This window comes from Sorex araneus, chromosome 1 (assembly GCF_027595985.1).
Source record: "Sorex araneus isolate mSorAra2 chromosome 1, mSorAra2.pri, whole genome shotgun sequence".
Taxonomy (NCBI): Eukaryota; Metazoa; Chordata; class Mammalia; order Eulipotyphla; family Soricidae; genus Sorex; species Sorex araneus.
The window spans coordinates 417,102,656-417,246,834 of NC_073302.1; positions in this window are offsets into that span (position 1 = coordinate 417,102,656).

The following is a 144,179-nucleotide window of genomic DNA, read 5'->3' on the forward strand; positions in this document are numbered from 1 at the left end:
TATTATATATTTTGGTGTGTAGAAAGTATCTTTATTACATACTAATACTGAGGCTGAGGCTGCAAGCAAGAAATAAATTCACAAAAGTAGCTGGTATTACACAGAAATAATGTACTAGCATACTAAAATTAATAAACAAAAACTGAAGACCAAATTATATTGATAAAAAATATGTATCAATTTATAAGTGATGTAGAGAAAATTAAAACAGAATATCAGATAAGAAATGGTGAAAAAATAATGAGAAAAGAAATGCTGAAAAAGTAATACAAAATGAAGTGAGAGGTTGAAAACAGACTCTCAGAGTGGTTTAGCAGTAAACTCTCATTTTATTCCGATTCCTGAGTCCCCTTAGAATGTTTTCAAAGGTAAATGCTATATGAGTGTTATTTCATGAATGTATCTTTGACTGCCTAAAGCTTAAAAGTATGGGATAGAACAGAAAAAGCAAATCAGGTGAAAAACAATTGATGCAATACAAAAAATAAAAGATATGTTGTAAACTTAGACCAGGTAGAAAGTTGTGGTAGTGGTGAGAAATTTCAGAATTGTTCTATTTTTTGTTCTGTTTTGTTTGGGGGAGAGGGCACATCCAGTGCTGCTCAGGGTTTGGTCCTGGATCTGAATTCAAGGATCATTCTTTGCAGGGTTCAGAGGACCAAACTGGGTGCTTGTAGATTGAATTTGGGTTGATCACATGCAAGACAACCACATGTTCTTTCTAGCCTTGTCATCAGAACTTTTCATATTATAAAAGTAGAGAATGATAGGAAGTAGAGTTGATTGAACTTGGAGAAACAGCTCACACAATGTATATGAATGAGAAACTTTGAGATAAGACAATGGACTTGAAAATAACAGAGGGACAAATTTTTAAAATGGATTTTGGGGGTAAAATAAAAGTCAGGAAATTGGTTATGGACAAAGTATTTTGACTGACTACTAGCTATTCAACTAGGACATTATTTTTACAGGTGATTTGGACACTTACATTTTATTCAGTAGTGGATGAAAGCACAAATCAGGAAGTTCTAATCAAATAAAACTATATAACAACCTGAGAGAATAAAATCACTGCAGGAATAACTGTGAATAGAGATGAATACCAAGAATAAACCATTGACACTTTGTGATCTGTGACCGGGAGTAGATGCAAAAAAAAGATACATTAATAAGTTTACAGAAAAAAACGTAAGACTGAGGTGTCAAGAAAATTAAGTGAATGCCAAAACCAGTAACTATAATGGGTCTCATCTCCTGACCCTAAAGAGCCTCCAGTGTGGCACCGTTGGAAAGGACGAGTAAAGAGAGGCTTCTAAAATCTTAGGGCTAGGATGAATGGAGACGTTACTGAGACTGCTCGAAAAAATTGATGATCAACGGGATGATGATGATGATGATGATGATGATGATGATGATGATGATGAATATTTGAAAGGACATTTCTTGTATTAAGTGTACTGAGAAACTAAACTCATTTTCACGATAGCTTTTATGCCTCTGCTAAGACTATTGCTAGAGAAATGAGTTTCAGAGAGAATGGGAGGAACAAGTGACTTAATGCCAATACAGGCAGATTATTGAGCCAGAGAAAATATAGTGGTCAAGGTAACCAAGGCTGACCTACGTTAGATTCCTGGCACCACGTATAGTTCTCCTAGTGCCATCAGGAGTGATCTGTGAGCACCATTAAGTATCACAGGAAGTCTCACTCTCCCGAAATGAAATCTGAGGTCTGTTCTAATGTGAATTTTGTAGAAACCAGAAGCTGTTTTATTACCTGTATTTAAGTTGCCTTATGAGCTCTGAAAAAAGAAGAAAGAAATCTAAATATCTCAAGTAGATTACCATTTTATTTTTGGTGTCACATTTATAGTCATTGGAGACATTTCACTTCATTTCCTTTATTTTGCTATTTTCATCAGGTTTGACATAAGAGTAATGTTCACTTCCTAAATTCAATTTCAACCTATCCAAATTTTTGCTTACTGAAGAATTATTTCTGTATCATAGCAACAGATGGAATTTTATCTGTGTAAGAAGGGAAACTTCATTTATCAGTGAAGTAAGAATTAGTGTTATCTTTTAAAAAGTGATAATATGTAAAAAATTGAGATGCAAATATAGATAACCATTGTGTCCCTAAAATATTGCTTTCAAGATGCATACCTAATTCCACTATTTGAAGACTGAATTTTCCCCCTATTTGGGATAAATGGTTATAGTTTAACTCATCCTGTATAGTTATTAAACAGGAGAACATTTAATCAACTTGAATAAAAGTTGCTTACTTGGGATTAGGATATTACACTCATTCCGGTTAAAGATACTATAGCACTTCAGTAAATGTTCAATATCATATTTTATTTTTATTAGACTAGCAAGCAAAAGAACTGGTCTAAAAGAACATAGATGATTATAAGTCTATCAGGAATGCAATAATGAATGATGTAAAACCCATTACTGAGATTCGATTGCCATGTTCAAACACATTCTGCAAATCTGATCTAACTATTGTTTTGCAAGATACTCTGTATAGCATGGGGCTAGAAAAGAATGCTCTGACTAATGAAACAGCATGTGTGTGCCAAAGAAAATATTCATAGAAAACTTTCATTTCCTGTAACATGTATGGTATACAAGTATATGCAGATTAGAAGTGAACTCTTACCTTTGCCTAAGCCTGGATAGTTTGTTTTTATCAAGATATTGAAAGTACAAGAGGTTTCTAAATAGAACAATTAGGAAAGTCTAAAAAGTAGGTAACTACAGATGGTTAATCAGAAAGAATACTTTAGTGGTGGACATGATATGACAACATATATTTTATTATTTTTTATTTTTTATTTTTATTTTTTATTAGTGAATCACCATGAGTTACAGTTACAAACTTGTGAACTTTCATGTTTGCATTTTTTTTATATCCCTCCACCAGTGCCCAGTCCCCTCAACCAATATTCCCAGTATCCCTCCCACACTCCCACCACATGCCCCCCACCCCACCCCACCTCTGTGGCAGGGCATTTCCTCTTGACAACATATATTTTAATAGGCATTAGACAATGCTCCTAAAATCACTTGTATCACTTGTTATCCTGTTGAACTTTGATTTGCTCGAGTGGGCACCAGTAACATCTCCATTTCTCCCTGTCACGTGCTACTGTAGTCCAATGATATCTGCTCGCTCCAGGAACAGGACGAGCCTCAAACCATTCATTCAGGGTTTTGACGAAGATGTCTGACCATCTCATAGGTAGGCAGCCACGCGGTCATTTGACATCCCGTGGAATCCAGTCGGTAACAGCTCTAGTCCAGTGGCCATCTCTGAATTGCATTACATGTCCGGTCCATCTGATTTTTGACGCCTTGGCAAACGAGAAAGCAACCCTGATTCTTGATAGTCAATGGAAGTCAGAACTCCGGATTCCTTCTCTCACTTGAGTGAAATGTGATATTGCAAGCATAGCTCTTTCGGTTCCTTTTTGGGATACCCGAAGAGTGTTCTCATCCTGTTTTCTTAGGGCCCGGGTCTCTGAGGCATATGTTAGTGCAGGAAGAACGGTGGGGTAGAAAAGATGTGCCCAGTGCCGGAGGCTCTTCATCCTTTTAACCACATCTCTGATGCTCTTGAAGGCATTCTACGCTGCTCTCTTCCTCCTGCACAGTAGTAATTCCTCATGTTGAGTTCTCAACCCAGGTACACATAGCTGCTGCATTTGGAGTTGTTCATTCTGTTGAGAGCAAATGGAATGTCAGGGACTAGTTCATTTCTCATGAACACTGTTTTGCTGAGATTCAGCTGCAGTCCGATCTTTCCACACTGGCAGTCAAAGTCAGCATTTGTGTCGCCTGGCTAATGTTTGGTGTTATTAGAATGATGTCATCAGTGAATTGGAGGTGGTGTAGTTGCTGACCGTCTATCTTCACTCCCATTCCTTCCTATTCCAGTTGTCGCATGACGTTCTCAACAGTGGCACTGAGGAGTTTAGGTGAAATAGTTTCACCCTGCCGAACCCCTCACTTTACGTCAATGATCACTTTCTTGTAGAATGGTGAGATCCTGGTGGTGAATCCATAATACAGCTTGCAAAAGATCTTGATGTAGCTCCTAAAATATATAACCAATATCACCCTGATTAAAAAATAGATCATAGTATGGAACTACAGAAAACTATTGGCTATTTGTTACTAGATTATATCCACAGGAAATAGGTTCGTGTTTTTTAGGAGATGAATAATGAAAAGGTATAGAGAGCACAGAGGATTTACTCACAATAGTAAGTGTGTGCCAGGGAAATATGATAATTCTTGTACTAATAGTTAAATCTTAAAAAGGGTTACCTTAAATAAACATACAATCAAAACTTGTTCTTTGGCTGGCTTAAGGAGCAATTGACCCTTTTAGTCCCACTCATACTAATTTTCTGATTTTTGAAGGAATTAATTTGGGGCAAGGACTAGTAGATCCTGGTTCCAAATGATGTAAAGGTTGAACTTTGGCCAAGGATTGCTCTCCTGAAATGTACAGTCTTCTCTCTGAGGATATATCTATAAAGTCAAAGCTACAAATTTTAACATCAGCTCATTCTAGTCAATCCATATTCAGAAATATGTCATCTCTTAATAGATATGAGGTAGGTAAAATAGCAACTGGTGTCACTACTGTTTGTATGCACATTTACCACATGAATGAAAATAATTTTTCTCTATTTTAATATTATAGTATTAAGTGTTAGAAGGAATCATGATAGTGAGCAATAGTGGAAATAAAATAAGACTGCCCTTTGGATCCGGCTGCGGAGCGAACATGATGGAAGAGCCCAAGGGAGCGCCCTTGGACTCCAGGCAGCCCACTGAACTAACTCCGGCATGGGACCAGAGACCCCACGGTGCGCTGAAACAGTGGGACCCGGGCATCCCCCAATTCTTTTAACCTGTCTCTCTCTCTCAACTCCTCCCTCCTGAGCACAGCGCAGGATCCGCGGCTTTCCTGAGCGCAAAATGGAGCCGGCGATCCAGCTGAAACAGGACGCTTTCGCGCGCTTGCGGGAGACCCCAGGGGGCGGGGGCGGCGACCCCCGCCCACAGCAGATAGATATTTAAACCCACCTCCCCCACGTGTGCTTCCCTTTGGATCCGGCTGCGGAGCGAACATGATGGAAGAGCCCAAGGGAGCGCCCTTGGACTCCAGGCAGCCCACTGAACTAATTCCGGCATGGGACCAGAGACCCCACGGTGAGCTGAAACAGTGGGACCCGGGCATCCCCCAATTCTTTTAACCTGTCTCTCTCTCTCAACTCCTCCCTCCTGAACACAGCGCAGGACTTCTCCATCTTATGAGCACCATAAAAGGGTAAAAGTTTGTAGTGATGTTATTTCTGGTTGTACTTTCCCTGGACCTAATGTCATCTTAGCATCAGCAATATGTAATGGTTCGCTTTTAATGGGTCGGACTTTTGTGGGAGATCCTAACAAGAATAGTAAGTCTGTTGCTGAAATATTGAAGGCAATCAAAACGGTAGCCATCTCTCTAGACTAAACTAAGCTATATCCCCACGCCAGCTGAGAAGAAACTTTCTTCTTTCTCGGGAAGAAACGCGGCGTGTCGTCAACTACAGTGTGATGTCCATTAAGCAAACAGACCTGGTGGCGTGGGAATGGGATATAAGGGGAAAAATTATGTACATGGAACAGTGGACGCTGGTGGAATCTCGAGCCGGAGCCGATACCAGCACAAGACCTTCGGTTCCAGAAACTGCTTCCAGACACTCTACTAGTCTATCAACTAAGCCAGAGCCCCACGTCTGCTGATGACGGGAAATAACCATCCTTTTCGTTTTTTTCGTTTTTTTTTTTTTCCCTTGTCAGGCAGCGTGGCGATTACTAAACAGGCGTGAACTCAGTGGCGCGGGGCAAGGGGGAAAAAGAAAAGTTATGTAACAAACAGCGGGACTTAATATCTCTATATTCTTAGCAGTGGAGAACTATCAAATGCCTCCTTGGCAATAGGACTGCTTTTCTTTTTTGGGGGAAACCCCAACAACGGTAGTGAGTTGTGTGTTGAAACATGGAATGTAATCGAGATAAGGCATAAATGAAGTGAAACTTATCAAGTACAAGGGTGGGGACTGGGGAGGTGGGAGGGGGCGGCAGGTATACTGGGGGGGTTGGTGATGGAGGATGGGCACTGGTGAAGGGAAGGGTGTTTGAGAATTGTATAACCGACATAATCCTGAGAACTATATAACCCTCCACATGGTGATTCAATAAAATTTAAAAAAAAAAAGAAAATAGGACCAAATAGAATGAAATAAAAAAATTTTAAATGGGGGCTGGAAAAAAAAAAAGAAATAAAATAAGACTTTCATTAACTCACTTATTCTTCTAAATTATCCTCAGTGATTACTGTAAGACAAAGATATTTAATACTTAATTAATTGTTCAAATTTTTATTAAGTTTTTGACAATTTGGCTTTGAAACAGAAAGAAGTTGCTTCAACTTTAAATTATAATTCTTATATTACAGGAAAATTAGGTATTTGGTGTTGTACTTCTCTATGTCACAGATGTTTTAATGCATATGTATGAATACAAGAAATATGCATATGTATATCTTACAAGAAAATCAGTTTAGCATAACCTCTAATTAAATATTTGGGTATGTTCTTTTTAGTAGCAGTTATAGGGGAATGGGCAATATAGATGCATCTTTATGGACAGGGAATAACTGTTGTCATGCTCAAATTATTTCATATTGTTTAATAGTGGTCAGTCAGTTTAAGAAGAAAGAGATTCTTATGGATCCAACCTATTTAAATTTCAGTATCTTTAATGTTTGTAAAATATATGATCTCAAAAAGAAATGAAATATTTTCATTTTTCCATCACCGTTGAAAATGTTTCCAAATATTTGGGTATTGCAATAGTATAACTCCTTTCTTTAAAACCTATTCTGAGTCAAATAGGAGCTCAATTTCTAGTTTTTTGAGGAATGTCCATATTGTTTTCCAAAAGGGCTGGATCAGTAGGCCTTCCCACCAGCAATGGATGGGGGCCCTTTCTCCCCACATCCTCACCAGCACTGTTTGTTCTTATTCATTTGCACGTGTGCCAGTCTCTGTGGTGTGAGATGACATCTTGTTGTTTTGATTAGCATTTCCCTGATGATCAGTGATGTAGAGCGTTTTTTTTTTATGTGCCTTTTTTGGCTATTCAAATTTCTGCTTTGAGGAAGTTTCTTTTCGTTTCTTCTCCCCATTTCTTTGATGGGGTTGGAGGTTTTCTTTCTTGTAAGGTTCTACCTGTACCTTGTTCCCAGCAATACCACTTCTGGGAATATATCGATCGGGCAGTCCAAAAGCACACAGCAGAAATATCATCAGCACTTCTATGATCATTGCAGCACTATTCACAATAGCCAGAATCTGAAAACAAACTGAGTGCCTGCAAACAGACATATGAATAAAGAAGCTATTGTACATCTACACAATGGAATGCTACCTAGCTATTAGGAAAAATAAGGTAATGAAATTTGTCTATAAATTGATGGACTTGAGAGTATCATGCTGAATGAAATTGGTCAGAAGGAGAGGAACAGATATAGAATGAGTGCATCTATGTGTAGGATATAGCATTGATTTTCATTGATTTGCTAGAGCGGGCACCAGTTAACGTCTCCATCGTGAGACTTGTTGTTATTGTTTTTGACATATCAAATAAGCCAAGGGTAGCTTGCCAGGCTCTGCCGAGAGGGTGAAATATTCTCGGTAGCCTGCCAGGCTCTCCGAGAGGGATGGAGGAATCAAATCCGGGTCTGCCGAGTGCAAGGCAAATGCCCTACCTGCTGTGCTATCGCTATGAAACTAATATCCATGGCCAGGGAACACGGCCAGGAGAACTGGAAATTACCACAAAGGTACCTCGGGTGGAGGATAGTTAAGTTACAGGAGTGTCCATTATGGCAACATTAGTTGGAGATAATCACCCTGGACAAGAAATGAGTGCTGAAAGTAGGTGAAGGGATATACATGATAATCTTTCAGCATCTGCCATAGAGGCAGAATGGGGAGTGGGTATATGGGGGGATGGGAGGGAAACTGGGGACATTGATAGTTGGAAATTACATCTGTGCATGGATTGGTGTTGGAACATTGTATGACTGAAATCCAATCATGAACACTTTTGTAATGTTCTATCTCAAGGTAGATTTAATAAAATAAAAAAATAATATTAAAAAAGCTTTTTATGACATCTTTATATTCTCTTACAATGAGCACAATCCAAGTCGTTAACTGTGCAGTGTTCTTGTAGCTATCTTAAATATTTTATATCATATTAGTATGTTATAAAATTAATTTGAGATTATTCTCACTGATATATAAGACTAAGGGAATTAAAATGCATGCCAAATATAATAGGCAAGACATATGCCTTATCCTTTCACAAATCAGAAAGTCATGATTGCTGCTCTCTAATTGTCTTTTCTTTTTTTAATACCAGAATCAGATAAAGTAACAGTCAGGTTTTCTTTTTATTATGTAGTGCTCATGATGTTTTATAAATCTGAACACTTTATGTTCTTTTGCTATATGAGTTAAGCATGAGATAAGAAAAATGAAGTAAAAGTATAGAATAAGTTCAATTTATTTTCCAGGAAACACTGAAGATTATAATTTTATCTTAAATTTCTCTAATTCTCTATTCTCCACTTGAGCGTTGTAGATGGAAGTAATGGCACAGTCACACAGTTAGGAGTGAGTCAAAGCAGTCCTACTTTATTTCTTAATATGATTTCTCTCAATCCTAACCTTTTAGTTAGGATGTAGACTCTATAATAGCAAGTTTTAAAATGTTTCTTTGTTTTTTATTTATTTTTGAGTTAACAATATTCCTATTGGGAAACCTAGATTATATTTTATTGAATGATAAATTTTTGTAAATTCAATTACCAATAATTAATATAATAGCTTTATTTTATACTCACAAATTCCCCTATATTGGCTATTGCACTTCTAAAATCTAGGTTTTGTAAATAAATGAAAATTATTATGTAAACCAAATACAAACATGAAAGTTCATGCAAATGTACTGTCACTGTCATCCCTTTGCTCATCGATTTGTTTGAGTGGGCACCAGTAACTTCTCTCATTGAGAGACTTATTGTTACTGTTTTTGGCATATCCAATACGCATGGGTAGCTTGCCAGGCTCTCCGAGAGGGATGGAGAAATCGAACTCGGGTCGGCTGCGTGAAAGGCGAATGCCCAACCACTGTGCTATCGCTCCAGCCCATGAAATTTCATAAGTTTGAAAAAAAAATTCATCTTAATGCCAGTGACTTTGCTTATTGTTTAGCAATGTGTAAAAAACTAAAGCACGCCGATGGGCGTGTGCACTCTCGGGCTCTCCAGCATCAGGGGTTTGGGGGCATACACATAGGTGTGGTCACAATCAATAGGGGTAAGGTTCCTTTCCCTCAGGGGACGCTTCTCCTAGGACTGATTCTATTTTAGCAGGAGGATCCACCCAAGGGCGGAGTCCCATGAGTGCATTTCTCCTCTCCTCATCAGCAAACATATAAGCATTCATAATATTAATCATTTTGTATGGACACAATAAGAGATGCATTAAAGCTTATAGAATTGCTCTCCTGGGGCCATCTTGATCTCAGACTACAGTGCTCAGGCCAGATTAGTCTTTCCTATCCCTAGCAGGGTCCTAGTCTCATCGTTACTTTTGGATCATGACAGCATTTGTCTATGATCAAGTTCTTAACTTATAGTTAAGAATTAGGCACTTTGGCCAGGCCCATCTCGATGCCAGGGTAGCACATAACTCACCGCTTTCCCTGGATCGGTCCTATCCCTCATCGGGACCCTGCTTTTGGGGTGCTAGGAACTGAGGGCAATTGAGGCTTAAGTGGAGAAAGCAGATGCCCATGAATGAATAATATTCGAAGCCAATTAAGTCCCAAGTTACAAAAGCATAATATTGTCTTCTTGTGTCTATACAAAAAGGACATTGCTTTAAAGTAAATTATTCAAAAGGCATAAGGAGAGGAGAAAAGCAATATTAATTTATGATATAAGTTCAATGTCCTAGGAAGGTCTGACCTTACAAATTAACAGAATCAGATTAGGGAAAAACTGATTAACTGTTTTGGGGAAGAATGCATAGAGAAGTAGTTACAGCTAAAGAAAGGGATGGGAGTGACTCAGGAACACCTTGATGGGTGTGACTGGGGTAAGCTTAAACTCTGGTATAAACTGGGATACGCTCCTTGTGGCAAGAGGGACAAGGACAAAGCAATGCCATCCTACAGCAATGGATCTAGAAAAATCAGTTTAAAAGCTAATCTAAATGTGAGATATTTGTAGTAATATAAGACTTATGTCTTATTTTAATTTTTTCTTTTTAAGCCAGTGTGACAAAAACCGTCATACATGGACTTAACAAGCAACTTTTGCTTCTACCCACTCTGATCTGACACCAAAGCAAAGCTCTAAGTGTGTAAATATTTCAGATTATCCCCCAGATCTTTGTAAAACTGATTCATAGGGAGACAGATATACTCTCTAAATTATGTAGTATTTTTCTATTAAGCTTTATTGTTAGTGAGAAACGTGATGACCAAGACATTATGATTCATGACTTTCAAATATCAGTAGCTAATTTTTTTTTCAAATACTATCCCAACTATTCAATTAAAAGTATTTTTAAACATTGTGAACTAATGGAAAACCAGATGATTTAATTAACAGCTTACCAAAAAAATAGTAACTTAATATTTCCCATTTTGGTCATGCTTCTTATTGCTAAGAAAATAACCTGAGTGGTAAGAGAGTGATGTGCTTAATGATCTCAATTATGTGGTGTTTTGATAAGATAAAATAAAATTGAAAAAATATCTTAAAGTGTACCAGTGTGCAATTTTGTTTAGAGACTATAGAATCTATTCCTCAGGATGATAAAAATAAAATCACAACTAGATGGAAAAACTAAATCATAAATTCCTGAAGGGATAAATGGTTATTTGAAATATATACATATATACACATATATACTTGTATATATATATATATATATATAGCTTATGATGTCAAAATATTGAATTAATTGAACATAAGGGAAGAGTATGGTCATATTCTTTTTATACTTACTGAGCTGTTGATCTTTAGATACTTGCAAGTTTTTAAAAATTGCCTAGTTTCTTAAATATTAAGCCAACTGGTGAAAAATTTGATTTAATTTAAAATTTGGAATATGAGATAAAATACTTTTGAAGAATATTATACAAATTTGGCTGGAGTGATAACACAGAGTGTAGGGTGTTTGCTTTGCACCGACCGGGGTTTGATTCCTCTGTCCCTCTCGGAGATTTTGGCAAGCTACCGAGAGTATCCCACCCACAGGTCAGAGACTGGCAAGCTACCCATGGCATACTTGATATGCCAAAAACAGTAACCACAAGTCTCACAATGGAGACATTACTGATGCCCGCTCGAGCACATTGATGAACAATGGGACAATGGTGCTATACAAATTAAGTTTAGATAAGCCAAAATAAGAAAGATTCTGAAATTATTGCAGGTTATTTTTTATTCAATTAAATCAAAATCATTTATGTGTGGCTGGATCACTAAGTGTTGTACTTTTCCATCGTCTGGCTTATGTAGATGTAATCTCAAGGTTTTGAGAAGTGATTATTTACAATAGAAAAGCCATTAAGGGAGCCAGAGAGATAGAACAGAGGTTAATCTTTACTTCCATGTATCTAAACGCATGTGGTTCCCTGAGCACCACCAGGAGTAGCGCCTGAACACCACAGGGTGTGGCCCAAACTCCCTCTCTCCCAGTCCTGCAAATGTTAAATATCCATTAAAGTAACAAATTAAATAGAACACTATTAAATCAATATTAATTGTGGCTGTATACTAGTGTTTGCCTGTAATTATCTATTTCTAATCAATCTAGTATTTCATTTGATATGAAATTTGTTTTGAAAAATAAAGAAAAGTTAGTGGCATACTAGAAAATAAAAATGGATGCACTGAGATTATTTTCAATTTGGAGGATACTTTGTAAAGTAAAAAATAAATGGGATAATTGTATTTGATTATAAACAAAGGAAACACTATCTCGGAACTCATTGTATGCAGGCTCATTCATTGTCTTGGCTGGTGTGAGCGTGGCATTTGGCTTGTGGACAGAATAACTCTAGCTTTATTTCTGATGAAGATTAGGTTTCTTATTTTTTTTTTTGTTTAAGTGTAATTAAACTTAAAATATCCTATTTGAGTTAGTTTTCAAACTCTACCAGGAACGACAGAGTTTTCAATTGGTCTAGCCCGTTTGATAAACATGGTTTCACTATTTAAAGAACTTCCATAGTAGGTATTTAAAAAAATTCTCCCAAAGAGATTCTTCTTCACCAGGAACTTGAAGAGCTCAAGTCAGATAGACAGCCAGGTGCTGAGCATATAAAAAGGAAATGACTGAGTTGGCATTGAAGGCCATTGATCTTGTGGATTTCATGCTAGTCTGCATGGTGCTGGCATCGAAAATTTTCCTGTAAATAAAAGCAAAAAAGTTTATGTAGTTATAATTTGTAGAGTCTGTTGACTTCTTTAAAGAAATGGAAATGGGGAAAATAATAATAGCCAATTAGACAAGGAAATTTCACTTCTAAGATTCTAATTTAATTTGTTTGGAGTATAGTCTGAATCTTGGGAAGTTCCAAGGCACCAGTGGTGATTCAAATCCTGTAGTGAAGGCTCAAATCTGGTTTTAAGGATCAAATTTACTTGAACAAATAACAGCTAAATATTCTCAAGGGCTGAAGAGGAAGTACAGCAGGCAAGGTGCTTCTCTTGCATGTTTTAAAACTGGTATTACATATGGTTCTCCAACCCAAGCAGAAATCATACTGAGTGCAAAGCCAGGAGGAAGCCCGGAGCATACCTGACAGTGGTTCTAAAATAAAACAAAACTTTGAAACATATTCTCAAGTATAATATTCAAGATAATGAATAGAAAAGGTCATCTGGTAAAGCTGCTACAATAATGGGACCTTGTTCCAGCTTCTGTGAAAAAGGCAAATTCTTTTGAGCCTTTCATCAAGTCAAGGGGCAACTTTAACAGTTCTTTGTTTTTGTATCTTTGTGTCTTAATTTTCAAAGAATATATTACATGAGAATAATCCTGCTCTTGCACATGTCTAGTGGATGAATGACTATTAGGTGCTATATAAAAATGCATACCTGGAATCTGTTTCAGAGTATTGGATCCATGAATAGTGCTGTTTTAGAAGGAAAGGGACTTGAGCTTCATCAATAAGATGCACAGCATCTCAAGGCTATTATAGTAAGTGTAATTAAAGAGTTCATTTAAACTGTTTCCAATAGGGGCCAAAGAGATTGGACTGCAGGTAGGACATTTGTCTTATACCAGGTTTAACAGAGTGCCAGAGCACCACCAGAAGTATTCTATGAATATTTCTGGGTGTGATCTAAAGATACGGGGAAAAAAAAGTTTAAACATTAAAAAAAAAAAAAAACTCTTCATTTCACTCCATTAAAGAACTTTGCCAGGGCCATTTTCCTAAGATGAGACTTTCAAAAATATTTATTTTGTATACTCGCACAAAGCTAATCAGTACCCGAATACAAGGAATACAAGAAGGCAGAGATAACACGGGGGAAGGAGCTGATTACACACGGGTGACGTGGATTCCAACCACACTACCCCATAATGATCCTGAGGTGAAGATTCCTGAGCTCAGAGCCAGGAGTAGGGCTCAGCTGGGTGTAGCTCCCCAGAACATGAATCAGGAGGACCCGAAGAATGAAGGTGTGGCTGTTTCTCTGCCATAATCTCCCCAAACCCAGGGCCTCAATCCAAGCTAGTTCAGCGGGGAGGGCTTTTGCCTTACATGTGGGCTGGCCAGGGTTCAGTCCCCACCATTCCATACGGTCCCCAAGTCAGGAGCAATTCCTAACTGCAGAGGCGGGAGTAACCTCTCTGCATTGCTGGGTGTGAACCAAAAAGCAAAAAACAATACTCAAGCCCAAGTCAGAGTAAAGAATGAGACAGTGGTGAGCCTTGACAGCTCTGAGTGAGGGACATTTGTTTTGTCTTTTTATTTATTCACATTCCTCCTGGCTTTCACCAAACGATCCAGAAAGTACACAGGAAGACCAAATGCCGGGCCACTGGCATAGACTTTCTCTTATGACTGACATCACAGAAACTTGTCACACCCTTCCAGAATTATTTCCTTCCTGGCCGCACTTTTCTATCACACCCAGTAATCTGGTACAAACAAAATAGATTTTACCGGAGGGGGAGGGGCCTGTTTTAACACTGTAAACTGTTTTTAGTGGATCGAGTCATCTAGTATGAATCTTATGTTGTTTCCTAAGGCTTATGATTTGGGATATAATTAAGGCTGTAAGAGTTCGCAGGGGGAAGATTGGAGGAAAGATCAGGGAGGAATCCGGGAGAAGAATAGGGGAGAATCCAGGAGGAAGAATGGGGAGGAGGAGGCTGGAAGAGTGGGCAAGGGGACAAGAATCCAGGAGAATCTTAGAAGGGGAATCCAAGGGGGAGAATAAGGGAGAATCAGAAAGAGAATCAAGGAGAATTGGGAAGAAAGAATCCAGGAGGAATCCAGGAGAATCGGGAGAAGGAGGATGAAGGAGAATAGAGAGAGAATCAGGGAGAATCAGGGGAAGGAGAATGAGATGAGATTGGATTAAACCTCAACTGATACCAACCAGCCCAGCTCTTGCTTCCTCCTTCATCAACCAATGGCCAGTGGCCATGAGAGAGAGAGAGGGAGAGAGAGAGAGAGAGAGAGAGAGAGAGAGAGAGAGAGAGAGAGAGAGAGAGAGAGAGATGCGGGATTTGTATTTATTTATTTATTTATTTTTTGCTTTTTGGGTCACACCCAGCGATGCTCAGGGGTTACTCCTGGCTTTGCACTCAGAAATTACTCCTGGCAGTGCTTGGGGGACCATATGGGATGCCGGGGATCGAACCCGGGTCGGCCGCGTGCAAGGCAAACGCCCTACCCGCTGTGCTATCGCTCCGGCCCCTGTATTTATTTTTTGAATACACACTAAGGGTCTCTACCCCCAACCCCCAAGCATCAGGCTCTGGATTTCCTTCCGGCCATGCCCAGCCCTGCACCTCAAAAATAACAAGCTGGTTCACTGACCCTTTCCATTGGCATAATAATATTGATTCCAAAATTGCAAATCTTAGAAAGATGTTTGAAAGGATGGAAGGGGGACCTTGAATCAAATGTCTGACAGTGTTGGGAATATGGTTCAGCTCCTCAAGCTCCCCACATCCCAGCAGGCCATTCCGTTAACCTGTGATTACTCACAAGGTTGGTCATGTTCCTGGAACCCAGCCGTCAGTTCAATAATATCAGACCAAAAAATAAGTATTGTATTTGGAATTAGCATAGTCCCATCAATCTAGTAGTGACCAGAATGAGAAAAAGGATTTAGATCTGTTTAAAGGCCAAAAAAGGCTACAAGGTGACCAGGTAGGTTTCTATATATGCACAGATGTACATAAATATAAAATATGTAAATTTGATATGTATGTAATTTATATGATATATTTATATATTATGTATCTTCACTCCTCTCAGAGAGCCTGGCAAGCTACCCGTGGCATATTTAATATGCCATAAACAGTAACAAGAAGTCTCACAATGGAGTTGTCACTGGTGCCCGCTTGAGCAAATCAATGAGCAATGGGCTCATAGTGACAGTGACATGTGAGGGTAAAACAGGAGAAAGGCTAGAAGTGTTCTCTTACCAGATACTGACATTTTGGTATCTTATCTCAGACTTCTACTCACCAAAATATGGAGAAATAAATCTATATTCATTATCAAATACTCATTTATAGTAATTAATTATATAATCCTCAAATAAAAAAGACAATTGATATGCTTTCCTCTCTCCCCCCACCATTTTTTCAGGGTAGATAGCAACTACATTCATTTCCTTTAACAAAGCAACAGTGTGTGTAAATAGACATAATTTGGGTAATTGGCTCTTACAAAACAGTGAAAAGAATGAGAATAAATTGTACTTAGAAACAACCATGCCAATTTCTTCTGCATATTAGCTCATTTAAATCCACATTCCACCAGAGTACCCATTGCAGTCCACCATTGTTTTGCATTCCTTCCTAAAATATACCCCTCCTTCATTACCGTTGCCATCCTTCTGCCCACATATCACTGCCTTGGTAAGTTCCACTTTATAGCCAAGTTATTAAATTATCTCAAAATCTTATGTTTAATGAATAAGAAAAAAATCCAAAATTTTAAATATAAAATTATACCTTCATTCCTCAGGCAAGACTTACTAATAAATAAATATATTTTATTAGAGGAAAATATGTTTTTCAAGAATAGAAAATATTAGTTTGGTTTTTTAAAAATTATTCACTGTTTGGGGCTGGAGCAATAGCATAGGGGGTAGGACATTTGCCTTGCACGAGGCCGACCCGTGTTCGATTCCCAGCATCCCATATGGTCCCCTGAGCACCGCCAGGGGTAATTCCTGAGTGCAGAGACAGGCGTGACCCCTGTGCATCACCGTGTGTGACCTGAAAAGCAAAAAAAAAAAAAAAATTCACTGTTCTGCTAGAGATATAACTTCACTGTTGACAGCTCCTAGCTAATTTTCCAGGCATGTGTTCGAGGAGAGCCTTTAACAATATACGAACCTTAAAGAAAATGGCATATGGATTACATGGGTACATTTCACTATCTTATCTAGAACTGACATCATGCTCTTGGTCTCTATCCTTAATGAGCAACGAAGTCAGGAATTGAGACTGTCATCACCTCCTGGATGACATTTATAATTTGCTATTGCTTGTTGTTACATTTTCAAGTGCATACATCTCACCTTTAATTAAACTTTAAAATCCCTGAGAATGTGAAATGTCTTGTTCACTTTTCATTTCCCATAAATACCTTATAACACCGAGTCTGTCAAGCTAATTATATATGTATAAGAAGGTGCCTTATAGTAGTTGGCATCTCGCCAAAAGGTCACAGAATTTTTGTACTAGAAAAAACTTAGGACACATTTGAGTTCAGATGCCTTCTTATAGCATGCTTTATTATATATATTTCTCTCTGTGTATGCATATATATGTATATATTATATATTATCTATGATATTGTAAGAAAGAGTCAAGTTTTATTGTAGACAAAATGAAATTTAGGAGATAAAGGGAATAATTTGAAGAATCATACTAATTTATTGTTCCTTTATTAGCAAATTGTGAAAAAAAATTCTGGGGATTTTGTAAAAATGAAAAATTGATTTTTCTTGTTTATTTCACCTTTTTTCTTTTGGAGATATTGATTGTTTTATATTCTTATGCTTTCCTGTTTTAATTCATTACATAGAAATAATATTTATGTCTAAGACATCATCCTCTGTTTAGTGTCATGATGTGAATGAAAAATATAAATTAGCATAAATAGAAGTGAACACTGCAATTTACCCAGAAACAAAAGCAATGCTTTGCCAACCTAAAAAAAGCAAAGCTGTCATTGCAAGCTGTAAGGGAAAAGAGTCTTAACTGTCACTGTGTTCACCTAATTCGTATTCAATGATAGACTCTTTTTGTTGTTGCTTTATATTCAGTGAAAGGAAGTGTCTGCATTGATAATTTAAAATATAGTCCCTGTTTTCCTTTCATTTGTTTGGCCCTTCAGCTGCAAGAGAATCAATAAACAATGAGGTGTGATATTAACATTTTAGATTGTGTATAAAATGATTGTCCACTGGCCTAGATTTGAGTCCAGGTGGTGATTTTGCAATAACTGTGTTGTGGCATTTCCATCCTGAGGTTATTCATCTTGTCGGTTTCAGTTAATAAGTGTTATTTTTTGATTGGATCCTTTGCTCAAGAAGTTCTTGAGCTATGTCATGTTACTGAACACTGATTCAGCTGGACAGTGCCATGTTGGATGAGTCCTAACTTGGCATGCTGCAGTTTTAAATATTGGATGGGACTGGGAATTCCTTGGTATTTTACTTTCAGGAAAATTTCCCGAAGTAGTTATCTTAATCATGTGTCAAAGTAATAATAATTTGATTGTTATTAGATTCTTGACGAATTGCCTTTTGACCACCCAGGTCTACTTTGTGTTTTCTTAAAGACTCAACAAGCCAGAGAGATAGTATAGTGGGTAAGGGCACTTGCTCTGCACATCAGGAGTAACTCTGGGTACCACTGGGTATGACTAAAAACCAAGCAGACAAAAATGCCCAAGTAAAACAAGAGACTCATCATGAATTCATAAACAATTTCCTTTATTCCAACTCTCTCTTTATATTTCTAATCTATTTTGGAAAGCTATCTTATTAGCAACTGGCACCTACGTTTGGCTGACATTTTGTTTAGTGTTCAATTCTCATAGATTTAGCTTTGTTATGATTGTCTCACACAGACACACATACACACATAATACATAGAAGTATTCTTTTAATATACTTGGACATGTATTCAGGATTTCACAGAAGAAAAAATAAAATACCACTGAGTCGCATGCATGGCTCTAAATTGTTAAAAATTTTGAATATCGTCACTCTGTATTGATTTAATTGAGTCATCCTGAGTAAAGAAATACTACCTATGTATAGTATCACGAATCACGAAATCCCTGCTAATCGTCGATTTCTCGAGTGGGCTCAGTAACCTCTCCATTCGTCCTTTCCCTGAGATCTTAGAAGTCTCTCTCGGCTAGTATATGTATAGTATATATCTTGGAATAAGAAGAAATACAACAAATTGTAGAAGACAGAGAATAATTTATAATCAAGGTTATGTTTTCTTGGTAGATAGGATTTATGGTATATCTTCAAATAAGAACAGGGAACATTTAATGATAAATAATAGATTTTATAAATTTAAAAAGTAGGGTCAATTTTATCCTTCTCAATTTTTAAAATAAGCAGGGAAGGTTTTTAATAGGAACCTGAGAATATTTCTGAATAATCATAATACCCCAAGTCCAGAAAGATCTTAAGTGTCCAAGAATAGATGACTGGATTAAAAAATTATGGTATAGATATCCAACAGATTACTACTCCACTCTGAGCAAAGATGAAATCATGCAATTTATGCTATGAATAAAGGAATCGTGTTGATGGAAGTCACTGAAAGGAGAGGGACAGATACAGAATGAATCTCTCATATGTGGGAGAAGTAAGGCCTAACAAAGGGCTCAAATTAGCAGAATCTGTGAACTGATCTACAGAATGTACTTCACCGTAATAAGGAAATAGGGTGAGAATGGTTTGAAGAGGAGTCTCTGGAAAACAGTGGAGAGGAATGGACACTGAGAGAGAAGACAGTGTTGGAATAGCGTACACATAAAGCTCGGTCATTGACAGTATTGTAAATCAAGTGACTAAAAACTTTGTTTCAAAGAAATGATTCTAAATCTTTTGGAATGGACCCTCACCACATCTGACCCATTGCTTTAGACTTCTAGGAAAAAAATGACATGATATAGAGTAAGGCATAAATGAAAGATACATAGTACTTGAATAATTGAGAGATCTGCCTTTATATTGGGGACAAAGATGAGTTTCACTACAGGATAATATGCAATAGTAGAAATAGCATACAAAGTGCTATCTTGCTGTGATTGGGTAAAGAAGGAGTAAACGGATTTTCTTGGGGAACTTAATAAAGACTTCAATACCATCTTGAAGCTTATAATAAGGACAAACTAGAATAGTCATCTTAAGTACTTCCATTGATATTCAGGATTAGATTTAAATATTGGAAAAGGTCTGCTAACCGGAGTATTCATTAATATATATTTAATACTATAATTTACCATATAATGTAGTTACTGTGCTAATACTTTGTGAAAATATTAATATTTTGTTTGGAACAAAGTTTGCAAATCTAAAATAATAAGATTTTGAGGCATATTTCAATTACTGCTCCTGATCTTGTTGGACATTTTTGCATGTTAACAAGAAGTGAGATATATATTGAAGTTATCAGATTTAGGACAAGAAAATCTCAATTTCTACTTTCATCTTTGCAATTTGGATTTTGAGAAATTATGCCTGTCATCTGTTAAACTCTGTTTTCTATTTTCATTATCTTTCACAAAGTTATTGTGTTTTTTTCAAATAAACAAAGTTAAATGAAAATTTTTGCCAACATAAGGTAGTTTATTATTAACATAATAGAATTAAAGATGGTATCATTTTAGTCTTGAGCTCATTTCTAGAATTATATATATATAAAGTCAATGAAAATTTTGCAAGATAAGTGAAAGATGGAATTATGCAGAAGATTTGGATATACAAGGATAAGATTATAAATATAATTTGCTTAAGACTTCTTCACAAAAATTTTCAGTGTAGTTTTGTTCTTCTACAAAATGAAGATAAACAGAGGCCAAAAAAAGGTATTATATATGGATAATAACATTTTGCATCCTCTAGTAAAAATACTTATTTTTATAACCAAACATTATATGGATTTAACTGTATTTTGATTACAAATTTTAAATGAACTTTTTTTTTCTTTTTGGTCACACTCGGCAATGCACAGGGGTTATTCCTGGCTGTACACTCAGGAATTACTCCTGGCACTGCTCAGGGAACCATATAGGATGCTGAGAATCAAATCCGGGTTGGCCCACGTACAAGGCAAACACCTTACCTGTTGTGCTATTGCTCCAGCCCCTTAAATAAACTTTTATTGAATCATTAAATTACAATATTAGTCATGATTGAATTGCAGGTGTACAATGTTCCAACAATCCTCTTCAACAGTGTCCACTTCTCTCCACCAATGTTATCGGTTTTGTTTTGTTTTATTTTTTTGGGTCACCTTCAGCAATAATCAGGAGTTACTCCTGGCTCTACACTCAGAAATCATTACTGGTGGGCTTGAGTATCAGCCATATGGGATGCAGAAGATTAAACCATTGTAGGCCACATGCAAGGCAAGGTGGAGTGTTTTCCAGTGGAGTGGAAGAGCAGAGCACAGGTAAATTTAGTTGGTCAGCTTAAATCTTTTTTTTTTAACTTTGAAAATTAGTGCTTATTTTTCTTTGTTGTTGTGTTTTTTTAATTGAAAAACCACGAGCAACAAAGCTTTCATGTTTGAGTTTCAATCATACAATGATCGAACACTCATCTCTCCACCAATGTCCACTCCCCTCCCCCCGTGCCCCATCACTCCATTGTCTCTATGGCAGACATGCAAGGCAAGGCATTTCCCTCTTACTTTCTCTCTACTTATGAGCATTAGGATTCGCAGTGCAGATACTGAGAGGCCATCATGTTTGGTCCCTTATCTACTTTCAGCACATTATCTCCCATCCTGAGTGATCCCTCCAAACGTCATTGACTTAGTGATCCCTTCTCTCTCCCAGCTGCCCTCTCCCCTAGCTCATAAGGCAGTCTTCCAACTGTGGAGCAATCTTCCTGGCCCTTGTTTCTACTGTCCTTGGGTATTAGTCTCATATTACATTTTATATTGCACAAGTGAGTGCAGTCATTCTATGTCTGTCCCTCTTTCTGACTCACTCCACTTAACATGATTCTCTCCATGACCATCCATTTATAAGCAAATTTCATGACTTTATCTTTCCTAACAGCTGCATAGTATTCCATTGTGTAGATGTACCAGTTTCTTTAACCAGTCATCTGTTCTTGGGCACTCGGGTTGTTTCCAGATTCTGGCTATTGTGAACAGTGGTCAGCTTAAATCTTGCTCATCAAAAAGACATACAATCAAATTAGATCATGGGATAGTTGGGTGTAGGAATTAACGGGTAAAATAAAGTCTCCCAGCTAGACTCTCTTCGAATACTCACTTTTGCAAAGATGGACTGCAAGATTAGGTAGGGTTTGCTCATAAGGACAGATGGCAGGATACAGGCAGATTTTGAATGCCCAGGTAAGCTGAAGTACCAAGTAGAACTCAAATGCCAAGCAGGCAAGCAGGACCAAGCAGGGGTAGAATACCCAGACAGTGACAAAGTACTCAGCACAGGAGTCTTACCCACACACAGGTCTGTGGCCCGACACTAAAGAAAGCCAGGACTACAGAAAATTCATTATCAGATTGAGTATCACTGTTTCACTGTATCACTGTCACCCCATTGCTCATTGATTTGCTCGAGCAGGCACCAGTAACGTCTCCATTGTGAGACTTCTTGTTACTGTTTTTGACATATTGAAATGGTTATGGGTAGCTTGCCAGGCTCTGCTGTGTGGGCAAGATACTCTCGGTAGCTTCTCAGGCTCTTCAAGAGGGATGGAGGAATCAAACCTGGGTCAGCCACACCCTATGTTCTGCGCTGTCGAGTAGATTTAGTAATTTCTAATACTAAGTCTAATATTGTGATTCAAAATCAGAAATCTTAACTAGTGATACATATATTGAAATTTAGCCTAAATATATTAGTCTTGAGACCGGGAATAAAATGGGGAATATTTTAAAACTAAAAATAATTTCACTATAACTCATAATCCCGAGTACTCCTCCTTCTAATCCCTGAGCAATCTCTATTGCTATTCAAATATTCAAAGAATATATGCTAAATTTTCTTTCATTTGTAACTTTTGACTTATTATTGATGTTTTTCCATGACATCTGAGAATATGAACAGACCCTGAATATCGAAATGAACAAACTTTAACTGAGTTTCTTCAATTTGACTTATTATAAAATCTTGGAGCTATTGTCTCCCTACATGACTGTAGCCTTAGAACTTTTTATGAATTGCAATATTTTAATGAAGATTTGAGCAGATAGATATGCTTAACTCCCTGCTTTCTTATAAGTTCTATTTTACTTTTTCGTACCTTTTGATTGAAGATATACAAAGCCATTTTGTATTTAATTTCCTCATTTCACTATCATTTATTTCTACAGTGAAAATAATATTTGTTCCAAGTAATTTACTTAGTTCAATTTCTAATTAGTTTTCATATACTTTGTGTCTTTTAGTATTAATTTAAAAATCTCAGTTTGTCTCATTGAAAACTCAGAAGTGAAATCTTTTTATCAATGTAATTTTAGAGCACTCAAAACTGCCTTCAAATTAGCAAAATAATTAAATAGATTTGTTGTTTTATATATTGAACAATTTATTTCAGGATTATTCTATTTTTGACAGAGATAATGTGTCTTCTACATTGGAATTTTCTTCAGTTTCTTTCATTATACTATTTTACCAAATGCAATGCATTCCAAGGGGAAAAAAAGCTTAATATTTTGCTTTGTTCATTGGTCTCCAAGAGTGATAAGAATCATTTAAAGTTAATGACAATAAAACAGATTATTCAAGATTGTTTTATGATATTACACAATATTGCAAATTTTACATTAAGAAATCATGATAGAGAACTTGGTTTAAAGTTAGAGCACTGTCTGTCTGTCTTCCCATTGTTCATCGATTTTCTCGAGCATGCACCAGTAATGTCTCCATTGTGAGACTTATTATTACTGTTTTTGGCATATTGAATATGCCACAGGTAGCTTGCCAGGTTCTGCTGTGCAGGTGGGATACTCTCGGTAGCTTGCTGGGCGCTCTGAGAGGGACAGAGGTGCTCTATCCGCTGTGCTATTGCTCTGCTTAATTCAGACTATCAGTTAAAATTGTAATGATGCAAATATGCAATCTAAGAAAGTCTGAACTATGTAGATTTCAAATGAAAATTAATACTGTGTAATTTCAAGAACCACAGTTCAGATAGATATAGGTTAAAAGAAAACTACCACTGGACAAAGTAAAATTAATTTTTTTTTTTTTTTTTTTTTTTTTGCTTTTTGGGTCACACCCAGTGATGCACAGGGCTTACTCCTGGCTCTTCACTCAGGAATTACTACTGGGGATGCTCAGAGGACCATATGGGATGCTGGGATTCAAACCAGGGTTGGCCTCGTGCAAGGCAAATGCCCTACCCGTTGTGCTACCGCTCCAGCCCCCAATATAAGATTAAATTTAAGAAATGAAAATGGCTCAGTAATCTGCTGAAAATCAGTGAACAATATATATATATATATGAATATATATGAACTATATATATATTGCTTTTTGAGTCATACCCAGCGATGCACTGGGATTACTCCTAGCTCTCCACTCAGGAACTTCTTCTGGCAGTGCTTGAGGGACCATATGGGATTCTGGGAATCTAGGTTGTTGGGAATCAAACCCAGGTCAACCATGTGCAAGGCATACGCCCTACCCACTGTGCTATCATTCCAACACCTCCAAATTTTTTTCTTAAAAAAACAAAAGCAACACAGATGAAATGAAACTTTTATTTCTTCTATGTTCAATATTTGTTCAACTAAACAGTACTTCCATCTTGGTGTGTTTCCACAAAAGACCATTTTCTAATGCTGTTGTCTCATGCACATTCACAAAAACACACTTGCACTCAATCAAAAAAAATTTGTGGAAAATGAAAAATTTTTGCTCCAGCTGAAGATCATCTTATATTAATAATTTAGTACAATTGTATTAGTTTAAAATTATAGGTTAGTGTAGAGTGATATTTAAATTTGGGAAGATTTTGGCTATGCTTGGTTGAGGGGGGTATAAGGTTAAGGTTAATGTTAGTATGAAATTAGGGCTAGTTATAGAATTGGAATTTAGTTTTGGTTATTTTTAAAGTTGAAAGCAAAAATTAGGTGTAGGGCTATTGTGTAATTTAGTTTAATGAGTATGTTTTACCATACTTGGGTTGGGGGGGAGGTAAGTGACCGGAATTAGGTCTAGATTTAAAGTTATAGCGAGGGTTAGATTTTATGTTCCATTAGTTTTGGCTATGCTTAAAGTTGATAGTGAAGGTAGGATAGATGGCAGTTATTAAATTTAGGCTGATTTTTAGGTTTAGTTTGAGATTTTAGGTTTGGTTCTGTTCAAAGTTAAAAACCAATATCAATAAGGGTTAGGATAGGTTTTGCTCTAGGTTTAGGGCTTAGATTTGACTATGCTCAAAGTAAAAACATTAATATTGTATGTAAGGCAGTGTTAAATTTAGGAGTTTTAGAAGGGTAAACCTGGAATAAGGACAGGTTAAGCTAAAGTTAATGTTAGTGTTAACATTGGTTTTAGGGTTAGAATTGCGGTGCATGTAGGTATTATGATTTATGTTTGGCTATTTTTCATTTAGCACAGTAGGTAGGGCTTTTGCCTTTCACGAAGCTGACCTGGGTTCAATTCCTCTGTCCCTCTCAGAAAGCCCAGCAAACTACTGAGAGTATCTTGCCCACACAGCAGAGCCTGGCAAGCTACCCGTGGCATATTCGATATGCCAAAAACAGTAACAAGAAGTCTCACAATGGAGACGTTACTGGTGCCTGCTCAAGCAAATCAATGAGCAACTGGATGACAGTGATGTCTGCCAGCATTTGTGCAGCTTGGCTAATGTTTGGTGTTATTAGAACAATATCATCAGTGAAGCGGAGGTGGTTGCGGACCGTCTATCTTCACTCCCATTGAGCACATCATATTCAATTGACAGTTTTGCCTGACCGATGTCACTGTTGTCCCAAAACTCCAAATGGGATCAGACCACCATCTCCTTCATGCAAAATTCTACTTCACAGAGTGGGGAGAAAGGGCTGCAAAGTTTAAGAAGAGAACTCCCAGAACGACCACCAACTGGGAGCTCTTTAACACTTTTGCAGCAATATGGGAAGATGCTGTCATTGACAACATGGATGAGAAATACAATCAACTGGTTTAGCACCTCCACTATTGTGCAAGGAATGCAGAGAGAAAGCCACAAAAAGTCTCCTGTCTTCGAATACTCTCGGGCTCATTTGCCAATGTGGTTTGGCATGAGCCTCAGGCAATCACAAGCTAACATTCGAGCTGCAAAGCTGTGCAGAGAAGTGATAAAGGAAGACCTCAAAGAGAGAAGAGCAGCAGTGTTGGCCTATGCGGCAGAAGCCGGGAAAAGTATTCACAACACGCACCTGTCCTTCGCCAACAATAAGACCCAAATGACTGCCCTCTGACATCCTGACTGATCTATCACTTCTTCCAGAAGGGCAATGGAAAAGGTTATCCATGATTTCTTACTCGCATCTCTTTGATAGCCACATCCATCTGCCCCCATACCAAATTCCTCAGCATGGATATGTCATTCTCTGCATTCTCCCTTCCGAAATCTGACACGCCATTTCATTGGTAAAGAAGTGTACAATACCCGGTCCAGACAAGGTCAGACGTGAACACCTGAAGAATCTGCTGCCTGTACTCATCAATGCACTGGCTCGGCTCTTCACATGCTATCTGTCTGAATGCAAGGTTTTGTCCCAATGGAAAACCAGCAGGACAGTTCTGTTGTACAAGAAGGAAGACATCCACGACATTGGCAACTATAGCCTGAGCTAAATGTGTTGTCTGTCATCTATAAGTTGATCACTCGAGTCATCCTGAATAAGATTGGCAGAACACTAAATGAAGGAAAACCATGTGAGCAAGAATAGGCATGCTCATCGAAAAATTCAAACACGATGGAGAGATATTTTATTCTCAGAGTACATAAAAAAGAGCTAGGGGGTATTTAGGAATAGCTATTTTCTAACTATTGAAAATTCTTATTTTCCTACATTTAAAAATATATATATTTTTTAATATATATTAAATATATATATGTATATATATATATATAGTGGAGCTATACTGGGATTCTTGGTGGTGGAATATGAGCACTGGTGAAGGGATGGGTATTTGAGCATTGTATAACTGAGATTTAAACCTGAAAACTTTGTGACTTTCCACATGGTGACTCAATAAAAAATTAAAATATATATATATATATTTTGAAATCACTTTATTTTGTCAAAAGAGCTTCTGTACTAAAGCTTTGTAAATCAGTGTCTCTTCAGCAGTGAAAAACTTAAAGTTGCCTTGGGCTTTTAAATTATCAACTAATTAAAAATTATGACCACTCTTTAAGAGGGGTGTGAATCTTTATGTTTTATTGCTATGGTTCTCTAATGTTGAAACATTTTATTCCAAAGAGACCCTCTCCCCAAATGTACACCGATTCAAGTTATTTCAGGCACCAAATGTCCACAGAACAAATAACAAAATGTCACTAGGGCCATTGCCAAAGCATTTTTTGGAATCCAACATGGAAGGGAAAAATGGGGGCATGGTCTTTGGGGGGTAAGGAAGTCCTCATTAGCCCCTTAGTCTCTTCAGATCATGCACTTTAAAGGAAAAAATGACCTTTTCTAAAGGAATGATCAGTGGTAGGTGTGGGTGAGAAAAAAAATAGGTTTTATGTATTTTCCACAATAAGAAAATAAAATGGAGACTTTACTATAGATCTCAGTGGGGCCAGAAACTCCAAATTTTTTTGCGGGGACTTACAAAACCATCAATATAGACCATATATTTTTATGTTTTTATAAATTCCTGAGCCAGAGAGTTATATTCTCAGAAAAGTGAGTTTTACACGTGCAAATAAACACTTTGTATAATATCATAAGAATTAGTTTTTATAGGTTTTGTGGTAATGTTAAAATCTCAGTGTTTCATGCAGTTAAATCCACACAACGTGAAATTTCTAGTTTATGTATACATAATTGTTTTTAACTGTCTAACAGAAATCACAAGGTCATAATAGAAACCACAGTGATTTTTAATTTTAAAAAAGTAATTTTTAAAAGTTACTTTGATTAGGGTGCGGTGTCGGCTGAGGCCAACTCTAATACAACTAGGTATGTGAAGGGGACCCGTAACAAATCTTTTCAACTTCTCCCAAATTGTTAACTTGCCCTGCCCCAGTGACCACTCAGACACGAGGAGCAGTGTGAATTGCAGCTTTGCTCACTTACATACTCAAAGGGCTCATGAGAAACTACAGTTTTAATTCAGTACCGGCCTAACCTCATAAATGATCTAATAATAAACTAAGCGGAACTAGATCTATACTTGCCTGACTCTGAAATACCCTTACAGGGTCATGGAAATAGTCAAAATAACAGTGGCATAAACAGTAGCCCCTTGATGTAAACTAGCAGATAAAATCAGTACTCAAATAATCAGGAGTAAAAGCTCTACTATTAGTATCCTCAAACATCTACGAATAATGGAGAAACAAAGGAATTCAGCTGCATTTAGCAGACAGGGATGGAAGTTCTGGCAAGTCTTTGATTTCATAAAAATTCTTAAGCCTCAATTGAGGAGAACCTCAAATCAACACGCCATGCAATGGCAATGGAAATTAAGCAACCACTCAAATAGAAATTCAATCAGCTCAAAGATAAATGATTCAGAGTGCAAAAGAATCCATACAAATAGAATTAGGAAGCTAAAGAATACATTATCAAGGCACAGTAACACAATCCTAGCAAGGCACAGTAACACAATCCTGAATAAAGAACTTGAAGACAAAATACAAACCAGCAGCAATAATGAAGTGACAAATGACAAAAAAAAGTAAAATCATATAAAAGAACGTAAGCTGCTTAGTGAATGAGTAATAATTTCCAAATTATAGGCATACCGGGAGGAGAGAAAAAAACAGAAAAATGAACGATGACTGATATAATAAATAGTAACTCAGAACTTCCCTAGTCACTGGACGAAGACTTCTGCACAGATTAGAGTAGGGCAAAGACTACCACGCAAAATAGACTCAAAACAACTTGAAGACACAAGGTAATAAAAATGGCAAAATCCAAAGAGAAACAGATTGCCTAAGGCATCAAGAGCGAAGATAAAGCTTAAATACAATGGAAATAATATAGAATAAGAACAGATGTCTCGTATGAATCTACGCATGCAAGAAAAGTATGGTATGATTTATTAAAAATACTGAATGAAAAAGGCTTTCAATCTAGCATTAACTATCCTGAAAAGTTGTCATTTAGATTTAAAGGAAGGACAGAAATGTTCTCAGACAAACAGGAGCTGGTGACATTTGCTATAATTAAAACAGCCCTGCAAAAATTACTGAAAAGTCATATAAAAAAAGCAAATGAACAGTTGCCAAAATAACTATACCACACAGAGAAAAATGACAGCACAGACTTTTTATTAATAATCTCTCTGAGTGTCAATGGTCTAAACTTTCTCATCAAATGACATAAAGTTGTGGGATGAATCAGGAAACAAAATCAATCTATTTTCTGCTTAGAAGAAAGACCTAAATTCAATGACTAAATTCTATCTGAGTGAAAGTATGGAAAACAACTGTACTGTAGCAGCAGTGTCCCATTGTTCATCGATTTGCTACAGTGGGCACCATTAATATCTTCATTGTGAGACTTGTTACTATTATTGGCATATTGAATGCACCACAGGTAGCTTGCGAGGCTCTGCCGTGCTCGAAGGATACTCTCAGTAGCTTGCTGGGCTCTATGAGAGGGATGGAGGAATCGAACCCGGGTTGGCTGCAAGTCAAATGCCCTACCCGCTGTGCTCCAGTCCATGGAAAACAATTATACAAGTTAATGGTAGACCAAAAAAAAAGATATAATAAAGCAATATCTATACCAGGACAAATAGGATTCAACCTAAGAAACATAACTAGAAATAGAAATAGACACTTCATTGGTGAAGGGAGCAATAGTTTTAACTTATCGGCATCTATGTACCCATTGAAGGAACGCTGAAGTTCTTAAAGCTTCTACTCACACACCTAAAGAAGTACACTGAGTGAAATGCAATAATATTGACATTTCAGCACGCTACTTTAACCAGTAGACGGATCACCTGGACAGAATATTAGTAAAGATCCAAGATTCCTAAGTGAAGATTTAAAAGAACTGGGATTGATTGACATGTATAGGGCAGTCTCTCCACCAAAAACTGAATCCACATTCTTCTCTAATACATATGAAACATTCTCTCTCTAGTATAGATCATATACTTAAGCATCACTCAAACATGCATGAATTTATGAATATAGAAATCAAATCAGGCATATTTATGAATATAGAAATCATACCTCTCAGCCCACAGTGCCATGAAAGTAGAAATTAACCATTAAAAGAATGTGTGTCAAAACTGTACTGGTAACAAAACAAAACGCAGATAAATAACAAATGGATAGAATAGCAAATCAAGGAAGAAATAAAAATATACTTGGTACTAGTTAGAATGAAGAAACAAACTATCAGTACCTATGGGACATAGCAAAATCTCTACTAAGAGGAAAATTTATAGGTCTATATGAATAGCTCAAATATTTATATAGCTATAAAACAGAAGAAATAGCTCAAATCAAAACCCTAAGCACATGTTATAAACACTTGAAGAAGGAACAACAAATGGATCAAGAAAGTAGTAGAAAATAAATAATATAAACTGAAACAGAAATTAATGATATAGAAATCAAGAAAGCAATGCAAGGAGTCTATGAAATCAGGATCTGATTCTGGAGTATGAACAAGTCACTCAGTTTATGAGGCCCTCTGGTTTAATCAAATCTATGAGAAATTTCATGCTTTTGTTCTTTCCAACCCTACATAATATTCCACTGGTATTCAGCACAGCAAGTAGGGCATTTTCCTTGCACGCGGTAGACCAGGGTTTGATTCTTCCGCCCCTCTCGGAGAGCCCGGCAAGCTACCGAGAGTATCTGGCCCGAATGGCAGAGTCTGGCAAGCAATCCATGGCGTATTCGATATGCCAAAAACAGTAATAACAAGTCTCACAATGGAGACGTTACTGGTGCCCGCTCAAGCAAATCGATGAGCAATGGAATGACAGTGACAGTGACAGTGATTCTATTCTTTAAAACTTCTTTCAATTAATTAATTTTAATTAATTTTTGACAGAAATGTTTTGGAAATTAACCTCTATATATAATAAAAACAAACTAATTCTCTACTTAATATATTTTCCTTACTAGAAATAATTCATAGTTCCTTTTATAACTGTTGCTATATTCTCAGAATTTAGTTAGCATTGCACATGCACTATATCTAAATCTATATATATCTATAGAGTACAGCATTTTTTTGTTAGTTCACAAAGTTAGATGGCAGTCAAATTTCAAAGAACTGGGGTATTGAATGGGATTATGAAAAGGCAGAAAACTGGCTTCCTCTTATTTGGCATTGCACTAATTGAGAATGTAGAGGGAAATGCAAGGAAAGTACATACAAATTAAGATTGGTATTACTAAGGAAAGAAAAAAACTGGTATAAAGGAAAATGAACTAGCTTTAGTAGAACAGTTAAGGGAGGGCTGTCTGAGACAAAAATAAGAGGAATTAAGCCTGTAACACAGAGATGAGCATAGTATTCAAGTTGGAAAATTAGTTTATTTCAGGGAGTTTGAAAAGTAAAAGAACATAACTTTTTAAAATTAATTGAAAGAATTGTGTGATGAAAATATAATGAGAAATGCAGAGTGGTATAGAACATAATTATAGTCCTAGAAAAGGGACCAATTATTCTGTGCCTTGGAGTCAATTGGAAGAAGTTTGGAGATATATATATATATATGTATATGTATATATACATATATATCCACATATATATGTGTGTGTATGTGTATATATAATATATTTATATAAAATATGTGTATGCATATATATGTATACAAATGCACATATATGCATATATTAATATATCATTTATTTTTAAAATTTAAATTTAATCTCTTGGGTACATTGGGAAGGAATTGAAGGTTCTTAGGCACATGGGAACTATACAATGCATTTAAGAAAAACATTTTTCGTAGTGTCTGAAAAATCATTTGGAGTTAAGCAAGGGAAATCTAGAAAAAAATTTAAAGGCCAAATATAGGAGTACTGAAGCATGATTCTGAAGTCAAAAGTGTACCACTACAACTTTTAAGCAACAGAACAGATTGAAAAGATTTTCATTTTAGGACACTAAATTTGATGAAGCTGAACACAGTAACAAAATTAATTGGGAGAGAAATTTGTTCAATTGTTTAAACTTCTATTGCGCCAGCATGGCAAGAGCCTGGCAAGCTACCTGTGGCGTACCGTACTCGTATGCCAAAAATAGTAACAATGATGGTCCTCATACCCCTGGCCCTAAAAGAGCCCCCAAATACACCATTGGGATACACTAGCACGCAACAGGGACGAATGGAGATGTTACTGGTGCCCACTCAAGCAAATCAGTGAACAATGAGATGACAGCATACAATGATTTAAGCTTTAATACTGGAAGAATGACAAAATAAATTCAGAAAGAAAACATTTCATGTGAAGAAATAAATCTAAACATATTCTGTGCTCATGAATTAGAATATTCTTTAAGTGTCTATAATCTCCAAAGCAACCTACATATTTTAATGTCCTCCCTATCAAAATCATAATGGAGTTTTTCATAAAATAAAAAGTCATCAAGTCAAAGCTTGTATGGAAACATTCAAAGATCTTATATAGCTAAAGCAATTTTGAAATAGATAGCTCCAACTGGCTTCAAACCTTACTACAAACCTAAACTAACTAAAACTGCATGTGTTTTTGGCATTAAAAATAAATGCATAAAAAAATGAAACAGAATAGAGAGTACAGAAATAAACTGGTTAATAGGAACCAGGAAAAAATTTAATGGGAAAGCCTAGTATCTTCAGTAAATTGTTTTGGGAGAAACTAAAAATTAAAATTTAGAAAAATCTTAGAAAAATTATTAAATAAGTATATTTATATGTCATAAACTTATGTAAGTTTAAACTTAAATATATCCTAGGTACAGAATAGTCTTGACACATGACTTCACATATACATACTTGTAGCAACATTATGTCATCTATAGTATAATTTACATATATGTTGTAGCATATATTGTGCACTCAATGCAACATATGCAAAAGAGAAAAACTGAATCTCTAATACTACTTATAAAATTCAATTTAAGATAGATAAAAGACTTGAAGTTAAGATTTAAAACCACTAAACTCCTATAAGAATTCATGAATAATCCTCTCCATTTCCTTTCTGGAGGATGTGATAGATCCATTGGGACGTCAAGGGCGGTCATCTTGGTTTTGTAGTTGGCAAAGGACAGGCGAGCTTTGAGAAGACTTTTCCTGGCTTCTGCTGCATGGGTCAATACTGCTGCTCTTCTCTCTTTGAGGTCTTTCTTTATCACATCTCTGCACAAATTTGTGAGTTCGGACGTTAGCTTGTGGTTGCCTGATGCTCACGCCAAAGCATGTTGACGAATGAGCTCGAGAGTTTCTGAAGACAGGCGTCTGTTTGTGGCTTTCTCACTCTCAGCATTCTTCCACAGACATGGAGGTGCGGAACCAGTCGATTGTATTCCTTGTTGATATTGTCAAGGACGGCATCTTCCCACATTGCTGCAATAGTGCCAACGAGCTCCCAGTTGGTGGTCATTCTGGGAGTTGCCTTCTTAGACTTAAATTTTGCAGACTTTTCTCCCCGCTCTGTGAAGTAGAATTTTGCATGAAGGAGATGATGGTCCTATCCTGTTTGGAATTTTGGGACAACAGCAACATTGGTCAGGCAAAATCTTCAATTGAATATGATGTGGTCAATTTCATTGTGGAACTGTCCACCGAGAGACTCCCATGTCCAGCTTTTAGATTCGGCCTTCTGGAACTGTGAGTTACCCTGTATGGTCTTGGCCGACATGATAAATTCAGACAGTCTCTCACCCTGATTGTTCCATTCTATTCCATGTGTCCCAATGTGGATTTCTTCGGGCGACCTTCTCTGACCTATCTTAGCATTAAAATCACCAACAATGATCTTGTAGAAGGTTTGGTCTTCTTTATAGAACTTCTCCAGTTCCATGTAGAACCTCTCAATTTCTTCTTCATCGTAGTTGGAAGTTGGTGTGTAGACGATGAAGATAGAAACTGCAGGCAGTGAGCCGCATCTATTCAAGTGTAATCGTCCAATTTGGGTTGTTAGGCCTTCAAATGAATCGATGGTCATGTCCAAGTTTGTGTTGACAAGGACACCAACACCACCAACGCCTCTGTTATAACATGTTCCAAGGAACAATTCTTCTCCAGTGTTGAAAATGGCGTGATGTGATTGATGTCTCCTCATTTTGGTCAGACAAATGATGTCGTACTTGATCTTCTGCGCTTGCACCATCAGGTCCTCGATGGATGCTTCTGACGCCAGTGACTGTGCATTGAAAGTACAGACAATCATTTAAGTCTTTCTTCATTTTGGCAGTCTAGTTCGTCCCCGAGATTTTTTCAGATATTTTCTTCTTCTCGGATCTTTTTGACAGCCATGTCCACCTGCCCACATACCAAATTCCGAAGGATGGATATGTCGTTCCCAATGTTCTCCCTTCTGAAATCCGACATGCCATTTCATTGGTAAAGACTCAAACAGAACCTGGTCCGGACAAGGTCAGACCTGAACACCTGAAGAATCTGCCGCCAGTACTCATCAATACACTGGCCCAACTCTTCACACACTACCTGTCTGAATGCAACGTTCCATCTCAGTGGAAAACCAGTAGGACCGTTCTGTTGTACAAGAAGGGAGACATCCACGACATCGGCAACTATTGCCCAATCTGCCTGCTGTCTGTCATCTACAAGTTGTTCACTTGTTTCATCTCAAAAGGAATAGGCAGAACACTAGATGAAGGACAACCATGTGAGCAAACCGAGTTCTGAAAGTGATTCAGCAGGAAAGACCATATCCATACAGTGACCAAACTCATTGAAGTTTCATGAGAGTTCAAGAAGCCGCTCTGTCTAACATTCATCAACTTAAAGAAGGCCTTTGATTCTGTTGAGACCGAGGCGGTCACTGAAGCCCTGGCCAAACAAGGCGTCCAAACTCAGTATATCAAAATCCTCCACGAGCTGTATTGAGGATTCACCACCAGAATCTCACCATTCTACAAGGAAGTGATCATTGACGTAAAGCGAGGGGTGCGGTAGGGTGATACCATTTCACCGAAACTCTTAAGTGCCGCCCTAGAGAACATCATGTGATGACTGGAATGGGAAGAAATGGGAGTGAAGAAAGATTGTCGGCAATTACACCACCTCCACTTCACTGATGACATCATTCTCATAACACCAAACATTAGCCAAGTGGCACAAATGCTGGCCGACTTCGACCACGAGTGTGGAAAGGTCAGATTGCAGCTGAATTTCAACATGATGATGTTCATGAAAAACGAACTGGTCCCTGAGGCTCCATTTGATCTCAATGGAATGAACATCTCTGAATGCAGCAACTATGTGTACCTGGGTCAAGAAATCAATGTGAGGAATGACTTTGTGCCAGAACTGCGCAGGAGGAAGAGAGCAGCATCGAATGCCTTCAAGAGCATCGAAGAAGTGATTAAGAGAACAAAAAACCTTCGACTCCAGGCACAGCTTTTCGATTCCACTGTCCTTCATGCACTAACATATGCCTAAGAGACCTGGGCCCTATGCAAGCTATGCTGGGAATATCATGTCCCACTCAAGTGAGAGAAGGAATCTGGAGTTCTGACCTCCATCATATGGTCAAAAATCAGGGACGCTGTCTCGTTTGCCAAGGCATCAAAAATCAGATGGGCCGGTCATGTAATGCAATTCAGAGATGACCGCTGGACTAGAGCAGTTACAGACTGGATTCCACGGGATGTCAGAAGACCTGGTGGCCGCCCACCAACTAGATGGTCAGATTTCTTTGTCAAATCCCTGAATGAATGTTTTCGGCACTTTCTGTTCCTGCAGCAAGCAGATATCATTGTACTGCACTAGCACACGACAGGGACAAATGGAGACATTACTGGTGCCTGCTCAAGCAAATTGAAAATCAACGGGACTACAAGTGATACAAGTGAATATAAGAAAACACTGAGAATAAGTTCTTTGATACTAATGTTGGCAATGATTTTATTTTTTTTTATTTGACACCCAAAACAAAAGTCAGCATAGATGATTAGGCTGACACCAAACTTCAAGTTTTTTGCACACCAGAGCAAACCATGAACAAAATAAAATGTAATATACAAAATAGGAGAAAAATACTTGTAAATCATATATCTGATAGATGTTACTATTCTCCAAATAGAAAGAACCTACACAACTCAAATTAGACAATAAAAGCTGAATAATAAGATTAAAATAAGACAATAAAATTAAATAGAAATTTTATTAAAGAACAGATATGAAAAGAAAATAGATATAGGAAGAGGTGTTCACCAGTATTAATTATCAGGAAAATACAAATCAAAACCACAATGAGTTATTCCTTCACAGGTTAGAACACCTCTCACCAAAAATTTTTTAAACGTGTTAGAAAATATATGGATACAAGGATACTTTTATGCACTGTTGGTGTCAATGTAAGTTTGTGTACATTATGGAATTTAGTTAGGTTAAATCATTAGAATTTGAACTATATGATTCAGCAGTTTCACTTGGATCAGCCCAATTAGACAAAATTCACATTTTAAAAATTCTCAGCACTTCTATATTCATTGTCACATTATTTATAGTAGCCAAGAGAAGGAAATAACCCATAGCCACCAACAGATGAATGGATAACAAAAATGACTAATAATGATTCAATCACAACATGAAGGAAATTTTGCCATTTTCAAACAATAAGGACTCTTGGGAATTTTTGTTAAGTAAAATACATAAAAGGAAGATAAATGCTGAAATTCTGCAATATCTAATTATATGTGAAAAAATATTATTATAGAAAAGAAACATATTGGTAGCTTCTCAGAACTAGAATTTGGAGGAGTGATGTGGGGAAATAAGCAATCATGTGCAAAGGTACAAACTTTGTTATAAGTAAGTAATAATAATATAACTTAAGTAGGTGATAGGTAGTTAACATACAGCATGCTGACTATACTTAACACCACCTCATTGTGTATCTAAAAGATCCCTCTGCTCGCTTGGGATGATGGATGCGTGCTGAAAGTAGACTATGGACCAAGCTGATGGCTGCTAATTACCTGTATTGAAACCCTAACACCCCAAAGGAGAGAGATGGTAAGAGGGAATGTGCTTGCCACAGAGGCAGAGGGTGGGAAGGAGTGGGGGTGGAGGGAGGGATACTGGGAACATTGATGATGGAGAATGGGCATGGGTGGATGGATGGGTACTTGAACATTGTTTGAAATGCAATCATGAAAGTTTATAAGTCTGTATCTGTATCTCATGGTGATTCATGAAAATAAAAATAAAATAAAATAAACAAAAATATATAAATGTTTAAAAAGTTACTAAAAGAGAATATATAAAAGAAATAAAAGATACATGAATATATAAATTAAATTAAATTAAAAACTGCTGTTTTTTTGTATAGTGCAAACATGATAAACACAATTATTTAAAAGTTAAAATTAAGGTGGCACCCACATTTAAATGGGATCTGCATATTATCAAGTGCCACGTGAGAGAAATACAACACCGAAAGACTAATGTTCATGAGTAGAATGAAGAGACTCAGTTCTGAAAGATATAGATGGCCGTGTATTGAGCTGCTCTATTTGGAGGGCAATTTTATTATGCTTCGAAAAAGTGTTTGCTGAAAATATGAAAATAAATAGTTCAGATCCTCAGAGAAATTTAATAATTTGTCCAATATGGTGGGTTGCTATGACAGAGTCAGCATTTTCACTGCAGATTCCTGTCTCCAAAGTCCATAAGAAAAATAAATTGGGGTCAGAAAGAAAAGCTTTATAATCAGAAGTCCAGGAACTAGGATATCAGTCTCTGGCTCCCAGAGTTTAGTTGTGGGAAGATCATTACCAGCTAATAAGAAATAAAATATTTTTTATTGTATGCTACTTTAGAAAATATAAAATGAATAACTAAAAATAATGTCAACAATAAAAAATGAATAGCATAAACCAAATTCTAAAATAGAAAAGACAGATATTTAGAATTGCAAAATTAAAAGCTATGAGTGCCTTCCCAAGTATATTTTTATTTGAAAAATATTTTTATTGAGAGCAGGAGTCAACCAACAGTACAACTAGTTCTTAAGTGCCTTTCTGAAATAATCATGTAATTTTTTTTTCTGGGAAAATTACTTTTGAGAAAACAGATCACTCAAAATTTTAGTTTTTCCTTGGCTTACACAAGATCACCTATCAGCCAGGGTTATATCTTTAAGTTAGGAAAATGCTCAGTACTTAAAAAATATTTGAATGTCATTTTTAATATTACGAACCTAATATACTTCTTTAAGGGTTCAATTAACTTTATTTTCAAAAATATGTTAGTAGTTTTACAGTTTATTTTTAGTTGCTAGAGTTATTATAATTCTAATTAATGTGATCACACTAATTGAACTAGTGAGAAATATCATTTTGTTTTAAATGCTGCTAGACTGTAGAAAAATAATATATAAATATATAATTCATGACGAGGCACTTCAATTAACCTTTTGCACATGCTCTGTGTTAGTATAAGCAGCTTATTTATACCATCTGCTTAACTTGCAGGATTTAATTCACTGATGATAATACTGTCAAAGAGAAGGGATCTTTAATAAGCTAGACAGTTCTTGATTTACTTATGATTTGATAATAAATGATTATATGTGTATGGCTGTACATATATAATGTTCATGGAGAGATACTGCATGAATTTTTATTTATGAATACATAACATTTTAATGTCACATGCTGAATTCTCTCTCAAATGTGCCTTCTTATAGTTTTAATTCCCTTAATACTGTGTTTCAACTATTTCTTAAAATATCCACCTAGTGGGGGGCTAAGAGCCTAAATTTATGGGACACAAGGGAACACAGATCCTCAACTTGTCTATTGTTAATTAGGATTTTGTATAGTTCCCATTTATTTTAAAAAGAATGTTAAAATTCTAATTTATACTAGGTTCTTTCTTCAATTTGATTATTACTCTGGTTTAACACAATCCCAGTCTCAATATGTTCATAAACACTTGCTTATAAAGGCTGCTTCAAAAGTATTACTAAAGTTAAATTAAAATACTAGACTAAAATAAATTATTGTTACTTGATAACAGTTATGTCTTTGACAGCTACTATATTATTAAAGTTATTTGTTAGCTAAGATGAATCAAAATTAAAATTTTCCAACACAGTGAAATGAGGCCGAGAGATATCACAGTAGGTAAGTCGGGGCTTGGCTGACCCAGGGTTTAATCACCGGAATTCTCTGATCCCCGTAAGGGGTGATCCCTGAACACAGAGGAGTAAGTTCCAAGCACTGCCTGATGTTACCCCAGAAAGTCCAACAATAAAATATGAAAAAGCAGTGAAGCTTTATCAGGTAAATGACATATGTAGGATAACATAGCTTCAGGTAGTTTAGGTTTATTGGGTTACTTCCGTTACAGTGCTCCCACTCCTCTGTGTTTATTTGTAACTTCTTTCTTAGTGTTCTGTTGACTTGTAAATACTGTTTTTCTCTTCTCCTTCAGTCCTTTGCATAGTTCAGAGCAATGTCATTTTTGTATGGACACAGGAAGACTTAGCAAATGCTATGCTTTTATAACCTGGGAGTCATTTGACTCTACATGATATTTTCCTCCTGAGCATCTGTTCTCTCAACCTAAGCCTCAGCTGCCCTTTCTTCCTAGAACCCCCCAAAAGCAGGGTCCTGACGAGAGACGAGACGGACCCAGGGCAAGTGGTGAGTTGTGTGCTACCCTGGCATCTAGATGGGCCTGGCCAAAGTGCCTAATGCTTAACTATAAGTTAAGAGCTTGATCATGGACAAATGTTGTCATGATCCAAACAGTGATAACTAGATTTGGACCCTGCTAGGGTGAGGAATGATTAATCTGGCCTGAGTGCTGTAGTGTGAGTCTGTGGCAAGATGTTGCCAGGAGAGCAGCCTTGCAAGCCTCAATGTATTTATTGCTATGTCCATACAAAAATAACTAGTATTAAGATGTTAATAAGTGTTTGGACTAAGGAAAGGAAATAAACCATAAGAGTCAGGAAGGGCTTTGGAATGCCCTGCCCTCAGGAAGGGCTTTCTTATGTTGATTTTGCTACCTAGCTGGGTGTAGCTTAGAGGGAAGGTGGAAGAGACAATTAGGAGGAGAGACTAGAGAACAGAGGCAGAGGCGGCAGTTAATCCAGAGAGAGGCAGGAGCTGGGAGTGAGGGAGATGAGAAAGATGGAAGATTGAATAAATGGTAACTAATCAGCAACCAGCTTGGTCCTTGTCCTTCCGTTGCCTGTCCTTGGCCAATGGCTGTCCCGATCCAGTCCATACACAGTAGTTCCAGAGCACCGAACGTGGGCGGTGAGACAGAGCCTCCCGGAGAGCCCGCAAGTGCACACGCCCCTTGGCGTGCTTTAGTTTTTTACAGACATAGACCCTAATAAATGTATCTATCATTTTAGAAAGTTGTCAGATCCTTGCAGTATCTGTTTATAACCAACCTCTGCCTTTTCAGTTGTTAGCCAAGTCCTTACCTGTTCCTTCACCAGGCTCACGGAATGGTAATCACTCAGATATTAGAGACCTGTTTTCAGAGTTAGGTCCACAGTGTTAAGAGATCATTTCATGCTTTGGAGCAGAAGATATTTATGAATCTGTAAATTTCTGGGAAATCCTAAGATCGACTGGTTCTCTCTCTCTCTCCCTCTCTCTCTCTCTCTCTCTCTCTCTCTCTCTCTCTCTCACACACACACACACACACACACACACACACACACACTATTGTTTGCTTTTTTTGATGACACCTATTGGACTATTGGAACACCCAGGACATATTCCTAGCTCTATGCTCAGGAATCACTCCTGGCAGTGCTCCAGAGATCATGTGGGGTTCCAGGGAACTGAACCCAGTCAGCCAAGCACAAACAAATTGCCATACCCACTGTACTATCTCATTGGCCCCAAGATTGCCTGTTTCTTTAATGAGCATTATCAGTTTGATTAATCAGCCTTCTGAATGTTTTTATCTGGTACTCTGTCTTGAGAATTCTTTCTATATATGTGCAATAGCACAGCAGGTAGGGCGTTTGCCTTGCATGCGGCCAACCCCGGTTTGATTCCTCTGCCCTTCTCAGAGAGCCCCGCAAGCTGCTGAGAGTATCCTGCCCACACAGCAGAGCCTGGCAAGCTACCCGTGGTGAATTCGATATGCCAAAAACAGTAACAAGTCTCAAAACGGACATTACTGGTGCTTACTCGATCAAATTGATGAGCAATGGGATGACAGTGATCAGTGATACAGTGATGCATGCGCAATATGATAATTTTAACTCAAAAGCCTTTGGATTAATAAGATTAATATCATGTTTGTATGAGAAAACATACATGGTTGGTCTGTAGCAGAAAAACAAAAACAAACTACATTGTCTTCATTCTTTTTTTTTTTTTCGGGTCACACCCGGTGATGTACAGGGGTTATTCCTGGCTCATGCACTCAGGAATAACTTCTGGTGGTGCTCGGGGGACCATATATTGTCTTTTGATTTATAAAATTGTGGATATATAAAGTCTTATTTGATTATCTATTATTAGAGATAGTAGTCTGAAACATCCTAAAAATGCTTTATTTGCTTTTTTTCACTGATCTGGTATGAATTTTCTTTTGCACTACATCATTATTGGTATTTTTCTTAGCAGTTGATGTATCTGTCAGCAAAAATGCATGAGGAGGATTGTCCTAGGTTTGTTACTGCTCAGCATACAGTTACATTTTCTCAACCTGTTATACTAACAACTCTGGAAAAAGGTTTTTTTTAATCTATTTTTTATTTAATTAATACTTTTGCATAAAGTAATACTTATTGCCCACAAATGGTGATACATCTATATGCAGTTAAATAGAAAATGCGAGATTTTCAAATATGACAATTATTTTTGAATCAAACTCTTAAATAATATAAACACTGTATCACTGTCACTGTAGCACTCTCATCTGGTTGTTTATCTATTTGCTTGAGCAGGTACCAGTAATGTCTCCATTGTGAGACTTGTTGTTACTGTTTTTGGCATATCAAATACGCCACAGGTAGCTTGCCAGACTCTGTAGTGCGGGGCATACTCTCAGTAGCTTGTCGGGCTCTCTGAGAGGGGCAGAGGAATCGAATCTGGGATGGCCGAGTGCAAGGCAAATGCCCTACGTGCTGTGCTAATATAAACAACTAAAAATAAAAGTTAACTTTTACTAAATCTTTAGGCAAACTAATGAGTGTTGTGTGTTCAAAAGTGGGTGTGTTCAGTGGCTGAGAATTGCCTCCCCTGGCCTGCTGGCGGTGAGGAAGGAAGGAACAAATTAAAGAATGAAGGAATGAGGCCACAAGCTGGTTAGTAATCAGTGACCATTTATTCAATTCTCACAGAGTTAATTGTATAGAAATCATGAATAGTGGGGATACACATAGGTGTGGTTTAACATTATTATAACAATAAGCAAATGTAAAGCCTTTCCATCAGAGAAAGTTCTAGGAGATAAACTCAAGGACAAAAATCTCATCTGGGGGTTCGGCACTCTTGATTATTAGGAGATTCGCTCAAGGCCAGGATTCCAACTAAGAGCATATTACTTTCTCCTTTCCTTAGCTAGTAATCCAATTATTTCTAGTCATTTTGTATGAACACAGTAAGAGATATATTAAGTTTAAAGGGGCCTCTTCCTATAAATCCCAGATTACAGTCCTCAGGCCAGGTTAGTCCTGCCTAACTCCAGCAGGGTCCTTATTCAGTTACTTCTTTTGGGTCATGACAGAGTTTGTTCCATGACCATGCTTTTAACTTATTATACTTCTTATGTTGCTTAGCTTGTCCCCTTTTGATACCAGGGTATTATGATTTGCCCTGGGTTCATCCAAGTCCCTAGCCACAACCCTCTCATCCAAGTCCCTAGCCACAACCCTCTTTTTGGGCTTAGTTTTAGTCTATTTTTTATTCTTAGTCTTTTTTTTCTAAGGGCAATTGAGAATTAAGTTAAGTAAATATGACTGATGCCCCAGAGTAAATATTATTTCAAGTCAACTCCCAAATTAGCATTAAATGTCTTCCTGTCTCTATACAAAAAGGATGCTGCTCTAAAGCAAACTATGCAAAGGACATAATGGAAAGAGAAAAGCAATATTTCACTTACATATGCAAAATCCAGAGCCCTCAGAAGATTTGAACTACAGGTTACAGGGTATGATTTGGAGATATTTATGATAAAAAAGATAAGGGAAGAAGAGCACAAATGAGAGGTTAGAGATAAACATGGGATTGGGAATACCTGATAGAATTGGGTGTGCCTTGGGAGCACTGTAGTGGAAGTAGGTCAATAAACCTACGTTCCTTGTGGGAGGAGCAAGGATAAACCAATGTTACCTAAAAAATATACTTCTGGAGTTGATATGTTTATGTTATCTATTCTAATAATTTAGCACCTAGAATGTAATTAGGCACAGATCTATTTAGGTCATTATTATGATTTAAATAAACAGTAAATGACTTAAAATCATCTTACCATCTGTAAAAGTCATAATGTTGGATGTGACTTTTGCATATTATAAAATAAATTCAACCTATCATTCACTGGATCTCATATTTACTCTCTAGCTTTACTATACCTTTTAGAATAGTTTAACTAAGTGACTAAATGATTTTTAGTTTCCATAAAGAGCATAGGATTTCTTGTTAATTTTAGAGAAGTATTTAATAATAAAATTGAACTGTGTGTTTCCGGGACTTTAGGGGATTTTACGAGTATAAAATAAATGAATAAACTTGCTTCATGAGTCTATTGTGACTCAGCTATTCCATTCCCTGTATGCTACAGCATACATTTTGCAAATGTTCCAAAACTTCTGGTGCCTGTGGCAGTAAATGTACTAGTCATCAGCTGGTAAATGACTTTGGAAATTAGTTGGAGGTTAATTCTCTGCCTCATTGGCCCCCCAAAGTGGACAAACTGTAATTGATTTTGATAGCTTTCAGGAAGCACTTTTTTTCCCAGTGAATAATGGAAGAATACTCTCAGAGACATCCTATGGATGTAAGAACAATTAAGTGGGTATCAATGAAATGTCATTAAGAGTTTCTGTCTCCTTGGTGAATAAGCTCTCCCACCTTTAACAGTTGTTTAAAAAAGAGACACAAACAAACCTACAAATGCTAAATTGTCAAAATGGCTTACTCTTTCTGCCAAGTATTCATTTAACTGTAATATGCTGAATATGCATTCTCTTCTTTAGTATATATTGTTATTGAAAAGAAATAGCTTTAGTTATGTACTTCAGTGGTACCCCAAGCCTCCAGGAGAAAAGTGCAGAGTGATCCCAAGGGGAGCAATAACTTGCAATACATATTGAGTGAAGAGGTAAAATTGATCAGGTCATGTTCAATGTCATGGATCTTGTTCAACTGTTAGATAGTAAAAAGCATTTTACTGTTAAATAAATGTCTCTCTCTCTTTTATAATTTTTTTGAGCCAAACCAGTATCTGCTAGGAGCTTATTCATGGTTCTGTGCTCAGATATCACTCCTGATCACTCCTGAAAGTCCTGGGTACCAGAACAGGTGCCAGGGATCAAACCTGGGTCCACCATGTGCAAATCAAATGTCTTACTCTCTGATCCAAGAGATCCCAAATTTTATATTTTTGTATTTTTATTTATTTTTTAAATATCTCTAAACTCAATCACAAATAAGGAAAATACAAAAAAAAAGCATTAGAATCAGGGAGATGTTATTTAATAAAAGAAAATAAAAGCAATGAGGTATTGAATAGAACAAATCAAATTAATATTATTTAATGATTAATATTTTTAATGAAGAGAAAAACAATGAAAAGGTATACTGTCTGCATTTTCAAATTAAGCACCCCTTGAATCTGCTAGTACTTCTTTTATACACACATATTTTAGTTTCAATTGTTCCACAGACCACTATAACTGTTGCATATTTTCAACAAAATGATTATTTATTCAGAATCTAAACTACTTTTGACTTTTATTCAAATATTTGTAAATGTTTAAGTCCATAAGCTTTGTTCTTAGAGGTATACTTTAAATTAATTTTGTCATATTTCAAATTTTACCAATTACAGTATTCTAATATATTGTATAAACTAAAATATGTTGGATATTTGATAGATATTAATGGTTTTAATTCTGTTATTTTCTGCCTCCTAATATATAAATAAATTATCACTGTCACTGTTATCCCGTTGCTCATCGATTTGTTTGAGCAGGCACCACTAACGTCTCTCATTGTGAGACTTATTTGTTACTGTCTTTGGCATGTCAAATACACCACAGGTATCTTGCCTGGCTCTACCGTGTGGGTGAGACACTCTCGGTAGCTTGCTGGGCTCTCCAAGAGGGGCGAAGGAATCGAACACGGGTCGGCTGCATGAAAGGCAAACGTCCTACAGCTGTGCTATCGCTCTAGCCCAAATAAATTATATATTATTTATTTATAAATGATAAATAAATGATGTTTATTATTTTGAATATCACACTTGAAAAATTACACATAAAATGAATTTCAGTTTAATATTATTTTTCATAATATCTGCTTAATTTATTATGCACTGTAAGTATATTGAGTAACATGTCCTCAAAAAAGCATCAAAATTACCAGAAAATTGTTAGTTGAGGGGTTATATTTTGGATCAAATTAGCTGAGATACTTTACAAAGAAGAAAATAAATATATAAATGTGTAATAAATATTATATTTAAAGATAGATTGATAAATTTATTTATGTTGATATGCATTTATATATCAAAATATGCATTATGAGTAAACACATATTTGTATAAGGAAAATAAATATAAAGTTTATTTATAAGAAAAAATATAACATGTACTTAAATATATAAATATATAAACATACAATATATAATATGATATGTAATATATAAAATATAAGTGTAAATATAAAGTTTACAAGGAAGAAAATATAGTTAGCTAAATATATTTAGAATTTTATAAGCACAAACTTATTTATAAAATAAATTCTTACTTTATTGTTTTTAACTTTTATTAGTGCTACTCCTAATAAAGAGAAAGATTTGCTGTAAGAGGACTTCCAAGTCTTCAAATAAGGTGATTTCCGGAGACAAAGGCACATTTTGACCTTTTTTTTTTTCTACTAAACACACCAAATGTAGTAACAGTTTCTCAGTACAAAAATGGTCATACCTAATCTGGGTGAATTTTAATGTTAGACGATTAAGAAAATTAATAAGAGTCGATGGTGATTATTTAAAAAATATGATAAATATATTCATTATATTGTGACTCAATTAAACTCAATATGCGTAAAAATAAACTTAATTTACCAGATTTATGATGCAATTTTGTCCATGGAGCCTAAGGTTACTCTTGTAATATTTATTTGCCAGTTATGTTAACAAAATTAATATGTTACAATTACTATGTATATTTTATTTTATTATTATTTCTTGCTTTTTTTGGGTCACACTCGGCAATGCACAGGGGTCACTCCTGGCTCTGCACTCAGGAATTACTCCTGGCAGTGCTCAGGGGACCATATGGGATGCTGGGAATTGAACCTGGGTCAGCCGCGTGCAAGGCAAACGTTCTAGCTGCTGTGCTATTGCTCCAGCATCTATATTTTAATAGACATGAAGAGTATCAACTTAAAGTTATAACTAATTTTTGAAAGTGAGGCGGGAAAAATCTGGAGGAGAAGCCCTTCCCATTGCTTATAATTTATAAATTACATCTAATTCAGTTAGAAGATGATTCAACGGGACCTCTTCTGAGGAGAATTTTTTACTACTGATACAAACTAGGTATCATTTCAGTATTTTAAGAAAATTTAATCATAATTAATTTAATCTTTGCCCTATAATATCAAAGTTCATAAGGTTAGACAAAATGCATGCTCCTAAAATATTTCTCATATTTTATACACCTCTGTACTGCTCCAATGTTCCTCGGGGACTTTTGCTTCAACAACTAACTGCAGTGGTGAATTGAAAAATTATAACTCTGGCCACACACATGTGTCTTTACCTTACTTCCAATGTTCCTTCTAAACAACTTGGTGTCTTTGGGATTTCAAGTCTCAGTCAGTATTGTCTCAAACTTAGACAAGCAGGCAGGCAAAATTTTTCTTCAATTTCTTTTATACTTTATTATCTTGGAGAAGAGAAGTCTATTTGTGATCTATAGAATATTTGATGAAAACGATCTCCACTTTGGCTGTAGTTTCCATAGTATACATTCTTTTCAAAGGGCATACGGTTTCACAGTTGAGGTCTATACTTAAACTTGCATAACCCCCTGTTTTGGGATACTCAAAACACAACTGCAAGTTCCTTGTTGTTTTTTTTTTAGCAGAAGTTATTTTCAAGGCAACGGCTTTGTTGTTAGTGCCCAGGGTTGTTATGTTCTCTGTTATGCTTTTCAGGATAACATGTCAGAGACTGAGCTGATCTAAGATAAATTGTCACTTACATAGAAATCTACATAGAAAGGAAAAATCTGTGCAAAAGAATTGTGAGGGAGCTTAAGAAAAGAATTCTTTCAAGTCCTTTTATGTTTTGTGATTGGAGGGTATAATGTTTCCCTGAAATTAAACTTTTAGTGAAAGTGAGGGAGCCTCTAGGTTTTATCTCTGCTTCCCTAATAGACTTACTTACTTATCTACTCTTTTATTCATTTAAGTATGAAGTATTTTATTTTTGTTCCCCCTGTATGCACTAAAGCTCGTAATCAAATTTTTCCTGCTTTCTTGAAAATTCTCTTTGTTTGGGAAATGTTATATAGAATAGTTTATATTTAAGAAACAGAAAAAAATATGCTTAATTGTCATCTTGTGGGGCTGGAGCAAAAGCACAGCAGTAGGGTGTTTGCCTTGCACATGGCCCAACCCGGGTTCGATTCCTCCGCCCCTATTGGAGAGCCCAGCAAGCTACCGAGAGTATCTTGCCCGCATGGCAGAGATTGGCAAGCTACACATGGTGCATTCAACATGCCAAAAACAGTAACAGACAAGTCTCAGAGTGGAGACATTACTGGTGCCCGATTGAGCAAATCGATGAGCAACAGGATGACAGTGACGTGACAGTGTCATCTTGTGGGAATGTTTTTCAAATAACTCAAGGTAAGTGCCTAAATCCAATGACAATATACTATATATTTTTAATATGGCTATAAATTCACTGTATCACTGTATCACTGTCATCTCGTTGTTCATCGATTTGCTCAAGAGGGTGCCAGCAATGTCTCCATTAGTCCCTATCGAGTGCTAGTGTAGCCAATGGCGTATTAGGGACTCTTTTAGGGTCAGGAGAATGAGGACCGTCATTGTTACTGTTTTTGGCATATCAAGTACCCCACGAGGAGCTTGCCAGGCTCTGCCGTGTGGGCGGGATACTCTCGGTAGCTTGCTGGACTCTCTGAGAGGGATGGAGGCTTTTTGGGCGGCCTTTAATCACCTTTACAGGTGTTTCCAGTCCAGTTTGTTGCCTACTGTATGAACCCCATCAAGTACAGTGTGGTAAGTTGGGGAAATGAGTAGGGAGTGTCCCATGATGTATCCAGGAATAAATATGTTCACTCATATGTGTGGCCTGAAGTATGGTGGTGGTTGGGTTGTGGAGGTAGGCTGCTGGGGCTGGGTCCCTTGGGGTGGGGAGGGCTCTCACCGGCCACTCTGTGGCACCCAGAGTAAAAACAGCCTGGCACAGAGTCCAGTGGCACGGTTATGGGGGCTTCATTTTATGCTTCCTTTTGGGAGAAGCAGCCGTGAGTTCTCCGATGAGGAGATTACCTGGAGCCAGATATAAATTATTCTAATTGAAATATTTGTGCAGTATAGTAAACTAAAGATTGCAGGTAAATCCACATATACATGTGATAGCTCATTTAGTATATTTATAGAATTATCCATAGGAAACACAATGGTAGCCAGTACTAGTTATTCTCAATTTGAGTAAATGAACATTTTTATTTGATGATCTGATTAAATGAACAGTTTCCTTGCCATCCAAGTAAAGTGCAGGTCAGAATTTCTAAAAAATAGAAGAATTCTTATAATATCATTTTATGTATTAAAATTCTAATATTATTCCAAGAAATTAAGTATTTTTAGCTGAAAGAAAAGATGTTGGGTTTTATCTTTATTTTTATGTAAGTCTTGTTTAATCTATTGCTTTACAGTTGTCACAGCAAAGAGACAAATTTTGTTTATCCTAGCAGTAGGAAATGCTAAAATTTAGGTTTATTAATGTCAACTTTTCTCTTTCTTAATACTCTTTTATTTTTTAATGTGTTCTGTTTAAATAGTAATATATTTTTCAAAGAAATATCAAAGCCATTTTCTCATGATATTTTCAAGTTACTTCTTATATAACTTAATTGCGATAGCCAAAATAAATTTGAATCTTAAAAATATTTATTCTTTATGATTTGTGTCTTTTTGTATATTGCCTTTTTCACTTTAATTAACTTGCTAAGTTACAAAAGTTAAATCTATCTATATAGATGAAAGGTAATAAAATGTAAGAAAATGAAGGTGAATATAATATAGAAAAATATTCTTTGAGAAAAAAAATGGCCAACAATAAAAATAAAGAAGGTGGCTTCAGATGCCAGAAAATAGTACAGGAGGTAAGTCACTTGTCTTGCAAGTATCAAATCTTATTTTAATCCCTAGTGCCACATATGGGTCCTCAATCACTGTCAGAGTCACATGAGCAGATACCCTGAAGTAGCCTTTGAGCACTGCAGGAACAGGGCCCCAAACACAACCTTTGAAAAAAAAAGGGAAAGGAAAGTGTCTTGAAGAAGTCTTTAAGGAAATAGAAAACATGTATATTAAAAGAAATTAATAAATACTTTGTGAAAAAAAAGGTGCACCACAGGATTCAGGATTGAAAATTATTGAAAGTAGGCATGTTAGTTTGAACCATTTGAGGTTATAAGAAAAAAGGTAAAAATACAGAAGCAAAGGAGAGAAACTTTTTTTCCCTTTCAGTATGGATTGTGTCACTTGTCATCCCCTTGCTTATCAATTTGCTTGAGCGGGTGCCAGTACCATCTCCATTCATCCCTATTGCATACTAGTGTAGCCCGATAGCATCTACTCACTCTAGGAACATGAAGAGCTGCAAACCATTCATTCAGGGTCTTGTCGAAGAAGTCTGACCATCTAATAAATGGGCAGCCACTCTATCTTTTGATGTCTCATGGAATCCAGTCTGTAACAACTCTAGTCCAGTGTTTGTCTCCAAATCGCATTACATGTCCTGCCCATCTGACTTTTGACGCCTTGGGAAATGAGACAGCATTCCTGATTCTCGATCATCAATGGAGGTCAGAACTCCGGATTTCTTCTCTCATTTGAGTGCAACATGATACTCCAAGCATAGCTCTTTCGATTCCTCTTTGGGTGACTCAAATAGCATTCTCAATCTGTTTTTCATAGGGTCTGGGTTTCTGAGGCATATGTTAGTGCAGGAAGAACAGTGGAGTCCAAAAGATGTGCCTGTTGCCAGAGGTTCTTCATTCTCTTAATAACTTCTTTGATGCTCTTGAAGGCAATCCACGATGCTCTCTTCCTCTCATGCAGCTCAGGTGCCAGGTCATTCATCATGTTGAGTTCTCGACGTAGGTACATATAACTGCTGCATTTGGAGAGGTTTCTTCCATTGAGAGCAAATGGAACATCAGGTACTACTTCCTTTCTTATGAAAATTGTCTTCGTGAGATTCAGCTGCAATCTGACTTTTCCACACTCAAGGCCGAACTTGGTCAGCATTTGTGCTGCTTGGCTAATGTTTGGTGTTATTAGGACAATATCATCAGCGAAGCGAAGGTGATATACTTGCTGACTGTCTATCTTCACTCCCATTCCTTCCCATGCCAGTCATCGCATGGTATTCTCGAGGGTGGCATTGAAGAGTTTAGGTGATATGGTATCATCCTGCTGGACCCCTCCCTTAACGTGATGGCCACTTCCTTGTAGAATGGTGAGATCCTGGTGGTGAATCTGTAATATAGGTTATGGGGGATCCTGATGTATTGAGTTCGAATGCCCTGTTCGGTTAGGGCTTTGATGACTGCTTCAGTCTGAACAGAATCAAAGTCCTTCTTTAAATCATTGAACGTTAGACAGAGTGTCATCTTGAAATCTCACAAAACCTCAATAAGCTTGGTTACCATGTGGATATGGTCGATCATGCTGAATCCTTTTCAGACCCCAGCTTGAGCATTGTTGTCCTTGTCTAGTGTTCTGCCAATCCTATTCATGATGACTCGAGTTAACAACTTATAGATGGTGGACAACAGGCAGATTTGGTGATAGTTGCCGATGTTGTGGATGTCTCCCTTCTTGTATAACAGGATGGTCCTGCTGGTTTTTCATTGAGATGGGACCTTGCATATGAACACGTAACGTGTGAAGAGTTGAGCCAGTATATTGACGAGTACTGGCAGCAGATTCTTCAGGTGTTTGGGTCTGACCTTGTCTGGACCACGTGCTTTACGAGTCTTTACCAACGAAATGGCGTGTCGGATTTCAGAAGGGAGCACATTGGGAATGACATATCCATCCTGCAGAATTTGGTATGTGGGCAGGTGGATGTGACTCTCGAAGAGATTAACTAGAAGTCATGAATAATCCTCTCCATTGCCCTTCTGGAAGATGTGGTAGATCCATCAGGACATCAGAGGACAGTCATCTTGGTCTTGTAGTTGGCGAAGGACAGGCAAGTGTTGTGTATACTTTTCCTGGCTTCTGCCACATCGGCCAACACTGCTGCTCTTCTCTCTTTGAGGTCTTTATTTATCACTTTTCTGCACAGCCTTGCAAGCTCTGATGTTAGCTTTTTATTGTCTGAGTCTCGCAACAAATCATATTGATGAAAGAGCTCGAGAGTTTCCAAAGACAGCCATCTTTTTGTGGCTTTCTTTCTCTCTGCATTTCTTTTTACAATCATGGAGGTGCTGAATCAATTGATCATATTCCTAATCGAAGTTATCAATGATGGCATGTTTCCATATTGCCACAATAGTGCTAAAGAGCTCCCAGTTGGTGGTCATTCTGGGAGTTCTCTTCTTAAACTTTGAAGCCCTTTCTCCCCGCTCTTTGAAGTAGAATTTTGCACAAAGGAGATGGTGGTCTGATCCCATCTGGAATCTGAGGACAACAGCAACATGGGTCAGACCAAATCATAGATTGAATATGATCTGGTCGATTTCATTGTGGAACTGTCCACTGGGAAACTCCCATGTCCACCGTTTAGATTTGGTCTTCTGGAACTGCGAATTACCATGGATTATCTTGGTCAACATGATGAACTCACACTCTTCATTCCATTCTAGACTATCATGGGTCCTGATGTGGAGTTCTATGAGCGACCTTCTTGGTTCTATCTTACCATTAAAATCACCAACAATGACTTTGTGGAAGGTGTGGTCTTCTTTATAGAACTTCTCCAGCTCCATGTAGAACTTTTCAATTTCTTCTTCATCATAGTTGGATATTGGTGCGTAGATGATGAAGATAGAAACGCCAGCAATGAGCCAAACCTATTCAAATGTAAACATCTGATTTGGACTGCTAGGCATTCGAACAAATCAATGCTCATGGCCAGGTTTGTGTTCATGAGGACACCAACACCACCTACACCTCTACTATTACATGTTCCGAGGAACAGTTCTTCTCCAGTGTCAAAAACAGCATGATGTGATTGGTGTCTTCTCCTCTTAGTCAATCCAATGACATCGTACTTGATTTTCTGTGCTTGCACCATCGGGTTCTTGATGGATGCTTTGAATGCCAGTATACGTGCGTTAAAAGTTCAGATAGTCATTTTAGTCCTTCTTCATTTTGGCAGCCTAGTTCAGCCCTGGTAGTTTAGCAGCCTCTTCTTATTCGACCTTCTCAATGCTGCCTTATTAGGGGCTCTTCCAGGGTCATGGGAATGAGGCCCATTTTTGTACTTTTTTGGTATATTGAATAAGCCATGGGCAGTTTGCCAGGCCATGCGGCTGGTATGTTGGTTTGCTCTTTGCTAGTTGGCACCGTTGCCACCCCTTCGCCACGATGAGTTGGTGAACCATCCCTTTCAGTGGGGCCGTATAAATCTGATGTTAAAGACAAAGGTTTGAATTTAGAACCAAAATATTTCTCTTTATCACTCTCTTACCCATCCATGCATCCATCTCACCCCAATGCACAAAATTGCATTGTCCCTGTCATTCTGTGTATAGTTTTGTCCCCTATATTTAATTCATTGCTGGCTTCTAGGCTGCAATGATAAATAAGGTTGATCCAGTTTTCAGCATGCTCCTATAATAATTGTGAATTAAATATATAAATGATTTTAATGAGATAAGATATGCATCATATTAAGCTATTAACAGTGTACCATCAAGGGAGGGACTCATATTTGTTAGGAAAATCAGGCAAAGTTTGACAGATGGTGATGTTTCAACAATGTCTAGAGTATATAATATGGGAAACTTCCCAAGGGAATATAAATGGAATAAAAATATGGAATGGAATAAAAGAATGGAATAAAAATATTCCAGTTGTCAAACTACAAGCATTTTGGTATGAACACAATGTTGTATACATATATACAATATTGCATACATATAGGAGGATAAAATAAGATAAGAGAATGTCAGGTTAGAAATTATTTTATATAGCATTCTAAGAAATGGATGAGATTTACCTTTTGTTTTATGATGTATCTTTGGAGAAATCTAACTAGTAAGGCTATAAAACAATATTTGAGTTTGAGAAATTATTCTCAGAACAGTATTAAATTGAATAATGTTATAAAACATATTATGAATATAAAGGAGGAGCAGTCTCTTGCAGGTTATTCAAATAAGCTATGTCATAAATGGGCTTTTCGGAAATTTTGCTATGGACCACTCTAGGTAAAAGAAAACTAGTATTTGTAATGTTTAATTTTAGTAAAGAGGTTTATAGTTGCTAGTCTTGGACCATATAGCTTTGGGTTTTATGGGATATTATGAGAAGCAAGTTTATATAATTAGACAAACAAGGGCTCTGCAAATATACATATGTACACACAGCATCTTTAGTTTTCATATTTTTAGTAATAAAAATAGTCTATTTAAAATGTTATGACTTCATGGTAACGTTTATTTATAATAATAATAGAAAATAAATGTAGTTCTGTATTGATGTCATGAATTAGGATTCTTGATGCATCTTAAATATGTTTTGATATCAGTTTATTTTGGCTTATTGATGAGGGTGGATAATTCTGTCACATATAGAGAAAGGGATGAGAAAGTAAATATATTCCAGTATATTTATTTTAAATTACCTACAGAATTTTCATAGAAACCAGTCTCTTCTAAGAGATGACCTCTTAGAAAATCCTATCTCTCTATACAAAACTGGAATCTATCATTCTATTTAATCTACAGAAGCAGATAATGATCAATAATAGAAAGAATAAGAGCAAAGAAATTGAGCCTAGAATTTCTTTGAATAGACTCATGAAGTGAAAGATATAAGTGCTTCTGAACATAAATAGGTAAGAGAAGTAGAAGAGCCACAGGGACAACCCAGTGTATAAGAATAATTAAAGAACATTGCCTCATTTTTTTCTGAATTTTATGATTACCCTAACATTTGGGAATCATTAGTGCAATTGTCAGTTAAATAGTATCTATGTATTAATATGGAAATATTTTTCTTTTAAATGTAAGAAGGTAAAGTATAGTTTATCCTCCTTAAAAGTTAAGTTTAAATAATAGTACGATATTTTATATCATCTGTTGCATGACATCTGTTGAAAGAATATGTGATCCAGTTTGATGACTGACAGTCAGATTAAATAAAACTAAATAATACATCAAGACTGAAAATATTCAACAAACGTATATAAATTTACCTCCATTTTTTCCAGAATTTCTTTATTTTTTATTTGTTTTTGAAACATGTCCAGCAGTGCTCAGAGCTTAGTCCTGGCTTTGTACTCAGGGAATCCATCCTGATAATCTCAGTGCACCAACCATATGTGGTACCAGGCATGTATGCGAGCAAGACGAGTGACTTAACCACTATAATATTTCTCTAGCCCTTTTCTTCTCTCTCTTTTTTAATGGAGGAGTTCTTGGTATGCATAGTGTCTCAGGAAAATATGAGGTTTCAATACTCTTAATATCTCATGGTTTTCAGGGGTTGCCTGTGGATAAGGATCTTGATTAATAATGTTAATACATAATCCATTTATTAAAAGTAGTTTCCAGAAAATTCATCCTCATTCTTAATAGCATCTAATTTTTAACAGGGAATTAGTGGGTAGTAATTAAACATTTATAAGACATATTTAATATTTTAATATGTAATTTTAAGATTATTCTAATTAATACAATTACAAGATATTCTGTTGTGAATATTGCATTTTTCTTTTACTTGTGGTAACAGTTCCAGAAATAAAATATTAATACTATTAAATTTATGACATCATAAGATAGCATTTATTATGATAAAATAAAACTCATTATATAATATCAGTATTATTAATGCATTGTTCTTTTTATGTTATAGCTTTTCACCTCAGAGTCATTTTAGTTTAAGAAACAACAAACAAAACTGGGAAAAATACATTTGAAGACATTAAATTTTAAATATTTTTGTACAAATTTCAGAATCTAAGAGCTAAGACTGGTTTCTGCTCTTGTCTTTTGTTACTAAACATTAGTGACTAAGCAAAACCATTTTATTTTCTTAGTGTCAATCTTAAAAACTCCCTAGATTCCAAATGACCAATTAGAGCTAAAGCAATGAAGACATTTTAGCTATCTTGTTTTAGACCTTGAGCTAAACTTCTACTTTGGCTGTTAACAGCCTGATAATTAGATTTCTTTCTGAACCTAAGCTAATTTATGTGAAAAATCCTGGAGTTTTTCAAGTGCATTGTTCAATTTACTATAGTCTCAGTGCAACTTTTTTTTTCAGTTTTCATATAGGTATCAGGATCTATAATTCTTTTTATAATAGAATTTCAAGCACGCAATGTTTTAGCACTACAGCCACCACTAGAGTGTCAGAATCCTTTCACCAGTGCCTCAAGTTCCCTCAAAGCTTCATCTTCTTGATAGGACTTTGTTCTGTAATTCAATTTTAGCTATTTTCTTTATGGGGTATCTTTTGTCATGTAAGTTAGTATTGCAAAGAAAAATCAACATTAAAATTACTGAAAATATGTCTTTAAGAATTGTCCAGGACCTGAGAGAAAATATGAAAGGCAAGATGCCTGCCTTAAGTGCTGTGCTGTGGGCCCCCGTCTATCCTGAACACTGCTTGTGGCTCCATGAGCATTGTTGGAAGTGATCCTGAACACAGAGTATCTCCTGTGCACCTCCGGGTATGAAACCAAAACAAACATAGGTAAAAGAATGATCTGGTTCTATCACAAGGTAACAAAAACTATACCCAGGTATACCAACTATTCCTAGCTGCTTGAGTATAGAATTTAGGTATATAAAGTTACTTAGGGATTATTTCACTTGATTGCAGCAAAGACCCGCTCAAATTTAGTACCACATACATACTTATCCAATCAGTCACTTTTTTTTTTCAATTGCTTCTTAAATCTGCTGAACTTTGGTTCTGCAGTTGCAGTTATTGCTAGCAAATGAAAATTCCCGAGTAGTTACAAAGAGCAGCTTATTGAACACCTGCTATTGTACATGCACTCACTATCCCCAGTCACTGCCCAGGTTGCCTGAACTTCCATTCCACATCAGTTTCCAGACACAGAAATTGTAAACCCTGGGTCATAGGCCAGGCCAGTTAGACTTTTGCACCATAGAAGCATCAGGACACTTGTGACTACCTATCCCCACTTGCCATCCTGAGTGACAGGAACTCACTCAAGGGCACCAGCCTGATTTTGTAAACATGAGCTGCTGATCATCCTTCAGATCACCATGCACTGAGATCACCACTCCTATCCTCATGCAGCATAAGGTGTAATGAAAAACAGATGTTCTCAGCAACTTAGATAGATGGGGACAAAAGTCCAGAGGTCTTCAAACACACCATAACTTTTGGAACAGCACAGGAAAGACTCAAAGCTTCAGTGCTATGTATCCTTAATAAAATAAGGAAATCAGCGGAAGAAACCATTAGCATGATTGTAGAAAAATTAAAAGAAAGAGAGGCAGAGAGCTAGTTTACAGGGGTAAATATGTACCTTGCATGCACACATGTACGAGGATACAAAAAAGGAAAGATATTTTAATAACTTTAAACTTTATTTTATTAATAGTTTTTGGTTTTAGACACCATAGTTTATAATGTATACAATGTACCAACACTCTACCGTCTACCATAGTTTCTGATTCTCTCTATCATGTCCTCAAGGTTTCAAGGTTACCCTGAAGTCACTCCTTGCCTCCATCTCCCTGCCATGGTAAGCCCAGTTCAGTTTTTTTTTTTTAATTTTTTATTGAGTCACCATGTGGAAAGTTACAAAGTTTTCAGGTTTAAATCTCAGTTATACAATGCTCGAATACCCATCCCTTCACCAGTGCTCATATTCCACCACCAAGAATCCCAGTATAGCTCCACCCCGCCCCCTCACACCCCAAGCCCCCCCACACCCCTAGCCCCCCCACACCCCTAGCCCCCCCACCCTAAGCCCCCCCGCCTGTGTAACTAATAAATTTCACCTTACTTTCATTTTAATTGCATACAATATTTCAACAAAATTCACTATTATCGTTTGGAGAGTCTCTCCCCTAAAGTCAGACCTGCTGAAAAGGAAGCATTAGATAATTTGTTTTCCATTGCTGAGGATGAAGAGGTATGAGGTCAAGTGACCACACTTAGCGGCCTCTCAGTTTTGGGTTTCTGTCATTTAGTATTTTAGTAACTAAGTCCAGAAGTTCTGCTAGAAGTTGCATCGTTGCCAACTTGTACTTCTCAGTTACATTATATTCCACATATGAGTGCAATCTTTCTATGTCTGTCTCTTTCTTTCTGACCAGTTCAGTTTTTAAGGTTCTTCCACCTCAGGTCATTTTTATTTCCTTACAGTGTCTTTAAATGCTGTGTATGGAGGAGACTGTTATAAATATCCTTCTCTTTCTGGTTGATACACTCCAGTCCATCCATGTAGCAGGAAATAGCATGATTATTTTTCTCAGAGTTGAGTAGTAGTATATTCTATATATATATAACATAATTTCTTTATGCAGTCATCTGTTCTTGTACACTTGGGCTGATTCTTGATTTTGATATTGTGAATAGTGCTAAAGGAACATTGGTACCTAAGTGTCCTCTGAATAGAGTACTTGAATACTTGGGTAAATGCCCCAAAAGCAGAACTGCTTGGTCAGATAAAGAGATACTATCTCTTTGTCAAATAAGTGGTGGATAAATATTCTCTTTCACTTTGTGGGGTAATTTTTATTCTTATCATTATTTCTTTTGCAGTGCAAAAGTCTCCCAAAATATATGAAATGAAAGGAAACTCAAAGGCAGAAGGATATATAAGTCATAAAATAGGCAAAAGATGAAGAGCAAACTCCCAGAAGAAAAAAATGACTTGCTTAAATTCAAAAGGTAAAAAAAAAATGCTTCAAACTTCAGTTATAAGTGACACTGGTAAATTTAAAGCAAAAATACTTGGGAGAAGTTAAGAAGAGTGAAATAGAAGCAAATGTTTATATGAAAGAAGACTTTGACTGTGCTTATTGAGATAACAAGGAAAAACAAAAGAAACCAAACTGAATAGCAAGAACATTTAAAATCTTCAGAGGCAAATGGCAAAAAATTCCTAACATTTCTCTGCTAATGGATTGAATTCCTTCACTGAAAAGTAAGTGGAGCAATCAAGAAAAAAGTCCAACCTTGTGCTACTTAAGAGGAGACGCACTTGACCTCTCATAATAAGCACACAGTAAAAGCATAGGGAAAATACAGGCTTTCTAAAGCAAACACTGCTTTTTAAAATGAGGCTGGCCATGCTTGGATCAGACTAAATAGCACTCCAACTAAAGAAAGTAGTAAGAGATAGGGATGGACATTATATACTGATTAAGGAATCAATAAGTCAAGGGGATTTAACTTTTTTTCAACATATTTGCACCAAATGAAGGGGTAGGAAAGCACTTAATGCAGCTATTAATAGACCTGGTGAGATACATCAACAACATAATATTGGTGGGAGACTTCAACATTCTACTCTCATTATTGGACAGATCAACCAGACAGAAAAATCAATAAGAAACAAGAGTTCTAAGTGAGGATTTGGAACAGTTAGGTTTGGTTGGCATACACAGGCTCTTCACCCCCATAAAAGCCAAATAAACTTTATTCTCTAGTGCACACAGAATATTATAATATTATACTAGACAATATAATGATACAAAGAACAGGAACAGTGTCTATAAAGTCAGAGAAATAGAAATCATATCATTTTTTTCTCAGACCATAATGTTGTGAAAGTAGAGATTAGTCATAATAGAAATCCAGAAAAAAAAATCACTTGTATCACTTGTCAACCTGTCAACCTTTTCCTCATCAATTTGCTTGAGTGGGCAAATCCATTCATCTCTGTCATGTGCTAGTGTAGTCCAATGCCGTCTGCTCACTCCAGGAACACGAAGAGCCTCAAACCATTCATTCAGGATCTTGATGGAGAAGTCTGACCATCACACAGGTGGACGCCAGGTGTTCTTTTGATATCCCTTGAAATCCATTTGGTAACAGCTATAGTCCAGAGCTCAGATCGCATTACCTGTCTGGACACTTGGGCCGAATCTCATGCACGAGTGAAGCCCCGCAAAAACAGGTAAGCAGAACTTTGCGACCTTGAACTCTAGGTTCATCGAGACCTGGAAACAAGATCCTTTGTCTGCCTCCTCCAATCTCCGGCATTTGAGGGAGGGGTCAAACCCAGATGCCCCACCCTACCTAAGCCAGATAAATACCTCACTGGCCGACCCCCATTACATCCACTACCCAGCCACCGCCATGCTCCAGGCCGCTTTCCGGATCACTTTGCGGCCGCACCACACACCATAAGACACTAATACCCATTATTCCTGCACCGTATTTGGTAGGGTTTAAATTTGGTATAAACCATAGTAACACCCCTAAGGGTGATTGGACGCTGCCCTAAAAGCCTCTGTCCCTCTCGAGGAGCCTGACAAGCTACCGAGCGTATCCCATCCGCATGGCAGAGCCTAGCAAGCTACCTGTGGCGTATTCGATATGCCAACAACAGTAACAACAATTGGCCTCATTCATCTGCCACTGAAAGAGCCCCCAATATGGCAGCATTAAGAAAGATGAGCAAGGAGAGGCTGAAAAAATCTCGGAGATGAACTAGCCTGCCAAAACAAAGAAAGACGAAAATGATTGTCTGTACTTTCAACGCACGGACACTGGCATCAGAAGCATCCATCAAGGACCTGATGATGCAAGCTCATAAGATCAAGTACAACATCATTTGTCTGACCGAAATGAGGAGACATCAATCACATCACGCCATTTTCAACACTAGAGAAGAATTGTTCCTCAAAACATGTGACAACAGAGGCGTTGGTGTCTTTGTCAACACAAACTTGGACATGAGCATTGATTGATTCAAATGCCTAACAACCCGAATTGGACGATTACACTTGAATAGATGTGGCTCACTGCCTGCAGTTTCTATCTTCATTGTCTATGCACCAACTTCCAACTACGATGAAGAAGAAATTGAGAGGTTCTACATAAAACTGGAGAATTTCTATAAAGAAGACCACACCTTCTACAAGATCGTTGTTGGTGATTTTAATGCTAAGATGGGTCAGAGAAGGTCGCCCAAAGAAATCCACATTGGGACACATGGCCTAGAATGGAACGATCAGGGTGAGAGACTGTCTGAATTCATCATGTCGACCAAGACCATCCATGGTAACTCACAGTTCCAGAAGGCTGAATCTAAACGCTGGACATGGGAATCTCCCGATGGACAGTTCCACAATGAAACTGACCACATCCATATTCAATCGAATGTTTTGCTTGATCGATGTCACTGTTGTCCCAAAATTCCAAACAGGATCGGACCACCGTCTCCTTTGTGCAAAATTAAGGAAAAGATAAAACATTTAAAATAACACTAAACAACACACTATTGAGTAAACATTAGGTCAGAAAGGAACTAAGTAAGAAATGAACTGAATAAGAATCACAAGTTATCAGGACCTATAGAATATAGCAAAAGCAGAGCTGAGAGTAAAGAGGGAAATTTAGAGCTCTTCAGGCTTGTGTCAGGATACAAAAAACAGGTCAAACAAAAAGTTCACATCTCAAGATACTAAAAAAAAGAACAAGAAAAATAAAAGTTATACCAACAATCAGTGATATAGAAATAAAGAGAACAATTAGAAAGGTCCATAAAACTAGATTTTTTTCAAAAGATCTACAAATACTTAGCTAAACTTAGAAAAAAACCTTAAAATTTCAACAGCCCTTATATTCTCTGTCAGTATCCCCTTAAAAATAGCAGTCAGAGCTTGAAATTATGCTGGCAGGAGAGTTGAAGGGTAACTTGAAAAAATATGTGGGTCATAATCAGATGTAGGTTTCAGACTTCAGTGTGCCTATAATTTCTTCAAGAGACATAGGAAAAAGTCAGAATATTTTAGTTTTAAATTGCCCAGTAACAAATTATCACCAATTTTGCAGATTAAAACATTTCTATCTCATCTCTATATAAGTTGGCTTGTGGTCGACTTCATCTAGGTTCTCTTACAGGATGTTGTAAAATTGCTAGCATAGTCTCAGCCTGACTAGCTTATTGCCCAGATGCCCTAGGTAGAGTGGGACAGGGAAATCTGCTTTCAGCATCATTCAGCTTATTGTGTGAATTCAGTACATTATCATTGAATGTTTGATATTTATTTTCCTCATTTGGTATTACTTACAGGTGTTATAAGCAAATAGGTACTTGATATAAATATGGAAAATATAAAAGGTACTGAGAAATATATGAGCACTTCCATATTCACAGAAATATCATTCACAAATATCGAACCATGAAATCAACAATAACCAATTAGGTTGATTAACACATGAGTGGATATATATGTGTATATACATATATATACACGCACAAATATATATGTACATATATATGTACATATATGGCCTGGAGCAATAGCACAGTGCGTAGGGCATTTGCCGTTCATGTGGCCGACCCTGGTTCAATTCCTCTGCCCCTCTTGGAGAGCCCAGCAAGGTACAGAGAGTATCTCACATCTTGTCTGCACAGCAGAGCCTGGCAAGGTACCCGTGGCATATTCAATATGCCAAAAACAGTAATGACAAGCCTCACAATGGAATTGTTACTGGTGCTTGCTCGAGCAAAAATCAATGATGACAGTGATACAATAATACATATGTATGCACATACAATAAAAGACTATGCTGCAAGTAAAAATAAACTTATTTCCTGTTTAGTTAGAAATTGAAGTGATTGTACTATATGAAATATGTACAGAATGAGATACATTTACAAATACAATTATTGTTTTCAAGTTCATGTCTTGATACTTGAAGGGAAATATTCAGAAGGCAAGTGTTGATTTAAAAAAAAAAAGGCTTATTCAGGAGGTAATAATCCAAGAAAATAGTGCACTCATGTATCTTATATCTTTGGAACTCCCAGCTCCACCCCTCCACCCAAAAAAAATACCACAAACCAGAATAAAATGTCTTTTCTGTTTGGTCACAAAAAGCCATTATACAGGAAAAGATTAAGAGGTACGTGTTAAGGAAGGGTCAGTTATATACAAAATGACCAACAGAGAGACTGAGGTATCAGTCTGTGAGAAAGGTGGATTCTTTCAGAAAAGGAGATGTTTCAAGAGAAATTGCAAGTCTAAAGGTTATGATAAGAATATGAAATCATCAAGAATCCCAGGATCTTTCCCATGACAACATCTTAGCAACAAACTCTACCAGCAAGAGACAGTTTGAGACAACCCTTATTAGCCCTTGGCCTATGCTTTCAGCCAGAGAAGGCTTGAGTGGACCATAATGAACCAGACAAATGAGGAGGTTCTGTAGGCAATTAAGTCATGCCATTTATTTGCTGTGCAAGTAGCCCTTTCCTCTCCTCTGTGCAATGCAGTACACCATGAGTTACAGCTTAACAAAACAATAGTTGCTGATTGCAAACATCCCCTAAGTAGCACAGGGTACTTCTTTGCCAGCAAAGGTGCAAGGTGCAGGGATCATAGTGAACAAGGGATCATAGTGCCATATAAGAGAACTTATAAGTGTACTTAATATGTTCTTTTCTTCCCTGATCTTTCCTCCCATCCCTCCAGTTAAAAAGTTAGAAAAAGAAAAAGGATTTCTGACTTTCTCTGGCATCCTATTTAGGGGACTTCTTTATAGTATGTGAATTTTCCTAACCTTTCTCCTTCTTTCTGCCCTTTTAAGTAAACTATCTACTGAATCTGTCCATTTCGTTTCCTGCCATTTGTTCCAGTTTTGGCTGCTTGAAGTGAAAAACCTGAGTTACCTATGACATAGACACCAGAGGGACACATACAAATTTGAGAAGCTACTGTACTCACAGTTACAGTTCATTACAGTGAATGGAAAATTAATACTAATGAGAAAGATAAGGTGTGTGATTGAATTAGGTAAAAGCTTTCAGAGATCTGGTCTGAGTGAGATTACCAAGCACTATTTATGTGTGTGTGTGTGTGTGTGTGTGTGTGTGTGTGTGTGTGTGTGTGTGTGTGTGTGTGCTGCAAATGACTTCATGAGACAGTATTTGCAAGTATTTTTAACCAGGAGAGTTCATCTGAACCTTTGTGTACAGGAATTTTTATTGAATGTCAGTCATGAGCACCCACATGACTGATCTCAGCTACTTATTCTATCCCCTAGAGAAAAACCAGCCATGTGCCATAGATCAAATTGTTACCATAAGCAATCTTTCAAACTATTGCCATGTGGCCCAAGATATCAGACGTCCCAAAACACTATTACCAAGTATAATATTCTAAAAGCTTAGAGTTCATCTCCTAGGGACCAACCAAGGATCAGCCTTGAATAATGGACTTCCTTGGAAATGTGAAGCTTTAAGGAACGTTAAGTACTATTTAGCTAAAATTTCTACATAACTTTTTTCTTCTTTTAATTTTTTTAAAAAAATTTTACTTTGGAGAAGTAACAACTTCTGAATATCTCTGTGATCATATGTATAATAAAGCCATAGCCTCCTAATTCAGAGAATTATATAATTATATATTATGCAATTATATAATTATAAATTATATCATTTATAACAAAGATATAAAATTGGGAATGTTGGCTTTTAAAGCATTTTAGACTTTTCATGCCTTGAGAATTAGATTTATAATTATTTTCCTGGTTACTTTTTCTAAAACAATGGTCCAAATTATGATAGTGTGAAATAGGTCATTACTTTCCAAGAAGGCAATAAAGCTCTTTCTCTAGGTACTCATGTTGCAGACAAGATGAAACTCTACAGTTTAAAAACAAATATAGATCAGAAAGTCTAGAGACAGAGATCTAAACCCTGGAGCAATTTAAAATCTATAGAATAGTAGAATGGGATTAGAAGGAATTGTCTAGATTGAATAAAAAGAAGAAAAAAAATGTTTTCCTTGTTACAGGACTCTAGATTATATAGTTAGTAATGCACAAAAATAGTATCATTGGCTCTCATTATATTATCTGATAGATAAAATCTGGGACAATGTACAGGAAACAATAGGAAACATATTTTTATTTTCTGTAAAATAACAAGAAATGCCACCTTACTCCAAACATATCCTATGCATGTGTAGGATAAAATTAATAGACAGATGTTAAAAAAAAACTAAAACTCAGGTGATAGGTTATTTCAGTGAAGCCTGTTACTAAGATGGAGACAAACCACAAAGCAACAGTAAAATCCTCCATCTGTTATAGTGAAGGAGAAGGTGTTGAAATACAAGGAATATTGTTGGGAACTTAGATCTAGATAACCCTCAGAGTGCCAAAAATATATTTCCTAAGAAACCTACAGACCAAACTATCAAGAAGTCAAAACTTGAATAGCACTTTACAAACTGCTTTTAGTAAGTGACTGCAAAGTGGATGTGGGTAGGCTATGTAAAAGAAAATTATAAACTTATTTTTTCTTTTTGGGTCACACCCAGTGATGCTCAGGGGTTACTCCTGGCTCTAGCACTCAGGAATTACCCCTGGTGGTGCTCAGTGGACCATATGGGATGCTAGGAATCGAACCCGGGTCAGCCGCGTGCAAGGCAAATGCCCTACCTGCTGTGCTATAGCTCCAGCCCCGAAAATTATAAACTTTTTATTGGACAAAGTTACTATTGATGTCGGTGGACCCCATTGGTGGGCGGGAGAAAGATAGTCACTTTCTCTGATCCACTTCTGCCACCTGGGACCCAGGGCTACTGGGTTCTTGTCTCTCCTTGCAGAAATAAATTTCAGGAGTAGATGAGCAGTGGAATCACAGTTTTTATTTGGAGGTATTGAAGGGAAGGGGACTGAGAAAGTGGGAGACAGTGGAGAGTAACATGCTCCAGAGAGAACCTGGGCTCCTCCAAGGGGGAAAGGGAATCCCTACACATATCCTAGCATTAGACAGGAAAGCATGAAAGTACACATCTCAAGAGGGGAGATGCTGGCAACACATGTGCTCAGGCACCGCATGTGATTGGCCATATGGGCGAAAGCAGCACTTGGACTCAGACAGCATATGCACGTGGTCGAGGTGGCCTTTATAAGGTTTCTACAACTTGCCCCCTTGTGGGGTTTCTACCTAGGTCAGAGTGTTGCTAAGGCGGTGACCAAGGGGATTGGGAATAATAATTAATGATCTTCTTTGAAATTTCTTTCCTGGCCTTTTGTTTCTGCAGGAGCTTCTCTGGGTTTGTTGCTGTAGATGGGTGAGGGTCTTATCAGGCCTTTAGTTCCTGCTTTTTCCTATTTTCTTCTGAGGGTCTTATTAGCCTCTCCCAGCAACTTCTGGGCTAGTTCTTCCCAGGAAATTTTGCCTTTGTCTTGGGAGAGAGCCTTCCCTATCCTGCCTACATCACTATCTCCTAAAGGTCTTTGTTGCACAAAGGAAAATAGGGGCCCTAGTAATATATGTTGAAAAAATAACCAAAAAACATTGTCTGTAACCTAAAGCAGCCTGAAGGCATGAAGGTCTTTGAGACAAAATGACCCATCATAGAGCCAGGGAAATGGTTGAGCTAAAGAATTCAGTCCAGATGCATGAATGACCTCTTAGGAGGGGAGTTGCCACCGCAGGAACAAAGGCCATCTGGCTCCATGAAGAATAGCAAAGACCAAGAAAGAACTGCTTCAAGCTCACCCCTTGAAACCAGGGGCTAACTAACTTGCTAGAGGATAGGGAGCCTTTTTCTTTTTGCCCTGAAACTGCTGAACCATATAATTTCTTTCCTTGGGGGTGAGATTCCTTTCTAGAGTCCCTGTTCCAGGGTTCCCAGAGAAATACAGTTCAGGGATCGTATCCCATGCTGTGCAGAACAAGTCAAACCCATTTGCTGCTTGACAACCACTAATAGGCCTGAGGGCATGGAAGTTCCTTTTGTGCAGGTACTCACAGCACAGGACCCCCAGGCCTAGACTTCCCCCAGGCACTTCCCCAGGGATCCATTTTCAGGAGAGAGGTTCTGGAGTCTGGTAAGACTTAAGAGATTTTATGAAGGTAATTTTTTTTCTTTCAATGATTGCATTTGCTTACATCCTGCCTCAGGTCCTCAGAATGTAAATGCTGAGTTTGGTGGGCCTGGGTGTTAGAATTACCAGGAGAATGCAGAAGATGTTAATGCTTTGACTCTTCTTAACTTCAGAGGTAAATTTTTCATCTATTGGAGGTAAGCTGTTTTGTCAAGACTATAAAAATCAGAAACCTGTGCTAAAATGGTGAAGCTGTTTCACTCCAATTTCTTCCTCAGGGTCTTCTTGAAACTACTGACAATTAAAGTTCTGTTCATCCCCAAATGCAAAAATGACTTATTTAGTTGACAATAAAAAAGCAAGAATAAACACTGTATGTGATGCTTTAAAATAAATAGAAAATGGAAAATACTTTTCCAAAATAAAAAGATAGGTTTAAAATATTCAAAATAACGTGATAGAGATAAGAGAAAATAAGCAAAATCTGGAATATGTGCCATAGATAGGAAAAAATGGTTTTCTAGAAGTGAGGAAGGGAAAATGTGAAAAATTAAAAAGAAAACATGAAGGGTCCTGAGTTTGTGGCATTTTCTGTAAGAAAACACGAAAGGTTGGTGGAAAATTTTGCTTCCTTTCAAATTGTATAGTAAGAATCTGGCTACTTATCCAATTGGGATAAACCCTAGGGGCATTTTCAAAGTTATTTAAATCTTGCAAGTAAGGAGTTTTATGTGAGCTGCAAATAAGTACATGGATTGAATTTATTTTGGGCACTATCTGAAGAAAACAGAATAATGCTAATGATATAGCCTGTGGTACTTTGCCTCAGACAGGTTAGAGTAACATCAAAAGGAGTTGTCACATTCTAAAATTATACTAAATAAACTAATACCCATTTGAATTCATTGAATTTTATTTCATTCATTTGAATTGAGTAATAGAAACGATATTTGCAGTAAATCAAGGAAAGCAAATGGTAGAAGAGAGACTTCACATGTGAACTCAGGCCTAGGCCTCTTCATTAAATGATTAATCAATTCACTTTTTGGCCACCCCAGTGGTGCTGATATTGCTCCTGGCACAGAATTTGAGAGTCCTCTCAGCAGTGCTCAAAGACTATGAGGTGCCAGAGGGGGGGGAAAAAAAAGGAGGGCTTCCCCAAGAAAAGCATCTGCTCCTGGGGCTAGAGCAATAGCACAGCAGGTAGGGCGTTTGCCTTGCATGCTGCCAAGGTGGGTTCGATTCCCAGCATCCCATATAGTCCCCTGAGCACCACCAGGGGTAATTCCTGAGTGCAGAGCCAGGAGTAATCCCTGTGCATCACCAGGTGTGACCCAAAAAGAAAAAATAAAGGTTCTCTTTCACTGAACTATCTCGGTCTCTTGGCTTCTTTTTTTTTTTTCTTCTAGCTTTGGGAACTTGAATCCCTAGGACTAGAATATTCAGTTTCATGGCTTTCTGAAGAAAGGCTACTGAACTCTAAACTTGTCCTCTCTTTAATCTCAGCAAAATCTGAGTTTTTCTTTGAATACACATAACTATGATAGCTCTATCAAAGATTAACAAAAATAGCAAATTAGTGAGAATTAAAGGACTATGAAACTCCCCAAAGTACTATTCATCTTTATTTGTAGATAACACTAGGATAAAAATGGAATATAAATGCATTAAATTATCTTGTAAGATATATATTCATAAACAAATGGCTCTTAAACTCAATGATACAAAGGAAACTAGTTTAGTTGTAAAACTTTTAAATAATTTGGGAAAACGTTTTTCTTTTTTTTAATTTCATTTTTGTTCTTTCTTTCTCTTTCTCCCTTTCTTCCTCCTTTCTTTCTTTCTTCCTCCTTTCTTTCTTTCTTTCTTTCTTTCTTTCTTTCTTTCTTTCTTTCTTTCTTTCTTTCTTTCTTTCTTTCTTTCTTTCTTTCTTTCTTTCTTTCTTTCTTTCTTTCACCATGAGAACAATTACAGGGCTTTCATGATCAAGCCTCAGTTATACAATGATCAAACACCCATCCCTTCACCAGTGCACATGTTCCACAACCAAGAACCTCAGCATACGCCCCCTCCCACTCCCCCTCTGCCTGATGGCAGATGATTTTCACTTTACTCTCTCCTTACTTTAATTAAATTCAATTTTTGACAGAAAGCTCACTATCATTATTCGGAGTTTCACCCCCAACAGTCAGACCTGTCAGAATGGCATCATTAGATCATATGTTTTCTATTGTTGGTAACAAAGAGCATATGATGTTTCACGGTCACAAAAGCGGCTGCCCAGTTTTGGGATTCTGGTCTTTAGTCCAGAGGTATTTCTACTAGCAGCTGCTGCATTCCAAGATTGGTTTGTGTGCCTCTGGGATCATAGCTGTTCAGGAGCGAAGGAGCTGTTTGTGGGCGGCCTCTTGGGGTCTCCTTTGGCAAAAAGAAGGGCCAGTTCTGCCCCCCTCCCTATCTTGAGATTCTCCATGTGTCCCATCACTGCAAGTTCCTACCTCTCTGTCCAATTGACTCTTAATACCATGCTGCTGCAAAGGTGAAAAGACTGAGGGACAAAAACCCTTCCCCTCCCGGGGTTGCACTGAGCCGTAGTTTAGTTCACAGTATAGGAGTATATCTGCTAGCAGCCACAGGGTACCGAGATTGGTTTCTGTGCCTCTGGATTAATGGCCATTCAGGGGTGGCGGAGCTGTTCCTGAGCATTTTTTTTTTTTTTTTGTATGTCAGGATCATTGCTCGGCCACTTACTTGGCTGTGTGGTTTGGAGAGATATCCCAGTCCCACATACTGGAGCCATGTTAGTAGAAGCTCAGTGTTGCTGGGAGTCCATCAAGAGAAGGCGGGTTGGCTGCACCTTCTCCTCCTGGTACCCTGGTGTTGTTGGCCCAGTCTGGGGTCTGGAGCTTTCTCCGGCTTGCGGTGCCCGCCAGCCCGGATTCTTTACTGCTAGGTGAGACAAGATGGCCTGGAAAGATGTTTATCCAGTGAAAATTTTCACATGATCAATATGCATACAAAAGGATATATGCATCATTAGAGAAACACAAATCAAAAGTATAATGACCTGTCATTAATAATTAGATTACTAAGATATTCACAAGTAAGTGTTGGTGAGAAAATTAAGAAACCTAAACCTCATACAACGAATGATGATAGTATAAAATAGCACATTTGTTTTTGGAAATTATTTGACAGTGTTTTAAATTATTAGAGTTAGCATATTACTCAGCAATATGACTCAGTAAATACAAAGCCATGAAAACACATCCATTCAAAAGTGCATATACAAATGTTTATAAAAACATAATAGTTTTTTTATTAATGAATCACCATGAGTTACAGTTACAAACTTATGAACTTTCATGTTTGTATTTTGTTTATATCCCTCCAACAGTGCCCAGTCCCTCCCTCAATGTTCCCAGTATCCCTCCTACGCTCCCACCTCATAACCCCACCCTCAACCCCCCACGCCACCCCACTTCTATAGCAAGGCATTCCCTTTTGTTCTCTCTCTCCTTTTGGGTATTGTGGTTTGCAGCAGAGGCACTGCGTGGCCATCCTGTTTCGTCTATATTCTGTTTTCAGCACACATCTCCCATCTTGTGCAGGTCCTCAAACCACACTTTACCTGGTCTTCCCTTTATGCAAGCTTATGAACTTTCCTCCAGCATGTGGGGCAAGCATATGAGACTTGGAGCCAACCTCCTGGTACTTATCTCTACTATTCTTGGGTGTTAGTCTCCTATTCTGTTATTTTATTTTATATTCCACAGATGAAAGCAATCTCTCTGTCTGTCTCTCTCTTTCTGACTCATTACACTTAGCATGATACTTCCCATGTTGATCCACTTATATGCAAAGGTCATGACTTCATCTTTTCTAACAGCAGCACAGTATTCCATTGTGTAGATGTACCAAAGTTTCTTTAACCAGTAGTCTGTTCTCTGGCACTAAGGGTTTTTTCCAGATTCTAGCTATTGTAAACAGTGCTGCAATGAACATTCGAGTGCAGATGTCATTCCGACTGTACTTTTTTGCCTCTCCGGGATATATTCCCAGGAGTGATATTGCTGGGTAAAATGGGAGCTCAATTTCTAACTTTTTGAGAAGCGACCATACTGTTTTCCAAAATGGCTGAAACAGTCGGCATTCTCACCAGCAGTGTAGGAGGGTCCCTTTCTCCCCACATCTACACCAACAGTGGTTGCTTTTGTTCTTTTGGATGTGGGCCAGTCTCTGTGGTGTGAGGTGGTATCTCATGGTTGTTTTGATCTGCATCTCTCTGACGATTAGTGATGAAGAGCAGTTTTTCATGTGCCTTTTTGCCATTTGTATTTCTTCCTTGAGAAAATTTATGTTCATTTCCATTCCCCATTTTTTGATGGGGTTGGGAGTTTTCTTCTTGTAGATTGCAACCAGTGCCTTGTATATCCTTGATATCAGCCCCTTATCTGATGGGTATGGGGTGAATATTCTTTCCCATTCTGTAGATTGTCTTTGTATTTTGGTCACCGTATCTTTTGCAGTGCAGAAGCTTCTTTGTTTAATATAGTCCCATTTGTTTATCTCTGTTTCCACTTGGTTGGTCAGTTGCATGTCATCTTTGAATATACCAATAGCTTCAATGTCATGGAGAGTTTTGCCAAAATTGTCTTCAATGTACCTTATGGATTCTGGTCTGATGTTGAGGTCTTTAATCCATTTTAGTCTGAATTTTTTTGCATGGTGATAGATCGAGATCTAAATCCATTTTTTTACAAGTGGTTGTCCAGTTATGCCAGCACCATTTGTTGAAGAGGCTTTCCTTGCTCCACTTCACATTTCTTGCTACCTTTTTAAAGATCAGATGTTCATACAATTGGGGTTGTGTGTAGGGATATTCCACCCTGTTCCATTGGTCTGCGGATCTGCCTTTAGACCAGTACCATGCTGTTTTTATTATTACCACTTTATAGTAGAGTTTGAGGTCGGGGAGGGCGATGCCTCCCATCGTCCTTTTCCCAAGAATTGCTTTAGATATTCGTGGCCATTTATTGTTCCATATGAATTTCAGAAGTGTTTGCTCCATTTCTTTGAAGTTTTTAATGGGTATCCTTATACAGATTGCAATGAATCGAATCTGTACAGTACTTTGGGAGGATTACCATTTTGACAATGTTCATTCTTCCTATACATGAGCAGAGAATATGTTTCCATTTCCTCGTGTCCTGTTTTATTTCATTGATTAGCATTTTTGTAGTTTTCTTTGTAGAGATCTTTGACCGCTTTAGTTAGGCTGATTCCAAGGTTTTTTATTTTCTGGAGCACGATTATGAAGGGGGTTGTTTTTTTTTTTTTCTGTCACATTCCTCTGTTTCATTATTTGCATATAGGAAGGCCATGGATTTATGGGTACTGATTTTATAACCTGCGACTTTACTGTGCAGGTCTATTGTTTCTAAGAGTTTCTTGGTAGAGGTTTTGGGTTTCTCTACGTATAGTATCATATCATCTGCCAATAGTGAGAGCTTGATTTCTTCCTTACTTATCTGCATGCCCTTAATGTCATTTTCTTGCCTAATTGCTACTGAGAGAACTTCCAGTGCTATGTTAAACAGAAGTGGTGAGAGTATGCCTCCCACCCCCACCCCCCACCCCCGCCTGGGTAACTGATAAATTTCACTCTTCTCTTTACCTTGATTACATTCCATATTTCAACACAAAACTCACTATTGCTGTTGGAGTTTCAACACAGACTCACTATTTTGGTTGGAATTTATCCCCCAAGAATACAGCCCTATTGACAAGGAAATATTTGATATTGAGTTTTCCACTGATGAGAATGAAGAGATAAAAAGTCACGCAACACGGTAGCAGCCGCGTGGTTTACAATTTCTGTATTTTAGTAATTAAATCCAGGGAGATTAAAGTTGGAAATTGAATCATTTCCCTTCCTGGAGCAGCATGGAGCAAAAGCTTAGTTCAGTCTGGATACATGGTTGCAAGCACTCTCTGGAACCCCAAGTCTTATAGCTGCCTCTGGTTCCTGCTCGTTCGGCATTCACGCGGCTGTGCAGAGGCATGGCCACCCGGGTCGAATCTCGGCCAGGGCCCGAGCTCCGGCCCCGGCCCGAGCCTGCCCAGGTGTCCCGGTTTCAAGTTCAAAGCACACATTTTTATTTTTTCTGCGCCACAAAGCACACATTTTTTTTCCTGCTCAAAGGACCCATAAAATGTCAGACACCACGCCTTCTCCCCCAGGAGGGAGGAGAGATCAAGGGAGAAGGATATTTCCTCCATTAGCTGGCGTGGGGCAAAAGCTTAGTTCACAGTCCGCATACATGGTTGCAAGCACTCGCCGGAACCCAAGTCTTATAGCTGCCTCTGGTTCCTGCTCGTTCGGCATTCACACGACTGTGCAGAGGCATGGCCACCTGGGTCGAATCTCGGCCGGAGCTCGAGCCAACCATGATTTTTTTAACTGTGGTTTTTTCATTGGGGTTGGCTCCCTGTCCTTCCGGTACTCTGATGATCCTAATGTTGTTCCTCTTGGAATCATCTCCTAGGTCTGTGATTAGCCTTAGAGCCATTTTGAGGTCTTTTCCCATTGTTTGTTGTTGCCTGTATGATTTCTGCTGTTTGTCTTCAAGTTCACTGATTCTGTCTTCAGCCTTTAACATTCTGCTGTTGAGGGCACCTATTGAGTTTTTAAGTTCATCTATCAAATCCTTCATTTGTGACATTTCTTTTTGTAGTTTTCTTATTTCTGCTCTCATTTCTTCCTGTATTTTCTCATATATCTTTTCCCTCATTTCTTTCACTTCTTCCTTTAATTTTCTGTGTTACTGTTCCACTGATTCTTTGAGTTCTTTGAACATTCTCAGCATTTCATCTTGGATTTCTTTGTCAGAGAGATCATATTTGTGGGTACCTTCTGTTGAGGATTCGGGAATCTTTTCTTCGTCCTCTACTCATAGTGGAGATTTGTGCTGTTTCTTCATGTTGTTGTGGATCTAACGAGATAAAGCCTTTAAGTTCACTGGAACTGTACCCTCTGATTGCCAGAAAAAATTCTGAATAAGATCCATGGTGATCTCATTTAGAGTACTTCTTTCCTCGTGAATATTATTCTGCGACTTATGATAGGCATCTAGGGCAGCACTGGAAGAGATGTTGTTACCTATTGGGCTATATGCAGATCCTCAATTACACTGTTTTTTTGGTGGAACTGGAGTCGGCCAGAAGATTGTTGCCGTATTTTGTTTGAGGTAGCCAAAATGCTTTCCACAAAAATAGATAATGAAGGTTGGGATGGGAGTCCAAGGTGCTGGGAGTGGAGGGTATAACTGCAGCTGCTGGTTTCACAGAAGGCCACGCCCACTTTTGATGAGGTCACGCCCCCTTCAGTGGAGGCCACACCCCCAGTCAGTCCCAATGTTAATGTCCGGCTTTACTAGGATCCACAAATACCTGTTGGAGGGGACTGGCAATGATGACGCAGGCGCAGAGGGCTCAGTTGATGGCAGTGCCTGCTGCCGGAAAGCCCCAGGCAGTGGGCTGTGGGGAGGCTGGGCTGGACACAAGGGGAGCGCGCAGGGATCCAAAGTACCTGTTGGAGGGGACCTGTGATGATGAAAAACATAATAGTTTAAAAAATTTGGATGACACTCAAATACCTATTGAACAATTACAGATAAACCGAATATGATATATCAATATTAGAATGACAAATAAGAAGCTGTATGTAATGAGAATTATGAAACTGTAATGAAAATTAAGAAAATGTAATGGGAACTGGGAAGCTGAAATTGACCCCTTAAGTTAAACAAGAAAAGGGAGGGAGAAACATTCTTTTTATGACCCCAATTAACTGAATTTAGGACCCACCAGCCCACCAGATTGATGGGAGCACATTGAGCTGGACAGATTTATGGGGGTGCATTGGAGATGGTACCTGACAGCTGCACCAAAAATGGGCAAGAGGTACTGACACTATTTTTCTTTGAGTACTTGAAGACCATACTATGTGGGAAGGATACATTGATTGTTTTTCTTTTACTTATTACCTTTGTGTCCCCCGTTTCACTGATAAGAATGAACATAGACTGTATCCCACTTTTAGAGGATAAAAGAAAGACCTTCTCAGCAAACAGGGCTCCAAGGCTTTCTTCTGACTTGAGATCCTCAGAGCTGAACCTCTAATATACTCACTGTCCTATCCTGAGCTGTCTCTCTCTTTCACTCACAGTTCACACCAGCACAACAATATCACGAGTTATTCTGCTATAAAAAAGGAATAAAGTACCAATACATGCTGTGATATGGATTAAAATGGAAAAATATTTATTAGATGAAGATGTTAGAGAAAATACATAGTTGATATTCGATAAATTCCTGTACATATGGCATTTTATTTCCTAGCTAAATATTGGGACTTTCAGTTATAAACGGAATTACTGTTCTTGTTTCTTGGCTCCAAAGAATCTGAAATAAGTACCTTTCTTGTTTTCCCCAAACCTTTCCAATTTATCTTTTCTTCATTATTTCTATTTCTGTCTCAGTATCTGTCTCTCTCTCTTTATTTCCCACACACATTCACACAAAGAGAAATATAGTTTGTCATTTGATGATATTGAAGTCACTTAAAAAAAGTGAGGATTTATTAGCATGAGTAGATAAATTGCAGTACATGGTGTTCTCTATTTTAAGCAGATTTTGTTTGACATTTTCCCCACCCATTTTTCATTCATGCTATTGATGTATTCAACAGATAGTGTTCCTTCTCTGTGTTTATTGAAATCACAGAATTTTATTTAAATCCTCACTGTGATAAATTTGATTACTATAATCACACACATTCTTCTAAGTGCATTAAAATATTTTTATTACTCAAATTAACCAAGTATAAGGGAGAGGATAATAGTCTAGTTTATTAACAATACTTAACTTCATAATTATAAAAATAAGTATTTATTCTTCCACTTCAACATATATTGGTGTTGAGGTGCATGAATCTTTTTACTAGAATGTCATATTATAAATTTACTATATAACTAACTGAACCAGTAAAAAATAAACATTTACACAAAGCACTCAATTTTTTTACTAGATTTACCTAAGTATAGTATTAACAGACTAGAGGACTTTCTTGTGAGCTATATTAAAAATACATTTTTAGTTCTATGATTTGTATCCTGTAAGAGGACTGAATATATATTCAGATAGAAAGATCAAATATATTCTATATACTGACAGTGTTGAGGCAAGATAAAGATAGTGATATGTCATTGCTACCTTGGCATTGCTGATAAACTGATTTATGATTATACAGGAAAACTTGGAAGGCTGTGAAATCTTATGCAGATTGTAAGTAAAAGGAAGTTGACCAAATTTATTACAATTTGATAGTAATACTACAAATTCATGCAGTTTTGCAAAAATTGAGACATTGAAGGGGAAATTTTCTAAATAATTTTTTAAAGTTCATTTCTTTTGCTTAGCAAAAAATGAAATTATCTCTTATTATTCTATACAAAATAATATAATTGTCATATGAGAATCTCCTGCAGAATCTCTTGCCTCCCACACCAGGCTTTCTTCACCAGGGCCCCCTCGGAGAGGGGAGGGTTGAATTTCCCTCCCCACCCCAAATAGATCCCTGGCAGCCCAAAAACCCCAGAACCCAGTCACAGCCATGCTCAAAGCCTCTCTCCACACACTCGGACAAGCCTCACCCATGAAGGAACAAACAGAGGAACCCAGGTATGCGGGACCTGTGTCTGAGAACTCCAAGCCTGCTCAGATCGGGACTGGGCCTCCTCCACCCAGATCCCATTTTTCCAGTAGCTTGGCAGTCACCCCCACAATTTGCCCCCCAGAGTCATGTAATCTCATCAATGACCAAGATCCAGAGACTATAAAACAAAGCTCCCAGAAGAGAGCGAAGCAGAATTTCACATGGTAGAACCTGGCAAGCTACCCGTGAAGTATTCGATATGCCAAAAAACAGTAACAATAATGGGCCTCATTCCCCCGACCCTGAACACCACAGGGATGAATGAAGACGTTACTGGTGCCTTCTCAAGCAATCAATGAACAACGGGATTACAGTGATACAGTGATTGTCATATGAGATTACCAATGATTGAATTGCTAAAATATAAGTATGATGTGAAAGGCAAAGACTTGTAAGAAAGGTCTTTTAAGATATTTCTCTTTCTCAGTCTCATTGTCTTTGGAGCTCTAAATGAATACTTTGGTATTACAAACACAGGTGTCAAAGGAAAAGTTACAAAGTAAGTTAAGATTATGTGAAATATTTTAATGACCATTCAAATTCAGCAAAAGATGGGAAAAAGATGCAAAATACATATAGTCCCTAGGGTTCCACCAGGTGTGACCCCTCAAAACCAAAAATAAATAAATAAATGAATGAATGAATGAATAAATAAATAAATAAATAAATAAATATCAATGGATATTAGAGATTTGCAGAGAGTTGGCAGTATGTGTAGAATTCTAACTAAATCTACCTCAAATATTCAGGGAAAGGTAGAGATACTTCACTTTCTTTTTAGACTTAGTGATTGAACTTCATGTTTCTTACCCTAAAACTTGAAATCACAACAGAAGAATTCAACTCTCAATTGGTAAAATTAAAGGATAAAAATCTAAGGCCTCATGAAATGGAAATTACAAACGTGCAAAACTCTAGCCTACTTGCTATACAAACTGAGTTTCTGTTATTATAAACTGAACTTTCCATCTACGTGATTCTGCTTCCTTTTCTACCTTGTGAAGTATTTTTAAAGTGCACCCCAATAGATTTTTTATGTTGAATTTCCAGCTAAGACCCATTTTTTTTTTGGGACCCAGCTGCAAACACCTGTTCTACCCAGAGTGCTAATCACTGCATACTCATTATATACCAGCCAAGCAAGATCTGTTTGTTCCTCCCCATTTACCTCTTACAACTTGTGCTTCTACATGCCTAGAGGTAAGGGGAATTATTAACTTAAAATGAACTTGGATGTGATGGGTGGGACAGATAATACAGGAGTTAATGAGCTTACTGTGCATGTAGCTAACCCTAGTTTAATTTCTGGAACTGCATATAGTCTCCTGAGCTCTGATATAGTAACCCCTGGGCACAAAGTCAGGAGTAGCCCCTGAGTTCCAGGTTTGTACCCAAAACAGACAAATGAAAAAAATACAAAGTCAATTCTGCTAAAAATAGTAAATAACTAAATGAATTTGAATGGTTGGAACATTAATCTGGAATAAATAAGTGCTATAAACTTGATACTCTTAGATATTTTAGCACCTAAAAATGATCGCAGAAGCCAAGTTTCTGTTTTAGTTTTCATGACAGGGGCAGAAATGAATAGACTCTAAGTGCAAGAAAAATGATCAGAGTGTTTACTGTAGTACTAACATGCAGTTTGTTTCATGTGGTGATGCGCATAGCTCCACTGGAAATAGTTCAAACTAAAGTAAGGATAGAGAAGGCAATTGATTTTAGTTTCCTTCCTAAGACATTGATTCTTGTGAACTTTACTTCTCCCAGGCCAATTATTGATTATGGTAAGTCGAAAAGCTTTTTCAAAGTTCTTGACTAGTGAAAGAAAACCTGAAGCTTCTATAGATAGATATAAAGATTGATATAGAGAAATAGATGAAGAAAACTGATAAATAGTTAAGTGTCAAATTGTGGAGGTAAACAACAAATGTTAGAGAGTAGAGCCTTTGAAAATGAAATCAACTCATTGATTATAGCGACTTACATTGTTGAGCTCCTTTCAAAAAGCTATTTGTCTGTATAATATTATTTAGGTTAGGAGAACTTTGATTGCTTTAATACTTTATGTGGTTTATTTCTAAGACTTGCAAAATCATTTATTGGGAGTACACAAGATAGGGAATTTTTGAATTGCTATTTTTAAGAATCACAAAAACACAAGTTTCATAAGGACTTGCAGGAAGTAATGAGAGGAATATAGCTTGACTTCAGATTTCTGATAGTTAGATTATAGTTTTCAAAGGGACCTGGAATTAACATAATGACTAACATTTATAGAGCATTATAAAACTCCTATATCACCTAATGCATTTTAATTTACTTTTTGAGTTTACAATAGAATTAATTCTCATTTGTCAATTCAAACATAATTAGATTATTGGTATGGCTTCTTTATATGGGAACTTTAAATGCATATTTTTCTGTATATTTTACCTCTATTCTATCCTCTTTTACAGCCTGCTAAAATATTGTGTGTAAAAAATTACAGCCTGCGGACACAATATTTTAGGAAAGAAACAGTAATTATCTAAGTATTAATGTGATCCCTATTTGGATAGTTAACTATTTAACTACTTGGATAGATAAATAGAAAATTTAATAATAAAATTTTTAGTCAAAGAGTTGAGGGAACAGACATCTTGTTTTTTCTTTTTTTTCAAAATTTAACTGAGAATGGGCTCAAATATTTTCTAAATGTCACTCAGAATGTTTTTCTATTGTAATTATTGCTGCTGTTTTGCAACTAATTCTGAGTTTTAAAGGAAAGAAAATATTTCTTTCCTTCCATTTTCCACTAACTGCTCTACACTAACTCTATGTATTGCATTACTGAGCGAATTTGATTTATTCTTGGGCATTTTAATAGATAATATATCAGAATAGTAAAATTCTTCTGTGAAGTTGCTTTACCTATTGTTCAAAATAGTAAAATATGTACTATTTTAAAATAGTAAACTTAAAATATCTAAAATCCCTGAATCATATTTTCTAATATTAATGCTTAATATTATATTTATAAATTACTCATTTCAAAGGTTTTGCAAGTTTATCTACATATGTGTATCATGTATTAAATATAATTGTGTGATATCACTTTATAATGGAGTTCTCATCTGATATCTCCTCAACGATCGACTGGACTAGTGAAATCATTTTATATTTTCTGGTGTGTTCTCTTCCTGTGATGTGGGTAGATTAGGCTAAATTCTATTAGTTCCTTAAGGACTCAAATATTTGAGAAAAATTTCTTTATAGTTAGTTATTAGTTTAATTGATCATAAAAAGTAAGCTCAATAATTTATAATATTTATGCTATTTTGAATAATCTTATTTATGCAATCTTTTACTTTTTGAAATGAATACAAGGTATCATATAAATAATATTTCAGCCTTTCACTACAGTTTTGGTAGTGTCAAGGTGTATTTTCAACTCCCAGTTGTTTTTCTTACTCTTTTCTTATCTCAGATGTAGAGAAAATGGAAATAAAGAAAAGTGTAAAAGCCATTCTACACTTGGGATTCATTTCAATTAGAAAAACAAAGTAATAAACATGTTTGCCCACTGGAAGGAAAACTTTACCAGACAATAAAAATAAAACTGTCACACAGATTTAGGTTTTCTTTTCACAGCACCGGCATGTTGAAGACTTGAACATTGCTAGCAATATTAAAAAAGACTTTTCATAACTCATCATCAAATTAAAAATTGATTGTGGTTTAAAAAAAAGTAATATAATCCTGCATAGAAATCAGAGTGACAGTTTATCATCTAAAATATATCACCCTATATTTAAGTCTAATTTAGTTTTCTCCATACCAGCAGGATGTCCTAGAACTGATGATTTTTAGAGTATGTCATGTATATCTAATCTCATATTTTTCTTTTTTTATATTGATTTTCTCAACCTAGCAGGAGAACTCATAATTTCTTACAAGTTCTATAACCCATAACGTGTTTCATGCATTACTCTAAAATTGCTTGTATGGTCAGTCAACTCTGTATGTATGTGAGCATACAACTTTTTAGACTTTTCACATATTAGTGCTGACAAATTAAAATGGTCTCATAATAAGTATGAATCTAAATGATAGTTAACTTATTCTAAAATCCCATAATTATTTTCTCCGTCTTTACTACAATCTATTTCTCATAACATTAATGATAATATAGCTGGTCCAAAGAAATTAGGAGTTGAATTCAATAATAGAAATCATAAAACCTACCTGATTAGGAATGGTTTAAATATTGAGAATGCCTCCCTTACCTTTTCATAAAGGCAAAGATATTGGAAACGTTAATCAGAAAGAGTGACTTTTGAAAATCACTGTGACACCCACAACTCTAAAAATATGCTTCCCTATATCTGTCTCTATAAAAATGCCTTCTTGTGACTGAAGAGAGTAGAATTTGGAGATCAACAGGTTCTACGTCTCCCAACTTACAACCTGTTGATATGCTGCCAGTAACCCAAACATGAAAGCTTGTAACTATCTCACAGTGATTCAATAAAAATTTAAAAAAAAAAACTCACTCTGGACCATGCTGTTTCACATTCGATTGGTCCTCCAGTGAAGTGGAACCGCATCTCCTAGTTTCAAGAATATTTCTATTTCAACATTTTGGAAAAGATATATGGATAGTATTACGGGCAATATATTTACATGGTTAAGATTATTCTTGTATTTTTCATATGTATGACCACCAAGCATGTGATAGCTTGCTATGGCACACTCAACCACAAATTCTTCCTAGTGAAAATCTCTCACCAATAAGATTGTTGAGATGGACACTAGGTATCTTACCATCATGGAAGATTTATTTATGTTACATTTGTGGGCTTTTTAACTAATATTAACATTCATTCTCATTTCCAATATAAATCATAAAGGTTCTTAAAAGTTCTGTTTTATGGAAATCCATGCAGCATGCAATTAAATAATCACATAAAAATACTAAGGAAATAAATTCACAACAGAGGCATGGAGAACATTAAAGTTTATACACCATAAGTCTTAATTACATTCATTTATGCGCCTTTCTCTAAAATAGGACTTGGGAAAGAGAATGTCCTGCCCAAGGGCCACATGGAACTTGCAAAACCACATTGGCTCTGGTACATGACAGGACAGCCAAGCATGCTTTACATAGACTTACGGATTCTATCTACCTATATTGAACATCCAGAAATGATACACACCCAAATGACCTCTGGTAGAAAAAAAATACAAACCCTGCTTAAAACACAAGCAATGGTAATTTGATACATAGTAGATTTATAAAAGTTACTTATTAAATTGGAACTTGATCCAGTTGTATCATCAAAGCAGTTTCCTGCATTATTTTCCTAGGGCTATGATACAAAATACCAAAGACAGGATAACTGAAACAAATGGAATATATTTTCTCATAGTTCTGCATGAAAGTCCTATAAAAGCATCGAGTTGTTTGGTTTATCCTGAGAGTCCTGTCTTTGGCTTGCAGAGAATCATACTCTTGCAGTTTTCTTACAGGGCATTTTAAATTTATATCCATGCATCTGGTGTCTCTTTTTCTTTCAGCAGAAACATCAGTCATGGGGCTGATATGATAGTAGAGTGAGTAGGTAGTTTGCCATACACAGTACACACGGTTGACCTAGGTTCCATCCCAACATTCTACATGGTCCCCTGAGCATCGCCAGTAGTAATTATTGAGTGAAGAGCCAGGAGTAACCCCTGAGCATGCAGATGTGGTTCAAGAGAAAACAAAACAAAACAAAAAACCCAATAATACCAGTCATACTGAATTAGAATTTCATCTTTGTGAAGTCATTTGACGTTAAATATGCCCTTTGAAGGCCCTAAGCACCAAATCTAGTTATGTGGTGATTAGGGCTTTGATATAAGAATTTGGAAGGAAAAACATTCTTAACACTAATAAAGTCCTCTTTAAAGCATCAGGAGATTGAAAATTCTTTTAGGAGGGTTTGACCTGATATGTTGTAACATAAGTACTGTCAACTTTGGGTAACCCCAAGTGGGTTTGTTTAGTCATCCTTCGTGCGGAAGAATAGAGCATATACAATTTTGTAGTTATTGAAATTTCTGTCAGCTTTCCTTTTAACTCTACGATATCTTGAGAAGAGATTATGGTTTTTCTGTGCATTGCCATTGCAGAACTTAGAAACTTTCACTATATTGTATTTCATACATAAATGCATGTTCACTAATGTGTGTTTTAGATAAAGCATATTTTAAGAGCATAATTACCATTTCACTGATATTTTTGTCGCTCTTGTAAAAAATGACTGGGTGTTAAAGGGTAATTCTACCATGATTATGTGACATCTTTTCTAACATTTATAAGTACCCATAAAATATGTAAGATTTTTTTATTCTTAAATTGAGAATCCACTGCTTTCAGAAGAAGGTAACGATTTCTAGTTTCATACAGGTGAATGTGAATTCATTTTCATCTCTAAAAGAATAATTGTGAGAATGTAACACGTAGGATATAAGTTGCCTAACTCAGTCACTGCTTGGATGTTTAGGTTAACCATAATCTTTGTTTCCTCTAAAATTATATTCACTGATACAGAAAGCAGAGAAGTCAGGCTAATGTTATACATATAAATCTAAAAATATATTGCTTACCAGAATTTTAATAATAATAATATAGACTACAGTGGTGAGGATTTGTTTAAATTAGAACCACCAGACACTTCAGATGAGAAAGTATGATTGTGTAGGAATTGGGGAAAACAGTCTAATAGATCTTTAAAAAAATTGAAAATATTGTACACTGATGACTTCTCAGTATCTGTATTACATAACATAATGCCCAAAAGGGGAGAGAGAGAGAAAGAGAGACAGACAGACAGACAGACACAGAGAGAGATTGTGAGAGATAGAGACAAAGAGAGAGAGAGACAGAGAGAGAAAGAGAGAGAGAGAGAAGGAAAGTGCTGACATAGTGCAGGAAGGATACTGGGGATATTGGTAGTGGGAATGTACACTGGTAGAGGAATGGGTGCTGGAACATTGTATGACTGAAACCCAATCACAAAAGCTTTATAACTGTATCTCACAGTGATTCAATGAAGAACATAAAATAAATTGGTAATAAGGAGAAAGGCAATATATATGTACATACACATTGCACATATATTTCATATGCTTTTCTTCTAAGAATATGCCCAAGAGAAATAAAACATTCAAAGTTTGCAAAGGATAATTTGTAGCATCTCTATCCACATTAGATAAAACACGGGTAAAGTTAATATAACTATGAATAAATAAAGAAAATTTGGGGGATTGAAGAAATTGCATAATGCTCTTGCCTTGCAGTGTCTTCCAGGGTGAATCCTTAGCACCCCATATTGTCTCAGGACGCCCCACCAGGAGTGACCCTTGAGCACAGAGTCTGGAGTAAGCCCTGAGAACATATACATGTGAGCCTCCCTCTGAAAAAAAATTGGTATTCATTTTACAATTCCAATTATTCTCAAAACATCTTATATGTGAAAGAGGACAAAAATGTGTTTATTTCTTACACCTTTGTAGTATATATCATATCTTAGTTATTAAAATTTTATAAAATTGAAATATGTTTATAGTTGTACAACTCCACAGACTAAAAAAAAAACTTTTAAAAGCAGTGAACTACTGTACTATTTTGTATCTCTTATAATATTTTATTAATGTTTTCCACATATCACTTTTACTTTTCTTATTTTAATAGTATTCTCAATATTACAATAGTCACTCTTAAATACTTCTACTAAAAATTATCATCATGGTATTATATCATCTACGGTGAAATATAAGAACGTTGTAATAATAAAATTAATTCTATTATAAGCTTACTTTTATTCTACTTGCCATTTTATTATTTATGCATATATTTTAGGTCTTAAAATATAATATTTGTATTTATAGCTATAGCCATTTTTTAAATGGATTTTTAAAAGAAAAATAGGAAATCTTTTATTTTACCATTATATTTGATGTCATAATATTTGGTGGGGATTTCACACCAAGCAATTCTCATGGCTTACTCTTATAGGACTGGAGTGATAGCAAAGCCAGTAAGGTGTTTGCATTGCAGGCGGACCCGGGTTCTATTCCTCCGCCCCTCTTGGAGAGCCCGGCAAGCTACGGAGAGTACCCCGCCTGCATGGCAGACCCTGGCAAGCTACTCATGGCATATTCATTATGCCAAAAACAGTAACAAGTCTCACAATGGAGACGTTACCTGTGCCTGCTCGAATAAATCGATGAACAATGGTATGACAGTGCTACAGTGCTTCTCTTATAATTCTGCCTGCAGTAACTGCTCCTGGCTATGTTCATCTCCCATACGGAATGTCAGGGATTGAATCTGGGCCAGTGGCTTGCATGGCAAGTGCGCAACCCACTGTACTATCTCTATAGCACCCAAACATCTTACTTTTGATCAACGTTTCTATTTAGTATACTTGCCTTCAGAATGGAAAATAATTTAATTCGTTTTTTGCGTCTGTGGAGGTTTTATTTCAGCTTTTGATTGAACGCATCTTTATTTCGCCCTCATTTGACAGATAAACCCCTTCTATGACATTAGTTTTTCTTATACTATTTAGATTTGAGTTTCAACTTTTCCACGTGTGACCCCTTTTGCACTGAGAAATGCAACATGGGTATTGGGTTCCTGGCCAGTCAACCCCGGCACACTGGAGTATGGTCCCCAAAAGTCGCCGGACTTACCATAGGAGAGTGAGTGGGTAGGGGAGAAGTCTCTGCCTTGCCCTTCGGCACACTTCGGACTCCTGCCGCCACCGAGAAAGAACCACTCAGGGTTGGGGGTGGGTTAGGGGAGGGGGGAAGGTTGGAGGCAAGCAGCTCTCCATTTATTAGCTCTCACACAGGGGATTTTGTGCATACATTTCAGGGGGCATTCCCCACGTATATCATGTCTGTCTCGTCAGGCTCGTACAGATGTCAGGTAATGATTTACATTTCCCTCTCTCAGGGCTGGGTGTGTCAGCACAAGCAGATGGTAACTCTCAGGCTCCTCATCTTGTTATCTCCTCAACCAGAGTGCCCACGTGGATGGAGATCTTGAGCAAGGCTCCTGGCCCCTGGGGTCAGGGCCAACTCCTCTTCCCAGGGGCAGGGGATTTGGTCAAAGTCTCAGGCTGGCTGATGAGATCCCAACACATGGGTGGGTGAGTACTGACAGAAACAATTTGGGTTCATGACACATTTTGATTTTGAATTGATTTTTTGGCATTTGCACTTCTGAAACATTTTACTATGGCCCTTTTTTTTTCACCCATATTCATTTACACGATCCCACATAGATTTGTGATCCACAGCTTAAGAAGGCTTAGAGAATATCTTATGGCCTTCGTTATTAGTAAGTGCTCATTCTTCTGTTGTTGTTTCACCTTAGTGTATAGCATGACTTGTTTCTCTAGGAGCTTTTAATAAGTTTTTCTCATCTGTAGCTTTTACTATGTTGACTATGTCTACATGGATCTGATTTATTTTTATTCATAATTCTTGAAGGTTGGGAAACTTCGTAGTTGAGGAATTTTATTTATTTATTTATTTTGTGTTTTCTGTTTTTTTAATGTTTTTATTTTTTTAAAAATAATTTATTTATTCTTTTATTGAATCACCATGTGGAAAGTTAAAAAGCTTTCAGGTTTAAGTCTCAGTTATACAATGATTGAACACCCATCCCTTCACCAGTGCCCATATTCCACCACCAAGAATCACAGTATACCTCCCACCACCCCCCACTCCCCAGCCCCCCACCCCGCCTTATCAGTGTAACTGATAAATTTCACTTTACTTTCACTTTACTTTGATTACATTCAATATTTCAACAAAAAACTCACTATTATTGTTTGGAGTTTCTCCCCCTAAAGTTGAACGTACTGAAAAGGAAGCATTTGATAATTTGTTTTTCATTGCTGAAAATGAAGAGATATGAGGTCGAGCAGCCACACTAGCGGCCTCAAGGTTTTGGATTTCTGTATTTTAGTACTTTAGTAACTAAGTCCAGAGAAATATCTGCCAGAAATTGCAACATTGCAAGCTTGTACCTCTCAGCTACTTTATATTCTACACATGAGTGCGATCTTTCTATGTCTGTCTCTTTCTTTCTGACTCATTTCACTCAACATGATACTTTCCATGTTGATCCACTTATATGCAAATTTCATGACTTCATGTTTTCTGACAGCTGCATAGTATTCCATTGTGTAGATGTACCAGAGTTTCTTTAACCAGTCATCTGTTTTGGGGCACTCTGTTTTTTTTCCATATTGTGGCTATTGTAAACAGTGCTGCAATGAACATTCGAGTGCAGATGTCATTTCTACTATACCTTTTTGCCTCTCCGGGATATATTCCCAGGAGTGGTATTGCTGGGTCAAATGGAAGCTCAATTTCTAATTTTTTGAGAAGCGCCCATACTGTTTTCCAAAAGGGCTGAACCAGTCGGCATTGCCACCAGCAGTGAAGGAGAGTCCCTTTCCCCCCACACCCATACCAAACCGGTTGCTTTTGGTTTTTGGGATGTGGGTCAGTCTCTGTGGTGTGATGATATCTCATTGTTTTGATCTGCATCTCCTTGATGATTAGTGATGTTGAACATTTTCTCATGTGCCTCTCAGCCATTCGGATTTCTTCTTTGGGAAAGTTTCTGTTCATTTCATCACTCCATTTTTTGATCGGGTCGGCAGTTTTTTTCTTGTGGAGTTCAACCAGTGCATTGTGTATCCTTGATATCAACCCTTTATCGGATGGGTACTGCGTAAATATCCTTTCCATTCTGTAGATTGTCTTTGTATTTTGGTCACTGTTTCTTTTGTGGTACAGAAGCTTCTTAGTTTGAGATAGTCCCACTTATTTATCTCTGTTTTCACTTGCTTGGCCAGTGGCGTGTCATCTTTGAAGATTTCATCTTTGAGGAATTTTAATTATATTTCTCTCCAGATTGGAAATTTTGGGGAGTTTCATCAATCATTTCTTTTGCTTCAGAATTTACTTTCTTCTATATCTCTAGGAAAGGGTGTGATTTGATGTGTTAGACTGATATTATTCCATATGTTATTCTATAATCTTTATTAATATGTAGTTAGTTTAGAGAATATAATCTATTGAGAAGCCCACATAGTGACTTTTAACTTTTCTGTTTGTTTGTTTGTTTGGTGTTTGGAAGTTAGAGTTCTTTATTGCCAACCTTGTCAGTGGTTCAACTGGTTGCCCAAGAGTTCAGTGCTGCTCAGACCCTACAAGTTCAATAATTACTTGGTTTATCTGGTAATGCTCAGAGTCTGACAGAGCTACAGCCATTGGTACTCAGGGAACCATGTGGTACCAGGGATCAAACCAAGATACTGGGGATTGAAACACATTACTAGGCAAGCGTCGTAACTCATAAAATCTTTCTGTCCCAACTGCATTGTGAATTTATAATTTTAGATATTATATTTTAGGGGAGAATAAATGTGCATATAATATTACATTAGGTGTATTCTACTACATTCAATATCTTTTATAAATAAGCAAATTATTTTCTTTAAATATCTAAACAAATCTATAAAAGATAACTCTTGATTTGTGGTATGAGAATTAATTGAATTATAACAAAGTCTGCTGGTTGGAGAATTTCTTGTGACAAACCCCCACACATGTGATGTTAGAAGCATTGCAACTGTGCCAGTGTTTTTTTTTCTGACTTTGGTCCAAATTATGAAATATATATACAGCATTTGTTTTAAAGTTATTGACTTATGTCAGCTATATTTGACTTGAAGTATTATCAGCCTATTCTACTGATAGCTTATTTTCTGTTTTATCAATCACATTTTCATGATTCTTCAGAGTCTTAGTATCTAGATTTGTATGATGCTCATTGTGAAAATTATATTCCAGCAAGTCTGGATTAAATTATTTTTCTTTAACAAATGCTGTTTTGTTCTTTGGGGCAATTAAATTAGAGAAGTATCCTAATAATCTTATCAGGCTTGATTTTACACTTTGTTATACACTATGCTACACTTTGTCTCTGTTTTTTTTTTTTAATTAAATCTGAAAGCATTATTTTAACTTTATGGAGATTTGGGACCTCATTCTTTAATCACAGAATTTATAAATGTTGAAGATATTAGTTAGTTCCATGTCAGTTAAGAGTAACATTTGCCAATATTATTCAGCTTCTGTTATTTTCCTTTAGTTTTTATCCCCTCTCCTGAACTTCCCACTGTTTTACTCTCTGTATATGAAATTGACTTCAGTTAAAAATTCTGAAGGAAACTTATTATGTGAGAAGGGTTTTATTTTAGCTCCTTTCCATTCTGGCAATTTATATAACAAATTCCAAGATATCTGAGAAGCTTCAGCTTAACTTTTCTACCTTTTCAGCTAAATCAGACAGTTTCTACTCTTGAACTCTAGTCAGCGAAAGGTAGAATAAAGCTGTTGCTAATAACAATTCTATGTCATTGTTTTCTTCTTTCTAAGATCAAAGTCCTATAAGGCCTAATTTCCAACATCTGAAAATAGTGTATCCAGTGTGTTTAGTCTTACACATTAAGTTATCACTTCAAATCATCAACAAGTTCTTTAAACCTATATAAACTTTTTAAGCAAAGTGACATAGGGAATACAGTCTCTCAGCTGACATTCTGTTCAGTGTTAGCCCAGATTCATTTTTGGTACTTTCCCAAGTAGTACTCAGGAGGCTAACCCAGGCTGGCTCCCTGGCACCTCGTTTGATTGCAGAAGCCCTGCCAGGGATATATCTTAGGTAAAATAGAACCAGAAGATAACTGGACACAGCTGAGAGTGGCTCCCTTGTAAAAAGAAAAAAGTGTGATTATTTGAACAAGACATTGACATAACAGCTACATTAAACTGAGATGGATGCTAATGATCATCATTAACAATATTATGCAGAAAATATTTTTAATTAGTGAAACAGTTGATAGCATGGATTTAGCTAGTGGGTGTAGGTTGCAAATAAAACCCTGATTTAAATGAGTATTTTTGTTTTCTGATATCACATTTTCAACAAATATACATAATTTTCTATTTGAAATGGCTATAATTAGCCAATTCCTCTCCTTTTCTATGTGTCAAAATTAAATGACCATATAATAATCTTGTCAAATTAATCTTGATACAAGACATCTGAACCTTTATACTATCTAATTGCTAAACATTAATGATATTTTTGATTTAAGAAAACCTCAATGGTCTATGCAAAATATATCTGAAATTATGAGTTAATAAGAGGTTACACACCATATGAGTGTTAATTTGCATGATTTGAGTATTTGAACATCTAATTCTGAGTCCACAATCCTATGTGGATAATTAGTAATCATTACTGAACCATTTCAGTTATTATTTTTAAATCTAATATGCCTCTTTAGATACAGTGGAACTAAATATTATAGAACATTATTTATTATAATAAGACTAAAGATGTATTACCTACACATTGAGAAATGTTCTCTCTTTTTATGTATTTTACATTTTAATTTTACATTTATATTTTACAGAGAGTCTCTTGCCCCCGTGCCTGTCTTCTCCAGGGCCCCTTGGAGGGGGTGGATTTCAGTTTCCCAACCCACCCTGAGCAGAGCTCCTGCAGCCAAAGAACTCCGGAGCCTAGCAACAGCCATGCTCAAGGCCCCTCTCCACATGTTCAGATGAGCCTCACCCATGAAGGAACTGGCAGAGGAACTCAGGTGTGTGGAACCCGGGGCCTTAGATCTCCAGGCCTGCTCGGATCTGGACTGGGCCTCTTCTGGCCAGATTCCCCATTTTCCAGTAGCTAGGTGGTCATACCCAGGGACTGCCCCTGGTGCCGTGTAATCCCACCAACGGCCAACATCCAGAGACTATAAAACTAAGCTCCCGGAACATCTTATAGCCTAGTTCTCCCTCTTGGAGAACCTGGCAAGCTATCGAGAGTTTGCTGCCCACAGAGGAGAGCCTTGAAAACTCCCCATGATGTATTTATATGCCAAAACCAGTAACAATGATGGGTCTCATTCCCCTGACCCTGAAAGAGCCTCCAATGTGGCACCATTGGAAAGGGCAAGTAAAGAGAGGCTTCTAAAATCTCAGGAGACGAATGGAGATGTTACTGAGATTGCTCGAGAAATTCTACAATCAACAGGATGATGATAAAACATTTTTATGTTTTACATTAATTGTTTTTTCTTTCTATGGTAACTTCCAACATACAGTATTTTGACTGACTACAGAAAATACTGTAGAGTGCATAATAAATGTTGCTTTACACTTCGTATTTTATTAGTTCTAAGCTTCTTTTTAAAGCTAAGTTCAATAGTATTCAGCCATAGTCAACTGTTGGTATTAATCTTGAGCAAAAATGAGAACTCCAAACAAGAAACAGGCTTTAAATACACTGAGTGTGTGATGTGTGTGTGTGATGTGTGTGTGTTGGTACTAGTTGCAATAGCAGTCATTTCAAAGCTTAAAAAATAGTTTAAGACCTGAACAAACATAGTTTGAAAGTGTACTAGTCAAAGTAGTCATCTAGAGTGGCTACAAATAGAATAAAATTACATAAACTATTACTTAGATTAGTAGATAAAACTTTATTGAAAATAACATCTCTTGGCTTTAAGTAATATATATCATGCTAGTACTATGTATTGCAGTAAGATATTTGTGTGTCTTTATAAGGGGGCATGCTCTTTATCATCACTTCTAGTGAATCTTAATGTCCTACCTATAGTCCATTATGTCAAAAAAAACATTTCATTGCCTCTAAAAATAAATTAATTAAAAATAAATTTCCTCTATGCATTGAATGGTAATCAAAATATACACACATATATTTAGAGTAAATGGTTCCATCTCTATACCTAAGATTAAGATATAATATCTATATCTATATAAACAAATACAGTTTTGTTACTTTTTAAAAGCAAACCATGGTCGTGTTCCAATTACTTTAATTATGTAAAGATTTTGTACTGTGCTTACAAAGTGCAAAATTAGAATATCACTAAAATCTTAGATATTTTTCAAATTGAAACCTAGTTTTCAGGAAGCATTGATAAAACAAACAAACAAACTCCAAAATCTAGGTAGCTAGGACAGCAAGTAGGGCACTTGCCTTGCACGCAACATCCCAAATGTCGAATATGACCTCCCAAACAGCACCAGGAGTGAACCCTGAGTCCAGAATCAGGGCAGAGCATGGCTTCAAGACAAAACAAAACCAAAAAAACCAACAAAAAATAAAATTTGAACATCGCATATAAAAATCATGTTGGTCAGCAATTAAAACTATTTTTGCTGTTTTGGGGTGACACTCAGCTATCCCAGGCCTTACTCTTGTCTCTGTGCTCAATAGTTACTCCTGGCAGGTGCAAGGACTCATGTGGGTTTTAAGGATCAAAGTCAGGTTAGATACATGCAAGAGAAACACATTACCCATTGCACTGTCTCTCTGGGCCCCCAGTTTTTGAATTATAATGAGTACTCTGTACAAAGTAAATATACATACAAATTACTCGTGTATCTAGTTATCAAAATTAGTTAAATTGTTTTCAAATACAAGAGAAAAGAATCTTGCCAACAATGCTTTCAAGGTTAAATATACTACTAGTATTGATTAAAATTTTAGAAAGGCTAAAAATCTCATGACTTAAAAGAAATCTACAGGTTCAAATGTGAGAGGATCGATTAATCTTGATTTCTCTTAGTTATTATGTAATCTTTCCAAAAATGACTCCTGCATTGATGATGACCTGATGATGTAATACATATCCCCAGGGACAGACTCTTAAAACACTCATATACATTGATTCTATCACTGGATTCTTAAGATTTCTGAGGGAAACAATGAACTCCAGAAATAGCCACTTATATATCATGTTGCAAATAAGATTTTAGCTGTTAGGTAAAAGTTTAAAAAAATAATAATATCCTATGGTGAAGAAAATTTAAAAAATAACACTAGTTAGATAATTTTCTAAGAGTACTTGAAAATAGAACTATTCATACAAACTTAGAAGCATAATATTTTTTAGCTAATCACTTTCATGTTAATTAAATAACAATTGTAGACAAAATATAACTTTCTACTCAAAATAAGACAAATTAATTCTATGGTTAGAAATTTAATTTGTCTTGTATTATATTCTTGTGAAACAATTCTAATTGTACAGCAAAAGTGCATCTCATCTTGTAGCCCAACTGCGTACAACTAACAATGTCCTTAACAGAAATTCTTTCTCTATAATTAAAGTCAAATAAAAAAACACATACACACCATCTATTCCTTGGGTTTTAAACTTGTGCAAAGAAATGCAGTCATCTCTGGGGTGTATGGAGAAAGTGTAAGTAATGCACTTTCAGTGAACTAATTATTGACCGTACAACTGGACACTTCCAGTGCCGATGGCCAATTTCAGGACTCTGTCAGGTAAAATCCTATTTTAAGACTTATAATGCAATTAAGTTTTGCCAAAAGTAAAATAAATAAGTTAGAGTTAGACACAGCTGGAAGAGAATTGGAGGCCACCAAGGAGAATCTCCACTTTTACCAATGCTAAAATCAATATCCAGAAAGGTCAATGAAGTTTTCCCAAGTGCATACAATTAATTACTTAAAAAAAATAAAGCTTAAATGTCAAACTACTGACTTACCTTAGAAAGTGCTTTCTGATAATAAGTATTCCTGAAAAGTTATTTTTATTTAAACGCTAAATAGAAATAGAAAATTCAGATAAGCAGAATTGGTTTTTCTGACGGAATTATTCAGTAAGGATATTTACTATTTTCAGTCAGTCACAAACATCATCAGTTTGATACAAAGTAGTAGGTCCAAACAGTTTAATTAACTAAAATACATGACCCCGATTACATAAAATGTTTAAAACATTGAAATTCATAGATATAAAAAAATTTGAATAGTGCTTGGCAAGGTCTTGGAGAAGAAAGAAATGTGTATTGCTATTCAATGTTTATAAAGTTATGTTTATGCAAAAAAACTCACCCAATTATAGAGATTCTATATAATATGTGTCTTAATTAATATTCTGTACACTTAAAATGTGTTTAGGGTAAATAAGCATTGTTAATCATAATAAAAATGAAAAATTATTTAGAAATGCAAAAAAGCATGCATAATATGTATACTATTCTTTTCTCCTCTACATTCCACAAATAAGTGATATTGTTCACAAATTTTCTGTGTCCTGTCGCAGAACAAATATTGTCTTGATATCTTTGCAATTAAAGGTAATTCTGTAAAAAATAGGTATGATACATCTCCACAAATTACTGATTTTTATTCTTTGGATTTATACTCAGAAAAAAGGAATGATTAAATATCACAGAGTAGTTCTGTTTTTTTATATTTTAATCAAGAATTCAAAAACATATTGACCCACAGAACAAATCAGGAACAACTTTGAATATTTCAATAAATATGTACCCTTTCCCCTATAATATTTTGGTATCTACAGATTGCAATTGTGCTCTGAATTTGAGTTCTCAAAATTTTGTCTTAATGTTGAATCTGAATGTTTTTTTAGAATTAATAATCTTTCAAGCTTGAGAGATAGAAATTATATAGAAATCATTGTAAGTACCCATCCTACAAAGTAAACGTTTTTATCTCTCCAAATTTCTAGTCTATTGTTTTGATAAACAAAGTTGATAAATTTAAAGTTAACTTCAATTCTAATTGAAGAGAAGACATATACATTGTTGACTATAACAAAATAAGCATTATAGTTCTAATAGAGAAATCAAAGCACTATATAGTACCCCCAAAGTAAGAAAAAATAATTTTAAAATGTTGGATTAGAGAAAATGTTATCATGAGGAAAATCACACTGCAGATTAATTTTTTTATATGCACATACCTGTTTATTGCAACACTTATTAAAATAGTCAGGATACAGACACAAAATTAATTGCTTTATCTCATACTATTTTTTCCCACTAATGAGGTCAATAATTTATCTGGAATATATTTGTGTGCATAGGGATGTTGGGGTTAATTTTCTTTGTTTCTAATCATATATCTAAGAAGTCAATATCATTTATTTTAAAGTTTCTCTTTTTTAAAAAACTTTTTATTAAATCACCATGTGGAAAGTTACAAAGTTCTCAGGTTTATGTCTCAGTTATACAATATTCAAACACCCATCCCTTCACCAGTGCCCATATTCCACCACCAAAAACCCCAGTACACCCCCCGTCCCACCCCCGACCCCCTACTTTATAACTAATGAATTTCACTTCATTTTCTCTTTACCTTGATTACATTCCATATTTCAACATGCAACTCACTATAGTTGTTGGAGTTTCCACCCAAGAGAGACAGACCTACTACCAAAGAAGCATTTGATAATTAGTTTTCCATTGTTGGGAATGAAAAGATATGGAGCCCCACTGCTACAAGTACATAACTCTTCTTTTTTTTTTTTGTTTTTTCCTTTTTCCTTTTCCCTTTTTTTTTTCACCCTCCTCCCCCATCCCGCGCCTCATAGTATGGTGTATGCCACGCTGCAACGGCCGGCGTGGGGCTTTTGCATAGTTCACAGTCCAGAGAGGTGGCTGCTACATTAATAACCTTCAATATTTCAACAAAAACTTGCTGTTATTATTTGGAGTTTCCCCCCCAAGTCAGACCTGTTCAAAAGGAACCATTTCACATAGCTGACAATTATAGATGTTAAGTCACGTGGACGCAGCCGCGTCCACGCAGTTTTGGATTTCTGTAAAAAGTCCAAGGAAAATTCTACCAGAAACTGCATAGCCCAGTTTGCAGTCCCAGTGTATTGTTATTAGAAGCTGCGCTGGATGCCCAAAAGTGTTAGGTCTCTGGAATCAAAGTCTTTAGGCGCAGAGGGTCCGCTTCCCGCTCAGCAGCTCCGAATTTATCTGGGCCGAGGGCGTGCCGGTTACACCCCCTTCCCATGAGTCCCTGGGAGCCCCAAGTGTAGAAATCAAGTACCTCTGGGTTAGGATTCTTAAAGATGGCGCCTGCCATGCGGTTGCCGCCGCCGCTGTTTTCCGTGCAGGAAGACAGGGTGGGGAGGAAAAAAAAAATCCACCCCTGGGCAGCACAGAGTTGAAGCCCAGTTTGAAGTCCCAGTGCATTGTTATTAGAAGCTGCGCTGGATGTCCAAAAGTGTTCGGTCTCTGAAATCAAAGTCTTTAGGTGCAGAGGGTCTGCAGATTAATTTAAAGAGAATGTGGGAGGCAATAAATTTAGGAAAATTGAAGTAAAACGTTTTGAGGCAAAAGATTTCCATGTTTAGAATTCTGTTTTACACTTAATTACTTTAATGATTTGCACACTATGTTTTGCTAATGTCTAATTCAGAAATTCTGTTCCACATTATGGCTATTATACATAGGAGTTCAGACATCTATTTTGTAAACATTGACTTATGCAACAAAAGTTGCATATGCATGTAAATTGAGAAAAATATCTCTATTCTCATTATTCTCCATTTCTGGAAAAATTCTAAATTCAATTCATGGCCGTGCTGGTTCTTAAACCAGAAGTAGGTGTCAGATTCTCTAACAAAATAAGACATGAAGAGAAGTATTTGGTTCCAAAGAGACAGTGCAGGAAGTAAGGCACTTGCTTTTCACATGGCTGACCCTAGTTTGGTCTCCAACACCATTTATATTTGCCATAAGCACCACCACGAGCTAAACACAGAGCTAAAAGGAAGAACTGAACACTATTGGGTTTGTGTCAAATGTCCCCCTCAAAGGAAAAAAAAAAGAGTATCCAAGAATGCATTGGCATAGAGTCATGTGAGGAGAAATAGTAATATATATATATATATATATGAAATATATTCATAATGTATACATATATAATATATTCAGTACAAATTCTATACATGCAATTTAAATAAATATGTATGCACTTGTATGTGTGTGCATAGTGGAACAGTATTTAACAGTGTAATTGATATTTTGTTAACTATAAAAGCTAAAACAATATAAATAGCATATTACTAGACATTGACCCAGGTTGTGGAATCACTCTTTGTTAAACCAGCAAATGATTTCTACTAGATTTGGTAAAAAAAGTTAGTCAGAAAAAGGCATTGCTGAGGTTTCTTTTATGCATAAAATAATTTGTCTTTTACATGCTTTTCTCAGTCTTATATGTGTCTCTTTGCTATTGTTATTTTCTTCCACAGTTCCATCAGTTTCTTACAAATTTTTTTCTGATACTATCTTTTTGGAAGATCCTGAACCAATCTAGGTTTCTAGCTTCGGAGATTTCTTCTATTCATTAATTACAAATTATATAAAAATATGAATATGTTACGTATCTTTATGGGGTTGGAACAATAGCACAGTGGGTAGTGCATTTGCCTTGTACACAGCTGACTTGGGTTCGATTCTGCTGTCCCACCAGAGAGTCCGGCAAGCTACCGAGAGTATCCCACCCACATGGCAGAGCCTGGCAAGCTGCTGGTGGCATATTCAATATGCCAAAAACAGTAACAACAAGTCTCACAATGGAGCTGTTACTGGTGCCCGTTCGAGCAAATCGATGAAAAATGGGACCACAGTGCTACAGTGCTACAGTGCTACTATAGAAACCAAGAGGAGGCTGAAGAAGCAGTCAAATTTTATAAATGTCTGAGAAAGCTTTAAGGATACGTGTTCTAATAACATAACAAGTAAATTTAAATAAGATAAGAATGTTTTACTTGAATAGATTACTAGTATTCAGGTAAGGTTTGTTGATATTCAAGTAAGTATTTATTAGTATTCAAGTAAGGTTTTATGGTAGCTTATATAAAGGTTATAATATTTAGGTGGCAAAAGTGGATGATTCAAGAATTAAGGAGATAAATCAGCAGGTATGGTAATCAGTGTGTCATAACTGAAATAAATGGATCTGAGGATGACCCAAATTTCCGGTTTGTACAAAGAACTAGATGAAAGGCTAGGCTAATTATTAAATTAGAAAACAAGAATCTGGTGGACACAATATAAAAGAAATGGGGGCTCTAATCACAGCAAAAGCAGCTCTCTCGACATCAGAACACTGTGTGTTCTAATCATTTTTTAAATATGTTCTCACAGTTACTTCTGTGTTGATCTATGTGATATTTATATATGAGGATATATTACTGGATGTAATATACACATATGTATATTTTACTGGAAGTCGCATGAAGACTACTTTAAATTACTTTCACTAGTAGTACACAAAGAGTAGGGCATTTGCCTTGCATGTGGCCGACCCAGGTTCGGTTCCTCTGTCCCTCTCAGAGACACCTGAAAGCTACTGAAAGTATCCCGCATGCATGGTAGAGCCTGGTAAGCTAACCTTGGCATATTCGATATGCCAAAAACAGTAACAATAAGTCTCACAATGGAGACGTTACTGATGCTCACTCGAGCAAATTGATGAGCAATGGAACAACAGTTCTACAGTGCTACCGTACTGATTAGATAGTATAGCAGGTAAGGCTCTTGCCTTGCACTTAGCCAAGTTAGGTTCTATGCCTAAAACCCCATATAGTACCTTGAGCACCTGATCTCTGAGCTGGAGTAAGCCTTGAGCACACCTGACTAAAAAATCAAAAACAAAACAAACGGACATGAGGAAATTGAAACATATCCCCATTCTCATGGATAGGGAGAATCAACATTGTCAAAATGGCAATACTCCCCAAAGCATTATATAGATTCAATGTGATCCCTATAAGGATACCCATGAAATTCTTCAAAGAAATGGATCAAGCAATCCTAAAATTCATATGGAACAACAAATGCCCTCGAAGAGCTAAAACAATTCTTGGGAAAAAGATGATGGGAGGCATCACCCTCCTCAACCTCAAACCTACTACAAAGTGGTAACAATTAAAACAGCATGGTACTGTAACAAAGGCAGAGCCACAGACCAATGGAACAGGATGGAATATGCCTACACACAACCTCAAATATATGACCATCTAATCTTTGATAAGGGAGAAAGAATTGTGAAGTGGAGCAAGGAAAGCTTCTTTAACACATGGTGCTGGCATAACTGGACAACCACATGCAAAAGAATGGGCTTAGACCTCGACCTAACTATATGCACAAAAGTCAGATCAAAATGGATTAAAGACCTCAACATCAGACCACAAACCATAAGGTACATTGAAGACAAGGTTGGCAAAACCCTCCACGATATTGAAGATAAAGGTATCTTCAAAGATGACATGCAACTGACCAACCAAGTGGAAACAGAGATAAACAAATAGGACCATATTAAACTAAGAAGCTTCTTCACCTCAAAAGATAGTGACCAGAATACAAAGACAATCTACAGAATGGAGAGGATATTCACCCAATGCCCATCTGATAAGAGGTTGATATTAAGGGTATATAAGGCACTGGTTGAACTCTAACAAGAAGAAAACATCCAACCACATCAGAAAATGGGGCAAAGAAATGAACAGAAACTTTCCCAATGAAGAAATACGAATGGCCAAAAGGCACATGAAAAAAAATGCTCTTCATCACCAATCATCAGGGAGATGCAGATCAAAACAACCATGAGATACCACCTCACACCACAGTGACTGGCACACATCCATAAGAACAAATAGCAACCGGTGTTGGCATGGATGTGGGGAGAAAGGGACCTTCCTACACTGCTGGTGGGAATGTTGACAGGTTCAGCCTTTCTGGAAAACAATGTGGACGCTTCTTAAAATATTAGAAATTGAGCTCCCACTTGACCCAGCAATACCACTTCTGGGAATATATCCCGGAGAGGCCATAAAGTATAGTCAACATGACATCTGCACTTGTATGCTCATTGCAGCACTCTTTACAATAGCCAGAATCTGGAAAAAACCCAAGTGCCCGAGAACAGATGACTGGTTAAAGGAACTTTGGTACATCTACACAATAGAATACTATGTAGATGTTAGAAAAGATGAAGTCATGAACTTTGCATGTAAGTGGAGCAACATGGAAAATTTTATGCTAAGTGAAATAAGTCAGAAAGAGAGACAGAAAAATTGCACTCATCTGTGGAATATAAAACAACAGAATGTGAGACTAACACCAAAGAATAGTAGAAATAAATACCAGGATGTTGGCTCCACGGCTTGGAAGCCGGCCTCACATGCTGGGGGAAAAGGCAGCTCAGAGTGCGAAGGGAACACCAAGTAAAGTGTGGTTGAAAGACCCTCTCGGGATGGGAGACGCGTGCTGAAAGTAAACTATAGATTGATCACGATGGCCACTCAATACCTCTATTGCAAACCACAACACCCGAAAGGAGAGAGAAAACAAAAGGGAATGCCCTGCCACAGAGGTGGGGAGGGTGGGGGGGTATGGGGTCGGGGGTTGGAAGGGATACTCTGATCATCAGTGGTGGAGAATGGGCACTGGTGGAGGGATGGGTACTCGAGCATTGTATGATTGAAAAACAAGCACAAAAAAATGTAAATCTGTGACTGGACGCTCACGGTGATTCACTAATAAAAAAAAATAATAAATAAAAAATTGACATATATCATAAAAAAGAAAGAAACAAACAAAACACATATAACCACCAAAATTACTTTTTTCTATTTTTTCCTTAATTACTTTGTTAATGTAGTTAATATGCAAAGAAAAAATAAGCTATATGAGATATTTCATTTTTTAAAAAATAAGCATGACATATTATGATCTATAAATATATGTATATTCATAAAGAAAGTCTATAATTTTACTATTTGTTATTTCCCTACATCTAATGTATAATTTTTTGTGGGCAAGTCTAAGTGAGAATATGTAAAGGAACTACAAAAATGCATTCCATTGACAAAAGTGTGGTATGTTAGTAATCATAAGGAAACAACATAGACAATGTAGAAACAAAATAAAATTATATACCATGCAGATGTATGTACTAGTGTATCAACAAAAGGCTATATAATTATTTCCACTATAAATATTATGTCAAACCCTGTAGCAAATATCTGTGGTAAAACTGAACATCTTATAAAATACTCAGATGAGGTTTATTTCTTTTGTTGAAAAGCAAATTTTCTGAAGACACTTCCTATTTGCTATTCATTATTTGCCACAAGAAATGTCAATGCTACAAATTAAAAAGATGTTAATTTTTTAAAGCCAGTGACAAAAAAATCAAAACTAATCAGTGTTTCCCATTTTATATGTATTATCTTGGTAACAATTAAAAACATTGAACCTATAAAGAATGGATTTAAAAAATCCTTTAGGTCTTTTATTACTCTGAAAAAGTTAAAAAAATGTATAAATATTTAAATGTCTCCATTTAAACATTATTTTTAGATGTTATTAAATATAAATAAACATATGTATGCTTCACATTAAATTTCATTTCAGCTTTTTGTTTTAGTATTTCCAAGTCTATTTTTCAGACATATGAAATCAACATAACATCAAATAACAGAAATATGAATGAAAGTAATTTTAACTTCAAGCAATTATTGTTGCTTAGAAAACATTTTTAACCCAACTGTAATGAGCATTTATAAGGTGATTTAGATCATCATTTCCAATCTTTTTGCAATCATGGCCTAATTCTTTTTCATTTCTCTACCTCCATTGCACATTCTACCACTAAGCCCCATTGCAATAATCTCAAAATAATACATTTTCTGTCATGCTATTTTCCTGTATGTTTTACTTTCTTATGACTACATGAATAATTAAAGAAAAACTCATACAACCAAATCAAGTAGTCATAAATTCTGAATAGTGGATAAGTTGGACTTGGAAGTCCCATTTTAAAACCTCACACTTGAGAGAGTGTACAGCATTGGGCTAAATAAAATCTGATCCTGGTACCCAATATGTTATCCTCAGGGACTCATTCCATCAGGAGTGATTCTTCAAGAGAGTCAGGAAGTAAATTCTGAGGAGTTAGCTGTGGCTCCAAATACAAAATGAATAAAATAAAATCTCAAACAAAAACAAAGTATCATCCTACACATGATAAATGTTTAGTTATTTATAAGTGCATATGTAAGCACAATCAAACTATAAATCCTATCAATGTGATAGACTATTTTCTACAAGCTTAAGTAAAACTTAGTGACTAGGACTAAAATTTTTTGTTTATTTTGGGATCACAGCAGTGTTCAAAATTTACTGCTGGCTCTGGGATCAGGGATCACTTCTGGTGGAGGTTAGGGTACCATATGGGATGCCCAGGATCAAACCTGGCTTGACCAAATGAATACATGATAAGATCTTGGTATGTCTACTGTACTATCACTCTGGCCCGCCCCAGCTTGGGTTAAATATTTACAAGTTTCTATATTTAGAGTAATGATTTTGGAAAAAAAAATACCCTGTACCATATGAAATTAATGATAACTGGCTTATAAAAAGGCCACATAAAAGTAAAATCTGTGAGTGGGAATTGAAGTTTGGATGTTAGAAAAATTTAGTAAATTTCAAAAGACATTTCCGAGTGTACCTTGATGTTTTGAGAGAAATCAACCCTTATTTTAGCAACAAACCCATTACTATCGGAAATGGGTTTGAGATGAGCTGAAACTTCAAAACATTTAAAAGCATCTGTTCAGCAACTCATAATGCATACCATCCATATTACCATTTACACACAATGATAAAAAACTTCTCTTTAGATACCCTTGAGAATATGAATATTCTTTTCTATCAAAATAAATATATTGACTTCATAAATTCAGCATGCTGTAATGCTCTTAAACTATTTGTATGACAGAAATTGTTCTAGTACATTGTAGAAGTGATTTTATTTATAGTACTGACTTCCTAGATGTTTTATTTGTCTCCCTGGCTTTTATACTTACAATGTATTTGCAGAATTTTGATTATCAACTCAGAAATTTTCATACATTTGATAAATTTTAAATACTATCTATGTAAATTAATATCTGTCATATATAACATATACATAAAACATATATGTTATATAACACACACACATATATACATGTGTGTATATATATATATATATATAGAGAGAGAGAGAGAGAGAGAGAGAGAGAGAGAGTCTCTTGTTTTCACACATGGCTGTCTTCACCGGAGCCTCTTGAAGGTGGTGGGTTGAGTTCCCCTCCCAGTCCCGAGCAGAGTCTTGGCAGCTGAAGACCTCCAGAACCCAGCCACAGCCATGCTCAAGGTCCCTCTCCACAAGTTCGGATGAGCCTCATGCATAACGGAACTGGCAGAGGAATCTAGGTGTGCAGGACCTGAGGCTAAGATCTCCAAGGCTACTCAGATTAGGACCGTGTGTCTCCCACCTAGATCCCCCATTTTCCAGTACCCAGAAACTCTCCCTGGCGCCATGTAATCCCATCAATGGCCAACATCCAGAGACTATAAAACCAAGCTCCCGGCACATCTTATAGCCTCGTTCTCCCTCTTGGAGAACCTGGCAAGCTACTGAGAGTTTCCTGCTTCCATGGGAGATCCTGGCAAGCTCCCCATGGCGTATTCATATGACAAAGCCCATAACAATGATGGGTCTCATTCCCCTGATACTCAAAGAGCCTCCAATGTGGCACCATTGGGAAGGATGAGTAAAGAGAGGCTTCAAAAATCTCAGGGCTAGGATGAATGGAGAAGTTACTGAGATTGCTTGAGAAAATCAACGATCAACAGGATGATGATGATGATAATGATGATATATGTATATCATGAATCACGAAAATCCTGTTAATCACCGATTTCTCGGGCGGGCTCAGTAACCTCTCATTTCGTCCTTTCCCCAAGATCTTAGAAGTCTCTCTCGACTCGGCCCTCCTAACGATGTCGGTGTCGCACTGGGGGCTCTTTCAGGGTCAGGGGAATGAGATTCAGCTTGTTACTGGATTTAGCATATGAATACATCATGGGAATCTTGCAAGCTGATATATGTATATATAACAAATATATGTATTTGTTTTACATACACATGGATTTACAAATATATATATTTGTTTTACATATATGTATATATATGTGTGTATATATGTATATATATGTATATACACTCAGTGGTTGCTGTCACATCATCCCACATTTGTATTTATTCATTTACCTGTGTAAAATTACAGTGCAAGAATAAATTGAAAAGGTTGACTTCATAAAAGCTTCTCAAAGATGACCATTTCCTAAAAACAAACAAATAAAAAATCTTTCTTTCCTAAACACTACCCTTTATATAGAATTTGAACCAAGAAAGAAGGACAGTTAGTGGGAAAGTAAAACTACTTAAAATTAAACCATCATCACTGTGGGCCAGAGCAATACTACAGTTAATAGGGCATTTGCCTTGCATGTGACCAACCACATTCAATCCCTGGCACCTCAGATGGTTACCCAAACCCTGAAGGCAGAGGCAAGAGTAAGACCTGAGCACCATGTGTAGATCAAAACCAAATAAATAACAACAAAAATAAAACTGTAATCAGATGGTGGGATTATTTTTTGAGCAATCATCTGGATATGGCTTAACATCTTGTAGTAGTTGATTCAAACTCCTAATATTGATCATGAGCTATTGGCTATCTGCAGCAGTGTTAACATTCAAAAATAATGCATTTTATATACTCTGCTAGGGATTTGTCTTCTTGTTTTTCATTTGCTGCACCGGTACATTTTTTGGTTACAGTAAAAACCTGGATGTTATTCAGTGTTTATTTTCAGCGCTCAACATTCCTTTTGATCAATACAACTCCCAGAAAAAAATTACACCATGAAAAGCAAAGTGTTTAATAAAACATTTATGTCATTACTAAAACTCTCAGTATAAGTACTTGAAACTGGAGGTCACTGGTCTCTACCAGACTTTATGATCCTTAGTGTGCTTCTGAGTGAATATTAAATACAACTACATAAGCATACCCCATTCATCCTTGAAGAAACACATTGGATTGAAGCTACTGATACCATCTAACTTCTATACAGTTGTTTCCAATTGCAATGTAACATGTACAAAATAATGGTGTAAAGTTTACAACTTGACTTAGTTCTTTCAGAAAATATCTCTGCTTCTAACAAAACAAGCAAGTTTAAATAAAAAAAGAGAAAAAATATTCTACACGTCTGAACTTTTATAAGAAATTATTGAGTAACTTTATCAAATTAAGTTAGGTAAGTAAAATATTAGGATACTTTTAATATTTATGCTAACATAATAATTTGATAATATTTGTACTAAGATAATCCTCCACTACACAGCCACCGCCATGCTCCAGGCTGCTTTCAGGACACTCAGATCGAACCTCATGAATGAGTGAAGCCCAACAGAACCAGGTAAAGCAGATCTTTTCGACCTTGAACTCCTGGCTCAATGAGACCCAAAAACAAGATGCTCTGTCTGGTTCTTCCAATCTCCAGTGCTCCAGGGATCAAACCCTGACACCCCACCCTAAAGAAACCAGATAAACATCTCACTGGTCGACCTCCACTACTTCCATTATCCAACCACCACCACTCTCCCGGCCGCTTCGCAGCTACAGGACACATTATAAGACACTTAATACTCATTTTCCATAATTATGTGATGGGGTTCAAATATAGTGAGAACCATGGTAACACCTGTAAGGAGGATTGGAGGCCATCCTAAAAGCCTTAATCCCTCTCAGAGGAGCCCAACAAGCTACCGAGAGTACCCCACCAGCATGGAAGAGCCTGGCAAGCTACCCGTGGTGGATTTGATATGCCAAAAACTGTAACAAAAATGGGCCTCATTAGCCTGACACAGAAAGAACCCCCAATAAGGCAATGTTAAGAAGGATGAGCAAGAAGAGGCTGAATAAATGTCAGGGAAGAACTACACTGCCAAAACGAAGAAAGACTAAAATGACTGTCTTTACTTTCAACACACGTACGCTGGCATCAGCAGCATCCATGGAGGATCTGATAATGCAAGCACAGAAGATCAAGTACAACATCATTGGTCTGACCAAAAGGAGAAGACATTGATCACATCACACAATTTCGACACTGGAGAAGAACTATTCCTCGGAACATGCAACACAGAGGCAGTGGTGGCATTGTTGTCCTTATCAACATGAATTTGGCCATGAGCATTAATTCATTCGAATGTCTAACAACCCAAATTGGACGATTATGCTTGAATAGATGTGGCTTACTGCTGGCAGTTTCTATTTTCATTGTTTACGCACCAACAATTAACTACAGTGAAGAAGAAATTGAGAAGTTCTACATGGAGCTGGATAAGATCTGTAAAGAAGACCACACTTTTTACAAGATCATTGTCGGTGATTTTAATGCCAAAATAGGACCAAAAGGTCTCCTGAAGAACTCAACATCGGGAATCATGGCCTAGAATGGAACGAACAGGGTAAGTGACTGTGTGAGTTCATCATGTCGATCAAGACCATCCATGGTAACTCACAGTTCTAGAAGGCCGAATCTAAACATTGGACATGGGAGTCTCCCAGTAGATAGTTCCACAAAGAAATTGACCACATTGTATACAATTGAAGACTTTTCCTGACCAATGTCACAGTAGTCCCAAAATTCCAAATGGGATCAGACCACAGAGTGGGGAGAAAGGTCTGCAAAATTTAAGTTTAAGAAGGGATCTCCTAGAATGGCCACCAACTGGGAGCTCTTTGGCACAATTGTGGCAACATTGGAAGATGTCATCGTTGACAACATTGATGAGGAATGTTGTCAACTGGTTCAGCATCTCCATGACTGAGTGAAGAATGCCGAGAGTGGAAAAGTCACAAACAGACGTCTGTCTTCGGAAACTCTCTAGCTAATTTGCCAGCGTGGTTGGGCACGAGTCTCAAGCAATCACAAGCTAACATCCAGGCTTGAAAAGCTGTGCAGAGAAGTGATAAAGGAAGACCTCAAAGAGAGAAGAGCAATAGTATTGGCCGATGTGGCAGAAGCCAGGACACTCCCTGTCCTTTGACAACTAAAAGACCAAGATGACTGCCCTCCGACATCCTGATGGATCTATCACATCTTCCAGAAGGGCAATGGAGAGGATTATTCATGACTTCTACTCGGATCTCTCGACAGCCACATCCATCTACCCACATACCCAAGTCCATAGGATGGATATGTCATTACCAATGTCCTCCATTCTGAAATCTGATGTGCCATTCCACCGGTAAAGACGTGTACAGCACCCGGTCCAAACAAGGTCATACCCGAACATCTAAAGAATCTGCCACCAGTACTCGTCAATATACAGGCTCAGCTCTTCACACGCCAACTGTCCGAATGCAAGGTTCTGTCCCAGTGGAAAACCAGGAAGACTGTTCTGTTGTACAAGAAGGGAGACATCCACGACAACGGCAACTATTGCCAATCTGCTTGTTGTCCATTGTCTACAAGTTGTTCACTCGAGTCATCATGAATAGAATAGGCAGAACAATAGACAAAATACAACCATGCGAGCAAGTCGGGTTCCGAAAAGGATTCAGCACAATCGACCATATCCACACAGTGACCAAGCTCATTGAAGTTTCACGGGAGTTCAAGAAGCTACTCTGTCTAATGTTCATCAATTTAAAAAAGGCCTTTGATTCTGTTGAGACTGAAGCAGTCATCAAAGCCCTCGCCAAACAGGGTGTTCAAACTCAGTACATCAAGATCCTCTGCGAGAAGTATTACGGATTCACCACCAGAATCTCACCATTCTACGAAGAAGTGATCATTGATGTAAAAAGAGGGATTCTGCAGGGGATACCATTTCATCAGAACCCTTCCGTGCCACCCTTCAGTGCCCCCCTCAAGGATGTCCTGCAACAACTGGAATGGGAAGGAATGGGAGTGAAGATAGACGATTGGCAACTAAACCACCTCTGCTTTGCTGATGACATTGTTCTCGTAACAGCAAACATTAGCCAAGTGGAACAAATACTGGCTGACTTCATGAGTGTGGAAAGGTCGTATTGCAGCTGAATCTCAGCAAAGCAATGTACATGAAAAAGGACCTAGTCCCTGACATTCCATTTGCTCTCAACGGAACAAACATCTCTAAATGCAGCAGCTATGTGTACCTGTTTGAGAACTCAACATGAGGAATGACTTGGCACCAGAACTATGCAAGAGGAAGAGAGCAGTATGGAACGACTTCAAGAGCTTTGAAGAAGTGGGTAAGAGGACGAAGAATCTCCGGCTCCAGGCACATCTTTTCGAATACACCATTCTTCCTGCACTACATACACCTCAGAGAACTGGGCCCCATGAAAACAGGATGAGAATGCTATTCGGGTATCCCAAAGAGGAATCAAAAGAGCTATGCTTGGAGTATCACGTTTCACTCAAGTGAGAGAAGGAATCCGGAGTTCTGACCTCCGTCTGCAATCAAGAATCAGAGACGCTGTCTTGTTTGCCAAGGCGTCAAAAATCAGATGGGTCAGACGCTAATATGATTTAGAGATGACTGCTAAACTAGAGCTGTTACCAACTGGATTTCATAGTACATCAAAAGACCGCGTGTCCACCCACCCACAAGATGTCAGATTTCTTTGTCAAAATCCTGAACGAATGGTTTGAGGCTCTTCGTGTTCCTGGAGCGACAAGATACCACTGGGCTACACTAGCATGTGCAGGGACGAATGGAGACATTACTGGTGGCCGCTCAACCAAATCAAAGATCAACTGGATGACAAGTGATACAAGTGATACTAAGCAGGACATTCATAGTAGTCAGACCTACCTTAAGAAAAAGCTTAGATCAACAACCTAAAGATTATTTTCTTAAAGACATGAATAAAGATCAGCAAATGAATCCCAAAAGTAGTATCGAAAGAAAATGACAAAACAAAAACAAAAAAATGCAGCAGATATCAATGATACAGAATTGAATAAAGGAATATAGTCAATTAAAATAGGAGTTAGTTCTAAAATAATCTTAGACAATAAAAGAAAATCTTCAACATATAGACAAATTTTTGGCTAGACTCATGAGAAAAATATTGCCCAAAGATTGAAGGAAAATTTGAAGTACTATCCAGTAGATGGGTAGCATTGTGAACCTGACTGAATTAAAATCTTTATTTACTAAAAGATATTTTAGTCAAGGGATTCTTAAAGAATTTCTACTGTTGCTTTTAATGTTATTAAAACTTATTAAGATTTATAATCTAATAATTATTTTTGCCATCCTTTTATGTGTTTTTGGTTAAAATAATATAAATTTGTTATATGCCTTTCAAAGGGACAAAAACTAAAAGAAGTCTCATTTGATAGGAAAGGTATGATGCTTACCACAATAGGTTCAATTAAAAATTAAAATTTAATGCACTGTTTTTTAATTATTTTTATTAGTGAATCACCATGAGGGTACAGTTACAGACTTACATATTTTCATGGTTGTTATTCAGTCATACAATGCTTGAGTAACCATCTCTCCACCAGTACTCATTTTATAGCACCATTGATCCCAGTATCCCTCTCACTCTCCCACCTCATCCCCCCCACCTCACCCTTGTGGCAGGGCATTCCCTTTTGTTTTCTCTCTCCTTTCGGGTGCTGTGGTTTGTAATTGAGGTATTGAGTGGCCATCGTGTTCAATCTATAGTCTACTTTCAGCACGCATCTCCCATCCCGAGCGGGTCCTCCAACCACACTTACTTTGTGTTCCCTTCGCTCTCTGAGCTGCCTATTCCTCCGAGTATGTCAAGCCAGCTTCCAAACCATGGAGCAAAGCTCCTGGTACTTATTTCTACTATTTTGGGTGTTAGTCTCCCATTCTGTTATTTTATATTCCACAGATGAGTGCAATCTTTCTATGTCTGTCCCTCTCTTTCTGACTCATTTCACTTAGCATGATACTTTCCATGTTGATCCACTTATATGCAAAGTTCATGACTTCGCCTTTTCTAACAGCAGCATAGTGTTCCATTGTGTAGATGTACCAAAGTTTCTTTAACCAGTCATCTGTTCTCAGGTACTTGGGTTTTTTTCAGATTCTGGCTATTGTAAACAGTGCTGCAATGAATATACAAGTGCAGATATCATTTGGACTATACTTTTTTGTTTCTCCAGGATATATTCCCAGAAGTGGTATTGCTGGGTCAAGTGGGAGCTCAATTTCTAATATTGTGAGAAGTGTCCATATTGTTTTCTAAAATTGTGGAACCTGTCAACATTCCCACCAGCAGTGTAGGAAGGTCCCTTTCTCCCCACATCCACACCAAGACCAGTTGCTTTTGTTCTAGAAGCCAGAGTTGACAACTTAATTATGTGAATGAGAATGAGCAATATGCAATATTGTATAGCAACTAGTCATTACAAATTGACTTTTGTTCATTTTTTTTCCGATAATTTGATTTGCCATTTCTCTAAGTTTTTTCAAGCAAGAAATATGATTTTTTAAAAATTTCTCTGCCAAGGGAACAGGCTGGAGAATGGGAGGGACTCTGGGATCACTGATAGTGGGATCAGTGTAGCAATATTTTATGTCTGAAACAGTTCTATCTTGAACAGCCTTGTAAATCGCATTGTCTTAATGAAAAAATAAAGAAAGGGCAAAACAAACAAACAGGAAAACTAAAAGGAAGACATTCTATGTGTAGACTGTAATAGCAGCTCTTGCCTGAGAGTTTTCTTGCCAGCCCAGCATTCATAAACTTGTTGATGTACTTCCCTGTAATCATGTAGGTCTCTTCTGTGTCTGTATGTACACAAAGACAGATAGCAAGGAAAAATAAATATAATTAAATAATCAAGATTTCATTTGTAGTACTGGGAACCTAATCTTTTTTTTTAATTTTGCATTTTGACTTTTTTCTTAAATTTGAGGATTTACATTCACTATTTCTAAAATAATGCACTTTTACTAACCTATGGGTTTATAATTACTCATAAATTTACTAAGTGTTTCTTTGTATTCCTTGAGATTAATAGAATTAAAACTTCATTTTTATGATATATCTTATTAGAAGTTATCTAAAGATTAAAACTAATCTCCATCAGATGTATACATCTGTAAAATTATAGCAGAGAACAAATAACTATGAAATGTTTTAATATGGAGCTAATGAAAGCACAAGTTCCTTGAAAGTGTGAGAGTGAAAAGAGGAAAGCTATCCAAGAAGAATGAAATGTGTTAAGACTTGGCATGATCTTTCTGTGTGGAAAAAAAAAAAAGAATTAGTTCATGTTCCAAAGAATGATAATGGTCTTTTAAAACCGTAAAGGACAAGAAAATGGATTCTTGCTTAGAGATTGGAGAAGGCATGCAATTTAGTTGACAGTATGATTTTTTTTTAAATCTCAGTAAATCTAATTTCAAATTTCAGAGTACCTGTGAGCAGTACTACAGACGGCGGGGTACTTTGTCTTGCAAGTGGCAGCCCAAGGTTCAATCGATGGAATCCCAGACAGTCCCCTGAATACTGTGAAGAGTAATACTTGAGTATGGAGCCAGGAATAACCTGTGGGTATCAGTGGGGATCCCAAAACCAGTAAATAAAATAAAATAATTCTGCATGTAAAATTCTAAGGCAATAAATTTATTTTACTTTAAACCATTACCTGAGTGGTCCGCTGTTACAGCAGCAGCAGGAAACTAAAGTAGATTTAAGGATTTGGAACTTGGGAGCTGCAAAATCACAAATACCTAAGAATAAGTAGAATTTGCAGTGGGAAGAGATTTGTAAATTTTGATTGCTAGTTATTATGCTCTCTGATTATTTTTATAATTGCACTTATTCTCCTCAATTTCTGGTAATTGAGCAAAGTCTACCTGATTATTTAAAAGTGTTTCTTCTTTAAAGACTTGCTTTTATGCCTTTTAGAACAATGTAAGAACAGCCTTTAATCTAGGAATAATTTCTATCTTACTAAGGTGATACCCTGCTGAGGTAGCTGCCATCTTCCTAGAAATTTACAAACTATAAATCTGAGTAGAAGATACTGACTATTCCAACCATCTTGACTATAACTTCAGGATTATTCAACTAGGTGACTTTTTCTCCTTTGAACTTTTTCTCATAAATGTCCGTATTATAATAATTACTATTTTGCCAAAGGTGATGCAGCTATGGAAGTATATGGAATATCGTCACACTATTCTTCTATCTGCACATTCTGTTTGTTGCCAATGGTCTCCATGATCTAGTTCTTCCTTTCTAACTAATGGTGACTACCAATTATCATTTAGATCCCCCAAATTTTCTTGAACCCTGGGAACTGTTTCCAAGGAATAAATTAGGAGAAATAGAAGCTCAATTTGTTTTTACTTTCTAGGGAGTTTGTATGAACAGTTGTATCAACAGTTGTGGCTTTTGTCTACAATAAAATTTTAAATGCTATTCTAGTTTGTAGTTCAATGGGAGTCTTTGGTTAATGAGACAATTAATAGGCTGATCTTCACTCACAGTAGATTCTGTTGTTTCATTGACTAATTCTTGGGGTATATTCCAAGTTTTTAAATATATAATTAAAATTGTTACATATACATATGTATATATACATGTACACACAAACACACACATATACATTAGAAAAATATAAGATGAATTGTCCAACACTTCCCTTCATTAGAGGTAAGTAAACCAAACATCCAATATAGCAGGTATTGAAGTAGGAGTTTAAAAGGCATAGATACTGAGACCTCTCTTGTTTCTATTTAGATTACCTGTGTGTTGGTAGTTGGAATGACCTTGCAGTATGAAACTGAACCATCACAAACTTCATCAGGAAGTGAAACCTAATGCAGCTTGTTTTTTATGTAGTATAGTTGAAGGAAAAAAAGTATTGCTGTATGTATATTTTGACCATCAGGGAAATATAAGCACATTCTCTCTATTCTGACACCTGGGTTATCTATCTTGCTTGACCTTTTCTAGAGTTTGAGATTGGAGTGGTGGGAGAATCCTTATTATAAAAGCATTCGTAATGGGTAAAAGAGGCCAATGATTATCCAGACAAGATAATTAGATTTAACTTAATTATATATATTTATTTATTAAATCCACTTGTAGATGAAATTAAACTTAATGGAGTTGTGCATTTCTCTGACACTCATAAAATATGTTCTTATATATTATCATTGTTCAAATGCTGTATACTTTGAATGGGTGAAATGCACACAATAAGCTATTTTTAATCTTTCTGCTGTATATTAATTATTTAAAGTGCAAAGTTCTATAGAAAGAAAAAATCAGCTATGAGTTTGTGCTATGTACCTCATATATGATTGTTTGTATAGGGGTAGATCTTTTATTTCTTTAAAATATGTCATGAATTCTGTTGTTTTCAGATTTGTTGTACTCAGCTACACTTCTGAGAAAAATGCTCTGTGGATAAATAGGATAGGTGCTACAAATAAATCTAAGAAATGGTAATTACCTAAAGCACTTCAACAATACACTTTAACAGTATGACTGACAAAGATTGAGCAGTCTCATTAAAGTAGTTTCACTACCATAAAAATTTTCATTCCTAAATGAAGTAGATACTGCCATCTCCACACAGTGATGTGGTCTCATCTAAATAATTTTCTTTTCCTCACTGTGCAGAATCATTAACTTCATTTAATTACTTGGTTAATAATTGAGCAAACATACATTGACTTGATGACATTTAAAAGAATGTATTAATGTTTACACACTGTGAAACACAGTTATTTTCTAAGAACGGTATTTATTTAAGGTGATTTTATTAATTTTAAATTTCTTCAATTAGTCAACTTATTTTAAAAATTTTATCAAGAAGTTAAAATATTTTAAATGATTATAAAAGAAGAAATTATTACACATCTATTTCATTTTTTTTTGTTTTGTTTTGGGACTACCCTTGTTAGTTCTCAGGGCTGACTCCTGGCACTGTGCTCAGGGATCATTCCTCATGTGTTTGGGGGATTATGTACACTGTTGACAATCGAATCACACTTGGCTATATGAAAGACCAGAATTTTAACTTCTGTACTATGTCTTCAGTCCCATTTTAATTTTGATAGTTACTTATTTCTTTTACTTATTATTTAACCTAGTATAGATTTTATCAATATTTTTAACTACTAGGGCTTCATTAAAATTCACTTGAAAATACATATTCTAACAAACTAGTACCTTACTCTTAAGTACATTATCACATATATTTTGTACCTATATAAGGCATACTATATAGTGTATAACATTGCATGATTCTTTGGTAAACATAAATAACATTTATTTATTCTATATTAAAGTGATATTAAACAATATGATGAAATATACTCTATTTATGTTTAACCAATAATTGATGAAGATAATTTAGCCACATAAAAGCGAAGTGATAGATTTTCTTAATATTTCAGTAATGATAGAAAGTATGGCATGCTTTACTTTTTTAGTAATTAAAAAATTTAGTCATTAGTCATTAATAAAACTGGCTTCTATATTTTGAAAGGGATGTTAAAATTATGTTTAAATTTATATAATTTACAATCAGAAAGTTCTGCATCACTGACTTGCCTTTGCCTCTGACTCTATTATTAGAAATATTAGCATCTATATCTTTGTCTTCTCATCTATAAAAGGGATATAATTACAAAACTAAATCTAAGGCTTGTGTGAAGGTTAATTATGATTACATATATAATTTGCCTGGCATAGTTTTTAGCATGTTGCAATTATATAATAAGTGTTTGCTATGAATATAATTGGTTGCTATTATTTTAAGGAAATCAAAATATTTGAGTTTCATATTTTTTAGAAAGTATTGTATTGTAATTGTATTGTATATTTAGAGGTAAATATATTAATTTAAAATGATTAAAAATTCAGAAATAGGTGAATTGTATTAACTTTGCTTTGAATATTATAAATTTGAATTGAAAATTTTATTAAGAACTGTATAAATCTCAGTGAGTTATAAGAGGAATAAGAGAATTCTCACTGGCAACTAGAAAATCTTATTGAAAATAATATCAAATAGAGCAAGAAGAAGTATAAAAATAATATGGTACTTTAAAGCACTATGTATCACAATATGACATTGCTGAAAAAGTGAAAATGTGTTTAATAAAATAATTATATCTTAATTTGCAGTTAGACTTGAAATAGTATAGATGGCAATTCAGTCTGTTGTTCTAGGCTCACACCTAATTGTGCTCAGGGTTTGCTGCTGGGTCTGTCCTCTGGGATCACTTCTAACAGGTTCTTGGGAACAGAGGGAGTTTTGGAGATTTAACCAGGATAGCTGCATTCAAGGGAACCTCTATAAGCATGATAGGATCTCGCTGGTCCCTAGATGTCAATTTCTTATAAACTAACCTTTAAACCATATACACACTCAACAACTTTTTTGTAAGTACTGTTATATAAACATACAATTCTAAATTTTATATCATAATAAATTGGTCATTTATAATTAAAAAACATCTTTACTTAACTTTTGCTTATATATATTAAAGTTCACAAATTTTAGAGATATAGTTCAATTTTTTAAATGAGGCTATAGGCAAATGGTTACAGATCCATAGAACAACTGAATTCAGATAAATATTTATTATCTTTATTCCTATATTTCCTTGTTTGTGAAATTTGTAAGAGAATGATTTTCAATTTCTTTCTCATACAGTGCTAATTGATTTCTATTTCATTGTGTTTGATTTTCCTGTAATATCAAAATGGTAAGTTATTCTGATGATTCTCTAGTTAATGAAACAGCTGTAGAAATCAGCATGTATAATCTGAGAGAAGAGCACTTTTTTTATTTACTGTGTTTTAAGAGTAAATTTTTACACGTTAAATACTAGTCATCTTTTTATGTGACTAGTATGTAACTAGTCATATGAATAACTACTAGCCAGCTTGTCAAAAAACTCTCTACTATAAAATCAGAATGAATTGGAATGAATTTATCTTTTATAAATATAAATTAAATTCATCCTGAAAAAAAATCTGGAAGGAATTTACAAATAAGTATGATTTGAGATAAACCAAAAATGAATTTAACTTTGCCTCCAAGAGAAACAAGTAATGATAAGGAGAAAAGTATTAAGGCATGCAAATTTCAGTGTAACTGGGGTAAGGAATGGGTGGAGCATTCCTAGAAAAGACCATTAGTCTGTTAGGCAGGAGCTAGATTAGTAAAAGCCTGATTCAGATATAGAAAGATCAGGTTCTTCATTTTTTTCCTGCAGTATTGCAAGTATCTGTCCCATATTCAGATCTACATTCAGTTCAGCATTTATCAAGCATCTTCTATATATCAAAAAGCAACGTGCATGCTTTCATGTTACTGCAAAGCTGTGGTGGTTTGAGTTACTGGAAATCTGAGTTAAAGTGTAAGTGGGTGGAAAAGGAACCTTAGAATTAAAGACACTGGGGCGAGTGATAGTACAGCTGGAAAGGTGCTTGACTTGCAATGGGCCTGTGGCTTGATTCCCCGTGACACACCGACTTCTCAGAGCCCTGCCAGCAGTGATCTCAGAGTGTAGAGGCAGGAGTAAGCTCTGAACACTGTAACGTGTGTCCCCCAAAACCAAAAAAAGAAAAGCAAAAAGATGCAACTTTTCAAAGACATTTAGAAATTCATCTTTCCTAGAGGGGGCAGTTCAAATTTTAAAGCTTAAAATTCCTTCTAGCACTGCCCCTCCCCTCCAAACAGAGCCATTTGTTACAAAAGGTAACAATACGAATGTTTTTCTCTACTTTCAGAGCTGGTGTGACTGCATTAAAGAGCAAATACTCCTGGCTCTAAGGAAGGTTGAAAGATTTGCAACCTATCCTAGAATGCTCTTTGTGCTAGTGTTTTTCTCCTGTTACATAGATTGGGACTGGAGTGATAGCACAGAGGGTAGGGCGTTTGCCTTGCGGCCAACCCAGGTTTGATTCGTTCATCCCTCTCGGAGAGGCCTGAAAGCTACCGAGTGTATCCCGCCCACAGGGCAGAACCTGGCAAGCTACCCATGGCATATTCAATATGCCAAAAACAGTAACAACAAGTCTCACAGTGGAGACGTTACTGATGCCCGCTAGAGCAAATCGATGAACAACAGGAGGACAGTGCTACTTAGATTGAGAAGTCTGCTTTTGTCATAGCACTCAATGCTCATGCAATTTGCATGTAAATCATTGGCCTATCTCTGACCCAGAAATCTCATGTTTACAAGTTAGCTAATATGCAGTTGTAGCACTGTAGCACTCTCATAGCACTGTCGTCCCATTGTTCATCGATTTGCTCGAGCGGGTACCAGTAATGTCTCCATTGTGAGACTTGTTGTTACTGTTTTTGGACAGTGAAGGTCTAAAAATTTATCACTGTTTCACAAATTTTCCTACTTTTATTCTAATTGTAGTATTCAAAGAAAATAATCTTTCAACTTTCTAAAAATGATCCTGTTAAGTTACTCATTTTTAAAATTATTTTTATTAAATTGAACACTCTCAAATATATTTAAAAGGAAGCAGCAAAAAGTTAAGTACTTTTTAAATTGGCTATTTCATTTATATTTTGTAGCATAACATCTCCAAGTTGTATCTGTGACAATAAGCTCAAAACATAAAAACACTTATTAAAATAATGAGGTAAAAATAACACTAGCTTTTTTTCTGTATCCACTTACCATTATTGCTTATTTTAAATACACTTGAGTAAAGAAGGAAATAAAATTGATTGCATGCTTTGTAAGAATTAAAATGCATAACTGATGAATAGCTGAAGAAAGTAGAGGAGTACTTCTTAAGAAAAATTAATTCAGATTTTTTCTTGTCCAAATTAGTCAAGTTTCATTCTATTTCTAAACAAACTAATCATGCCTCTAATCAAACTAAGCTGCTTATATAATAAATGGGTCTAAGTTATAACCATTATCATCATTGTCCTCATTATGATGACAACTTACTATATACCAGGCAGAGATACTTGCTTAATTAATTCCCATATTTTACTTTTAAAATAGATGAATACTATCATTCTTGTTTTACAAATGAAGAAACTGAGAACCAAGAGAGAGAGATATAGCTCAACTGGCTGGTGTACAGGTTAGATCCCTTGGCAGTACAAGGTCTCCTAAGAAACACAAGGAGTGATCCTAAGTGCAGAGCAGGGAATAAATCCTGTGCACTACTAGGTATGGCTCCAAAACAAAAAATAAAACAAGCAAATAAAAGAAAATTGAGAAAATAAAAAAACAAATAATAAAAATCAAATAAAATAAAATTGAGAAACAGAGAAGCTAAGTGACTCTCTAATGTCATAGTGAAAAAGTAACGGAAATCTGATTCCACTTCAAAAAATTCTGCACTAGATTCTTGCTCATAACCTCTCCACAATGATGTTGCATGTAGAGAGGGAAAGACGCTGAACAATGAAATGGGTCAGCGAAACTTCTGGGAGGAAAATCCCAAGGCTGATTCACTTTGTGAATACAGATAAGACGTTAAGCAGTGGACCCTGAGGAGATTGGACTACTTCCCATGAAGGGAATTCCTCGAATTCCCTTGAACCTCCCCCTCAATTTGATTAGCTTTAGTGATTTGGCCCAAAGAAGACCATCACCACTCCAAATCTTCCTGGTAACCTCCCTAGCAATGGACTTTTACCTAGGAAAAAGTCCCACATGGAGGCAGGTTGGAGAAACCCTATAAAAGCCACCCTGAACAAAGGAAGGGTGCACATAAAGAGCCCATGTGCTGTTTGCACCCACATGTGACTGAGCACATGTGGCGCCTGAACACATATGTCCCTCCTTGCATCTCTCCTCTTGAGATGTGTACTTTCATGCTTTTGTGTCTAATGGTAAGATGAGTGTAGGGGCTCTCTCCGCCCTTGGAGAAGCCCGTGTTCTCTCTTGAGTACATTATTCTCTCTTTCACTCTCTCCCCCTCCACAGCTTAAAAATCCTTCAAATAAAATCTATTTATTTCACTACTTGTCTACTCCTAAAATTCCTTTCTGTGAGGCTAGACACGAATCCAGTAACCCTGTATCCCGGGTGGTGGAGGCTGATGGGGAGAAAGTGACCATCTTTCTCCTCCCTGCTTCACATAAGTCACACGTGGGGCCCACCGACATCAACACTATTATATATCCAAAATGTATATATATTTTCAAAAGACCTCATTTTTCTGTAAACTGTATTTACACTACAGGTAATATAATCTATCTATGCTATCATCACTGTCACTGTCATCCTGTTGCTCATCGATTTGTTTGAGTGGGCACCAGTAACATCTCTCATTGAGAGACTTATTGTTACTGTTTTTGGCATATCCATTACGCACAGGTAGGTGGCCAGGCTCTGCCGTGCAGGCACTATATTCTCAGTAGCTTGCCGGGCTCTCGGGGAGGTATGGAGGAATCGAACTCGGGTCGGCCGCATGAAAGGCAAACGCCCAACCGCTTTGCTATCGCTCCAGCCCATGCTATCTTTTTTTTTTCTTTTGGGTCTCACTTGGTGATGCACAGGGGTGACTCCTGGCTCATACACTCAGGAATCACTCCTGGCGGTGCTCAGGGGACCATATGGGATGCTGGGAATCGAACCCGGGTCGGCCTCGTGCAAGGCAAACACCCTACCCGCTGTGCTATTGCTCCAGCCCCCCGGCCCACGCTATCTTATATATGCATTATTTGTTAGTTCATTTGTCATCCCTAAATTGCACAGATGGTCAATTAATGCTAAAGCTAAACTTGGTACTATATCAAAACTATAAGCTCTAAGATTGCCTAGTATAACTTATATTAGATATGGAACTAGCGAATTTTTTTAGAAAGTCATGCCTGTGGCGTGGCAGGTGCATTTGATATAATCATGTTCCATAAAATAAACATCTGACTATGTAATTTTTGTACTCTAGGCTCAGCTGCCACAAAGAAATGACAATTTATACAAAAACTTTAAATGAAGGTCATTGTCTCCAATTGGCTACACATAATTCTCAATTCTATAGTGAGAGTATTTTAGAAACATTCACTGTGCAGATGTTTAAAAATGAGAGCTGTAAACTCTAAAATCATTGTCATTCTATTCATAAAGCATAGGTCTCAAATTTTGTTCAAGAAGAAAATAATTTTAAGTTCCAACATATGGAATAATATAGTAGGCATTTACTCATTTGTTTACTTTTGGAAACTGAGAAAAGTGATAAAAGCTAAATACAAATCATAGAAATCAAATATGTCATGGACATGTTTTTTCTCAAAAAAATTAGGGTTTTGGAATTTGAAGCTCAAGAAAAGCTCACCTAGAATCAGAAATGATGTTGCATAGTCTCAATAATTACTCATACCACTACCTCATTGTTGTGGGCAGTATTAGGAAATTTCTAAATAAGTAATAGATTTTCTAGAGACAAACTTAATATAGTAGAAGGGTAAATAGAGCTTCATGGATATGAATCAACTGGACAGAAACAAATCATTTAACAGAAACACCAGCAAGTTGTGACTAGATTACCAAAAGCACAATTGCATTTTTTTAAAGTACAATGCATATAAAGTTGTGATTCTCAAAATGGTTCATTTTCTATTCAGCTTAGCAGAGGTAAAAAAAAAAGATCTGCTTTAAGAATAGCTTTAATTTAATAGCAAAATTGAGTTCAAAATACTGAGTCCATCTACTCGTCTCTCCCGAGACTCTTGCAAACTCTGTAACCATCAATATCTCACAGCTCTGGGGTAGATTGGTTACTATGGATAAAATAACTTTGACACATCTTTATCAAAGTTTACAATTCAAAGTTTATTTACCACACCCAGCTGCCTATTGTACAGTTTTGAGGAACATCTCCTTTATTATAGAATAACAAAGAAATAGTTTTACTTCCCTAATTTTTTTTGGTGGGAGGGTCCTAGAAATAACACATCAGGTAAGATGCTTGCCTTGCACTTGCCTCCCCTTGTTTGGTCATGCATGATGCTCCCAGTCCTGCCAGGAGTGGTTCCTGAGCATAATAAAGTCAGGCAGCAGCGATGAGCATTGCTGGATGTGGTGTCAAATAAACACAAAATAAACAAAAAACTCCCCGATGATTCACACCTGTTTATTTCACTCTCTTTTCCTCCCCTTTCAAAACCTTTGCAATCATTTATTATTTTATTATTTCCATATATTTGCCTTTTTCCAAAATGTCACATAACAGAAGTCAGCACATAACCTTTTTAGATTGTCTTTATCACTTGGTAACATATGTTATCTTCATATCTTTCTGTGATTTTATAGCTTATATGTTTTATCAATTTTTATTTGACTATATAGTTCAAATTGCTTATTCACTTATTAAAACATGTATTGATTATTTTGATAATTATTAGCCAGTTATAAACATCCACGCAAAAATTTTTGTAAGTACATAAATTTTCAACTAATTAGGGTTAAATCAGCAAAAATTGCCAATCATAGTGTGTGGTTGACATATGTAAGAAACAACCAAACTGTCTGCAAAAGTGGCTTTATCATTGACCAGAAATATAGCTCATGCTTCTTTGCATGTTGCACCACAAGAGTAATTCTGAACACAGAGCATGGAATAACCCCTGCACATCATCAGGGGTGGCTATGTTCCTCTCATCTCAAAAAGTCAAAGTGGCTAAGCCATTTAGTTCTCTAATCAACAACAAATGAGTTTTCGTTGCTCTACATAATTGTTTGCTTTGGGTATTTTCAGTGTTCAGTAGTGCTAGTATCTTGTCTACACTCAGAGTTACTGTCCCTCAGGAAAGAAGTCCATGGTTGGGCCTATTACATTCATCACGGATAGATGTTCCTGAGACGGACATAGACAAGGAACGGGTTGCAGACTGATCAGCAGACAATAACCTTTATTCCCAGTTCCACAGACCAGAGTCTGGGACAGCAACCTTCAGAGAGGACGGTAATACTCAGGGGAAGCCCAGCACAAAGAAGTAGTTTAACACAGGCACAGGGAACTGTGAGTATCCCTGGGCCATGGAATACTGCAATGGGTGAGACAATAGGTGGCAGGGAACTCAATTAACATAACCACCTACCAAAAATTGCAGATGCTTTGTAAGAGGAAAAGACCTGAACAGGACTAGCTGCTCCTAATAGATGAGTAATGCCCACAAAGTATGTGGCACCAGTTATCCTTTGGTACTGTCCTTTGCTGCTGAGAGAACCCCCGGATGTATAATTAAGAGGGCAACATCATCCAGATAGTTCAAGAGCAGTGTGTGTCAACAAGGGAATCTAACAGTATTTTACTGTTTTTATATCTTAATGAAGTGTTATCGTAGTTATTTCTTGTTATATGGTTAATTTTTTACTGTCACCTCCTCCTCCTCCTCTTCCTCCTCCTCCTCCTCCTTCTTCTTCTCCTCCTCCTCCTTCTTCTTCCTCCTCCTCCTCCACTTCCTCCTCCTCCTTCTTCCTCCTCTTCATCCTCCTCCTCCTCCTCCTCCTCCTTCTTCCTCCTCTTCAGTCGTCATCCTTTTCCTCCTCCTCCTCCTTCTTCTTCTTTCTCCTCTTGGTCCTCCTCCTCCTCCTCCTCCTCTATAAGTGATGCCAGGCATTAAATATAAGTCAGCTTCATGCAATTCCATGTACATCTTGTCTTACTCCATTTACTGACCTGCTACACAATATAATCCAATAATATACTATTATATTGGCAGAATTTGTTAATGTATACCAATCATATAGTTTCCATTTACTCTACCTATACCTTTATCTTCCATCTACATTATCTGAAATATTGGAGTGAATCTCTTAGGCATTTTACTCAAACATATAAATAAGAATTAATTGCATTATATTCTTCAATTTGCAATGGGAATATACCATTAAACACATTGCAAATTCACAATACCGTAAAGCAAACATGCATTTAATACACCTAACCTACCAATCTTCATAGTTTAACCTAGTGTAATTTAGACATGTTCAGACCACTTATACTACCTATAATTGAGCAAACTGTTTTAGATAACATAAAGCATAATTTACAAAAGATATGCTGATTTTATGTTTCCTCATATGTTATGCAATTCATTGAGTACAATCCTGATAGCAGAGAACAAAAGGGCTGTTTAACCTCATGATCATGACTGCTCACTACCTCTCTATCATCAGGAGAAAGTATACCACCACCTGTTGATGGCTTAGGCAAATTCAAAAACAAAAAAAATAAGCAGATTCAAAGTTGTTTCTATTGAATTGTTAAAAACAAGTATGCAATGTAGCACTGTCATCTCATTGTTCCTTGATTTGCTTGAGCGGGCACCAGTAACTTCTCCATTGTGAGACTTGTTACTGTTTTTGGCATATTGAATACTCCACAGGTAGGTTGCCAGGCTCTGACATGTGGGTGAGATACTCTTGGTAGCTTGCCACGCTTTCTGAGAGGGATGAAGTAATCAAACCCAAGTTGGCCACGTGCAAACCAAAAGCCCTGCATGCTGTGCTATTACTCCAGTCCTTTAAAAAAAAAAAAAAAAAAAAAAAAAACTAGAGGGCACTTGAATTGCTTTCGTCTCAAATTTTACTTTTTACCTAGGAATATCCCCATCCAATAGATATCCAGTACATATGTACTGTTGCTTTTCTAATGATGCCCTGTCTAAAATAAGGATAGAGTTAAAATATTGAAATATAACTTGATGGGTACTATACACACATGAAAAGTAATATTTTAGGTTTAGGTTTGTAGCTCAAGGGGTAGAAAACATAGAATACACGCTTTTTTATATTTAAGGTCCTTAGTTTGATCCCTGGTACTGTAAAATACCTGGGTTTATCATCTCTCTGTGTAGCCCAAAATTAACTCTAAGAACTCCTGGAAACACATGTTTTAGAAAAATTTGAAAGTAGTGATGTTCTGCTTATTTTAACTTATGATGTGGCAAGTATAATTTTATGATAAGTGTATCTCTATACTTTTATACATGACTAAAATAGACATTATTATGAAAACTTACTTTGCTAATTTTTCTACTATTAACTAAAAATAGAAACAGATATAAACAACACATTAAATATCTTTGGATGTTATAGGTAATATATTTTCTCTTAGATCCATAATAAACTTAATTTAAGTCATCTGATGATGATGAAAACACATCAGGTTGTTCTCCAGAATTTCAAGTTTGCCCCAACCATTTCTTCTTCAGGAATCAATAGAAGTTCAATTATATAATAATCTTGTACTGTTGATTGCCCAATGGTATTCTGCACAACCACTCACCAATTTTGCCAGAGCTTAGCTCCATATTTAATTAAAAATTTTGACTTCAGATAATCGGGCTTAATAATGTAAATAATTGAGAATGCTGAAATTTCTCTAATTTGTTTGTTATTACATGCTACTAAATAGCCCTTGCATTGCATAGGAATCTAGTTTAAGTATGTTTTCTGATTTGATTCTAAAGATTTTATGGAAATCTCTGCTAATCAAGACATATGAATCACAATGAAAGCTAAGATAAATTGAGTTTCTACTCTATAGGAAGCAGTAGTAATGATTAAGAAAGAATAACATGGTTCAGTGATGAAACTTTCCCTTCATTTATGCAAAAAAACTCACATTTTATTCTGGCGTGGATATAAATGAGGATAATTTCACATAATATTTCCACAGCAGGTAGGGCACTTGCCTTGCATGCTGCCAACCTTGGTTCGATTCCTCCGTCCCTTTCAGAGAGACCAGAGAGCCTGGCAAGCTACCGACAGTATCCTGCCCGCACGGCAGTGTCTGGTGAGCTACCCGTTGGGTGTTCGATATGCTAAGAACAGTAGCAAAAAGTCTCACTTCGTGTTCCTGGAGCGAGCAGACACCATTGGGCTACACTAGCATGTGACAGAGATGAATGGAGATGTTACTGGTGTCTGCTTGAGCAAATGGATGAACAAGGGAGCAACAATGCTACAGTGTTGCTACAATATTTCCATAATACATCTATCTCTTCAACTGTTTTTTAAATAAAAAAATACACAGTCACAGAGCTTTCACATACTTCCTCCTAATATATGTACAATTCCATATGTATTATCAAGCTTGATATTTGAAAAACAAAACCAGAAACGTTACAGAAGCTTATTTTTTAATTTCGTAGTATCATGGTAATAGATATCTAATAAATTCAATATATTCCTAGTTTCAGCTTATCCATATAAACATTTTATTTATTTTTTAATTATTCAAGTGATTTATGGTGGAGCGATAGCACAGCAGGTAGGACGTTTGCCTTGCACACGGCTGACCCGGTTTTGATTCCTCCATCCCTCTCAGAGAGCTGGGCAAGCTACTGAGAGTATCCCGCCTGCATGGCAGAGCCTGACAAACTCCCCCGAGGAGTAATCAATATACACAAATCAGTAACAACAAGTCTCACAATGTAGACGTTACTGGTGCCTGCTCAAGCAGAATGGGACGATGACAGTGCAGTGCTACAAGTCATTAAAATTTTTCTGGTATCAGATCATTTATCTCTTCAATAAGAGGATTTAATTGAGCCTTAAAATTGCTTTTTAGCATCATTGTTCTATGCAAGATTTTCAAAATAAATTGCAAAAAATACTCAATGCAGTTTTGCTAGTATCTACCTAAAATTTTGAGCGATATTCATTTGAGAATACTGTGCACATTATTCAATTTTCATTTCTATAATCCTTTTAAATTACGCACTAAGACTGCTTTGAGGAGACAGTTGGTCTATTCTATCAAAGACAGTATTAACAAAGTAATTTTGCCAATAAGTGTTTAAACAGCAGTTGCAAAATATGCATACAAAATGCACTTCAAATTCAACCTAGATTTTTTTGAAGAAGTGACAATTCCTATGAAATTAGCATATATGTAGTATCTAGGCAGAAAATGTTGAAAGGGAGATATTTCTAGTGAGTGGGAAACATGAGAAAATGCACTGTTCCAGAAGAAAGAATGATACTGTAACACAAATTCAAAGTTAAGCCATATGGCCAAGTCGATACCACAGACTATGGTGATCAAATGAATACAGGTTTCTAATGCCTTAAAACTGTGACATGGCTTGAGTTCCTAGCAAAGAGCATAGCCATTCAACAAATAGTTGTGAGAGGAACAAAATGAATATATTTTATAGTCAAGAATAATATCCTGGTTGTAAGTGGGGGAAAATATGTAGTTCAATTAGACATATCTTGAATGGCCAATTTAAAGACCAAGTGAGATAAAATTACAAATGTTCTGAGGTTGATCCAGACTGTTAGTTACAGAGATAAATAGATATATGAGAGAACTAGTATATTAAATACAGAGTGAAGCATAGAAAGAATCAGAAGAATTGACCTTAGGTCTTTAGTTTGGATAATTGATTAAAAAATAGGGGATCTAGACTAATACTTGACATAATGGTTATCGGTTTAACCAATGAACAACTTATTTATTCATTGCATACACATTGTGTCTTAAAATAGAATATCATTTCAGATTTCATTATTTGGACATGTCAATAGTCACAGGATTGCTGGTCCCTAGTGTCTACGAGTTCCAAAGTATAATTGGATTAAGGTAACAGCTAAGGCTCAATTGCAAATTAAATTGTCAATTTGGTGGTTATTGGCAGCATTCATTTTTCTCTTGAGTTTTCAAAGTGATAACATCCATTTCTTTCCCCTCCCTCCCTCTCTTCCTCCCTCCCTTCCTCCCTCCCTCTCTCCCTCCTTCTCTCCTCTCTCCCTCCTTCCCTTCCTCTCTCCTCTCTCCCTCCTTCCCTTCCTCTCTCCCTCCCTCCCTCCTTCCCTCTTTCCTGCCTTCCTGCCTTCCTGTCTTCTTTCCTTCCCATCTTCTATTTTTTTTTTTTTGGTTTGTTTCTTTGGGGGCCATAACAGGCAGTGTTCAGACCTTACTTCTAGCTCTGTACTCAGGGAGCACTCCTGGTAGACTCAAGGGATAAAGCAAGCATCGTACCTGGTGTACTATAACTCTGGCCACAAGACAACTTTCATTTCTAGCAGACTGGTGCTTGGACAAGTTCAGTTTTTATCCTCATGGTCTTTTCTGCATGAAATTGTTATTCCCTAAAAGCATCATGAGAAACAGTTCCCTCAAGGTGGAAGGTGGATGCTGCACTTTGTATAACACACACACACACACACACACACACACACACACAGAGTTCTGCACAGTCTGTTGCTTTGAGTGTATCAGAGTTTTCAGAACCAAGCCCCAACCATATTCAAGGGAAGAACAAGAATGGCAAAAAGACATAAAGCAGAGGTCAGAGATAGAATTTTTTTTCAACCATATATGTTATGAAGAAAAAGATGAATTGAAAACAATTTTGATTATATTAAAACATGACCCTCAGCTTTAGTCTGTGTTCAGGGTGCTTGCCTTGCATGTAGGTAACCTGAGTTCAATCTCTGGCACCTCATAGTGTCCCCAAGCCTACTAGGAATGCCCCTAGTATTGGGTCAGAAATAAGCTCTGAGTACTGTCAGGTATGGCCCAAAACAACAACATATTTTTTCTTATCAGTACATAAAATTTCACACTAGTACTCCTTACTTAAATCTAAAGGTTGCACATTCCAGGAAAAGAATAAAGGTTCAAAAACAATGAACTTAAAGAACTCCAATATTTATAGGCTGAATTAAGAAACATGATCCTACAAAGAGATTATTCGGAAAAGAAGGAAGAAAGGAAAGCAGGGTGACACAGTGACCTGCAAGCCAAGCGAAAGAGACTTTCAAGAAGGAAAACTTAAATGTGTTTCCCTCACTTCTTGAATTATAAAAACCCAAATTAGTGAATTAAAAGCTATTCTTTTATCTCTCTCTTTTTTTTAAATTAAGGAACAGTTATTTATGAAGTAATTGAAAGTTGAGTTTTAGGCATATAATATTTCAATACCAATCCAACTACCTGTTTCAATTTTTTTCCATCAGTGTTTCTAAGTTCCCTCCCACTCCCAACCTCTATTCCGTTTCCACCTGTCAGCTTGATTGACAGACATGTTGCAAAGTTCCAGTGGTTTCAGCTTATATCTCATGTTTTCAGCATTGTTGAATCTGCGAAAAGCTATTCATTTTTACCAAAGTAAGGAGGATACTCTCACTGTCGAATTAGAAAACACAAATTAGAAAAAACACAAATAAGAGCAACATCTGGGGTCAGTCCAAGGCCATACATGGGAAGAAAAACAAAGAACAGCTAGAGGGCAAATAGTTCTCAGTTGACAATGACTATTATTAACGATATAGAGATTAAACTCATGTGTCCACATGACTTTATACCAATAGCTAGAAAAAATATATTTAAATCATAATGAATATGGTTTGTATATTATTCTTATCATATATGTGTAAAAGGGATAACATACATTTCCAAGTTATTGAAAAGTATTAGTTCTCTCTTGGGACTGAGGACACTTGCCTTGCACACTGTTGATCTGGGTTTGGTCCCTAGCACCACATAAGGTTCTCAGGGCACTGCAAGGAGGAATCCTGAGGGATTCCTCCAGTGCAGAAGAGGACAAAGTTATGAGCACCACAGGGTATACCCCAAATGCACAAATGAAAACAAAACAAACAAACAAAAAACTAAAAAAAACACAAATTAAATTCTATAATCTACTGTTGACAACAATATTCATTTCACATTATTTCTAGGCTAAACTAAAAAGTAAAAAATAAGACTATTACTTAGTCAAGATAAAATTAATATATGTAAAATAGTCAACATTGCATCAATATAATATGTAGTATTAATATATAAAATAAGATATGTTGATAAGCCACCAATATAAGCAATATCTATTAATCATTATAATTATAATGCAAAATAATTATTATATATTAATTTAAATAGTATTATAAAAGCAGTCTAAGAGAAAGCCATTGTAAACCATATGAAACCAGAAAGTTAGAAGATATAGAGAAAAAAATGCATCTTTTAAATAGAATATCATAAATATATTAGATAGCTTGAAATAAATTTAACAAAATATCTCTATCAGTGGATCAAAATATACATATATTTCTTTGTGTTGAGTTATAAAACTAAGTATATTAGAAGTATATTAAGTTATAAGAAAAAGATCAACATAATTTAAATAAACGTACAAAACAGTAAAAGAAAGGAAGCTAAACCAATGGAAAGATGAAGATATTGTTAACTATTATCATAAGGATATTACATATTACAATGAAACAAATAGTATGTATAGCTCTAGTATATTACAATAAATATAAAGAAAATAGCTGGTACTGCCTTTTGAGGGCTTATCTTCTTCAGTACTAATTTCTTTGGACAGAGTAGCTGGTCGAGTGTTGTGTTTGGGATTTTTTGTAACCAATTCCTGTGAGTGATAATTTGGCAGTAGCTATACAAATTATAATTGCAATATTTTAATAGGCAATATCACTTTGATGAAATCATCAGTCAAATATACTAGCACAGGTGCAAATTAATGTATTTTTATATTAGCTCTTTTGGAAAGAGTATCAGATTCTAAAAATGGATTAAGTTAACTATGCTATATCTATGGAACAAAATGGTTTACAGTTGCAACAAGTAAGCATATAGCAAGTAAGTTAATTGTATACTGATGCTTTTGAAAATACTTATAGGATATACTAATTTGTATAAGGAAAAGGTGTGTTGTACATTATTATGTGTAGGATAACATGAGGTTTGTTCTTTTAGCCTCGCCGCAGGGAACTTAATTTACCTTAAAGCAATGTCCTATCTGTATGAACACAGGAAGACAGTTCATATTATGCTTTGTAACTTGGGAGCTGATTTACTCCACTAATATTTACTCTCGGGCATTTGCTTTCTCAACTCAGTTGTCCTTAGTTCCTAGCACCCCAAAAGCAGGGTTCCAATGAGGGACAGAATGGAACCAGGGAAAGCTGTGAACTACCCTGGCATCGAAATGGGCCAGGCCAAAGCACCACAATACTCAACTATAAGTTGAGAACATGGTCATAGACAAATGCTGTCATGATCCAAAAGTAATGACAAGATTAGGACCCTGATGGGGTTAGAAAGACTAACCTGGCGTGAGGACTGTGGTCTGGAATATATAGTGAATGTCCTCAGGAAGAATCAAACTTTAAGTCTGATGTATCTCTTATTGTGCTCATACAGACTGACATTGCTAGAAATATTAGAAGTAAATTTACCATAACTATTTCAGTGGATTACTAGCTGAGGAAGAAAGAAAGCAACGCACCCTTGTTTGGATCCCACCCTTGAGCAGATCTCCTAGTAACCTGGCGTAATCTCCTTAGATGAGATTTTGTTAATATCCTGGAGAAATGGTCTTACCCTTCTTTGTTGATTTGTTAATGTTCAACCCACCTTTTGACACCACCCTATGTAAAATGCTATATAAACTAAGACTGTAAAGGGGGAAGACACAGAAAGACAGAGGCAAGACTGAAGCAGCAGAGAGGACACAGGAGAAGACACAGAAGCAGAGAGAAGACACAGAAGCAGAGAAAGAGCGAGGTTGAAAGAGACCAGAGGAGAGACTACAGAGAGAGAGATAGACAGAAGAGAGCACAAGGAGGAGCCATCTTGATCTGGTCCATACACAGCAGCTCGAGAGCACTGAACTCGACCAGCGAGAGAGAGAGAGCACTGCCTCGAGAGCCCTCAAGCAACAGAACACAACACATATCATCACCACCCTCCCGCATGCACGTGTCTTTGTAATTTTTTACAATTATGCAAATGTTTAAGTCATGGAAGGTAGAAATAGAGCACATATGTTCAGACTGGTAGTTGTGTAAAGAAGTTGTAGAAGGAACGAATAGAGACTATTCACATTAAATATCTGAACATGGAATGACCTCTGTCGACGATCAAGAATCAGGGACACTGTCTCATTTGCCAAGGCGTCGAAAATCAGATGGGCTGGACACGTAATGCACTCTCAAGATGACTGCTGGACTGGAGCTGTTACCAACTGGATTCCACGGGATGTCAAAAGACGGTGTGGCAGCCCACCTGTGAGACGGTCTGACTTCTCCATCAAGACCCTGAACTAATGGTTTGAGGCTATTTGTGTTCCTAACACATGACAGGGACAAATGGATATGTTACTGATGCTCGCCTGATCAAATCAAAGATCTATGGGATGACAAGGGATACAAGTGATATAGTAGACTTAAAACACTTCTTTGTTTTTTTGTTTGTTTGTTTGCTTTTGGGGTCACACCTGGCAATGTACAGGGGTTAATCCTGGCTCTGCACTCAGGAATTACCCCTGGCGGTGCTCAGGGGACCATATGGGATGCTGGGAATCGAACCGGGTCGGCCGCATGCAAGGCAAATGCCCTACCCACTGTGCTATCTATCCAGCCCCTTAAAACACTTCTTTTACCTAAATTAAACTCATATGAAAACTGAATTCAGTGTTTCAAAAATTCATTTGATCATGAAATAATTATTCAAATGCTACATTAAGAGCAAAGTAAATTAGTCCTCTATGCATCTCATTTTGGGAGAATACTACTCTTTGCCATTGTAACCTTCCAATATTTTTTCACTAACAATCATTGTCTTAATATTCTGTTGTCTTTTGAATATTAAACAAATATATATTTGACAATTTAAAGTTCTTTCAAAAGAATAGCACTGTAGTACTGTCATCCCATTGTTCATCGATTTGCTAGAAAGGGCACCAGTAATGTCTCCGTGGTGAGACTTGTTACTGTTTTTGGCATATAGAATATGCCATAGGTAGCTTGCCAGGCTCTGCCTTGCGGGCGGGATACTCTTCGTAGCTTGCCAGGCTCTCCGAGAGGGATGGAGGAACTGAACCTGGGTCAGTTGCATGCAAGGCAAACACCCTACCCACTGTGCTAATACTCCAGTGCTATAACAAAAGAACAACATATAAAATTATAACCATTGTATAAATAGTTTGCAATAGAGTGGTAAGAAATAAAATTGTTAATGTGGGTGAAATGAAAGTATTTTCAAGCTGAAATAGGAATATTAATTTTTTGAATAACCTACATTTTTAATTTGGCGTGAAATCATTTCAAACTGTGTAATGAAACTAATGAGGCTTCTCTATAATGGTGCATAGCAATAATCAACATATATTTTATTGATGAAAACTTCACTAACTCTGTGTGTGAGGTAAGCTAAGACAGTTTTTTTCATTTGTTTCAAAAAAAAGTATGACATGTATCCATACTGCTTTCCTGAAGAAAAAAAAGCCACTTAATAGGTGTACAATGTCTGGAAGAAGTTTATCAGGTAGTTTGAAATAAATATAAATGGCTGAAAATGACTCAATATAATGATCTTACAGTTCCAAAGTATCTTTTCTGTCTACCAATCTGACATAAACTTACTTCTATATACATGAAGCACAAATCTCCAACCAGCAGATTGCATTCATCAAAACACAGGCCTTTTTCCAAAGCAATTATGATTCATGGCAGTAAATATCAATATCTGTTAGCATAATGTGTCTGGGAGTAGAAAATGAGTTGAATTGTCCAAATGATAGGCAGTGTCATAAAAACTGATGCTTCTCACACAGACTAATCAAAATGTCTTTCCCCTAACAATATGTAGAGTTAAATCAAGTTTTTTATTTTATTTATTTATTTTTGGTTCTGGGGCTGCACATGCTGGTGCCCATGGGTCATTCCTAAAGTTGAGCATAGGGGTCATTCCTGGCGGTCTTTACAGGATTATAGGCAGTGCTGGGGATCAAACCTGGGTCAGCATTGTGCAAGGCAAACACTTTACCCACTCTACTATCTCTCCAGCCCTACAGTTCAAGAGTTAGTTTAAATTATATATTGAGTTTCATTTCTTTTCAGATAGTGCTAACAACAAAAAAACTGAAATAGCTTATTGTACACCCCGACGAAGATAATGGTCAAGCAAAGGTTGACCAGCTGTACATTTCCACATCAGCTTACCCATTCACCTAGTGAATTCCAAATTATCTACCTAGTTATTGTTTTTTAAATTATCAAGTGTAATGTGGTTTTAGCAATGGGATCATATGTTAATTAATGCATTATCTACCTTTCAAGGGGCTCACTCTCTAGGCTTTTTCCACTCTGACTAAACACATGTTCTTTCTTGAAAATGTGAATCTTTTTTTCTCTCCCTTCACAATTCTCTAAGTAAATTTATTAAAGTAAAACTATTTTACATCACAGACAAAAATATGAAAGAGTTCACAGTCTAAAGGAAGAGGTGAGGTATTTATAAGACTAAATATTCTCACTATGGAAACTATAAGGAGTGAATTGGCCAGTTAACTCAAGTCAAAGAAGACTACTGCAGTTTGTGCAGTATTGATAGCCGTGCTCAGTCTGATGGGGTTATTAGAACAGTCAAGTGAAGAGGGCACTTAACGTCATTTCATGATTCTGTACAAAGCATAGAAGAAAGAAATAGTCAGATCTACATAATGACCAGGATTCCACCCACTAGCTCTGAAGAGAGAGATAATCAAGACATGAAATTGAAGGAGTAAAACTTAAAAAAATATAAATTGCATCTATTTTCTAGAAATAATTGTGAATTTGTAGATGACTCAAAATAAATATAATAAGTATTAGGAATCATGGAACTACAAATAATCAAATATGCTGTTCAAATGTGCATGTAACTTTTACCTCAGTTTAAACAATTAAAGGCAGAGGGAACCTTTTAAATTTGATTATCAGAGCCAGAGATATAGTACAGTGAGTGGGGCACTTGCCTTGCACACAGCTACTAAGTTCAGACCTTGGCATGCCATATGGTTTCCTGAGTACCACTAGGAGTAATTCCTGAATGCAGAACCAGGAGTTACCCGTAAGCATTATCAGATGTGACCCAAACACAAACAAGCAAAAATTAAACTAATAGATGGCTTACTGAAAAATAATTTATCAAAATTATATTGTATGAGTGAAATAAAAGTCTAGCATATATGGTCAAGAAAACTAGTCAGCTCTGCAAGGAGCAAGTCGTAGTAATATTGAGGATCCAAGAGCATGTTTGTATACTTCAAGTATTTGCCCCCAAATATAAATTTTATCAATCTCAATAAAAGTTTAAAAATAACATTCATTTGTAAGTATTAAGCTATTCTAGCATTTTAAAAATCTCATCTGAATATGACTCCCTTTATTTTAAATCTTAAAAATAAACTTTCTGTTATATAATTCAGAGATTTTCTAGCAGTTAAGCAACTGTTGAATTAATCACAGTAATTTATAGTTATCCATCCACTGTTGTTATTTGAATGAATATGTTAATCTAATCATAAACTAATATATTTAGTATATTAATTAATTAAAATAAGTTCTGAAGTATCCTGTAGTCTACTGGAGGTCATTAAGTCTCTCATTACAATTTGTAGGGATGAGGAGAAATTAATCAACCAAATAGCTTTGCTACACAATTAGTGGCTTTTTTTAAAATAGACTAATACTCTCACTTTCTTGTTTCTTGGCAGACTATTGTTTAAAGGGTTAAATCTTTGTAATTAAAATAATGACCTTTTAAAGTTCAAGTCTATTTCCTGTGATTTTCTCTATTTATCACACAAATTACCTCTCTTAAACATTGACCTGGAATTTAAAGATCATGATTATTTTCATTTTAGGATGTAGAAAATCTGTGTTTCAAGAACACTTGTTTTAAAAAAAAAACAAATCATTATCTTACAAGAAGATATGTATGCTAATTAGGTAAATTAATGAGGAGCATTAAATTGAAGTATGATAATTTGTAAATAAAATTAAAATATTTTTTCTAGATTTTAGAAAAGATGTATGAACAATTCACCAATGTCATTTTCTGTGAGGATAAAGTATTAAATACTTTTAAGCATAGAAATGTTCTATGTCTTTTTATTTCTGTCACAAGACAGGTAGAGTTCAACTCCCTACATTTGCAATTATTTTGTATGAGTAGAAAGCTGAGAAATATTTAGAAAGACTGTGGATATATTAATAACATCGCATTCAGGATTCACTGGCTTGTAATGAAATCTAACATGCCAGACATTCCCTGAACATACCTTGGTCAAGTACAAGTAGATTTTTGTATTTTGTGTATCAGTTATTCATTTCAAAATCCAGAGTATCTGTTTTTTAAATTAAATTCCGAGAGCACTTCAATATATAAATCACTTGTTAGCTCATTCAGTAGTGTTACCTTAATTTGGAGAAGTAGCAAGTGACTTCGATTACTTGCAGAATCTCTACATGTGATATATAAAACTAGTATTTTTCCAAGCAAAAGAAAAACCACTAGAAATACACTGATTTATAAAACGTGGATCTTATCTACCCAAAGTAATAATAATTTTAATATATAAAAAATTGGTTGGTATTTTAAAACTTTATATCCCATTCTTTATGGTGGAATTTGGAATAGTGATGTAGTCAACCCAATTTTAAATTGGCACTTATTAAATATTTTCAAGTAAAAGAAAGTTAAATTAACTCCTTTGTAGAACAGTTCCAATTCTCATATAGGGAACATAACGAAAGTAGCTTGTAGAACATCACACCATCTGTGTCTATACATCCACAATTCTCAAAATGAGAAATGAGTCTTCTCTTACCCAAAGTTCAAAATCTGCTTATTTCCATCACTTAAAAATAAAACTGATAATGTTGTTAAAAATTGCATATGTTTCCACTTCTGAAGTATTACATTACAAGGCAGAATCTCGATCATTCTCCTTTTAAAGTTGACACTGCTGCTATTAGCATTGGCTAAATGACTAAAAAATGTTTACTTTAACGGCACCCTTAAATAAAATATTATGATAGGAGGCATATGATAAAACAAGGGTGTTATTGATCTGGCTCTGAGTAGACTTGGTATTGTTAAAAAAACAGTAAAATAAATTGTATCTGAGAGAAGTGTTGCATGTGAAATAATTCCTAAGGGTGAGGCAAAGTCGCTTACTGGGAATGGGAAGGGCAGAACTTCCAAGTCTGGCTTCACGGAGACAGGAACAGATGCCTTGTTTATAAAGTGGGTTCTGTTAATGGAAAGTCCTTTTTTGGTGGAGGTTCGAGATAGTACTGATTTAAAAATAGGTATAGCACAGCCAGAGATAGCAAGAGATAGCAGCAAGGTTAACAACAAAAACAAAACAAAAATAATCTTTAACAAAAAGGAGATTTTTGATCTTTTAAAATATTGCTTTTTAAATGTGACTGAGAAATTGCACAAGTCAATAGAACATGTGTCTCACAGTTCTGTACCATATGCCCACAACCTTCACCCCAGCACCACTGGAAATAGCTCTGGTGGCCTCACATTCTTCTAGGCTTCACAGCAAGAAATACTTGAGATGCACAGGGTTAACTGTGTGGCTGGAGGCTGCTCATCTACATGCTCCCATTACTGTCCTTGCCTCTTCTTTGGACCCGAGGAGATAAGAGTTTTAACCATTGACTCTGTGCCACCACCACACATCTGCTAGTAATAGTAACAAAAAGAATAATAGTTTATTTTCTTTTTTCTTTTTTTTTTAATTTTTTATTGTGGAAAGTTACAAAGTTACAAAGTTTTCAGGTTTAAATCTCAGTTATACAATGCTCGAATACCCATCCCTTCACCAGTGCTCATATTCCACCACCAAGAATCCCAGTATAGCTCCACCCCGCCCCCTCACACCCCAAACCCCCCCACGCCCCTAGCCCCCCCACCCTAAGCCCCCCCCCGCCTGTGTAACTAATAAATTTCACTTTACTTTCACTTTGATTGCATACAATATTTCAACAAAACTCACTATTATTGTTTGGAGAGTCTCTCCCCTAAAGTCAGACCTGCTGAAAAGGAAGCATTAGATAATTTGTTTTCCATTGCTGAGGATGAAGAAGTATGAGGTCAAGTGACCACACTTAGCGGCCTCTCAGTTTTGGGTTTCTGTAATTTAGTATTTTAGTAACTAAGTCCAGAGAGATATCTGCCAGAAGTTGCATCGTTGCCAACTTGTACTTCTCAGTTACATTATATTCCACATATGAGTGCAATCTTTCTATGTCTGTCTCTTTCTTTCTGACTCATTTCACTCAACATGATACTTTCCATGTTGATCCACTTGTATGCAAATTTCATGACTTCATGTTTCCTGACAGCTACATAGTATTCCATTGTGTAAATATACCAGAGTTTCTTTAGCCAATCATCTGTTTTCGGGCACTCTGGTTTTTTCCATATTGTGGCTATTGTGAACAGAGCCAATGAACATGGAAATGCAGATGTCATCTCTACTATACCTTTTTGCCTCTCCAGGATATATTCCCAGCAGTGGTATTGCTGGGTCAAATGGGAGCTCAATTTCTAACTTTTTGAGAATCGTCCATATTGTTTTCCAAAAGGGCTGAACCAGTCGGCATTCCCACCAGCAGTGAAGGAGAGTCCCTTTCTCCCCACATCCACGCCAACACCGGTTGCTTTTGTTTTTGGGGAAGTGGGCCAGTCTCTGTGGTGTGAGATGATATCTCATGGTTGTTTTGATCTGCATTTCCCTGATGATTAGTGATGTTGAACATTTTCTCATGTGCCTCTTAGCCATTAGGATTTCTTCTTTGGAAAAGTTTCTGTTCATTTCATCAGCCCATTTTTTGATCGGATTGGCAGTTTTCTTCTTGTGGAGTTCAACCAGTGCATTGTATATCCTTGTTATCAACCCTTTATCGGATGGGTACTGCATAAATATCCTTTCCCATTCTGTAGACTGTCTTTGTATTTTGGTCACTGTTTCTTTTGAGTTGCAGAAGCTTCTTAGTTTGAGATAGTCCCATTTATTTATCTTTGTTTTCACTAGCTTAGCCAGTGGCGTGTCAACTTTGAAGATACCTTTGGCTTCAATGTCGTGGAGGGTTTTGCCGACCTTATCTTCAATGTACCTTAGGGATTCTGGTCTGATGTTGAGGTCTTTAATCCAGTTTGATCTGATTTTTGTACATGGTGATAGATGGAGGTCTAAGCACATTTTTTTGCATGTAGCCGTCCAGTTTTGCCAGCACAATTTGTTAAACATGCTTTCCTTGCTCCACTTCACATTTCTTGCTCCCTTATCAAAGATTAGATGATCATATATTTGGGAGTGTATGTCAGAGTATTCAACCCTGTTCCATTGGTCTGCCGCTCTGCCTTTGTTCCAGTACCATGCTGTTTTAATGACTACCGCTTTGTAGTAGAGTTGGAAGTTGGGGAGGTTGATTCCTCCCATTTTCTTTTACCCAAGGATTGCTTTAGCTATTCGTGGAGGCTTATTTTTCCATATGAATTTCAGGAGTGCTTGCTCCATTTCTTTGAAGAATGTCAAGGGTATCCCTATAGGGATCACATTGAATTTGTACAATGCTTTGGGGAGAATTGCCATTTTGACAATATTAATTCTTCCAATCCATGAGCAGGGGATGTCTTTCCATTTCCTCGTGTCATCTTTTATTTCCTGAAGTAGTGTTTTATAGTTTTCATTATACAAGTCCTTTACCTCCTTTGTTAAGCTGATTCCGAGGTATTTGATTTTTTGAGGCGCAATTGTGAATGGGATTGCTTTTCTCAGGTCACTTTCTTCTCTCTCATTATTTGCATATAGGAAAGCCATGGACTTTTGGGTATTGATTCTATAGCCTGCTACTTTACTGTACGAGTCTATTGTTTCTAGGAGTTTCTTGGTAGAGGTTTTAGGGTTCTCTAAGTATAGTATCATATCATCTGCGAATAGTGAGAGCTTGATTTCTTCCTTTCCTACCTGAATGCCCTTAATGTCTTTTTCTTGCCTAATCGCTATTGCAAGTACTTCCAGTACTATATTGAACAGAAGTGGAGAGAGTGGGCATCTTTGTCTCGTCCCTGTTCTCAGAGGGATGGCTCTTAGTTTTTCCCCATTGAGGACAATGCTTGCCATAGGCTTGTGATAAATGGCTTTGACTATATTGAGGAAGGTCCCTTCTATACCCATTTTGGCTAGTGTTTTCATCATAAACGGATGCTGGATCTTGTCAAATGCTTTCTCTGCATCTATTGATATGATTATATGATTTTTATCTTTTCTTTTGTTGATATGGTGGATTATGTTGATTGATTTCCAGATGTTAAACCATCCTTGCATCCCCGGGATGAATCCCACTTAGTCATGGTGTATGATCTTTTTGATGAGTTGTTGAATTCTATTTGCTAATATTTTGTTGAGAATTTTTGCATCTGTGTTCATCAGGGATATTGGCCTGTAGTTTTCTTTTTTTGTGGTGTCTTTGTTTGCTTTTGGTATTAGGGAGATATGAGCCTCATAGAAACTGTTAGGGAGGGTTTCTGTTTCTTCAATTTCCTGGAAGAGCTTGAGAAGGACTGGCAAAAGGTCCTCTTTAAATGTTTGGAAGAACTCACTGGTGAATCCGTCTGGACCTGGGCTTTTGTTTTTGGGGAGACTTTTGATTACCATTTCAATTTCCTTGATGTTAATTGGACTATTCAGGTACTCCAGGTCTTCTTGTTTCAGCCTTGGGGGATTATAGGAGTCGAGGAATTTATCCATTTCTTCTAGATTCTCTTGTTTCGTGGCATAGAGATTTTCAAAGTAGTCTCTGATGATCTTTTGAATTTCATTGGTTTCTGTTGTGATGTCCTCCCTTTCATTTCTGATTCGGCTTATAAGGGTTCTCTCTCTCTTTCTTTGTGAGTCTTGCTAGTGGTTTATCAATCTTGTTTATTTTCTCGAAGAACCAGCTCTTGGTTTCATTGATTTTCCGGATTGTCTTTTGGGTTTCCATGTCATTAATTTCTGCTCTAAGTTTTATTATCTCTTTCCTTCTGCCTGGTTTTGGCTCCTTTTGTTGGTCCTTTTCTAAGGTCTTGAGCTGTGAAGTCAAGTTATTTATGTGGGCCCTTTCTACCTTCCTGAGATATGCTTGGAGAGCTATAAATTTTCCCCTTAAAACGGCTTTAGCTGCGTCCCACAGGTTCTGGTCTCTCGTGTCTTCATTCTCATTTGTTTCTAGGTACCTTTTGATTTCTTCCTTGATTTCCTTCCTGACCCACTCATTGTTCAATATCGAGCTATTTAATTTCCAGGTGTTTGATTTGGTTTTCTGCATCTGTCCACAGTTAAGTTTTATCTTCAGTGCATCATGGTCTGAAAAGATAGCTGGTACAATGTCTATCTTGTTGATTCTGTTCAGGTATGTTGTGTGGCCCAGCGCATGGTCTATTCTGGAAAATGTTCCATGTGCACTGGAAAAGAATGTGTATTCCTTTTTTGGGGGATATAAAGCCCTGTATAGATCTATTAGCCCTCTCTCTTCTATTTCTTCCTTCAAAGCCAGTATTTCATTCGTGAGTTTTAATCTTCTAGATCTGTCCAGAGGAGACAGTGTGGTGTTGATGTCTCCAACTACTATTGTGTTGCTCGAGATGTCCTTCTCGAGGTCTCTTAGCAGCTGTTGTAGGTATTTAGCTGGTCCCTCATTGGGTGCGTAGAAATTTAGGAGTGTGATTTCTTCGTGATGTACACATCCCTTGATTAATAAAAAGTGGCCTTCACTATCCCTTCTAATCTTTTTCAACCTGAAGTCTATGTTGTCCAATACTAGTAAAGCCACCCCGGCTTTCTTGAGGGAGTTATTTGCTTGCAGGATTGTTTTCCATCCTTTGACTTTGAGTCTTTATTTGTTCTGGCTATTCAGATGTGTTTCTTGCAGGCAACAGAATGTTGGGTTTAGTCTCTGAATCCATTTTGCCAGTCTGTGTCTCTTAATTGGTGAATTCAGACCATTGACATTAAGGGAGATTATTGTTATGGGATTTTGTGCCGTCTTTGTGCAAGGGTTTGTTGTGCTTGTAGGGGTTGTTCTTGTCTTATAATAGCCCCTTTAGTGCTTCTTTTAGGTTTGGTTTTGAGTCTATGAAGTTCCTGAGCTGTTGTTTATCCCCAAAGTAGTGTATGATTCCTTCTAGTTTGAATGAGAGTTTAGCCGGATAAAGTATTCTTGGTGAAGCGTTGATTTCATTGAGTTTTTTCACTATATCCCACCATTGCCTTCGAGCTTGGAGGGTTTCCTCTGATACATCTGCTGTGAGTCTAAGGGGTGCTCCTTTGTATGCGATTTCCTTCTTGGACCTTGCTGCTTGGAGTATTGTGTCTCTCTGGAAGATGTCCATCATTGTAACTATGATATGTCTTGGGGTTTTTCTGTTAGGATCTCTTTTAGCTGGCACTCTTCGGGTGCCTTGAATCTGGATGCCTGCATTGTCCAGCTGTGGGAAGTTTTCCGCAATGATTTGTTTGACTGTGTCTTTTTCGTTGGTGTTGGTTCCCTGTGGTTCTGGTAGTCCAATGATTCTAATGTTGTTCCTCTTGAATTCATCCCCTAGGACTCTGATTCTGGCTAGAGCTATTTTGAGGTCTCTTGCCATGGTTTGATGTTGCCTGTAGGCCTCTTGCAGCTCATCTTCAAGCATACTGATTCTGTCTTCGGCTGCAGTCATCCTATTGTTGAGGGCAGCCATAGAGTTTTTGATTTCATGTACCGAATCCTTCATTTCTTTTTGAAGGTTTTTTATTTCTGCTCTCATTTCTTCCCGTATTTTGTTGGCTGTCTGTTGTATTGTTTCCGCCAGGTCTTCCTTGAAGTTGTCCATCTTTGCATTGAGTTCATTGAACATGTTGAGGATTTCAAGTCTGAATTCTTTCTCAGAGAGGTCAAGTTTGTAGGAAGCGCCCATTGAGGTTTCTGGACTCCTTTGATCGTCCTCTGGTTGCAATGGGGATTTTCGTTGTTTCTTCATGTTGTTTGTGGTGATATGAAAGAGGGCCCTTGATGATGAGTGTCCCTGTTTCCTTTTGTTGCGAAAAAGGATTGTGGATAGGCTCAGTTAATAGTGGTTGGCTTTTTACTTGCTGTTTGTAGAACCTGGTCTCCTACTGAGATGTTTCTTTCAGTTCTTATGTGAAGTCTTGAGTTTTATTGTCCTACTGCTTGCGAATAGGTAGGATGTTAGTCTTGGATAGGATGTTGAGGAAACTACTTGCCGCTGGGTGAGCTTTGGCCGCCAGCAATGAGGCCACGCCCCCTAGTGGTTAGGCCACGCCCCTTTCCCACAACCCGACAGCGGTCAACGTGCTGGGAGTGGCGTGCCGGCCACTCGGCCGGCAGTCCGGAGGGGAGGGAAGCCCGGGGTGCTCAGGGCCGCGGAGCAGGCTGGGTCCAGAAGGGCGGGTCGAGGGAGCGTCACAGACCTTTGCCGGAAGACAGGACGGCGGCGGCGCTTGGGGTCAGCAGTCCGGAGGGCAATAGTTTATTTTCAAAGGAAACTGGATAAGCACTTTATTTTCTAGATGTAAAATTTCCTTACTATTTTAGTAATGCTTCTATGAGACCAAAATTACTTATATACCAAAAGCAGACAGACATTACTAAAAAATAATAATAATCACAATTTGGCAAAATTCCCTGATGAAAATAAATGCAGTAATTCTCAATAAAATCCTAGTGAAAAGACTGGTGTGATAGTACAGCTGGTAAGGAAACATTTGTAACCATATTTGGACACAGTTTTAACCATACTTGGGCATATTTCTCACAGTTTCTGTGTGAAAGATAAAGCGGGGTTCTTCAAGAAGACAAAGAAGGTTTTACAATTTTTCTTTTTTAAAGCACTGTGTAATTCCACTTCCACTAACTTTCTTATTTCATCTAATTTTCCTGCTCTTCTGGTGTAGTTAATTCTGCTCTCTATTGCTCTTCCTTGCCGAGGGATTTGTTTGTATTCACTTGTCTCAACAGAACTAAGTAGAACCTAGTAGAACCTAGAACAAAAAAAGTATCATGGTGCTGAAGAATGATGGGAAACTTTTCTCTTATCTGGTGTCTAATTTAAGTTTAGGCAGAGTACATAGGCCCATTTTGCATAACAATCGGCAATCTTAGCACAGGTAGGACATTCTATCCATTGCTTATTTTCAATGATGAATTGTGAATAAAGTGGGTTTGATGTAAAGGCTAAGTATGTCCGGTGGTGGTCTGGAACTAGCACTTAAGAAAAGTGCTTTATGTCTCCTTGAACCTGAAAATGAGTCAAACTCTGAACTTCCAGGAATACAGATATATTTTGAAATGTACATATTTAAACATCTTTAACAAGTTGTTGATGAGGCTACCTCTCAAAATAGCTCTCAAAAATTTAGTAACAAAGTTCATCACGTTATCTGCAAAAAAGTTGTTTTTACTGAATAAATCATAATCTTAATTCTCTGGCTAATGAAAAAAACTGCAATAAACAAATCACACTTTTATTGTTGATTTAAGACTATGTTACTTTCATGATTCTTTTGCATTTTTTGCCGTGATCAACCTTCTAGCTTCTGGGGAAATTTATTTCTTAATTTCTGATAAAATCACTAGCAGTTATTTGAACACCTGTGATTCTTAGAAGTAAGTTGCAATTAATTACATTTTTATGTGTTTAATTAAGAAACGCTATTCTCAAAGATATATGCATCCCATTAATCAGGCAACATTATAATAGCTAACATAGGAAAGCAGTTTAAGTATTGATCAAAGGATGTATGGATAAAGAAATTCTCACATAAATATGTTATTTAGTCATTTTAATAAAGAGTCTAAGACAATATGAATTGAGTTTTGAGAAATTTACGTTAAGTGGAAGCTCATTAAGTGCTAAGATATCCGAGAATGTTGAGTTTTCATGATATCTCATGCATTTTGTCCTTTGAATCTATTAAGTATTAAACTTAGATCATCATTATTATTAATATTTTGACTCCAAGTATCATTTACCATGGACCCTCTTTCTGTCTTTGCTTTATTCTTAATCTCTATGTTACTTGGGTGAAAGAGGGCAAATACTTCTGAGTGCAACTGTAAACATGTTATCTATAGACCTCGTATATATAATATAAGGAGATTACTCCAGATTACTAGGAGATCTGCTTAAGGGATGGATCTCATCCAGGGTGTGTCACTTTCTTCTTTCCTCAGCTAGTAATCCACTTAATTAGTTGTAGTAAATCAACTTCTAATATTTCTAGCAATGTCATTCTGTATGAGCACAGTGAGAGATATATCAAACTTAATTTGGTTCTTTCTCACAACATCTCACTATATATTCCATACCACAGTCCTCAGGTCAGGTTATTCTTCCTAACCCCAGCAGGGTCCTACTCTTATCGTTACTTCTGGATCATGACGGCATTTGTCTATGACCATGCTCTCAACTTATAGTAGTGTGGCGCTTTGGCCTGGCCCATTTCTATGCCAGGGTAACTCACAGCTTGCCCTGGGTCCATTCAGTCCCTCATTGGGACCCTGCTTTTGGGGTGCAAGGAACTAAGGGCAACTGAGTCGAGAAAGCAGATGCCCAGGAGTAAATCAACTCCCAAGTTGATATATTCGGAGTCAATCAACTCCCGTTATAAGAGCATAATATTAACTGTCTTTCTGTGTCCATACAGAAAGAACTTTGCTTTAACGAAGTTAAACCAATGTTATCCTACAGTAGACCACAGGAATAAAATTATTTCTTAGGAGATTTAAGCAAAACCCATGATTCCTAGAGTGAGAATTTTCCTAGATTTCTCAAGGTCTGACATAGATCATTCACTTCTGATGAGAGGGTGGTGTAGTCTTTTCATCAAATAAATACTATTTTTTAATAATAACTTCTAGTTACATAGATCATAAAGTATGTCAGTCATTAAACCTGAATCATAATGAATAGACCTTTTGAGAATACAACTACTTATTTCATGAAAATGCCATGTACTAATACAGTTCTAAAAATGATGCTTGATTATTGAGCAGAAACTTTCATTGTTCTTCCTAGAAAGAAGGAAGTGAAGGAAAACCCTTAGCAGTATTTCCAAATGTTTGGCTTCATATTAAGTCACCTGAAGAACTGGATA